At 39.1% G+C, this 144,179-nt stretch overlaps 1 protein-coding gene, 1 long non-coding RNA gene and 1 pseudogene across 10 annotated transcripts; 2 read left to right on the top strand and 1 right to left on the bottom strand.

The window, feature by feature from the left end:
* Window positions 1-38,737: 38,737 nt before the first annotated feature.
* KIF20B (kinesin family member 20B) lies at window positions 38,738-118,099 on the bottom strand. Of its 9 annotated transcripts, none has more exons than XM_037047313.1 (35): window positions 118,037-118,099; window positions 110,572-110,629; window positions 107,836-107,983; window positions 105,190-105,276; window positions 104,965-105,081; window positions 104,331-104,469; window positions 103,627-103,811; window positions 100,896-100,932; window positions 100,185-100,409; window positions 99,139-99,250; window positions 97,939-98,010; window positions 97,707-97,853; window positions 96,867-97,029; window positions 95,913-96,200; window positions 91,426-91,565; window positions 90,527-90,662; window positions 89,346-89,574; window positions 88,553-88,605; window positions 86,800-86,919; window positions 82,721-82,871; window positions 76,763-77,969; window positions 75,632-75,770; window positions 73,506-73,625; window positions 71,824-71,884; window positions 62,289-62,414; window positions 61,166-61,293; window positions 59,323-59,478; window positions 52,137-52,316; window positions 51,098-51,208; window positions 48,566-48,763; window positions 47,735-47,800; window positions 46,188-46,289; window positions 45,445-45,595; window positions 40,134-40,276; window positions 38,738-38,996 (listed from the first exon to the last, which is right to left on the bottom strand). In XM_037047313.1, the coding sequence occupies exons 3-35, from the start codon at window positions 107,980-107,982 to the stop codon at window positions 38,919-38,921; spliced, it is 5,514 nt and encodes a 1,837-aa protein (XP_036903208.1). In that variant the 5' UTR covers window position 107,983; window positions 110,572-110,629; window positions 118,037-118,099; the 3' UTR covers window positions 38,738-38,918. The 9 variants fall into 9 exon arrangements, with proteins under 9 accessions (XP_036903208.1, XP_036903207.1, XP_036903211.1 ...); XM_037047312.1 differs by lacking the exon at window positions 118,037-118,099 and adding an exon at window positions 114,015-114,102; XM_037047316.1 differs by lacking the exon at window positions 118,037-118,099 and adding an exon at window positions 114,015-114,102 and having other exon boundaries at window positions 86,824-86,919.
* On the top strand, window positions 114,250-123,760 carry LOC118987969 (uncharacterized). The gene is made up of 3 exons (XR_005066691.1): window positions 114,250-114,552; window positions 117,734-117,810; window positions 123,636-123,760. It is a non-coding gene; the product is annotated as an uncharacterized LOC118987969 (long non-coding RNA).
* Window positions 123,761-143,268: 19,508 nt separating this feature from the next.
* Window positions 143,269-143,368, top strand: LOC118988038 (uncharacterized; annotated as a pseudogene).
* Window positions 143,369-144,179: the final 811 nt, after the last annotated feature.

Below are 144,179 nucleotides of genomic sequence, written 5' to 3'. Positions count from 1 at the left end.
ATTTGGTCATTTTTGAAAAGATACTACTACTACTTATCCCATTAACTGTGCCAGAAAAGTGGAAATCAGGTTTCTTCCTTCTCCTTCCCCCACATCTATACAGTAAATTAATCACCAAATCCTGCAAATTTTACCTCCAAAACTTATGTCAACGTTGTCCACTTCCGTGGCAGATACTGGTTGCCCCCCAGTGTTCATTGTTCCCTGTGTCCTCAGCCATGAAATCCCAGGTCTCCGGCTGGGTCTGTTGTCCCTAGAATAACCCTTTGATTTTCCACCACTCCTTTCAGCTATATGGGCCCATGTGACAAAGTTCTGACCAATAAGCTGCAATGGCAAGTATCATGTGCAATTTCTAGAAATGTCCTTAAACGGAGGGGACACGCCCTTTCCCTCCTGTCCTCATTCACATTGGCTGTAATGAAAACGACAGAATGGAATCAGAGCAGCCATCTTAGACCAAGAGGCAGAAACCACCTGTTGAAAAGCAAAATGTGAAGGATCTGGTCCTTGGTGGTTGTGAAGCCACCAATCCAAATCTGGGCTAACTATCTGCAGACTTACATTGTGTGAAGGAAAAACAACCATCTCTCTGTCCAGCTACTGTAATACGAGTTTTTCTGGCACAGCTACCCTTGATCTCAAATGATAAAATGTCTCCATTCCAACCTTCAGCCCAAGCCCAATCCATCTCCCTGAACTACTGCATCCCCCGTTCCCACCACATTCATTCAATTCCACACGCACCAACCAGCGCACCCCTGTAAGAGCACACACATCCTCTGTTTACAATCGTTTAACGAATCCCCATTAAGTTGTACATTCACAGACGACCTACTCAATCGTACATTCTCTGGCTCCTAAAACTTCAGCTCACTCCTTGCTCTCTTCCTTTCTCATTCTCAGGCCACAACTACATTAAAGCTTCAAATATCCTGTTCCCTCTAATGTTGCATCAGCTTACATCTTTTCTCCTCAATCTCCACTAACTCCTACTAATCTTTCCCATCACTGATAAATTGTAACTTCCGATTTGCCTTGAATCACCGCGATTCTGTCCAGCTGTAGCAGTTGCGTCGTGGGGGACCGACAGCGGGGCAGGCTGTGAGTAGCCAGCAGCATTTGCCCAGAGTCGTGATGAGTTTGCCCCTCCATCCCAAACCTTTCCTCAATGGATTAACAACAAAACCAGTAGTAGAGAAATGTAAATGGGGAATGGATTACGGAGGCTACCTGGTATCTGTAAATGGCTATATGAATATGCAGTTTGCAAACACAGAAAAATACACAGATGGACCCTGTCTGGATACCTGGGCGAAGTTGTAGTAAAGTGTAATAATGTCCTTCATATCCAGAATGCTGCAGGAGGAGGAGAAGATGAAGAAACAAGAGAATAGCATCTTTTGCGGAGAATATATATATTTCTAGACAGTAAGATTTGTGTTTTTCAACTTGAAAAAATTGTAACTGAGGAATTATAGTGAGGCGCACAGCTCTCTAGTCCTTACCAACACAATTATTTGTGCAATTATTCCTCTAATGTAGAGGTTTCAGATGGTGTCTTTATCCATCTAAAGGTCCTACTTATGCATTCCACAGCCCATATAGTATTTGCTTAGTTAAAGTTGAAGAACTTTAATCAGCACATTCTCTTTTCATTTGCATGGATTCCACCAATCAATGTCATTTCACCAACTTAGATCCTCTTCCTCTATCTTCCAGGCCTTTGCATCTTTGGTCTGTTTCCCCTGCTAGACTAGAAGCTCCGTTAGCGTAAAGTAGATGCCTGCCTTCCACATGATTGATATGCCTCTATCATAATATGCTTGTGACATACTAAGGTGCTGCAGAAATCCTCGCCCAGTGATGAAAGACAATGAATGAACTGCCTTTGTCACCATTACTGACAGACTTCTTCTTCCTTTGTTTTTTTTTTTCTGTTGATTGGTTGGTTGGTTGGTTGGTTGGTTGGTTTTTAATATTAAATACTGTAGGGAGATAAATGTGAAAAAACATCCAATTATTACATACCGAATCTGAACAAATTTAGCACATGATTCTGGACTTTCAAGCAAACCTTCACCTTTTCTACCAACAGACTAAATAGAAAGTGAAATCATACTTTTAAACTTCTGAAAGTTGTGAGAAGGGTACAAAAATGTTTCATCTAGGCCATTATAGGTCTGCTGTCATGGGGTCAGGACCTTGATGTCAGTGACCGCAGTTCCCCATGGGCTTCTTACTAAACTCAAGATGCTCCAAAATGTATGTTACTATAGTCTGCCTTTACTAATGACAACACCCAAAATAATTGCAGACCACATTGCCAAAAATTCTTATCCCATCAAACATGGTACTTAGTACAAAACAGAAATTTTTGCTTTATGTCAGTAAAGATAGAAGATACAGACCAACATGTCCCTGTACTTCATCTTATTTTTATGTTTTATATTTCCTTATCTCTTGAAATGGCAAAAGTTTGAGGATTGGGAGTTATTTTCCTATTTTTGAGATTGTCAAATCCAGAGATTCTTCTAAAGCCCTGGACCGTCTACATTTCGACAAAAAGCACTGGAACCACGTCACTTCCCAAAATTAAATTCCAGGGTCACCGCCTCTACACATTGTTAGATGTTTTTCTTGCTTTGAAAATGAGCAAGAAAATGTTAATTTTCCCTGATGTTAATGAAAGTCCATTATAAATTGGGCAGAGCTGATGCTATGGTGGTTTTTCCCCCATCGGTGTAATATCACCAAGTATGACAAGCAAAACATCAGACCATTAGTTTTGTTCTTTATTTAAATAAAATAGCTAACTGGTTTGGTGCAACATTATATATTTTCCTACTTTTCTTCCTCTCCCTTCTACGCATCATACTTTGGGGAACTGCTTTGAAGACCACGGCAGTCACTTTGCACAACCTCAGCTCTGCCTGTTTGAGTATCTCCACTGGCCTTTTCTCCCACTCATCGGAAAGACGAATCATGCTGTCTAACACTCCTGAATTGTGTGCTGCTGTGGCTGTTTCTTTTTTGCTGAGAGCAATCTGTCCGAGAACCCTATGCCCTTCAAAAAATGAGTTCCCACAAAACTCAAAGTTCTCTGAATTACTCTCGTAACGGTTTTCGGATGATAAGTTGTTCCGTATTTCATTAGATGTCTCAGGAACTCCAAAATCATTTGACTCTGTCTTGGAGGCAATCACTGATAATAATAACAGCCAGTATTTATTGAGCACTTACTTTCCTCCAGGTGCCGTGTTAAGCATTTCATACGTGCGATCTCCTTTTATCTTCCCAATAACTCACTATTAGTCAAGAATTTTTGTGTTGCAAGTGGCAAAAATCCAGCTCAGAAATTTTTAAGTAAAAGAAGAGGAGTAAGCTTGGGTATCTAAAGGCCTTGGAACGTAGTTGGCCTAAGACACGGCTAGACCCACAGCCTTGACCATGTCATCATGACACTGCTTTTCTCTCAGCTCTTCTTCCTTCTAAATTGCTTCCTTCTCGGGCTATCCCTATGTTCTTATGAGATGAATGCCACTAGCTCCATGCTTACATTCTATCAACACAACAACCTGCTGTGGACTGAGTTATGTCTGCCCCCAAGTCCATATATTAAAGTTCTAACCCCCAATGTGGCTGTGTTTGGAGGTAAAGCCCTTAGGAGGTAATTAAGGTTAAGTGAGGGCCTAAGAGTGGGGTCCTGATCTGATGGGATTGGTGTCCGTATAAGAGGAGAGGAAGACACTGGAGAGCTCTCTCTGTTCACCACGTAGGGACACAGTGAGGAGGCAGCCACTCGCAAGTTAGGTTGAGTCCTTAACAGAAACTGACCCCACGGGCACCTTGATCTTGCACTTCTTGGCCTCTAAAACTGTGAGAAATGAATTCCTATTGTTTAAGCTAACAATCTATGCTATTTTGTTACGGTGGCCCAGCTGACTAATATATAACCCAACACCCTCAGCAAAAGTCCCAGAATTAATTCTGATTGGCCTTGATCAGCTCACATGACCACCACTGAACTAATCACTGTGGCAGTTTCTCTGAGTCGTCTGCTAACCTTTTGAGCTGGAATGGGAGACCAGTCTCACTTGAACTATTGGGATCAAAGTTAAGAAAAGGTTACTCCCTAAAGGAAAATTATTACTAAAGAAAAAAAAAGTGATGGGGGAAAAAAACAGGAGTGGGCACTTTCAGAAATATAATGGAAAAGGTATTTCCATTTCATATAAGAGGAGACAAACTGGGTGAGTTTAAGAGAGTTGCTGAAAAATTCCTATCTGGTACACAGCAGAGCTGGGTGGGATTCCAGCTCTCAAGTCTGAACTCCAAGCTACGGACCCTTCAACCTTTTTAATGATGAAGACCTTAGGGAATGGCAGATAACACTACCTGAGCCCTCTCTGTGGCTAACCTGCTCCACTTTCTTTTATCACAGGGAGATTCAGCACTATGCTAAGTACATAATATACCTCTTCCTTTGTAATTTTTATCAAAATGACAAAAGCAGAACCTTCCAGCCAAAACAAAAACAAGAAATGGTAACTTGTCTGGATTGGATCAGTGGTCCGCTCAGCGCAACAGCATCTTCGCCAGTGGATTTGGAATGCAAGTTTTCCCCTGATTACAATCCTATCAGGAACAACATTTTCCAAGCATTTTAGGGTTCTGTAATTGGGGCTCTTTGATCTGTGAATAAATCAAACATTTTAAATATTATACTATTTCTCTTGGCTTCCCATCTCCTGTGTGCAGTAGAATCTCCTTTTATTTACCCTAAGTATACCTCACTTACGCTGCAAATGAGGCTGCTCTCTCGTGTTCAGGATTTGGTGAAACAGTCTCTATTAACATCCAGATCAGACTGTTGACTTTATAGATTAGCTGGGAGTTTATCTCTCTTCTCATCTTTCCAGGCCAGATCTTGGACCGTGAAGTTTATCTTCAGGAGACATTGCTCCCATGACATCTTCGATGAAAAACTGCATTTGGCGTTTGGGGTGTAGCTCACCACCATTTAAGGGAAAAGATGCTCCAAGACAAAGCTTCAACAGAGGTAAGACTAAGCCATCTCAGTATCTCCAGTCCAGATCGATTAGGAACAAAAATCACTGAGGGACAGAGGAGATGATGGAGAAGCAGGAAGGGGGCTTGGTGAGCAGTAGGCAGTGGACAAGATCGTTACCCACGGGTTTTATAACAAAGCTAGATTCTACAGTAGAGATTGGAACCTAGAGTACTGATGAAAACCCTTCAGAACATTTAGTTACAAGCATTGATGAGGTTTATTACAATCTTGCCGCAAGGGCCAAAGCCTCTAAGAAGGTGATGCTAATGATGATAATGCATCTCTATAGGATGATACAAAAAGAAAAAGCTTGTTAAAAGTTACTAGATTGTTGCGCCTCAGTCAGCAGAGTGGGTAGGTAACTGGATTCCCAGAGCAAGAATTTGTTTCATTAATGCTCACCAGAAAATTGCTTATGCGTTTCAGCGGGAGTGTTCATTTCGTCCCAGAAAGAAGGGTGCAAATTACCTCATCTGAAAGGAGCCCTTTGCACACCAGGTTAGGGGCAACTTCTCCTTTATAGTCAGTCATCAGGATGCTTAAAGGTAATGGCCGTGGGGAATTCACATGAAAACCTTAAGAATGTGAAACAGTAGAGCAGAGTGATTCAGAGTTTGAGTTTTGCCACAGACAGACAAGGGTTTTCAACCTTCAGTTTATCAGTAAGTCCATACATAAAATAAGAGTGACAGTAACTACCTTGTTGGAAGGGAATGTTAATAAATACTATTTCACTCTTGTTACTTTCTCTGCATTTTTACAATTGATCGCTTTCATAGTGCTTACTTTTATAGTCATTATTATAATAAACAATATTTTTACTATAACAAAATTTTTATAGCAACCAGGAACCAGGACCTATGTTTCCTAGATCCTTTCAAGGTCCTGATATAACTTAAGAATTAAAAAAATATTTGGGTGCTTTAGAGACTGAAGTCTAAATCCATGCTCAGAAGTTCCCCATTACTGCTTATCTGCCCTTTTGGAGCTCAAGATGGCTACACAAACAAACTTTATCCATCCCCAGGCCCTCTCTCTCTGGTGCACACTTGTGGGTTTTGACGTTGCCATCACCTCGTGCGGTTCTTTCTCTCTCCCGGGCCTGGGGTGCACTGTCAGACCACTGGAGATGGTCATGCAGGGGTAGCTCCACCAGCGGGGCCCCGGCACCCAGGCTGCTGGCACCCCTGGGGCCAAGGAACATTCCCAGTTCACGCCTCCACGTTTGGCTCCCGGCCTCCGTGTGCTGCTCTCAGAGCGACAAAATGGAAGCAGCCCAGGCCCCACGCACGTGCTGCGCTGCACAGGGCCATAGCCTCCCAAGGGCTGGCACCCAGTGACGCACACCCTAGCACAGGGCTCTTCCTCTGTGAGCCGGCTTCCAACCATGCCAGGCCGAAGCCTCAAGTGGGTCCAGCGTCTGCCAGTCCCACAAGCACTCCCATGAGCGTTCCCAAAGGGGGTGCAATGCAAGGATGAGATAGAGGCTTCTGTGCACATTCTGTTTGAAAATCCTCTCCCCCCAAAATCCACGTGCTGTAGGAGTGTCCCACTTTTCAACTACTGTGGGCCAATGTCTGCCACGCTTGTCAGAGTTGTCTTTGCCCCTCCTCCGGTCTCCATTTTGCAGAAGGGGACAGAAGTTTCCCAGCCACACACAGGTGCACAAGTGCTGTGGCTGGAGGCCGATGCCTGGCCCCCGCTGTGGCTCACTGCCTCCACCATACACATGGGTTTTGACCTTTTCAGCCCCACACAGCCTCAGTACAAGCTCCCTCTGGCTGGGTCGCAACCTGCTCAGCTGCCAGGGCCACACATGCTGACTGCTGATAGTTGCCTTGAGCCAGCCTCCTCCCTCAGCCCCTCCCCTGCTGGGTTGTGCGGCTCTGATCGGTTGCTGGGGCAACGCACCCTGGTTTGTTTACAGTTGGCCTGGGGCAGCCTCCTTCTGCTGTGACCCTTTCGATCTTGGCCTTGGCATTTCTCCCCGCCCTTTTGGGGGAGGTGCTGGCAGTGGCCATGCTTCAGGAGTCCCACCTCTGCTCCCCAGTGATTTGGCCATACCCCTGCCTCTGACACTCCTAGAATGAGAGCTGGAGGTTCCTGAGGAAACTGTGTCTGCCTTGCTTAGCGCTGCACCTCTGGAGCCTCGCCCGGGGCCGAAGAGCAAATGTACAGAGCACAGGGGATCAAAAAACATTTGGTTATAATGGGTCACTTAACATTATGAGAGACAAAACACACCACACAATTAAGGTGATGGTTTCATTTAGGTTATTGGAATGAGGATAAAGTTTGTTTTAGCAAACGGACAGAAGTCTGAATAAACAAGGGCCTCATGCTCAAGCTTTACGGGGGTCGTGAGCAAAGACAGGGACAGGTCCTACCTTGACTTCTCAGAGACAGTCTGTCCTTCAAGGCAGCCGTTTCCCAGAACAGAAGAGTGGGGAAATTCCTCAACTGGTGCTGCTCAGGTGAAGTTCAACACTGTCAGAAGAAGGTATGTGAAGCATTCAGCACAGAGACAGAGAGCTCCTAGTGGTCACTTCCCAGGGACAACAGTTGTTTTTCAGAATAAGCGAAGAGTGAAGGCTACTCTTTACAGGACCCCATCACTAGGAGTTTCCTCGTGGACAGCTGTCCCCAACTATGCCTGAGGCCCCTGGCTGCTTCTGATGATAATGCATCTCTATAGGATGATACAAAAAGAAAAAGCTTGTTAAAAGTTACTAGATTGTTGCCTGCCAGGCTCCTGGTGACTTAGAGGCCCTTCACTGGACTCCTCCCATCCCTCCCACTGCCTGCTCGTCAACCCATCTCCCTTGGAGGCCTGTCCCTGTCCCATGTCTGCCCAACATGGCTCACACAGTAGGTGTTTAAACACATAAATTAAATGAACGCAGGGCCAAGAGCCCATGTTAGAAAATCTAATGCCACAATTATGGTAATAATTGTCCCCGTTTTCCCTCCTGATAATGCACATATTTGGTCCCAGAACCATGTGGGTTTGTGTCATTAGGCAAAAATTTACCATAACACAAGAGCCTTTTTCCTGTGTCATATTTTAGAATCACCCTCTTGAAATATTTTGAACTTTTCAGTCCTAAATACACCACATTGCACAAGTCTACACTACACTTCGACTCCTCGACCATGTTCCAATCCATTAGCACAGCCTCCTACGATTTCCATGCAGCTGGTCCTCATAGCTTGGCTTTTCCTTATTCAGAATAGCTCAGTGTTAGCTGTAGATTTGGAGATTTCAATGTGCAAACCTTCTCCCTTTCCCACGGTCATTTATAGAAGTCTTAAATAAGACTAACACAGACCAATCCCTGAAAAGCCCCGCTGTTTACCCTTTCCTTCTAAACAAATCTGCATTTCTACCTACTCATTTTGTTTCCACTGTGTTGCTATTCTGTAACAAAAGCAGTCCCCATTAAATTGTACTTTGGGGTCTCACAAAGCACAAAATGCCACTGGAGAGACAGAGGCAAATTCTAGTGTGCTGATATGGCATTATGCCCCTCGCTGTGCCACTTAAGAACCATTTAACCTAAAGGTTAAATGTCCCCATAGAAAGGCAGGCACGACAGATGGCCAGCAGATTCGCACATATTTGCGCCTATTGCAGCCAAATGTGTGCATTATCTGCTGTGGTGCAAGACAATATTTGCAACCCAAACTTCATCAAGAACATTTATTTAGTAGATGAGGTTTCAGAATTCTGAAGACTTCAGCATGAAGGTGTGCCCATTTAGGAATGTTGCATGAGTCTCCGTGCATCATTTTATAGAAATCTTGGAGAGGGAGGAGGAGAGGGATAGTGGTGGAAAAAAAGGAGAAGGGATCAGTCAAAGACCATGCATGAATGACCCACGGACATGGACAACGGTGTGGGCATTGACTGTCGGGGCGGGGTGGACTGGGAAAGGAGGGCCAAGGCAGAAAAATTAGGACAACTGTAATACAATAACAATGAAAAAGGGAACCTTGGAGAGCTGTATGGGAACTTAAAACTCTTAAGTGTGCATGAACCAAAATTACTCTCTTTGCACCTGGGCTAAATTTGGCATTTGTTAACCCCTCAGGATTCATCGGGGAGCACTCAGGGGATACTCCGGTTCATAACCTCCAGCGGGGCATCACACCGTATTTGTCTCTGTGTCTCAGGAGCCTAGCCCACAGTAAGTACCTACCACACACTTGACAAATGAGTGCCAGAATGGATAAAACAAACCACCCAGCATTCTTCCCCGTCTCCAGCATAAACGCTCCCCTGGAAATGGGAGCAAGGTTGATTAAGGGGACCTGGCAAGCACTCGATGCGTTTTACTTCTGCAGAATGAAGAGAGCACAGACGGAGGCAAAAACCCACATGAGCACATGACTGAGTGAGTTTCCAACTCCATTTTTCTGCCCAGGCCACTCCCCGTTTTCCCTGATGACGCCGCCCGGGATAGGAGCAGGGGTTCTCATGCCCAAACCGCCCATCTGCCAGGGCTGCCGTCACAAGTCACCACGGATTGGGTGGATTAAACAATAGAAATATATTCTCACAGTTTTGGAGGCCAGAAGTTCAAGATGAAGGCATTGGCAGGTTCAGTTTCTCCCGAGGCCTCTCTTCTTGGCTTACAGATGGCCGCCTCCTCTCTGTGTCCTCACATGGCCTCTTCTCTCTGTGCACACATCCCTGGTGTCTCTTCCTCTTCTGAGGACACCAGGCCTATCGGATTAGAGCCCCAGCCTTAGAATCTCAGGTAACCTTAATCACCTCGATAAAGGTTCAAACTCCAAATACAGTCCCATTAGGGTAGGGGGAGTGGGTGGGGGTGGAGCGCAAGTTAGTCCCAGACACCACATCATGCCTTCACTGTAGCTCCAAGGTGCTTGAGGTGCCAGAATGACCTCTTGCCCTTTCCCTCCCAGCCCCTGCCCAACCCAAATCAAAGCTCCCATTTTAAGCAATTTTTGTCCACCTGTATCCAATTAGTAAACAAGTATTTATTGAAGTATGGTTGTCGGCCAGGTCCCTTGAAGTATATCAGTAAATAAAAAAAGGTAAAGATATCTGATCTCAGGAAATTGTCATGGTGGATGGTGATGACAGAAAATAGATAATACACATAGTAATCATATAATATGTTAAAAAGCTGGAAGTGCTCTGGGAAAAAAAATTTTAAAACAGGTAAGGAGATGAAAGGTGAGACAAGGAGGCAGTTTGCTGCCTCAGGTAAATAGCACAGTCCAGGTAAGCCTAGCCGAGACAGTGATAGTCAAAATGAAAACCAAAAAAAAAAAAAAAAAGGTGAAAGGTAAGCTAGGTACACATCTTGGGCGTAAGGAGACATAAGGGAGACACAACCAGACAGAGAGCCACAGCCAGGAGAAGCCTGCCTGGAGATGTAGGAAAGGGCCAGTGTGGCTGGAAGAGATGAGATTAGTAGAAAACACTTCAGGGAGGTAAGGGATGAGGCCAGGGAGCGGATAGTGAGCCCTTACAAACCCTCTGGCTTTTACCGTTTGCATAAGTGGATTTTAAACAGAAGAATGACTTGACCCAACTTGTGTTTAAAGAGATCACTTTTATCCTCAAAACAAAATGTGGAAAGGGGAGTTAAAGGGTAAAGTTGTTGTACATAATCAAAATTAAGTTGTGATCAGCATAAGATGTGTGTATTTATATCCACAACCTAGAATACTGTATCCAGCAAAGGTGACCTTCAGAAATGAAAGGGAGATTAAAAAAATAAAAACTTTCCCAAACAAAAGCTGAGGGAGTTCATCATGACTAGATCTGCCTTACAAGAAAAGCTGAAAAGGGTTTTTGAAGCTGAAATGAAAGGATGCCAATTAAAAACATGAAAGCAAGTGAAAATATACAACACACTGGTAAAGGTGGCATGCAGTCAAGTTCAGCACACCCACACTGTAATATGATGAAATATTAACCATTTAACTCTTGCATAAAGATTAAAGGATAAAAGTCTTTTAAAATGACTATAGCTACAATTTGTTAATAAATACACAATATAAAATAGGTAAATTTGTGACATCAAGCATATAAAAGGGGATGAGTAGAAGGGCAGAATTTTTGCTTGTAATCAAAATTAAGCTGTTATCACCCTGGCTGGTGTAGTTCAGTGGACTGAGTGTAGGCTGGCGAACCAGAGTATCGCGGTTCAATTCCCAGTCAGGGCANCTTGTATAAAGATTAAAGGATAAAAGTCTTTTAAAATGACTATAGCTACAATTTGTTAATAAATACACAATATAAAATAGGTAAATTTGTGACATCAAGCATATAAAAGGGGATGAGTAGAAGGGCAGAATTTTTGCTTGTAATCAAAATTAAGCTGTTATCACCCTGGCTGGTGTAGTTCAGTGGATTGAGTGTGGGCTGGCGAACCAGAGTATCGCAGTTCAATCCCCAGTCAGGGCACATGCCTGGGTTGCAGGCCAGTTCCCAGCAGGGGACGCATGAGAGGCAACCATACATTGATATTTCTCTCCCTCTCTCCCTCCCTTCCTCTCTAAAAATAAATAAATAAAATATTTAAAAAATAAAAGTAAAAAAATTAAGCTGTTATCAGGGTACAATAGACTGTTATATCTGTAAGATGCTTTACATAAATCTCATGGGAACCACAAAGGAAAAACCTAGAGCACAGAAACAAAACATAAAGAACACTGAACCCAAACCACTACAGAAAACCATGAATTCACACAAGTGGGCAGCAAGGAAGGGGCCCGGGAAAGGAACGAGAGAACTGTAAAGCAGTCGGAAAACAATTAAGAGATGGCATTCGTAAGTCCTTACCTGTCAATAACTGCTCTAAATGTAGGTAGAGGAAATTATCCAATCAAAAGGCATAGAGTGCCTTTTGATAGATGAATGTTAAGGCCCAACAAACACTGCCTACAAGAGGGTCATTTAACTTTAAAGACACATGTACTTTCAAAGTGAAGGGATGTGAAAAATATTCCATGCAAATAAAAACCAAAAGAGATCGGTGGCAGTTATATCAGACAAATTGACTTTAAGTTAAAAAATGTCACAAAAGAGAAAAAAGGTCCTTGTATAACCATAAATGGGTCTATTCATCAAAAGGATATAACAATTATCAATATATATGCACCCAAAATTGGAGCGCCTAAACACGGCAAGTAAACGAATAGATCTGCGGGCAGATAGAGACAACAATATAATGATAGTAGGGACTTCAATACCCCACTTCCAACAGCAGATAGATCATCTAGACAGAAAGTCAATAAAGAAGCATTGAACTTGAACTATACTTTAGAGCAAATAAACCTAACAGGAATACACAGAACATTCTGTCTTATAGCAGCCAGATATACGTTCTTACCAAGCACACATGGAAAATTCTCCAGTATAAATCATGTGTCAAATCATCACATTGTACATCTTAAACTTACACAATGTCATACGTATAAATTATATCTCAGTAAAGCTGGTGGAGAAAAGATCACTCTTGCGACTCTATTCAGAAAACTTTCAGGGGGTGTGAGAGGTGGGCTAAGGGAAGAAGCACAGAGGACAGTTAGGAGGCTGCGGGAGAGCTGATGGAGGTACTGAAGGCTTGGCAACAGAGAGGGGATAACAAGTGGTCAGGTTCTGGATACATTCTAGAGGCTAAGCCATCAGGATTCCCTGAGAGTCGGATGTGAGGTGTAAGGAAAAGAGAGGACTGAGGAAGACTCCAGGAATGGAGAAGTCGGTGGAGGAGCCATTTTTCTTTTTCTCGGAGAGAAGAGAGAATGTGAGGAACAGGGGGGATAATCAGGAATTCCGCTTTGGACGTGTTACATCTAAGATGTCAAGTAAACATCTAAGGGGAGACGTGTGCCAGGCGGTTGGATGTATATGTCAAGATGTAGGGGGAAAATTACAGCTGGAAATATGTACTGACAAGTAATAATTTCCCACATATAGTGTTTAAAAGCATGAGGCGGGCTGAGATCCCTAAGCGAGTGAGCAAACCAGAAGAGGACCAGGACAGAGAGTGTGGCACTCCAGGAATATGACAGAGAAGAAATGGAGAAACCAGCATGTCAACCAAAATGTGGCCTTCTAAGGGAGGCCATGAGAAGAGCTTAGTAGCAAGTATGGAGGAAAGAGAACCCTTCCGTAATTCAAATGTAACCCTTAAGTGAGTCAAATAGGATGAGGACTGGGCATGGACAATGGCGTCTGGCAGCAAGGAAGTCATTCCACACTAAATGAAGAGGAATGGGCCCTCTGAGACTCCCTTCCCCACCCCCAGGGTATATGTTTATTAATGTGGCTGAATTACTAGTGACGATTTAGGCATTTACTGTGTGTCTTCTGCGTTGGTAGGCAGCACACTGAAATTCAAAGCATCAAGGGTAATATGACATTGTCTTTGACATCACAGATCGGGTCTGGTGCTGCCTGCCAATACTCAGCCACAGAGTGATGCAGAAGCCACAGTGGGTCTGCAAAGCACAGTAGAAAAAGCACAACCAAGTCATCTGGAGATTAGCCAGGCTAGTTTAGTGTTTTAACCCTCACTCCATTCCTTGCTGGCTGGGCGATCTCCAGCAAATCAACCTTCCTGAAACTGTCTCCTCACCCGAGAAATAACATCTCCTCAGAGCATTTTGGAGATGATTAAATGAGATTGTGCATTTAAAACACCCAGGAAGACACCAAATACAGAGGGTGTGTTTAGTCAGTGTGACCCTCCCTTGTAACAGTGGATCATCAATGCTTTAAGGAGGCCCAGGGGAAGGGCACCAAACCTGCTAACTTTCTCACCCTGCCTGGGGCAGTGGCGAAACTGTCAAAAAGAAGGTGATGTCTGAGCTGGGTCAGGAAGGATAGGAAAGAGCTTGCCAGAGAGAGGAAAACAAGATGCTCTGGAAAGAGATTTCTTTTTGAATCCTGCCTACTCTAGCCTCTAGAATAGCTTTGGACAGTCTCCCTGGGAGAACGACCACCCATCTCAAGGATCGAGAGATCCAGGACAGGACAGGGCTGCCTCCCACACACTCTTGACTACGTAGAAAACACACCTGCTACCGAAGAGAAGGGGGAGGTTGAAGCTGCCTTTGAAAGGAGAAACGTGAAGGGCTGCAGCCTTCACCTGGAACAACTCTAGGGGGCACCATTCACATACTGCTGTAAATGCACAGTATCCCATTCAACACAAAACAAGGAATGGCCCCTGGAATGGGCAGTACAGCTACCTTGCTGAGGATCACTTGCAGCCGCCAAGTCTCAGGAAAACCAGGAGCTCCTTTGACCCAACAAGGGGTGTGACCCAGAATCTGCTGACCAACAGACCCAGGAAACTTCGGAAGAGCTTCGGAGCAGCCACTGGCTGCACGGCCCGGTAGTACAAGGAAGGAACATCCTGGAGAGGGAAGAAATACACTGGACCTACAAGCAGGTGTGCAGAAATAGAATGCTCTACATTTCTTGAGTCAAAGCTAAATGTTGAGATCCCACTTCAAAAATGTTTTCAAAGCATTTCCCCTCACCCCTTTCTTTAGCCATCTCCTCTTCTCAGGGCCCCGAGGCAGCCCCTTTGTGGGCTCCTTCTCCACCTTTCCTTAGGTGCATTCACCGCTTCATTTCAAAAGTGGGCCCACCTGGGGGCATAAAGCTACATCGGAAGAATGGATCACTGCAGAGGAACTTCAGGTATTGGCCGCTTGCCTAGGGAGAGAAATTTTTGAACTGGGGCTCTTCCCGGGAGAACCCAGCTTACCCCAATGGACACATCTGCATCCATCTACCTCCTTCCAGGTGTCAAGAGAAGAAACATCCAAACCTGTAGAGAAATGTTATGAGTTTATTTGATCCAAACTGAGAACAATGGCCAGGAAGCAAATCCTAAATTCATCGAGAAAACGCTCCCGAGACTGGCAGTTCTGCGGTTTGTTTTATACATTGCAATCCAATGAGGAGGCCTCAGGAGGGCTAAGTGAAATTCATTGGCGGTAGATTAGGGAGGCGGGAGAGAGCGAGGCAAGGGAAATCCCTGAGATTGGATAAAAAGTAAAACGATGAGGCACATCCTTCTCTTACATTGGTGGGTACAGGATAGTGAGCAATTAACATTTACAGCACAGAGCGATGGAATTCAGGAAACATAACAATGAGGAATTCTGTGGTTTCATGTTTTGGTGGAAGTCCTGAGGGGTCTGGAAAAGAGGGGATTATGCCGACCTTCCAAAGGTGTGTGATCATAGATGCAAAAAGACAATGGACAGGTTCCATTAAGGTAAAAGTTGACCTTTGTCAAGGAAGATACCGCCTAGCACACGCCTACCCACTATGACTTGCTTTTAGTTAGAAAGTTTCAATTTCAGAGCATCTCTGTGACACTTTAGGTCTCTTCAGTTTGTAAGGCCACCGTGCAGCAGCACCCCATGAGCTTGTCAGGTTTAGTGGGTGGCCCTTTTTTTGTCCACACAAGCCCCTGAGAAAGAGGACATTCACCTGCCCTTCAACTTGACTAACCTGAAGACCCTTTTACTTTCCTCTAGGACCTGGAGGGCAGCCCTTTGAAATGTAACCAGGAAATATAGGGCCCCTCTCTCCCAGGCTCTGTGGGAGGGTAGAGCCTCACTTCAATGGGCGCCAGTTAGCAAAACACAGATGGCCTAATCACAATGACCAAGAGCCTCCAGTACTTTTCCACCAGTTCCCCGCAGTGCGGGCCATCCTCCCGCCTCTTGCTTCCGTGAAGTTGAGTTCACTCTCTCCCGTGTTGCAGTACTTGGACCCCTCCTGCAATATTCTTGAATAAGGTCTTCCTTGCCTGTTTAACTGTCCAATGCAATTTTTCTGTGACAACCCTTTCTCTTTTAAGTAGACTTCTGCTCGAGGCTCTGGACATTGCCCATCCTGTTCTCAGCAGGCCTCGGGAAGTCTCCATCATAGCAAATTCCCAGCTGGCTACTTGCAACTTAACTAATAGCAGCAGCCAAGGTGATTGCTTGAGTTCCTTTCCGTGAGCAAAGAGCAAACAAACCAGAGAACAGATGTCAAATCACATTATGCCACATGAGGATGCACTGTTCTTTTGTCTCCTTTTATCCAAAATTGTCTCATTACCCAAAGCTCGATTCTGTGTATGCTTAAAAGTTAATTTCTATTTCCACGTTTTTTTCGTCCTGGTCAAAACAAACCATTTTCTGCCTTGCCAAAATCTGACAGAAATACAGCAGGGAAGAGCACAGGTCCTGGTTCTGGTTCTGGTTCTGCCACTAACCAGCTGGTGCTATCTTAGGAAAACCTAATGCCTTCCCTGGATAGTTTTGTGTCAGACCAGGAAAGAAGTAGCTGAGACCAAGGGTTCTCTATCTTGCCTTGCTTATGTCTCACTAATTAGTAGGCCAAACAACCCCACTCCCACCAGGAGAGGGCAGAAAGCCAGCTTCTCCAAGGGGGGATTATTGGTATAGTTACAGGCCTCCTGTTGCTCTATTTATCATTCTCTGTGCATTTAAACACTGCAGTGGTAGAGCTGAGAATAAATGTTACGGTTATTGTTTCTAAGCACTAGAAAAACAATAATTCCATTAGCGGTTGAAATTTGTAATAATTTCATCAGCATATATGTTATTGCTATAGTAAATCTAAAATATAAAAATATTTTTAATTGTAGTAGTATTGTATATAGTAATGGGGGGAGTGATTAAAATAAATAAGAGATCCAAAATGAATAATCCACTGCTAGAGATACCCTACTCATGGTGAATTTGGGGTTTGAGGAAGTGACATAAAGGGGGATGGATATCCATACTCCCCTCCTCTCTAACAAATCTGAAACAGGCAGTACCTTCTTCCCGAAGTCCCCACCACTCCTCATTTCTGTGCTTTATTATGCAGATAGGAGATTGCTGAAGAGAGCAGGAAAGCCTAGCTTTTCACAAGAAAGGGAAAGAATAATTGTGAGAGAAAACAGTGCGGGGGAGCGGGTGGAGAGACAGAGAGGTCTGGGTTTGGAAGAATATTTAGAATTGGGAGTTGAGAGAAAATGAGTTTCTTGAAGCTTTCTGTCAACGAGGAATATTGAAGGGTAATGATTAGAACAAATGTTTTAAATGTTGTGATACTGTACATTAGAAATGTTCTTTGCAGGAACTAGTATAAAGGACACATGGACAAAAACTAACAGGAGTGAAAATGGGAGGGAGGTGGGGAGCACTGGGGGGGGGAGTGGGCTGGGATGGGAGTAAAGGACAGAAAACTGTACTTGAACAACAATTAAATTATATATATATATATATATATATATATATAATGTTCTTTGCCACCTCATTAGACTGAGTAAAGGTTTTAAAATTATTTCTTTGTTATTGACTTGGGTTTCCTTAAAATCATTCCTACACACAACCCGTGCACCACACAAGAAAGAAACCCAAGATGGCCTGGCTGTATTCAGGTTAGAGTGATAGATTTTGTTTTTTATCCTGAGTACCACTATTCTACAGGGCTGTGATTTACATTACATACTTGGCATCGATCGCCCGCTGTCCAAGTCACACTCCTGGTGTGGCCCGTTTTCCTAAGGAAACGCCAGTCCACAGGCTGCCATCAGTTGTTTGAAAGTCTGCGACAGAAAGCCCTGCCTCAGAGGTGGCTCCTATGACTGTCACGTCAACTCCAGGTAGTGCCAATGCGCTATGGTTTTTTCACTAGTATCTCTTCAAAATGGCTTGGCTAAATGTGTTATAAAGGTTCTTCCTGCTCTTATACAAATAAGGTGAACACGTCTAGCAAGTGCAATAGTCTGTGTCCTTTGGAATACAACCCAAGCTTGATTCCTGACAGAACAACTACTAATTCAGCTAAATCGACCTGATGGGATTCTCGCTGTCAGCACCCTACTGCTAAAGTTAGCCAAAGCCATCTTCCAGACTAGTACCGCATTTTCTTCTCACAGAGGTACGGGGACGAAAATTCTCTCCCTGACCAAACTCTAATTGGGCTCCTCTGAGTTCTTTTGCCACAAGGCCTCATCCTTAGGCACATCCTCAGGGGCCCAATTTTAGCAAGAATTCTGCTAAGTCAGTTTAGCCAGAATCCCCCTGTCCTTTACGTCTCGCTATCTAATCCGATCTTCATTTCCTCAATTCCCCAGCTGTTGTCTCATCATCATTTTAGTCTGCTTTTAGCCAGAATCCCCCTCTTACCCTTGGTGTTTCCTCTTAATAGTTTTCCATCCACCGACCCCCAAACCCACCCCCACCCCAACACAGACATGTACACTATTTGTTGGCTATGAATTCCACCTTTGCCTTGTGTAGGAGTTGAACCCAATCTCCCCCCTCCCCGAACAGCAAACCCCACTGCACTGCTCCCTATACCAACCTTGAGAGTTCCAAGTAAAGCCTGCCTTACTGTTTTATAGAGCGGTTTTATTTTTCTTATGATTTTATTTATTTTCAGAGAGAGAGGACGGGAAGGAGAGAGAGGGAGAGAAAGACTGATGTGTGAGGGAAACATCAATGGGTCGCCCCCAATCATAGGCCCACCCACGACCCAGGCCTGTGCCCCTGCTGACCAGAATCAAACCAGGGACCCTTCCGTTCAAAGGCTGGCACCCAATCCGTGAGCCACACCGGCCAGGTTGCCCTGGTGTTTCAACAAGTGTCACAGATAGTTTTTTCTTGAACAATGGTAAGAAGCTCACCAAGATCGGGTCTGCCCATTTGGGGGTCTGCTTGCTACTAGATGTGAGTATTTGGGGCAAGGTTTGGTCTAGAAGTGGCTTTCCTCATATTCTACTTGTGAGTAGGAGCATACAACCAACCCCCAGCAGCTTCTAACCACACACACTTGCCCCAAAGAGCCTGATGGTTGTACAGAAGCAGATTCGTTTGGCTCATTTTACCACACCTCCCTCAGCGCTGATGCAGACTGAAGGTCAGAATCTCAAAGGTCTCCCAGCTACAGCATTTCACAATTGCTCTAGAATGTGCACCGCATCTATACCCCCAGGCCTGGAGGCAGTTATAGAGCCGTGAAAGTGCTCCTTGTCGTTCGGTCTTCATTTTGGTGTTGATCTTTCCCATCAACAGTGAATAAAGGCACTGAATAGATTTTTCCAAAGCCAGCAATCCCTATTTTCAAACATGTTATTAGGCAGTGATGGCATAATTGACGTTAGCAATCACTGGAACTCAGCAATGAGGCGCCCAAGAGAGACAAGTGGATTTGTTCTCTGGCCTCCTTGTCTAGGAGGCTTCCCCACTGAATCGTGCCACCTGAGGGGAGGCGTGGTTTGTAGAAAGAGGCTGTCCCGTTCCCTTTGTCCTTCATTGTCTGGATTGAAAGCCTCTTACTGAGGTCTCCTGCTGCCCTTTCAATGGGCAGTCCTTTCTCGGCTGCAGGGGTTCTGCCACTGCCAGAGAAAAGCAGCTGGAGGCCAGGAAATGAGATTTTAAACTCTCGTTGGGTACCTGGCACTGACAGGTGGAGGTGCCTACAGGAGCTACTGGTAACGTTTCCATGGAAACATGAAGCAGGTTGGACGTCCATATTAGAATTAACCAGTACTATTCCACAGACAAGTTACCTCTTTCTTTGAAGGGGTCATCCAAATTCAAATCAGGCCAGTATTTTCTTGAACACCTACTATGAGCCAAGCATTGGGCTCCTGCAAGGATAAAGGTGAGTGAAATAGACATAGTCCTTTGCCCTTATGAAACTCAAGTCCAGGAGACTGAAGGGTGTTCTGAAAAGAAAGATGCAAGGTACATTAAAAACATAAACCAAAGCCCTGGCTGGTGTAGTTCAGTGGATTGAGCACAGGCCTGCAAACCAGAGGATCGCGGTTTGATTCCCAGTTAGGACACATGCCTGGGTTGCAGGCCAGTTCCCAGCAGGGGACACATGATACATTGTGTGTCCTCGGCAGAGGCAACCATACATTGATATTTCTCTCCCTCTCTCCTTCCCTTCCCCTCTAAAGATAAATAAATAAAATATTTTAAAAAAAAACATAAACCAAGCCCACTTAGCCATTTCCCAAGATGTGACTTAAAAGATGGGTTGAAGTGANTTCCTGGCAGGGGCCAGTTCCTAGCAGGGGATGCATGAGAAGCAACCATACATTGATGTTTGTCTTCCTCCCTCCTTCCCNGGCCAGTTCCCAGCAGGGGACACATGATACATTGTGTGTCCTCGGCAGAGGCAACCATACATTGATATTTCTCTCCCTCTCTCCTTCCCTTCCCCTCTAAAGATAAATAAATAAAATATTTAAAAAAAAAACATAAACCAAGCCCACTTAGCCATTTCCCAAGATGTGACTTAAAAGATGGGTTGAAGTGATAGAGAGGGTGGGGGAGAACTTTATAAATAAATACATCTTTGGGGATATATGCTTAAAATGTTTTTTCACTGCTACAGGTGAGTGATGAAAAATGTTTGAACATCACTACCCCAAAGCAAAGGATCCCCAAACATCACTTCACATTAGAACCTCCCAAGGTGCTTATTAAAAGAACAGATTCCCAGCTTTTGCCCCTAATAATGATGTCTGGAAAATTTGGGGTGAGGTCCAGAAAACAGCTGGAGGAACACTCCGTGTGATTTCAGTGACACTTGCACTTCAGACAAGTTCCCTAGAAAGCCACTTGATTCCCTCTGCCCTCAGTTCCCAAAAAGGACTTTGTCTGAGGCCAGCCCACACTTCAGTTTAGGGTGAAGGGTACATTTTTTTTTATTCCTGCGTTTCTGAGGCATTTGAACGCCACTGGACCAGTACTGTGCTGGGGGCTGGCCCTGCCACGGCACAGTCCAGGACCTCCAGGTGCGTGACCAGCGCTGGAAAGAATTCAAGAACGAGATGAAGTGAGACTCCAAGTGAAAAGCAAAAGCAAGTTTTATTCAGGTAGAGACAACGAGGAAAGGATGCCCCACAGTCAAAGAAGCAACAGTACAAGTCCGAGTGGACACAAGTGAGTTTGCGTGCATGACCAGTCAATTCACGCACACAAGTGAGTTGGTGTGCGTTTTCCCAGGCTGGCTTGTTTCTGAACTTTGTGCTGCCAAATCTGACTCTGCCTTTCGGATGGGAGCAGGGTCTTGTGCCTAGTACGGTCCATTCAAAAAGTGCCATGGGGTTCATTCTTCTCAGCTCTCCTTTTACTTGGGGGGTCAGTTTTTGTTACAATGATGGTATAAAGGGCTTTGGTGTCAATTTTCCTTCCATCTTGGATTGATCTGGTTGTAGCTAGTCCTCATTGTAGTTGACTTCCTTCCGTGACCACCGCAGGCGTTTCCCACCATCAACTATTTCCCTTTCATCATGGATGGAGGCAGGGGCTCTGGCCAAAAGGCCCAGCCCACAGGTGGCAACGCAAGGCCCTCCGGCTGAATCCGGCCTCCACCTTCTTTTATCTGGCCTAGCACCTTGTTTCTATCAGGAGGCAGCTCCAAACTCTCATTTAACTATTAAGGAGTAGTTCCATTTATACAGCCCTAAAATTATATTCAGCTCTTTGAAGGCAACCGCAGGGCTGATGTGGCCCCCGGTGAAAATGAGTTGGGCACCCCTGACCTAGAGGCGTATCGGCCAGCGGTGTCCCCTCCTGCCTCCAGATTCCTCTTGTTGGGAGTTCTCCCTGACTTCTTTCTATTCTGCCTCATGAACAGCTTGGGTATTGGTTATCCAAAGTGGCCTCAGCGACCTCTCCAACGTCTGGATTCCCAATAATTGAAGGGCTCTACTTCGTTACAACGAGGACCAGCCCCTCGTAGGGGAATCTGGACTTCCCTTCCCTGACCCCAGCATACGGCTCCAGGTGTCACTGAGGCCGCCTTGTTCTCAGCGATGTGTCTTGTTCCTTCCCAGGAGGGCGAATAACCTGGTTCGTTCAGGACAGAGAGGTTTATGGGAACTCAGGCTTTTAGTGACATGTGGGGCCTAAAAAATATAGTCACACTTTTCCTCCAACCTTTTAAGTTCTTCTTGCCTGGCTACCTACCAAACTAACAGACGGCTTCACAAGAGAAAATAAAGGTTTAATGCACGCACCCGGGGGATTCACACAGGCATGGTCATTCCTAAGACAGTGAGGCAACTTTGGGTATGTAAGACATTTTGGACAAAGGAGAAGGTGGGGCAGGAATGAGGTTTTAGAAGTAAGAAGGGAAAATGGGTGACTTACTGGTAGTTGAGGAAGAGGGGAGCACGCAGGGCAGGGAAATCCTTGCCACGTTCAGTTTAACTAACACAAGAGGACGCTCTTGAGAACCCAGAGTCCGGCAGTGGAAGCTCCCAGGATCTCTCACGTCCTCTCAGCAGCGCCTGGAATGTTAGACAGAGGGGCAGCGTGCGGGGACCGTCTCAACTTTGACGTCCAGGGAGCAGCCCGCCTCGCGCTGTTGGTTCCTGCCTCGGGCGGGCGCTCCGCGCTGTGGTTCTCCTGATGCTACCTGCTCACCCGATGCCAGTCTCATCCCACCCACTCTGCTGTTTCCGCTCTTGGATGTTTCCAGAGGGTTCCAAGGCGGTTTCACTGCACTTGACATTGTTCATTTAGAGCCACCCCACCCATTCTGCCCCTGCTTTTTATAAGACTTAAGGCGGAAATGGTGCTTCTATCTAGATTGACTGATACATTGTACAAAAACCTGGTTGGGCAATCCATACTCATAAGCCATATATTATTGTTCATCAGACCCTAGAGTTTAGTCGGGAAGTAATTATGCAACCCCACAAAACACCACATCCACAGTTTTCCCTGGCTTTGGCATAAGGTAGAGCTTTTGTCCACCTACTTTATAACTTACGGTTGACTAACATTCCCTCCAAGGACTGCGTCTTCTTACAGCGACCAGGGAACCTGGAAAAAGTCCCCATTTCCACTTCTGATGTCCCATATGCCTCTTTCCCCCAAATCTGGGGCATCATGCAAATGGCATTTCCAGGAGGAGCTCTGAGTATCTGGTTAGGGCCCCCGAGTCAATCAGCCCCTAATATGAGGTATGTTTTTTCCAGCCACTTCCATGCAGAGTTGCCGCACAAACCACCTGATACCCATTAAATGTGAATCTCAGATTTAAAACAGCAACAACAACACAATTTAGTATTCGTATGTCTGAAATACAGCTTGTCCGGCTATCCAAACATTAATTAAGGTCCATAAATCTTCCATCTTAGAAGCTGCTGCAGCATGTGGGGGCTAGAAAAGCATCGCTTCCCCCCCCCTCAAAGTTCTTTGAGCTGTGCCAACAATCAGTTAACAGACAGATTAATAATATAAAATAACATGCACCCAGGGAATTCACAGAGGCATATAAATGCCAAAGACAGTGAGGCAATGTTGGGTGTACGTGTCACTTTGAACAAAGGAGAGGAGGGAGGCAACAGAGCCTTACATTTCAGACGTGAAAATGAGACGTTGACCCGTCGTCGGGGAAGAGCAGAGCGCACGGGCAGGCAGATTCTCCAGGCAGATTCTCGCTCGGTGACTCGGAAACAGAGGGACACAGGGGATGTGGCTCACAGACCCCTGCCCGAAGCCTCCTTATTTACCGTACTTGACTCAAGTTAGGCGAAGTCAAGCATCCTAAGCTTTCCTCCTGAACCAGATTTTCTGCCTGAATCTCTTGGGTAGGAAAGGAGGGAGTGTCAAAGGTTTTTTTCTGAGCCTTGTATCTTAATAAACAGTTTAAAATAAATATACCAAAAAGGCAGCTGTGAGGTGGCAAAGAATGGATTCCCTTCCAGTACCTAGGGTTTTAGTGCATTGCTATTATGGGGGAGGAAAAATCAATTGTTCCTCTACCCTTCTGAAGGTCTCTGGCTCGGCTAATAGTCAGACTGACAGGAGTCGGACTGACAGGAGAAATTGAGCCAACTATTACATATGTACACACAGGGGTTCATGAGGATATGAGACCCCAGGGCAGATTGAGCGGTTAAGGCTTATCTTCCATCTGAAGCTAAGGAAAAGTTCAGAGGAAAGGCTGAGGCTTTTTTCTGAGTCCTTCATTCCTTAAAAATAACCAGCTTAAAATAATCAGTAGCCCAAAAGACATATTTTGGGGTAGAAGCTCCGCTTCCTCTTTGTCAAGAAACTATTCTTCAACTCCTAGTTTGAATGATAAACCCGTAAACACTCCTCTCCAATGTGCTATTACAGACGGAGTTGGGGTCAAGCAGCTAGTAGCAAACCACAACACCTCTGACCATCCAGTGGGGTGAAACGAGGGCTCCTCCTTGGAAAGTGGAGGCATACTGGTCAGTATTCCCTTAAAGACAATGTCCTGTACATGTTCACTATTTAGTGGATCGAATGGATGTGTCCATTTGGGGTTGATGAGCATAGATGTATGTGTAGTGGAGTTACATTGTAACATCTGCACTGCTGACTTTAGAGGTCAGTTGGACGACCAAACAATAAATCATAAATCGCGTCTTTGATTTGGCATCAAGTTGCATTTCTTCCCGGGTAAACGAATGTATCTCACTTCTGGTTCCATTGCGTAATGAGATCCATTAAAAATTGCATTTGCCAAGCACACTGCTAGACATAGAAACGGGTGAAGAAAGGCCCCCTCTTTGACGCGCCCACATTCTGGAAAGGGAGGCAAACGTGAAATATGCAAATAGCATGCAGTGTGCTGAGTGCTGCAATGAGGGTGAATGAGCGTGAGCCACTATGAACACGGGAGGGGCACGCGAGACAGAAGCAAATTGGAAGCCGGACGAAGATGGAGGGTCAGGTGGAGCCACGGGGGCAAGACAGCGCGGTCAAAGGCTCAGAGGCTTGAAACACCAGGACGTGCTCAAGGAACTGTGAGTAGTACGGTGTCCCTCAAGTGTGCACTCACGGGAAATTGAAAAGACAACAATGAGAATAAAAATCTGAGGTAGTTTTGTCCTATAAAATGGAAACCAGCAGAAAAGCTCCAAGCAGGAAAGAAACATGGTCACATGCAGGTTTTCGATGAACCTGTCTGGGGGCAGCATGGAGAAGGAGGCAGGGTGGGGTGAAGGGCAGGGGAAAGTGTGAACACCCTGGCCTCACAGAGTGACACAGGGCCCATGTGAAAGAGGATGACAGTCTCAACGAGAGTACTGAGGAACAGAAAGAGGACATGAGCCCGAGAAATAGTTAGGAGGTCTGCTAGGCACGATGTGGTGGTTGGTTGTATATAAACGGTATGGGAGCTAAAAAAAAGTGGGGGGATACTTTTTCTCTCACCATCAAAGAAAGGTCTTCTAGCTGGACTAATAATCAACAGAGATCAATAGAAGAGAGAAACTAATTTTAATGCATGCACATGGGGAGTTCACATGGGCATAAAAACTCCCAAGACAGTGAGGCAACATTGGGTAGATAAGACATTTTGGACAAAGGAGAAAAGTAGAGGGGGCAGGGCACCCGAGAATTCAGAAGTGAGAGCGGGCGATTTACAGGTACCAGTGTTTGAGGAAGAGGGGAACACACAGGGCAGGCAAATCCTTGCTAGGCAAATCCTTGCTAGGCAAATCCTTGCTAGGCAAATCCTTGCTGGGCAACTCAGAAGCGATGGGACACAGGCGCCATCTAGCTAACGTACGTGGCACGAAGCCTTCCTGCTCAGCATATCGAATTCAAATTAGGCCAAGGTGAACACGCCCAGATTCCCTCCCTAGGGTAGGTCTTTTCATCCGAATCTCCTAGGTAGGAAGGGGGAAGATCAAATGTCCTTTCTCAGTCTTGTGTCTTAATAAACAGCTTAAAATCAACATCTCAACGGCAGCTTGAGGGGGCCACAACTTCAGTTACTTTCAATGGTACGGGAGGGACAGGAAAAGGCGGCATTCGTTTTTCCAGACTGGGTGACCGGGTGGGCAGTATTCTGCCTCATTAGACACAGAGTTCCCTGTTGGTTCTCAGATAGCACCCTGTGTCCGTTCTTCATCACCCCAGACTGAAACACGTGGCGATGTGTGCGCCTGCCTGGTGAGTGGGTGCCCTCCCCCGCGGCCAAACACGCAGTGGGGAGAACCACACCTGGGTTTGCACACCCCGTCTCGCCAGCACAGTGAGAGGCACGGAGTCAGCACCAATAAACAGTCGTCAGAGAGAAAAAGAAGTACCAGGCACTGCCCAGATCCGTGGAACCTATAAACAGTTGAACCCCCAGAAAGAAAGAGAAAATAGAAAAGTGGTTGGGGGGTGAGGGGATAGGAAAAACGGGGGGAAGTCGGAGAGTGTACAAACCTGAGGTTACAAGGCAAACAAAGATCTCTAATGACTATAGCTGATAACACTGTATTGAACCTTGCTACGAAAATAGAACGTAAATGTTCTCACACACACAAACAAATTAAACGTGTGAGGTGATAGACGTGTTAATTAACCCGACAGGAGGAATCCTTTCATAATGTCCACGTGTATCAAACCGCCACACTGTACACTTTAAACGTCTTATGATTTTCTTTGTCAATTACACCTTAATAAAGCTGAATAAATAAAATAGACACATAGTTGCCCAAAAGTACGGAATGAGAAAGTGAAGGTGCAGGAAGAAAAGAGACTTTAATGAGTTGCTTTTCGGAAGTGGTAAGTTTGAAATGACTGTGAAAACAGATCACCGGGAGGCAGCTGGAGATGGGTCTGAACCAGAGCCATCAGGCCTGGAGATAGAGAAGGGAGCCGGACCGTCCGTGACCTAGAGCAGGGAGGCGAGAGGAGCAGCCGCAGCAGCCCTGGCGCAGTCCCGCCCTGCAGGGGACGGCGCCTCCTGCCTTCGCCCGCGGAAGGCCAGCACCGCTGTCCTTGGGCGGCTGACGCCCTCCCGGAGTCGCGTTTCCATGCTGCGCGAGGGAGGCCCACCTGGTCTTCTCCACCTTTCCCAGGAGACCTCACGTGCTGACCGGATCTTTCCCCACGTGTTATCAACTCAGTTCACCTGAGTCCTTTGAACGGCCCCAGAAATCTGTGAAATCCTCTGTCATAAAATCCTCTCACTGGACCGCAGAATAGAAATCATTCTGACAGTCCTGGCCATCACTTTGCTGCTCTGCTTAAGCAAAATGTAGGAATTTTACTCTTTCCTAGTCCTTTAAGACAAAACTGGGCCTGTGTTGTTATAAACGCTGTTGTCTCTTGCTATGTGGTTTATCGTTTCTATTCAGTTCTGTGTGTGTCTGGCAGGGTCTGTGTGCTTTAACCTGGTGGGTCCCCAGGAGAAATCACGGGCTGTCAGGTGGGGTGGCAGGGTGTCTGGCTTGTCAGGTACTGCCCTGTTGGAAATAGTCACCTTATAGCCATGTCGTTTGTCAAACTATGCATTTTGACTCGGAAAATGTGGTTAGGGCAAGAATGACTAGTAGATTGGCTGGTGTTCACAATTAGGCACTTAATATAAGCGGTTTAGAAATAGGCAACTTCTGGCCAGATGTAGGTGCAGGTAGACACACTTCACCTCCTTGCACAACCACAAAAAGAATTACAACTGAACTTCAAAACAAGTAATACCCGGAGCTGTCAGAAAATCGGACTGTATGGAAGTCTGACAAGCAAGGATTTAAAAAAGCCAGAGCCTTCCAGACGGGTAGGAGGGGCAGAGACGCAGAAACGGGGCAGAGGGTGACGTGGTGTGGCACAGAGAGGTGGCAGTGGCGGGGGAACGGGCCTGGCCGCTCTCATATTCACGTGCATCAGATAAAACTCAGGAGGGACACCTTGGGAGTGAGCGATCCCAGCCCCAGGCCAGACCACACAGCCCAGGGTTCCAGTGCTGGGAAGATAAATCCCCATAACTTCTGGCTGTAAAAACCAGTGGGATTTGGGGTGGATGAAGAAACTACTGGATTTTCAGGAAACTTCACTTAAAGGGTCCACACAGCCTTAAAACATGCTAGCCCTAACCCACTCTGGGATTCAACACCAGGGCAACAGCTGGAAGGGCATCAGGCACATACAGGGGTGGGTGAAGTGACTGGAAATGGGACAAATATTGGGCAAACCTCAGGGAACCAGGCAGTGGCACAGTCCCCTCCCTAAGCTCTCCCTCAACACAGAGCCACAAAGCAGTGAAGGGGGTTGCCCCAGCCTGGAGGTTACCGAAGCCTCCATCCCGCACAATTTACAGGTGCCTTTTACAGTGACTTAAACCAGCTCTACCTAACACACAGAAACAAAGAGAGGGAGGCTGCCATTGAGGAGATAAAGACATATGGTCCAAATGAGAGAACAAAACAAAACCCCAGAAAAATAGCTAAATGAAATGGAGATAACCAACCTAGCAGATGCAGAGTTCAAAACACTGGTCATCAGGATGCTCAGAGAACTCACTGAATACAGCAAGAGCATAAAGGAAGAAATGAAGGTTACAGTAAGTGACATAAAGATCTACAGGGACCAACAGGGAAGGGAAGGCAGCTGGGACTCAAAGAAATAATTTGGAACATGAGGAAGAAATAAACAGTCAACCAGACCGAAACAAAGAAACAAGAATTCAAAAAAAAAAAAAACCAGAATAGTATACGAAGACTCTCAGATATCTCCAAACATGCCAACGCATTTGAATCATAGGGGTACCAAAAGAAGAATAAGAACAGCAAGAAATTGAAAACTTATTTGAAAAATAATGAAAGAAAACTTCCCTGATTTGATTAAGGAAATAGACATACAAGTCCAGGAAGCACTGAGCCCCAGTGAAACTGGACCTGAAGAAGACCACACCAAGACACGTCATAAAATGCCAAAGGTTAAAGAGAGAATCTTGAAAGCAGCAAAAGAAAAGTAGATAGTTACCTACAAGAGTTCCCGTTGGACTGTCAGCTGATTCTCAAAAGAAACTTTTCAGGCTAGAAGGGACTGTCAAGAAGTATCCAAAGTGGTGAAAAGCAAGGGCCTACAACCAAGATTACTCTATGCAGCCTAGCTATCATTTAGAATGGAAGGGCAAATAAAGTGCTTCCCAGACAAGGTAAAGCTTAAGGAGTTCATCATCACCAAGCCATCATTACATGAAATGTTAAAGGGATTTATTTAAGAAAAAGAAGGTAGAAACTTCTGAACATTAAAAAGACAACAAATCACAACTATCAAAAACTGAATCTTAAAAAAAAACCAACAAAAAACGAGCTACGCAAACAAAAAGAAAAGAAACAAGCCCTGGCTGGTGTAGCTCAGTGGATTGAGCGCAGGCCTGTGAACCAGAGGATCACAGTTCGATTCCCAGTCAGGGCACATGCCTGGGTTGCAGGCCGGTTCCTTGCAGGCCAACTACCAGCAGGGGACGCACGAAAGGCAACCATACATTGATGTTTCTCTCCCTCTCTCCTTCCCCTCTAAATAGAAATAAATAAATTTAAAGAACAGAAACAGAATCATAGGTATGGAGATCATTTAGAGGTTTACCAGCTGGGAGGGTGAAAGGGGAGAATGAGAGAAAAGATACAGTAAAAAGCATAATTGCTAGGTACAAAATGGATAGGGGGAGGTTAAGAATAGTATAGGAAATGGAGAAGCCAAAGAACTAACATGCATGACCCGTGACGAAAACTAAGGTGGAGATTGTCATATGGAAGCAGGCAGAGGGGAGGAAAGGGGGGAAATTGGAACAACTGTAATAACACAATAAAATATACTTCACGAAAAAGAAATAACAACCCCCAAAGAAAGTCAAGCTTCTAAATTCCTAGTTTTGTCTAAAGCCACAGGACTTCTTTATCTAGCAAGGTTAAAAAATAATAATAACTAAAAAAGAGAAGGTCTGAGGTCAATAATGTGTATATTTATGTCTGTATGCCAATATAATAGCTTTTCAGTGATGGACAAATTAGGAATAGATGTATCTGACAATCATAGGAAGCTTTCCCCCCACCCCCATAACTGTGAGGTAGGACATAGGCAGTCCTTGGCCGGCACAGTAGCTGCCTAGGGGGATGCATAGGGCCCCGGGCTCTCCTGCTTGTCCCCTCTGACTTCCTCAGTTATACTGGCTCATCCTCCCGCTTGTCATCTCATGGACAGGGATGGTTGCCCCCCCTCCAAGTTTCATGCCCCCAAGAAGACGGGGAAAGAGGGTTGAGGAAAAGGAGAGAAAGAATTTTTTGTCATTTCATCCTGGAAGGGAAGCCCTCCGCAGCAGTTTTCACCTAATCGCACTGACCATCTGTAGCTACAAGGGGGCAGAGACCCAGCTTTTAGGGCTTCTGTGAGAGAGCTAGGCAAGGGGAGCAAGGGGAGTTGGGAACTGCCAATCAAGTGCTTCAGAGTTAGGAATAAATGTGAGTTACATTATCTGCATATTTCCTAAAATCCTGTCAGCATATCTTAAGATAATTTAGTCATGCCCATGTTGACTTCTATTTGCACAATTCTTGGAGTGATCTTAGGTCAAAATCTCCCACTCTACAGGAACAATAATACCATCCTTTTTTATACGGTCTGTTTTGTCAAAGTGAACTAGGAAAAGGATTGCAAATATTTCTAGATGCTAGTTCAGGTAATTGGGTGAACAGGGCGTATTTTTAGCCGCATGTTATTTTTTAAATTAGTTCCTGAAATTTTCTCCAGTGGTGACAATAATATCTTTGGTTGGCAAGCAACAGTACCAAAGATAATCCTACCTGTCTTCCCACAAGTTTGCCCTGCTTGGCACATTACATAAATTGGAGTTGCTGCAGCCATAAAGTCAGAGATCGGTTCTGTCCGTGGAGCCTTTTCAGAGAGAAGTCCTTTGTCTCCATCTGGTGGACAAACTTATCTTTGCAACGCCAGCAGCGGTTCCGGCACTGGCTGCCGGTTAGAATCCCCAGCGGTGCTTGTACCAGGTATCTGTTTTTTGGTGTTTTTTAAAGATCTGTAGGTAATTTTAATGTGCAGTTAGGGTTAAGAACCACTGAGTTAGAAGAAGCTCTAAGTCCGTGAGGAAGACGGGACGATCCTTCCTCCTCTGCCCCAATGGACAGAGCTGTCCGCCGGGGTCAGTTCTGTCGTCTTCATAGAGGCCCTTTCACAGCTGCCAGAGGGGAAATCATCAAGGACTTGCTAAGAATATAGGTGACTTACTTACGTCTAAATCTGAATTACTTTCTGCGTGGTTCTCCCTACAATGAGCTAGAATGTGCGGAGAAAACACAAGCAGTGGTTCCTCGGGAAAACTGTCGAGTAGTTTCAATCTAATTTTGATACACATTTTCCCATGTAATTCTCTCAAGAACTTAGGATGCTGGGTATTCTTTCTCCGTGAGTGTTAACACCATCCAAGAACAGAGCCCCACAGCATCTAGGTGCCCACGCCGACTCTCGCTTTTCCCTCCATCTTCTCATTAAAACTTACTGTGCTGAATAACATTATATTGTATCACTGAAATTTGCCAGTAGAGCTTAAATTTTCTGAAACACACAAAGGTAAAAAAAAAATGTGTGTGATGATGTTAACTCGATGCAGTCTGGGGAATCCTTTCACAATGCATACGTACATCAAACAATCAGTTTGTACATTAAACATCTTGCTGTTTGTCAATTAAATCTCAACAAAGCCATAAAAAGAATAGGGGAACTGAGGTAAAGATTATATGAGTGTTCCATGTATATCCTTATTCTTGCAAATTTTCTGTAACCTTGAAGTTATTTACAAAAAGGTAGTTTAAAAATAATTTTTAAAACTTTGCTGAGATCTGCTTCTTTCTCAGCTTGCTATCTCTATTTTTCCAACTGATTAGATGGATTTAAAATACTTTGTCAAGCACAGGTGACAATCTTAAGAGGAAAATATATCAAATGCACATATTGAACAATTATAGAAGCTCTTACTATACATGTAGCATGGAAGGTATATATATATATTATTTTTATGTATTCTAGAAGACATTGAAATAGCGATAGATATTTTCAAACTAATTCCTACCGATAACAGCTCAATTTCCATCATGATACGTGCATCACTGGTATAAAATTTTGTATTAAAAAGACCAGTTCTGCTGGCATATCTGTGTTGGATTGTTTATTGCAAGAGCTGACACACTTTCTCCTGTACAGGTCAAACGGTAGATATTTTAGGCTTGCCACCCATGGTCTCTGTCACAACAGTTCAATTCTGTCGTAACTGCAAGAATGCCACCACGGATGATACAAGGGCATGGCTGTGATCTAAACAATAGAGCCCTGGTCTACTGGGTCAATGATATGTATCTTGTCTTAAAACTCACACATAATGAGTTATCTATCTAACACTTTCGGTCTCATTTGTTTTCTATTAAACATTTCAAAAATTAGTTTTAATTTCGACCAATAATCCATATGCATATTTTATCTCAAGGACTTTTTTTAGTTTATTGGGGTGACATCAGTTAATAACGGTTCAGGTGTATAATTCTCTAATACATCATCTGCATATCGTACTGTGTTCACAATCCCAAACAGAATCTCCTCCCACCGCCATTTTTCCCCCCTTCACGCGGCTCTACTTCCCCCACCCCCCCTTTCCCTCTGGTAATCACCATGCTGCGGTCAGTCTGAGATTTTTTATTTTACTCCCTTCACCTTTTCACTCAGCCCCCCGATTCCCCTCTACTCTTGACAGCTGTCAGTCTGTTTGATCTGTGAGTCTGTTTCAATTTTGTTTGTCAGTTTATTTTATTCATTCACATGTAAGTGAAATCATATGGTATTTGTCTTTCTCTTACTGGCTTATTTCACTTAGCATAATACTCTCCACGTCCATCCGTGCTGTCAAAAAAGGTAAGCTCTCCTCTTTTTTATGGTTGAGTAGTATTCTGTCCCGTAACTGTGCCACAGCTTTTTTATCCACTCACCGACTGATGGGCACTCGGGCTGCTGCCAGATCTTGGCTATTGCCAATAACACTGCTATGAACAGAGAGGTGCATATGTTCCGCTGAGTCAGTGTTTTAGGTTTCTTTGAATGTGTTCCCAGAAGTGGAATCACTGGGTCATAAAGTAGTTCCATCTTTAATTCTTTGAGGTAACCCCATACTGTTTCCCACAGTGGCTGCAGCAGTCTGCATTCCCACCAAAATGCTCAAGGGTTCCCTTTTCTCTGCATCCTTGCCAGCACTTGTTTGTTGATATATTGATGATAGCCATTCAGACATGTGTGAGATGGGATCTCATTGAGATGTTAATGTGCATCTCTCTGATGATTAGTGACATTGAACATCTTTTCATGTCTATTATCTGTATGTCCTCTGGAGAAATGTCTATTCAAGGCCCTTTGCCCATTTTTAATTGGTTTTGTTTTTTGTTTTTGGTGTTGTGTAAGTTCTTTATAAATTTAGGATATTAACCTCTTATAAGATATATCTTTAGCAAATGTGTTCTCCCATTCAGTGGGTTGTCTTTTCGTTTTGTTGATTGTTTCCTTTGCTGTGCAAAATTTTGTTTGATGTAGTCCCATTTGCTTATTTTCTCTTTTGTGTCCCCTGCCCGAGATACAACAGAAAAAATATTGCTATGAGAAATGCCTGAGATTTTACTACCTGTTTTCTTCCAGAATTTTTATGGTTTCAAGTCTGACATTCAAGTATTTAAATCATTTTGAGTTTATTCTTGCGCATGGTGTCAGAAAGTGGTCTAGTTTCATTTCTTTGCATGTATCTGTCCGATTTTCCCAACAGCTTTTATTGAATAGACTGTCTTTACCCTATTATATGTTCTTGCCTCTTTTGTTGAATATTGACTGTAAAAGCATGAGTTTATTTCTGGACTCTATTCTGTTCTATAGATCTGTATTTGTTTTTATGCCAGTACCATGCTGTTTTGATTACTATGGTCTTATAGTGTAGTTTGATGTCAGGGAGTGTGATTCCTCCAACTTTGTTCTTCTTCCCCAAGACTGCTGTGGTTATTCATGATCTTTCATGGTTCCACATAAATTTTTGAGATATTTTTTCTAGTTTTGTGACATACGCCATTTGTATCTTGATAGGAATTGTGTTGAATCTATAGATTGCTTTGGGTAGTATAAACCTAGGAATAAATTTAACCAAAGTGTGAAAGACTTGTACTCAGAAAATTATAAGAAACTACCAAAACTGAAGAAAATACAAATAAGTGGAAGTATACACTGTGTTCATGGATAGGAAGAATTAACATCATTTGAATGTCTCAATCAATGACTTTTGCATTTGCAAATGGTTATCTGTGGTTGTTCATGGTCAAATAAGTTTTAAATTGGCCATTTAAAGATTAGGAGAGTCCCAAAATAAATGATACATGGAGTGATAATATGGGGGGTAGGGGAGAGAAACAGAGGAGGAGACTAAGTGTTAGCATATAAATTGCATTCTTGAATCACACACTTGCTAGGCCACTGGCCTATCTGCGCTAGCCTCTCAGGGCTAGCAATCATCACTCACCATACTGCCAAATTGGTGTACAAACTGTTCAGAAATTATGAATCCGAGTTAAATTGTACATAGAACCTCTTAACCATACTGAATCCATACCATGAGGCCTATTTACTATTATACGTGGATTAGTTTTTGATGCACATGGAATAATATTAGAAGTTAGTTTTAGAACCAAAAGATTAAACTGACCCAACTTTAATTATAGCCAAAAAGAAATAATTTCTGTTGTGTGTACTAGTAATTAGATTAAGCTGTTAGCTCAACCCATAGATTCAGAAAGCCAAAATAAAAGTTCCCGTTTATGGAAATTTAGCCTGTATGGCCATTAAACATCTAAGGAAAACCTAAATTTCCTTAACGAGTTCCACGTTTTGGGAAGCTAGAGAACTTCCCAACTTTACTGTCTACGTGAGACAGAACCTCTGAGAAAGAGTTCAGAAAAGGGCTTTGAAGAATCTAATTAGCCAGTTTGGTCACTGTTTAGGATTTTGCCAAAGCAGATACACTGATATGCTTTGCAAAATATGCTTTACAAAATATATGAAAGGGAAGAAAAAATGCCCATTTTGAATAATATATATCTGCAAATATAGCAATTATAGCTGCAATGATGGCTGCAAACAGTTCAAAACAGCTAGAATGGTTTTATCTTGCTCCAAAGTAGTAATGGGAGGAAGATCAAGATTGGAGAAGCCAGGCAACTGGGAAGTGAAGCACAATTTGATAGGTAGATTAGGGAAACCAGAACATTCTTTCACTGCAATTTTGCCTTTACCTGTGGCTTTAATTTGCCTTCCCATGGTGACTGCCTGTCTTCTTTAGTGAAGAGTCTATGCAAGTCTTAACCAGATTTTTATGGAGTTGGTTGTGTTCTCATTAAAATTTTCTCATATATTCTTATGCCTTTTGTCTAACTTATGCATTACAATATTTTCTCCCACTAAACAGCTTGTATGCAATAATATGTTGTTCTCCAGATTTTCAAGATCTTGCTGGTCATTCTGCTTTCCAATTTACTCTTTATTGTTGGTATTCAGTAGTTTGACTATCTTCATAGATGTAGTTTTCTTCAGATTTCTTTTAGGATATACAGAGCTTCAACATTTCTTCATGAAATTTGTAAGACGCTTGGCCATTATTTCTTAAAATACACTTTTTCAGCTCTATTATCACTTTTATTCTTTGGATCTCCAATCACATGTGTGCTAGTCCAAGTAATATTGTTCCATAAGACCCTGAGGCTCTGTTCTTCTTTCTTTAATCTCTCTTCTTCCGATTGGATTTAAGTTGATCCATTTCCAAGGTCACTAACACTTTCTTCTGCCATCTCTTATCTGCTGTTAAATCTACCCAGGGTTTTCATTTATTGTAATCTTCCATTGTAACAATTCCATTTAAGATTTTATTTATTTTTAGAAAGAGGAGCCCTGGCTGGCATAGCTCAGTGGGTTGAGCGCGGGCCTGCGAACCAGACGCTTGCGGTTCAATTCCCAGTCAGGGCACATGCCTGGGTTGCAGGCCAGTTTCCGGCAGGGGACACACCAGAGGCAACCATGCACTGATATTTCTCTCCCTCTCTTCTTCCCTTCCCCTCTTAAGATAAATAAATAAAATCTTAAAAAAAAAAAAAAAAGAAAGAGGAGAAGGAAGGGAACAAGAGAGAAGAAAAACATTGATGTGTGAGAGAAACATCAGTTGGTGAGGAGAAGGAAGGGAACAAGAGAGAAGAAAAACATTGATGTGTGAGAGAAACATCAGTTGGTTGCCTCTTGCACACCTCCAGCCAGGGACCTGGCCTGAAACCCAGACATCGACCATTCTGTTTGCAGGATGACACCCAACCCAGAGCCACAACAGTCAGGGCATCCATTTAATTTTCTTTATACCTTCCATTTCCTTGCTGTGATTCCCTACTCATTGAGATAACATTTCTTTTAAATTCTTGAACATGCACTTAATAGTCACTTAAAAGATTTTTGCAATATACACAATTTGGCCCATGTCAGTTTTTCATGACCACTTTTTTTTTTTTACCATGGGACTTATTTTGCTGTTTCTTTCCATGTGAACTGACTTTTGACTCCATACCTACTGACGTTTGACTTCATATCACACATTATAAAACAGATGTAGAGACTGTGTTGCGTCTTCTTCTGAAGTGTTTTTATTCCAGTGGGTATTTTGATTCCTACTTTCAACTTATGAATGCTTTGTATAAATCTGTGCAAAGCCCAAGGTGTTTCTAAAGCCCTTTCACCTGGCAAACTGTCTCCCTTGCAGATCTCGTTGAGCAGGTGCTTTCAGTCTATTTCAGGTATGCGGACGTGTGTTTGGTCTGAGAGCCGGAACAAAAAGGCAGTGCTCGCACTGTTTGACCGTAGCAGAGAACGTGCGTGGCGGGCAACTCAGACTTTCTGCCACACTGTGCATGTCTTAGAATGACTACAAAAGTGCCCAGAGTACTGATTTGGGGATTACAAATAAACTTTAGTAAGTAATAAAACTTGTAAAGATGGACTCTCTGAATAATGAGGGTCAACTATGTATATATTTTTAGCATAATGAAACCAGCTGGCATAATAAATACAGTTCAGTGATTAAAGAGATTACATAATTAATTATTTGAATGGATATTTTCCCTAAACATGGTATTATCTCCTAAACAAGATAACAGATATAATTTTTCTTACTGAATTAGGATCATCATTCAACGAAGTAAACAATGCTAAAATCCAATGAAGTCTTTAAGGTTTTAGATATATGTGTACTCTTAGGTGAAAAATTTTACCTCCATTTGGCAATAATTCTTGAGGTCTCTATGCTTTTTACCTTTTTTTTAAAACAGAAGCTCAGTTTACTTTAGCTATATAATCTAGAAAAAGTAAACTTTATAGGTCTGTTTTCTCATTTTTGAAATTAACAGAGCACATTCCTAAGGAGTCTGCAAGTCCAAAATTCTGTCATTTCTAGCTATCAATGTTTTTTGACCTCTAGACGTTAATCTCCTTTTTTAACTTTCTACTTCTGATCTTCTAGTTCCTGGAAAAATAAGAAAGCCAACTCTATTACATTATAAAAGATAAGATATTCTAGTTAAAGATTCAAGATTGTTCTTCAAAATTATGCACATACATGAGCTCCCTGGTCTGCAGGCAATCTGTGCTAGGACTCCAGGTGATGCTTGAAACCAGGGATAGCACCAAACCCAACATATACTGTGTTTTCCTCTATGTTCACACCAATGATAGAGTTCGATTTATAAATTATGCACAGTAAGAGAGTAACAATTAAAAATAAACTAGAACAATTATAACAACATGCTGTAATAAAAGTTACGTGAATGTGCTCACCCGTTTCAGAGGATGCCTTGCTGAAGTCTGTATTGGCTTAGTGTTTCCTTGCTGTCAGTAGGAGCACATTTTCTGTTTGTTTCCTTCTACACACAAATGTAATGCCTTTTCCATCTTAACTATGCACTTCCCACACTGTGGGCAACACTTCTGCAGGGTGAGGCGTGACGGCAACACTCACACCTTCTTTTTCCTCCTCCAAAATTTCACTAACAGAAGATTCACTCTTACTGTAGATCTTAGCAACCTCAGCATACAATTTTCTTCTTCCTTTATTAGGTTGAAAGTTTTACCTTTTCACTTAAAGAAAAGCACTTTATAGCTTCTCTTTGGCTCACCCAAACTGCCAGCATCATTACTCTTGCACCTTGGGACCATTACTAAGTAAAAGGACTACTGAACACAAGCAGGGTGATACCACCAGGGTCAATCCAGTAACCAAGACAGCTACCAAGTGACCAATGGGAGGGGAGAGGACACACTGTGACGATGCTGGACAAAGGGACGATTCACATCCAGGTGGGGTGCGCGTGGGGTGTGGGGTAATGGGACAGCGTAAGATTTCATGATGCTACTCAGAATGGTGTGCAATTTTAAAACTTGGATTTTTTGAATTGTTTATTTCTGAAACCTTCCATTGAATTATTTTTGGTCTGCAGGTGACCCTCGTAACTAAAACCAAGGAGACCAAAACTGTGCATAAGGGGTGACTACTAAACATATTTGGGCAGTAGGAGGTCTATACACATTTATTTCCTGGACCTTAGCTATAGTTCAAACAGATACACAAAATCAGTTGTACTTCCTAACAGATTAAAAACAATTCACAACACACTGTTAAATATAAGTAAACCAAATAACCTATGGCATCTATGTCTAGAAAAACAAACAAAAAATAGTATCTTTCCTAGGATGGTATCTCACTGGGATAAGAAGAAAATACATACAATTTTAAAAGAACCTGTTACAAAAAAACCTTAGAAAAGTAGGCAATTTATTGTTGATTTATCTTCTTTATTGAATTAAAAGTACACTATGTATAAAATAGCAATGTATATACAAAGGGATTACATGCCATAATATATACAACTATCTTTAAAATAGGGATGCAAGTTACAATGATTATGAATATAAAATTTACACTCTCCATAGTGAATTATTTGGCTATTTTAGTTCGAAGTCGTCGTTTGAGAATTTGATGATCACTTTCCTTCACCTTATGGTCCATCAAAATCTGAAATCAACAATTACACAATTTTTTTAATAAGTAAAAATAAAAATGTATATTTAGAACTAGTAAGATATGTTCATGTGCTTAGTAACTGAAATAGGTACATTATCTTATTTTATCCTCTTGGACTACAGGAATATTATCTTTTGCCAAAAAAAACTTCCTAAAGTAATAGATTTTACAAAAGATTCTTTCAACACTACATAATTATAGAATTAAAATAATCTACATTCTGTATTAAATTCAGGACATATGCAGCCTGAAATACTTACTGAAATATTTAGAAACTTGTGACTCAAATAATTTTTAAGAAATGATCTTTTACAGCAACTATGTAACTTTCCAAGTTGAAAGAGCATTATATTGCAACTAAAAAAGAAATAATTTCCGCCAAAGGAGAAAATTATGTACTAATCAGACGGATGGCAAAAAGTGATGAAGAGAATAACACTCCTAACAGCATGTCCTAATTGACCCCAATTCTCTGCCACTTGCTTTTTAAGTGTCTATCTCATATTTGATAGCTACTGCGGCAAAAAAACCCTCTCCCCTGATTTTCTTGGCCATTTCCTGCTGAAAGCTTTTCCTTTAATTACTTTTCTATTTTCACTTTCGTCCACTAGGCAAATGTAAGCATGACAAAAAATCAGAACTTTCCCTCTAACAGCACAGCCTGTTCTGAGTGAGGAGAATGAGTCATGGTGACAAACTACAGTCTTTTCTCAACAGAACCTGGAAGCCCTGGAGGAACCGTGGGAGGGAATGACTGAATGTCAATTCTGTGTTTTTACCAGGCACCCTAGGCCCAGATTTGTACAACTCTGATAAAGATAACAAGAAAAGCAGACATTGTGAGCAAATAAATTACTAACAGTGATCATTTTACTGATGGAATTAAAATTCTTCTGGTTAGTTTATAAATGTAAATGTATGAAATTTGTATGCATAATGCCACATTTATATTTAATTACTATAAATTTAACACATTTGCTATCAGAAGTATAACATTTAAAGCATGTTTTAAGAGATTTGATCTAAAGAGTAAAAATTCAGACAATTATAAAATTCAAGTTGTTATGAGTATCAGAACTTAAAAGAACATGACAGTCTATGTTTAAGAAAACTGGAAAGGCAGCTCACCACCTGGCCGGATATATCAATAGGAGATGAAATTTCACTTGTGTATAACTTCCGCTTGGCCCGTTTTGGTTGAGATACATTTTCTTTACTTACTTCTACATTTGAGAGCTTTGAAGAGCTCACTGTTTCAATTATCTTCTTTGCTATAAAAAATGTATTTATTAGTTAAGTTCTGAAGTAATCTTCTACCTGGAAAGGTTTAAAATTCCTAAGAAAGCAAAAAAATATACCAAATCAAAGAAAACCACTCTAATTTGTCAATGAAAGGACATGAATAGATAATTCACAAACAATTAAATTCCTAACAAGCATAAAGTAATGATTAAGAGCAAAAACAAGTAAAATATCACTTGACTATAAATTATAGTACCACCAATACAACTCCTCCATCCCTAATGACTGGGAAGAGGTCTACGCCATGTTCGACGAAGAAGCAGAGCGCACAACAGACCACGCAGCGCTAAGAACAGGTGGCACACCTGGTTCAGCACCCACAAGTAAAGACACCCACGTTTTTAGTAAGTAAAGGTAGTTTGTCACTGTGAGCCCTTTACTTACAGTTAACAGATACACACACACACACACACACAGAGTAAAAGACAGAAAGCGAATTGCTAAGAGTTTATTGCTTCTGGAAAGTAGAATAGGAATTTTTATATTTCTTATTTTATACATTTGTTTTATTTTTTAATAGGCACATATTGGTTTTAATAAAGTATATTTCCATTTGGGAAAACTCCTGGATAAAAAAACCCATATACATATAATAAACTGTGTTTTTAAACAATAGAAAAAAAAGTTGCTGGTTCCCACCAAGAGGGAGGTGTAGGTAGAAACCCTTTGCTTCCTCACACAACCAAAAGGAGGATAACAACCAATCTAAAATCAATAAAGAACCAGAAGTGCCAGAAAATCAAATTGCATGGAACTCCAACAACCAAGGAATTAAAGAAAAAGTCAACCAGACCAACCAGACCAGTAGGAGCCAGACCATTCAGACCAGAGAGAACCTGCAACAAGGCAGCGGACCACGTGGCAGGGCTGGCTGAATGGGAAACTGAGACTCACAGGTGACTGCGGACTACGGCAGGGGTTGTCACAGTGGGAGAAACTTCTAGTCTCACACAAGAGTTCATTAGAAAGTGGGGCTAGAGCACAGCAAGCCAGCGGCATTGTTCCCTCTCTGGCCCCTCCCCCACAGGCAGCGCTGCAGTGCAGCAAGGAGGGTTGCCCTTTCCTAGTGAACACCTAAGACCCCGCCCCCTTACAACTTAATGGGTAGGCTGAGACAAAGTAATATGGCCCAAATGAAAGCACAGAGCAAAACTCCAAAAAGAGAGCTAAGCAGTGAGGAGATAGCCAACCTATCTGATGGAGAACTTAAAGCCCTGGTAATCATAATGCTCACAGAACTGATTGAACTTGGTCTAAAAATGAAAGAACAAATGAAAGCTACCCAAAGTAAAATAAAGCAAAATATTCAGAGAACCAACAGTGATAGGAAGGAAACTGGGACTCAAATCAACAATTTGGAACAAAAGGAAGAAATACACATCCAACTGGAACAGAACGAAGAACCAAGAATTCAAAAAAATGATGAGAGGCTTAGGAACCTCTGGGACAACTTTAAATGTTCCAATATCCAAATTATAGGGGTGCCAGAAGGAGAAAAACAAGAGCAAGAAATGGAAAATTTATTTGAAAAAATAATGAAGGAGAACTTCCCCAATCTGGAGAAGGAAATAGACTTCCAGGAAGTCTAGGAGCCCAGAAAGTCCCAAAGAAGTTGGACCCAAAGAGGAACACACCAAAGCACATCATCATTAAGTTACCCAAGATTAAATATAAGGAGAGAATCTTAAAAGTAGCAAGAGAAAAGGAGACAGTTACTTACAAAGGAATTTCCATAAGACTATCATCAGCTGATTTCTCAAAAGAAACCTTACAGGTAAGAAGGCGCTGGAAAGAAGTATTTGAACTTGTGGAAGGCAAGGACCTACATCCAAGATTACTCTATCCAGCAAAGCTATCATTTAGAATGGATGGGCGGATAAAGTGCTTCCCAGATAAGGTCAAGTTAAAGAGTTCATCATCACCAAGCCCTTATTATATGAAATATTATTAAAGGGACTCACCTAAGAAATCAAAAGAAGAAGATCAAAATCTATGAACAGTAAAATGACAACAAACTCACAACTATCAACAACTGAACCTTAAAAAAAAACAAAAACAAATACTAAGCAAACAACTAGAACAGGAACAGAATCAGAGAAATGGATGTCACATGGACATGGAGGGTTTTCAGCAGGGAAGGGGAGGGGAAGAATGGGGGAGGAAAGTACAGGGAATAAGAAGCGTGATTGGTAGGTATAAAACAGACAGGGAGTGGTTAAGAATGATATAGGAAAGAAAGAAGTCAAAAAATTACATGTACAACCCATGAACATGAACTAAGGGGAGGGAATACTGGAGGGTTGGGGGTGCCAGGCAGAAGATAAAGGGGGAAAATTGGGAAAACTGTAATGGCATAATCAATAAAATATACTTAAAAAATAGAAAAAATATTTAAGGAAATATGCTCAATTGAGGGTCTACTTGTCCAGAGCTCAGCTGAGTTGAGAGCTGACTTGCCAGATGTGAGAGTAGCCAATTAAGACAAGCCAAAATAAAGTAACACTAAAGACTTTAAGCACTTACAGCAACAGAATAAGCAGGAAGCTACACCTGAGAAATCACCAGCTCCCACTCACCCCCTTTGCCCTGTTCCCCATAGCACACTGTGTGGTCTAGGTCAGGAGGATTAGCACAGAAGTGAGGGCCCTCTCACTGCCAGAGGAACAAAAGGCTTATACACTTATTGTTTCATGGGTGTTGGGGCTGGGGGCTGGAGGCCAGAGGGAAGGGCTAGGAGAGGGAAAACAGGGTGAAGAAAAGTGTCTTCAAGTCTGCCTCCCCTTACCTGTCATAAGGTCTTAGGCACACACCTGTGGAAGTTCTCTGCTCAAGGCACCAAATTAAAAGGCTCTAAATGAAGGTGCCTAGGCTAGGAATCCAGGTATGCAGCAGAGCCTGGCTGGACCCTGGCCTGAGTCCGTGACTGTAACTCCCTTCAGAGACGGCAGCGCCACTGGTGCAGGGAGTGCAGCTTCCCCCCAGGAGGCCTAACTGGTAAAACCTTTGCAATTGCTACACAATGATCAGCCACTGCAATGGTCAGTCTTTAAAAACAAAAGCAAAACCACACATAGGATTTTGGCCTGGAGCCACTATACTAAGAGCTGAGAATGTGAACTAGACAGGTATTTTGCACTTGTGGCACTTTTATTCCAGTGAAAAAGAAAGCAAGAAATTATAGCTTAAATAATTCAATGTGCACTTTGAAAAGATCACTGTTTCCCATGTATTGAATGGGTAGGAGATAGACGAGAAAATTGGAAGACCAGTGATACCAAATAATAAATCTCAATTTTCTTTTTTCCTTATATTTTTAACTGATTAACAATAGCTATGCATTATAGGTACAATGCAAGAGAGGGATATCTTATATTCCTAGCAATATATTTTTTAAATCCATGCCAGGTATATGGGTAGATAAGCTATTAAGGAAATGAGTAAACCAGGTAAGGGAGTCAGTTACTGCATGTGTACTCCTTCTCCTTGTAAACATATTTCTTTTTAATATCAAAGTGGCTGTCAATATACTTTAAATAAAATACATGAAAATCTAAAAAACCTAAAACAGTAAGTTCTGCGCCCCCAGATTTAGACATTTAACACTTTGCTATTTGTCCCTCCAGATATTATCTATGCTTATGCAAACTATGCTTTAAAACAATGTATATATTTTTTGAAAAATATATACAAAAGGGCCTGTTAAGTCGGACGTTCCTGCTGTGCACTGAGACAGGCTGCAGCAACCAGAGGAGCACAGGCCCTCTCTCCGTCTCTGTAACTACGCGAAGCAGCCTGCTCTGGGTACTAACAGAGACAGCAGCTCAGGGCAGGTCAGTTTCAAAGTATTGCATCACATTCCTTTTGATGATGACACGTCTTTGCAATCTGGATTGTCATTGGTTGTTTGGCATTAAATACTAAATGGATAAAACTAGTAGATTTTTCTTTGGGTGCAGGAGCACAGTGAAAAAAAATTACTGAGTTATTAAGGAACCACAAAAGTTTGGGAACCTCTGTTTATGTTAAAATACTTTAACATAACCTATCTGAATCAATTCAACTGTCCCCTGCCTTTATATCCCTACTCCTTCTTATTCTCTTACCTCTGCTCTCCAATTTATCCAACTGCTATCACTCAGGAAATCTCATGAAAACCTACTCCTCCACCTGCCTCCTCTCCCCATTCTACATGCCAGACACAGACTGCTACCTGGAATAGCCTGCACATTCCCTGTACTTTCCTAGTATTCTACCTGTGTCAAAACTGTTCCTTCTTGTAGATGTATGAGTGTGTGTGTGTGTGGGTGTGTGTACACAGGAATGTTTCTGTTTATGTATACATGCAGATATAAAGTATACACCTGAGCATATATTAACACAACAGATATTAATAATATAGCTAAGAAAAAAAGTGTTAAGTAAACTTAATAGGTTTCATAGATTTTTTTATTTTTATGAATAGGTAATATTTACCTATACATAGAAAAAAACACTAGAATATATACAATTATACTAACAACAATGATTATCTCCAGCCAACATTGGTAATCCTGCCAACATTTCAATTACTAGGTTAAATCCCATCTGTTCTATTAAACCTTCCCATAGCCCCAAATAGAATACCAAATTTTTCAGACTATAAGACACACCAGACCATAAGACACACCTAGGTTTTAGAGAAGGAAAATAGGAAAAAATTTTTTGAAGCAAAAAATGCGGTAAAATATTTAATAACATAAATAACATCTGCCACCCCCACACTACAGCAAGCCAGGCAAGCTACATCCGGACTATAAGATGCACCCCCATTTTCCTCCCAAATTGGGGGGGGTGCATCTTACAGTCCAAAAAATGCGGTACTTCACTTCCCTCCAGTACCACCACAGCACTTTGCTTGTACCCCTGTAACTACATTAAGCAGCCTGCTCTGGATCCACTCCTTAAATGCAGGGCTTTCTCTACTACACAGTGAACGCCGAGGCAATTCGCCCTTTCATGTTTCTTCCCATACTACCTACCACAGGACAATGTAATGTATACTTGAAATATAATAACCCTTGTTGAATTTATACCAACCAGATATTAGGAAATATCCTATACTGAACACTAAAGGACATTTAATTAATTTTCTACACACCTTTTGATTGAAGAATTGTAGGAGAACGTTGTAAGAAGTCTCCAAATTTCTGCAGTGTTCCTTCTTTTTTCTTAATGGTCAAGTTTACATTGATTGCAGATGCCTGACTCCGTAAAGAATATGTTTTCTGAGATGACGATCGTGTAGAAACCTAATAAATAAACATTTTTGGTTATTGTTGATGAAGAATTTTAGAAAGAAATAGTTAAGCCATAGTTGAATTAAAGAGGCCAGACACAGGTTATGAATTCTTAGGCAGGGAATTCATGATTAAGAACAGGAGGAGGCCCTGGCCGGTGTGCTCCAGTTGGCTGGAGCGTCCTTCCGTGCACTAGAAGACCATGGGTTTGGCTCCCGGTCAGGGCTCATACCCAGGCTGCAGGATGGGTAAGGGGGGCTGGCAGCTCTCTCTGCCCATCCCACTTGCCCTCTCTCTACGATCCTCAGGTAAGGATTTTTAAAAAAGACAATATGAGGAAAAGGATAAAAGAGCCAGAGAATGGCAAAGTGAGCGTGACAGACAAACTGCTAAGTGAGAAGTGAACACATCAGGAAGTACCTGTTACCGACCAAATGCTAAAGCTTACATTCTAATCCGAATTAGATGTACAAAAATGGGAGATAAGTTATACTTGGACATAACTGGGTAATTACTAACCAAAATTGACATCTTTATTTTCACCTTCTACTTTATAAATTTAAGTTATTAAAATGGTCAATTCTGAACAAATTAAAAGACAAACCTTTTGTTCTTTTTTGGTAGGAGAATTTCTATGCTCAGAAACAGGGGACTTCAAATTTGTTCTGGTTGCATTATTCTTCTTATTTTCACATTTCACAAAGTCCTAAAAATAGTATAGTTCAGCACTGGTTAATTCCTTGACAATTTTTTTCTTTCTGTAGATTAAGGAAGGAAGAAAGGAAGGAAGGGAAGAAGGGAGGGAGAGAGGGAGGGAAAATGAGAGACGGAGGGAGAAAGGAGGGAAGAAAGGAGGAAGGAAGAGAGAGAATGGTTCTCAACCAGGGATGGGCGCTGACTCCAGGGGACACTGGCATGTCTGGAGACCTTTTTGGTTGTCATTGCTCCGGGGAGTGGAGTTTAATCGGCAACCAGTGCGTAGAGGCCAGAATGCTGCTAAACACTTCTATGATGCACAAGACAGCCTTCTTAAAGACAGAGGTATCTAATACCAAATGTCAGTAGTGTTGAAGTTGAGAAACCCTGACTAAAAGTACAAATTTTCCCCCAACATTATAAAGATATTATTGACATATAATATACGTAAGTTTAAGATGCACGATGTGATAATCTATAGATGTATGTATTGCAAAAGGATTGAAGGTATGGATTTTTCACATACCATATAAAATGAAATTATGAGCTAAATGAAGATTAGAAGGGTTAACACCTTTTATTTGAACCCCATCTATAAAATATAGCACAGCACCACACCTGTGTCTAAGATCTCTAACTGAACTTTGGCAGCAATGAAAACAAAGTGTAATCAAAACAAGCAAAAATCTTCAGTATAAACATAGGTAAAATGTAAAAATTAAGAAACACACTGTCTTCCCTATTAAACGGGCATGACATCTTAGGAAGAGCCTTTTGTGGTATTATTACCTGAACTGAACTATACAAATCCTAGTTACACCAAAGATTATAAGCATTAAAAAAAAGGCAAGAAGAAAAGCAGAGAAAAGACCATGACTGAACCTCAGAATTCAAGTCAACAAGTAGAAGCCATGAAGGGTCACAAGAAACAGACTTCCTTACAGGGGAAGACAGATGGCACTGTGGGAAGTAGATACAGAAGAAAAGCTCTAACTCCATCACACTTGTAGTGATGGATGAAGAGCTCTTGGCTGTCTTCCCTGGGACCAAACACAGCACTGTGCAGAGGACTTTCACTGCAGAGGACCCCAGTTTATCACAGAAGTTTATTACAGCTAGCGAAATCAATGAAAACTTCTAAGGTTTACATGATTTGCCTTCAACAACCTGTACAACTACTCTCAAATACACATGGAGAGTACAGGAGAGTATAAACCAACAGTGAAATGAATAATTGTATTTTAACACTCTGTGTACACAACAAATTTCCCTTTTCCCTAAAAAAACAAATCAAGGAAAAGTCAACATAGATGATAAAATTAAAGTATTTAGTATCTAAAATGTATTAGATATAAATTAAATATAGAATAAAAGTTAACTAAGGCTCTACAAAACAACCTCTAAAGGTGTTCTAGGTGTAGCAGGAAATGAATATTCATTTAGCAAATTTATTACCTGACAGAGAGACTCAGGAGTATGGTTAATACTATTTCTCTTCCATAGACTTGAAAATATAGTACTCTTTATAGAAGTAAAAAAAAAAAGTTGAAGATAAAGTTATTATGCTGGAGTTTATAATTAGTTTTAAACTTAAAACAATTTGCTTTTAAAATAAACATCACCACTTATTACCTATCTACAACATGTAGAGCAAAAACTAAGCATTTTAAACATATCTACACTTTTATTTCCAAAAGGAGGAACCTGAGAGTGGAAAGTTTATGTGACAGGGTAGAGGGCTGGATAACCCTAGTTAAAAAGCTACAACAAGAAGAGGCAAAGAGATTTTAGCCCTCCACTAAATAGAGGTCCAAGTTTTCATGCACCGGCTGTTAGAAAAAAAATGTCACTGCTAAGAGGGCAGAGTTATGACAAAAGAGACCCAAAATTTCAGATAAAGAGCGAAGATTATATTGAAGCAAGATAGCCATTTCAGTTTCTCTAATTTTTTTTATCAACCATTTTCTCTTCCCCTGGAGGGAAACGACTGAGTTTGAACAGGACTGATAAATCGCACCAGTTGTCCAACAGAACCCACCACTGTTTGACCTACCACAACTGCACTGAAACAGGGGATAAGCTATGTATTTTACTATTCATAAGCTTTTTGTTTGAAGACTATTAAACTACAGTGATACTCTTTAAGAGGACAGAATAAGCCATAAGTTACGATTTTGGTCTCTAACAGCAGTGCTTCTGAATAGGACAGTGTAGAGAGTTTAACTATATAATTGAACTTAATAATAATGTCTGCTTGTTAAATCGACCCATCAGTTAAGTATTTACCTCCTCCATTTCATTACTCTTCCTCTTCCGAGCCTTGGAAACCTTAACTGTGACTGGTAAGGTACAACCGGGGTGTTTCACTGACATTTTGTTTGGCCGTAAAGGTGTAAATTGAATGTCTAACTCGGGTTTTGGAAACCGAGTACTTTGATTATTTTCCATTGACACTTCACAAGAGTCGAGGACTACACATTCATCCTACAACAGAATTAAAAAGACAAACATTGTTTGCAGAATATGAATTTATAAATCACAACAAATTAACTTTCAAATACCTACCGAAGACGATGAATCAGAAAAGATAAGTGTGCTGAGGCCGAATTCCCCAGAGCAAGGACAGAGGCTGAATGACCAGCTACCCTCTCCAAGACTATACATGGTACGTTAAAACTGAGGGAAACTCGGAGATAGATATTTCTCAAACCTGTATGAACCTAATAGTTATCTAGAGAGCTCATTTAAAAGATTCTTGGATGCCACCACAAATCTACTAAATCTGAACTCTACAAGGAAAGTGTCTGGAATTTTTAATAAGCACCCAGTTTATAGGAGTCTAAAGTTTGCTGCTAATTCTTTGCCACTCTTTCCTCTGAGAGACGGAGTCTCATTCTCCTTCCCTGAATCTGGGCTGGCCTTAATGACTTCCACATCCAACAGGATGCGGTGGGAGTAACACCCTGATTCTTCTTGAGGCTCAATCCTAAGAAGCCTTGTAACTTCTACTCTGCACTCTTGGAACACTAACTCACAGAACATTCCCCTCCTCAAAAAGCCCCGCCTCAGAATCTAGCCACTGTGCTGTGAGAAGCCCGAGCTCCAGGGAAAGGCCACATATAGATCCAGCTGACCTCCCAAAATCAGCTATGTGGATGAATCATTTTGGAATCTCAGCCCAGTTGAGCGTACTGATTTCATGAAGGCAAGAAAAATATGCAAAATAGCCTAACAATATCATTCTCCAATACCATCAAGTATATAACTGCTGGAGTTTTTAATAGGAAATTGGAATCAGTTTTTTTTAGGACAGAATATATAAATTTATAGAGAAAGAAATGTCCACCCATGATTGCCCATGCAATCGAAAATTAATCTTGTTTATAGATAAACTTCAATCTTTTCTACAAACAATATAGTTTGCAGTAGTCTCTAAGGTCAATGCTCATTATCTGAGACTCTACCAAAAGCTATCAGGGAAAGGCCAAGAGAAAAAAAATGGCTCACGTTATTTCCCTAGATTAAATGCCCTTCTCTTCCTATTCTCTGCTCAGCAAAATTCCATTCACCCTCAGGACCCTGGATGGTGTTACCTTCGCTACCACCTTCACAATCCCTCAGACAAAATTCATCATATCCTCCTCAGTCCGTGTTTCTTCTTAGCATTCTGTTCACAACACTTAGCCCAAACGGTAAAATCCAACAAGGCAGTCATTTATGTATCTGTCTTACTAGATTCTCTCCTCCTTGAGGATGGCAATCATATCTTATTTATGTTTGTATTCTCAGTATCTAGCAAGGTTCCCAACATTAAATGCTTCCAATAAATGTGTTAAAAATATTTAAGTAATTTTATTTTCAAAACCTTAAATGACATAGAATTTTTATCTATTTCATATGCAATCTGAGAATCTATTATCCAAAGTGATTCATGTAATTCTAAACTCACTATAAACTATGGAAATTCATTATGAGTTATTAAGATTTGGTGACAAAGTTATTAAATGGGAATGACTTAAAAAAAACACCCTATTTAATAGACTGCTAATTAAAGAGATCTCTTATGAGGCCAAATAATCATGCATACTTTATCTTTTCCTATTTCTGACCAAGAAGTTTGTTTATATTAACAGATCTGCTCTTTGAGATCAGAATCATTTTGAGCTCTGGCTGGTATGGCTCAGCGGATTTAGTGCCAGCCTGTATACCAAATGGTTGCCAGTTTGATTACCAGTCAGGGCACATGCCTGGGTTGTGGGCCAGGTCTCTAGGTGGGGGTGTGAGAGAAGACACCGAGGATGTTTCTCTCACACATTGGTTTCTCCTTCCCTTCACCTCTCTCTAAAAATAGAATAAATAAAATCTAAAAAAAAAAGTTATTACCCTGGCTGGTGTAGATCAGTGGATTAAGCGTGGGCCTGCGAACCAAAGGATCTCGGTTCGATTCCCAGTCATGCATGGCACATGCCTGGGTTGCAGGCCAGTTCCCAGGAAGGGAAGCACGAGAGGCAACCTACATTGATATCTCTCTCTTTCTCTCCTTCCCTTCCGCTCTAAAGATAAATAAATAAAATCTTTTTAAAAAGTTATTTTAAAAGAGATCAGTATCATTTTGAGAGGAGATTAGAATTTGGAGAACTGATCTCCCAGAACTTCACTTCTCCTCAAAAGCCTTTAGCTTTCTTTCTCACAGCTAAGAGCATATATAACTAATTATACAGCGAAGTCCCTCCAACAACTGATTATATTATATTTGCATGTGTTGTTTGGTCACTGGTAACGGGGGTAAAAAGGTAGACTGTGTTCCCAAATACCCACCTCTACTTCACGGCTGGAAATTTCAAAACTTGTTGATTGAGGTTCAGTTTTAACTCCATCAGGATCTACTGAACTCATAGGTCTGGACTTGATATCCCCGGTTTCTTTTTCCTAAAGTAAATATTAGAGCAACAAGCCATTGTAATAAAAAATAAACTAAAGCACTTCACCTAAGAAAACAAAATGAAGATGTAGGTGGATTAAATAGGGGAAGTTTCTTCAACGCCCAAGTAACGCTGCTTCCCCCTCCCTTTCACTCTCAGAGACTCAGGAAGAGCTGGGCAATTTCCCAGCCTCTTCTGTGTCTGACATAGAGAACAGGAAAGGTTACTTTCAACTTCCAAGGTGTTTTACATAGATTCTATTATTTTACTTTCATTGTAACTGAGTTAAATTTGTTGAGAATCATTATTCCAGATGAGGAAATAGAAAATCACAGTCAAGGTCTGTACTAAGTTGGGATGTGAACTTTGATGACACAATTTTGAAAATCTAGAGCCTTGGAAATACAACTATAGCCCCACAGTAGAAAAGGCTATATTGACCGTGAAACCTTTTCTTGTGGTACACTGTTCATCCCACCTTCTCAGTCATAGGTTATATTTTATTCCCAAACCCTACTTAAGAATCTTTAAAGAAGTATTAGATTACATTTTTAAACTTGATAAATTCCAACATGGACCTTCTCATCACTGCCATCAAAATCAAAAGCCAAATACATCTCTGTGTCACCTACCCATAACTACCAAATAAAAAAGATTCTATTAAATTATAATGGGGAGATTATAGCATGTACTGACTTGCATTGAGGTAAAAATTATGCTAGTTGATTTCACCAATGCTGTCAATTAATTCTCACAACTCTACTAGGAAGACATAATGATAAACTCTAATAACTCAAAATTCACAAAATAATTTTTCCCAACTGATTCCCCTCTGACCTACTGAAACCTATTTCTTTAACCTTTAAAAAGTTTACCAAACAATTTTGAAAATTTTGTTTTAAAAAAAGGTATAAAAATAACATGATTCTACTGACTGTTTTAGAAGCCTCTGGTGTCACCCTTTTTTTCAATTGTTCAATTTCATTATCTTTCTGTAAGTTACTGGACATCAGTGCTTTCAATTGTATTTCTAAAGCTGCAACCAGTTGATCCCGTTCTTCTCGCCACTTTTGAAGGTCACTGTCTTTCTCTGCCAGCTGTGCTGTAAGTATTTCCTAACCAGGAAAGAGAGAAAATGGTAGAACATATCTTGAAACAGCATACATATAACATTTATTTATTTATTTATTTATCTTTAGAGGGGAAGGGAAGGAGAGAGGGAGAGAAATATGGATGTATGGTTGCCTCTCGCGCATCCCCTGCTGGGAACTGGCCTGCAACCCAGGCATGTGTCCTGACTGGGAATTGAATCGCGATCCTTTGGTTCGCAGGCCTGCGCTTAATCCACCAAGCCACACCAGCCAGGGCTGAAATTTTATTATAAGTAGCACAATAAATATAACTGTGAACAAGATGCATAACGAATAGCCTAGATAAATATTTATTGTACAAAAAACACAAAAAATAAAAAAAATATTTATTGTATTCTCAAAACAAATGCACAATTGTCTTTTTTTTCTCCCCACCCCCCGCACAATGTCTTTATATATATATATATATTTAACGTCCACATGCTGTCATTTATGCCTACTGGGGGTGTCCAACCTGAGGCCCACAGGCCACAGGCAGCCCAGGATGGCTGTGAATGCAGCCCAACACAAAATCATAAACTAACTTAAAATATTGAGATTTTTTTTGTGATTTCGTGTCTCAATATATTTAATATGTGGCCTAAGACAATTCTTCTGGCGTGGTGCAGCGAAACCAAAAGGTTGGACACCCCTGGCACCCTAGCCCATCTCATTTCAAAAAACATACTGGTCACCTCTTTCAATAAACAATTATAGCTCTTAAAATAATATCTGTATTGAGAAATAAGAAGGTAAAATTACAGTAAAACAAATGACAGAACTAATAGCAACAAACAATAGAGAAATGAAAATAAAACAAGCATGTACAGACCTAAACATGAACTGTAAAACATTGCTGACAGAAATCACAGAACACTTAAATAAGTGGAGAGATAGTCTGTTAAAAGATCAAAAGGCTCAATATTGTCAAGATTTCAATTCTCTCCAAATAGGTCTATCAGAGTTGTTAAACAAAAATGTTTAATTTCTACAGCTTTAAGTCTAATTTAAAAAGGGTTTATTAGGCCATTGCTAGTGTAACAGCATAAAAACTTCATTTCTTTAACATGAGATTTTCTCCTTCCTTTCCTTTTGATTCAAACTGGCCTCATACAGCAGCCCGACTCACCTGTCTCCTCCCCTGCATGTCCACTCCCTGAATCATTACGCGCTTAGGACAATGACTTCTAATTACCACCAAATAATCTTAGGAACAAAGTCTAATGACCACAAAGACAGAGTTTAATAAAACTAAAGATACCATCTAGGCCTCAGTTGTGTGTTTCAGCTCTAGGACCAGAAAGGCAGGGAAAACGGACTAAGCACATGCTGACATCAGACTCAGGCGCATCGAACAGTTTCTCCCACCCCAGCACCGACCAGTCAGTAGAGACCCACTACGCTCACTCCCACAGTCACCATGATTAGTGATTTCCCCTCTATAAAACCCACACCCTAACGGCCATCGGGGAGCCAGGTCTTTGGGCACAACTCACCTGTAACTCCACAGGTAAGCCACTTCCTAAAAGTAAATGCTTTCTTTGCTACAAGCTCCCGTCTTATGTTTGGCTTTGACACATGAAGGCAAATGTGAACCTGGTCATGGGACATGAAGTCTGAATCACCAGCAGCAAAACCAGGTGAGAAGACATGTCCACAGTCCTGGAGCTGCTGAGCTCTTTACACATGGGGTATGTGTGTGTGAGTGGGGGGGAGGGGGAGAGGGGGAGAGAGGGGGAGAGAGAGGGAGAGAGCGCAAGCATGGGCGGGGGTGGCAGTGGGAGAAGCTAAACAGGGCCAGCTCTGGGATAAGCACAGAATCAAGCAAGGAAGAAATGTGTGTACTGGTGTAGGCAGTAGATTGAAAAGTTCATGTATAAACAAGAAGCAGAGACCCCCGGGGGTTCAATGGTGCCTGGCTATGATCTCTTGGATAATCTTGTAAATAGCCACCTGAACATGAATCCTAAATTCCTACAGATATACAGGAATGTGAGCAGTCTTTTGTCAGAGCTGGCCCATAGTTATTAACATGCTACCTTCTTTTTCTCTCACTCTCTGGAATCTGTAATTATCATTTAGAATATGTCAGAATTTTTTTTCTTGTCAGAGTCAAGGAAATTTCCATCAAAATCAGGGCAGGTGTGTGTGTGTCTATCTGTATGTATGTGAAGACATGAAAACGCTGATTCTGTAAGTTATATGGAAATGCAAAAGATCTAGAACAGTCCAATTTATCTCAAAAATCAACAAATAAAAGCAGTCACACGATATCATTTAAAGCTCATAATAATAATTAAATCCATGTAATACTGGCGTAAGGATGGAGATCAGTGGAACAGAGGAGAGGGTCCACCAATTATAATCAGGGGGCATTCTACAATAGCACCAAACAAATTCAATGGAGGAAAGTGAAAGGACAGAGCCAGCGCCACTTGCCATCGTGGCGCCATTTGCCTGGCAGGCCTATGACCTTGTTAGCCGTGATGGCCACTTTACTCTTCTGAGCCTGCGCCCCCATGACCGGAAATTACCGGAAAGCAAGAACAGAACCAACAGCTCCCTGCAGCCACAGGCAGAAGACAACACTGGAACAGACTGCAGGCTCCAGCTGCAACGCCCCCTACAGCCCAGGGGCCATACAACAGCACCCCTCCACCCTTTCTAATCCAATTGTAACTCAATAAAAGCTCAAACCCACGCCCCTCATTGCCCGTGTTATCTCTCCACACCATGCCCCTCTCCTTCCTTGGAGAGTGAATAGAACCTTTCCTCTCCACACTTTCTTCTCTCTGTGAATTCTTTCCCAGCTGGTGTCACAGACTACTCTAACAGAAAGGGCAGTCTTTTCCACAAAGGGTTCTGGAACAACTAAACAGCCAAATAAAAAAGAAAACCATAAAACCCAACCCCCCAAGTTAACTCTTGGACAACTGATTTATTCGACAAGAGTTGCAGAATAGTGGAAAAGCAATTTTTTTCTGTAAACACTACCAGGATAGTTTGTTAACCCAAAGTTAAACAAAAATAGCCTTGACCCCATTCAGGGAGGAAAAATTATCCTCTACCATTTAAGTTCTTCCAGTTTAACTAATAAGCAAATGAACCCAAGACAGAAAAGCAAATTGAAATTTAATAACCTGAATGCCTCCTGCACACATGGGTAAGGCCCATGAGCATTAACGTTGGAGCAGTGGAAGCCATCCACTTCAACACCTCCTTTAGCTGAAGACATGGAGAATCAGTTAAGGGGGTTACCATAAAAGCACAGGGAACAGGGGTAAGATTGTTACGCAGATTTAAGTCCTGCCTTTTCTACTCACAGAGACGGAAATTTCCCTTATAAATATGTGTCCTTTTATAAAGGGTGACTTCTACCTGGTTTTCAGAGCTGACGTTTCTTAAAATTAACCAGCAGCCTAAAACAACCAATACCCCAAAGAGGCATACTCTGCTCCCTTTCACTCCTATTTCACTCCCACACAAAAACCAATCCTAGGATGTAAANCAGGGAACAGGGGTAAGATTGTTACGCAGATTTAAGTCCTGCCTTTTCTACTCACAGAGACGGAAATTTCCCTTATAAATATGTGTCCTTTTATAAAGGGTGACTTCTACCTGGTTTTCAGAGCTGACGTTTCTTAAAATTAACCAGCAGCCTAAAACAACCAATACCCCAAAGAGGCATTCTCTGCTCCCTTTCACTCCTATTTCACTCCCACACAAAAACCAATTCTAGGATGTAAATATGAAAAGTAAAACCCTAAACAGAGCATAAGAGAACATCTATATGTTCTAGAGAGGACAGGTCCAACCCACAGCCCATGGGCCATATGTAGCCTTGGATGGCTATGAATGTGGCCCAACACAAAATTGTAAATTTACTTACAACATTATAAGATTTTTTTTGTTTTCATTAGTTTGTGTATTTAATGTGTGGCCCAAAACACCTCTTCTTCTTTCAGTGTGGCCCAGAGATGCCCAAAGACTGGACACCCATGTTCTAGAGGTTTCCTCAAGAACAGATTGGGAAAATGAACTTATTCTTCCTTCATAGAAAAGTAGTAAGAGTAGAAAACTAGAGATTGAAAGAAGGTACTCACAAAACTTCACAGACAAAGGTCTCCTATCCAGTATGCATAAACAACTCCTACATATCAGCAAGAAAAAGCTAACCAGTCCAGGACAAAACGGACAAGGGGGCACATTTAAACAGACCCAATCAACAAATGAAACCATCTTCAACCTCACTAGTAATCAGGATAAAGCACAGTAAAGCCATAAAAAATGACTGACAACACCATATGTTGGCAGAAATATATAGCAACTACAATACTAGCTGGAGTACAAATGGGTACAACTACTTTTGAGCCAGGTTAATAAGTAGCCAGGAAAATTCCTTGGCAATTGGAACGGGGAAACTGAAACATAGCTAAATAAGGCTGAGCAATTTACAGCCAAGTAATAAATCCTAAAATCTTATCTTTTATAACCAAGGACATAAGAGCAAATGGTTGCTCTCTGATCATGCGGAGGTGGCACACGAAATGAAATATACTGCCATCTCGGAGCTGTAGTGACGACAAGATCAGTTTCACGTGATCTGGCAGACAACCAAAGAGACGCTAAGGAAATGTGACAACTAAGTGTGCAGCATCCTGGATCAGATCCCAGGCCCAGAAGAAAAAACATTAGTGAGAAAACAGATGAAATTCCAACAAGGTCCGTTACTTGAGCTAACCCTACGACAATATCATTCTTTTGTTGGTTTTGATCACTGTACTGTGTCATGTAAGATACAACATCAGAAGGAGTGAGATGGGTCTACAGGAATTCTCTGTACTAGTTTTGCAACTTTTCAGTAAATGATTTCAAAATAAAAAGTTAAAATGCTTTTAAAAATAAGTTGGAAATCATTCTTAACTTACTGAAAATTACCATTCCTATCTTCATTGAAAAGTTTAGCTGCTATCAGTAAAATTGTCATAAACAAAGGCAATACCAACAGATGACAATGTGATACCACCAAGTCACTATTACTGTAAAATAGAAAAACCATTTTTCATTTAAAGATAATGTTACTATGTTGCTCAATACCTCCCATAAGAACAATGGTGCCTTTTTAACTTGTTTTGTCTGATTGGCAACATTGGGTTTCAAACAGACTAAGTCTCAGTTAAAACAGGAAGAAACAACAAGCTAAGATAGGTTTGGTAGGACATAAAGCTAGGCAAAACTGAAGGTTATTTCTGCCTATACTCTTCTAGAAACTATTTAGTTGACTTTTTAAAAACTCATGATAAAAATTGGTATATGAGATAAAACATACAAACCATGTTATTAGAACGTACAGTTCAAAATATAAGAAAAGTTTCACAATACAGTAGGGATAACCCTGTTGCAGTCAAAAAGAGGAAATCTAAGTTCTGTATCTAGATGGAAATGTGATTAGGTTATTTCCCCAATTTGCTAAATTAACTGAAAAATTAAAATAAGAATATAAATGAACTTCAAAGTAAATTGGGACAGAAGAGTCATCTTACTGTCAGTGAAAGAATATCCAAAACCTATTAAAAAGTTCTGTAAGAGTTTATTTGAGTCGAATTGTTCAGGGCATGCCCAGAAGCAAGGCCCCAATGGACTGAGAAAACGCTCAGAAGAATGGCAGCTTTGCAGTTCCTTTTATGCATTAGACTCAAAGGAGAAAAGAAAAGAAGATAAATTAGGTCCACTATGGTAGATTAAGGGGGCAGAAGAAAGCAAAGCAGGGAAATCTCTAGCATTAAATAAAAAGAAAGGGAATGGGAGGTAGAAGATTGTATATAGGGGATAAATGGTAATGGAAGAAGACTTAAGGTGGTGAACACTCAATACAATGTAAAAATGGTGTATTACAGAATTGTACACCCAAAACCTACCTAATGTTATTAACCAATGTCACCCCAATAAATTCAATTTAAAAAATAAAATAAATAAAAATAAAGAGCAAAATGGAGAAATTCTTCCGTTTACATTGGTGGATAGAGCAGTGTTAACAATGAACAGATACAGCACACAGAAATAGTATGCAGGGAGTAAGATAATGATGAGGGGTTCTGTAGTCTCCTGCTCTGATGATCTTCAGTGCAGGCTCCAGTGCCTGCAGTTGTTCCCTCAAGGGATCTAAAGGGAAAAGAAAATTACACTGGCACTGGCAAGGTAGCTCATTTTGTTAGAGCTTCATCCAGATGCGCCAAGGTTTTTTAGATTTAATCCCTGGTCAGGGCACATACAAGAATCACCCAATGAACGGATAAATGAGTGCAAAAACAAACGATGTCTTTCTCTCTTCTCTCTCTGAAAATCAATCAATAAGTAAAATTTTAAAAAATTACTCTGATACTTCAAAGGTATGTTATCCTAGATGCATATGAATAATGGACAGAACTCAAAGACTGACCTCTGCTAAGGGGGCCTGGAACGTAATTACCCACCATGGCCTGTTAGAAATTTGTGATCAGAGCATCCTGTGTACTTAGTCATAAGCTTGTCGGGCCTGCCATGTGCCCCCAATGCCCCAGGTTGTCAGGTTTATTATATAGCCCTTTTTCATTCACAATAAAAACAGAAAAGCTGGCCCTGGCTGGTATAGCTCAGTGGATTGAGCGCGGGCCTGTGAACCAGACGATCGCGGTTCGATTCCCAGTCAGGGCACATGCTTAGGTTGCAGGCCACTTTCCGGCAGGAGCCAGTTCCCTGCAGGGGGTGCACGAGAAGCAACCATACATTGATGTTTCTTTCCTCTCTCCTTCCCTTCACCTCTAAAAAGATAGATAGATAAATAAAATTAAATCTCTTAAAAAAAAAAACAAAACAGAAAAGCTGATTTTTTAAAAAAGAAAGAAAAACAGTTAACCATGTAGAGACTGATAAGAATCCCAGAGATAAATTTAACAAACCAATGAAAGTAGGTGAAATAATACATCAAAGAGAAAATATAACTGCTACCAACCACTTCATTTTGTTGCTTTAAGCCATGCTCTCTATCTTCAGCATATTTTTTCATCTCTTTGTTTCGTAGATTCTCTGCTTCTTTTGCTTGAGTGATTAGCATCATTTTTTCATCCAACCATTTCTTTCTATCGGATTTGTATTTCTGTTCAGATTCCTATATACATAAACATTACAAATAACTATCACATGCTTAAGCAGTCAAAAAATCTATTTTTATATTCTTTTCATAAAACCTATCACTTTTTTACCTTTGTAAAAACTTAAAAGTGGTTCTCTTTCAACAATGACAACACCAGAGTTTATTTCAGATTATAAAATGAACATTGGTGGTTTGCTTTCCTAAACAGCATTTCCTTTATAAACTTTGTTTCACTATGAAGTCCACTATTTAGGGACTTGATTTAATCAGTGAGCAAAAGAAGAAACAAGCAATCTGAATTCCTGAAAGTGTTACAACGACCCAAGTCCTCCTAAATGTCAGGAAAACAAAAAAAAGACTTAGTTTATGTGGTCATATCTAATTATATGGTTCCAAAAATAAAATATTCCTGGGTATATAGGATGCCAAATAAAAACAACTTATGCAATAGGACAACTATTCACTAGTTTGAGGACCACTGAAAATGGCCGGACAGAGATTACAGCTGACCAGTAACTTCCACAGTGGTTTCCACAGACCCTCTGGGTTCCAAAGCATCTAATTTATACATTCAAACTCCAACTGAACAAAAACAATATCCCACTTTAAAATACATGTCCCACTGTTTTAAAAACTTTCAAAAGCACTGTACTACGTGAACTATGGCAGTCCAGTCCATGATTACAAACATTATAACCTAAGATACGTTATTACATCATTTGAGAACAACAAAAACACACCACTGCTCCTTAATGTAAATATTCTCAATATAGTTAATAATTGTTTTTCATAACTAATGGAGTTTTTACTTGGGGTTTTCACAATGGAAAGGATAAAGTCTAGACTTCGTGATTAACAATTACAAAATAAAGTAACAAAAGGACTCATGGGCATGGACAACAGTGTGGTGACTACTGGAGTAAGGAGGATCTAAGGGAACAAAATAGTAATAAAAAAAATACCATAAAGTTTAAGTCAAAAAAATTAATACATAAAAAAAACTAACAAAGTTTTTGTGTTTGTTCAGTACCCAACTACATACAACCTGAATTTAAGAAAATTTAGATGTAACTAACTTTTCAAAATCATTATTACACTTTCTTGCATCTCAAATCCAGTTATGAATGCAACTCTTAACATGCAAAATTTTAAGTGGTATTTGGGTAAATCCCATTAAAAACATATTTCCCTCACATGTTGTCTTCTATACATAGCACGTTAGAGTGGAACATAAAACAAGTAGACAAACACCAAGTCAAGTATCTTCTATCTAGTATGGTTTTGAATATATCCCAGTTTCCAAATATACAACTCTGTTCTTTTCCATCTTAATAATTACATATTGAAAAAATTTACAATAATCAAAATAATTTTCCTAACAGTCATTTTCTCCACAGCAGGTTTTGATGAATAAAAAGTTTAAGGGCTAGAAAAATAGGTAAGACATGGTAATTTAAGTATTAAATTATAGAATATAACACTGAAGACTCAAACCACTATATTTTCATTGGCATTTAGTTTGTATCTTGGGAATTTCTTCCCTGTCATTTCAATGTATACTAAAAAAATATCAATATATTAACACTTCCTAGGAATTATTTTACCCATATCTAAATTAATTATCAAATACTTACTGAATGCTTCTCTCATAAGAAATATGATGAATATATAGATATATACATATACATAAATAAAATCATACCTGTAACTCATCTTGAAGTTTCCTGAGCTTTTTACTGAGCACATCTGTGTAATCCTCAAGTTCCTTATTTGCCCTCTGATTACTTTTTGTTTCCAGATCTTTGAACTTTTCCTTCAATTTTTCCAAATCTGTTTGAAAAAATTAGGTTTAAAAGCACACACAAAAGTTATACCATTTACAGATATACATGGCATGGGATACAGACAAGACTCAAAAGAACCCAGAAAAAGAAAGATCAAGAAAGAACTAGAGCCCAGGCTGGTGCAGCTCAAGTGGATTGAGCACAGACCTGTGAACCAAACAACCACGGTTTGAATCCCAGTGAGGGCACATGCCTGGGTTTGCAGGCCAGGTCCCCATTAGGGGGCATGCAAGAAGAAACCATGCATTGATGTTTCTATTTCTCCTTCTCTTCTCTCTCTGAAAACAAATAAGTAAAATCTTAAAAAATAAAAAAAATAAAAAAAGAACTAGAGCCCTGACCAGCGTGGTTGAGTTGGTTGGGCATCATCCGGCAAAGCTAAAAAGGTCAACGGTTCGATTCCTAGTCAGAGCACAGGCCTGGGTTGCAGGCTCAGACCCTGGTCAGGGTGTGTACAAGAGACAACTGATCTCTCTTTCTCTCTCACATCGATATTTCTCTCCCTTTTTCCCTCCCTTCCCCTCTCTCTAAAAATAAATGATTTTTTTAAAAGACACAACTAGAACTATACTAAGAACTGCACTTTTAAGAGTTCTTACCAAATTTTAGAGAAGAGGAACTACAATGCTCAAAGTATACAATGCTGTTCTGAAGGATGGAATCAGAGTATTTATACAAGATGATACTAAGAGCTAGATAGAGGTAGAATTTGGCTGAAAGTTTATTCTTATCATCTGAGGAACAATGCAAGTTACTACCCAGTTATTATGAACATGCCCTTACTCCTTCTTTACATAATTTTACTTAGATAAAACAATTTTCATCACACTGGAAAAAGAAATAACGGCACTCCAATATCACAATGAATATTTTCATTATGAATTATTACAAATACTATAATACTTTAAAAAGAAAGGACATCTAGGCAAATAAAAAAAATGCAAGGGTATATTTTGAGATATTTAAGCAGCCTTATTTTACCTGTGGCCAGTCTTTCACTTTCCTCTAATTTGGCTTCAAGAACTTGCTCTTGCTCCACCTGAGTTTGTTCTTGTTCTTCCAGTGTCATTCGCATGTCTTCGATTATTTTTTCTTTAACACTTAGATCTAAAAATTTGGGGTGAACATTTTAGAAATTACTAACATCCATTTTCTTCTATCCAATTTTCCTTGAATTCTTCTAAAATCTGAAACATACTTGTATTAACTACAGTGGAATACGAGTTCCGGGCAGACAGAACTCGGTCTTTTCTCTGCCGCACCGCCAATGCCTCGGAGAGAACACTGGCACAGACGAGGCACCAAATAAATGTCTGATGTTCAGATGGACGCATGGATGATTGCAAGAATGCACAATGGAAAGGAATCTTTTCAGATAAAATGAGCAAATTTTTACAATACTAAACTATTAATACCAACAAGCACAAATCTTGGGATTTAGAAGACGCGTTATTTGGCAAAATAATTTTAGTCTTAATATTCTCAAACCAAAATTAAAACTTTTACCTCTTAAAAACAAAAAAGGCTCCATTGCAATCTGATTTATTTTCTTAAAATTCAAGTAATTGTTTTTAGAGAAAAATTTTCAAAGCTAAATATTTACTTCTAGTGTTTTTAAAACCAGCCCTTGAAAAATAGCAATGTCTTGTAAATCTATTTTAATCCTGTCTGCTAGAAAGACATGAAGAGGAAAGATTATTTTGTTGCCTCTAGTATTGGCCACACAGTAGCCAAGCTCATTGGCTAAGCTCATCTGAGATACCTCTTACCGAAACTATTGCTGGTGTCAGAGGTGACAAACCCATAAAACACATATAGGTCAACCTCCGGTAACTAAAAGTAATATTAAATGACAAAAAGTCTCAAGAGATGGCTCCCTCAAAATGCACATAAAGCAAGCTTAACACAAATGAAAAAATTATATGAGTAATTTTCAGCATATCTGTCCATTGATGTAAGCTGCTAGGAGTGCAAACAAAAAAGAATTCCTCCCAAGATTAAATGAGTCGGTACTGTCATCTAAGTCTCTTTCTCTCAAAATGCGTGACTTGCAAAATATTCATGTTATACAATTAATTATAAATTTATTTGAAGAATCCCTTTCCTTTCCCATTCAATATTCTGCACAAAACTAGAGAGCTAGAACGAGAGTTTAAGTATCTAACTATCAACCAGGAGAGTTCCAGGGTACTGATGATAACTTCACCAATGGCTATCCACCTATTATTTGAAAGGCAGAAACAGTAAAATTAACAGGAAAAAGAATTATTTCATCAGTCACTGCCTCCGATAAGTTACATTTTATGTCAGGATAGAATCCAGAAATATACAAAAACAAAACAGAAAACTAAACACTTAAACACAACTATTAAACAGCTATCTCATCATAGCTTAAAAAAATTACTATAAATGAATAGGCCAGTGATTTTCACCTGATGTGCTGCAAAGAGGCACACCAGTGTGATACAAGAATGTTTAAAATATGCAAACCTGATTATTTAGTCAGGTGTATGGACCTCTTTTCCCTTAGACTGTCAAATTAAAAAATGACAACAGCCAATACAACAATAGCCATATGGTGTGAATGAATCAAAACTATACCTATTTTCTTTCTGTAAGATTGGTAAAAGATGTACTTTTTGGTGTGATGTAGAATTTTAGTAATTAGTTTATGTGTGCCATGAGATGAAAAAGGTTGAAAATCACTGGAATACGTATCAAGAGCTTAACATTCAGGGGAGAGGATCGCTGAGAGCTATAATGTACCGGAAAAGACTCAAAAATGAAAGGTTTAAGCATAACATTGGAGAACAGGTAGGAGAAGGGACATTACAAAAGCTAGGGACAAAAATGACACATAATGTCATATAAAATCCCAGATTAGAAAAACTCACTTAGTGACAGTTCAAATTTCAGACTACCAGTTACCAGACAGGAATACCAGTCTACAAAACAAGCAGAAAAGCCTGAAATCACGTGATACTATGTTTCACTTACCACATTGGCCGTAGGACTGAAGTTTGAGAACACCCAATACTGGCAGCAATGTGGGGAAACAGGCCCTCTACATACTATTTATTACTGTAAGTATAAAGCACCATAAGCACTTTGGGGAACAGAAAGGCAGTATATAAAAATTTCAAACACATATCATTTGGGCCAATAATTCCTTTGCTAGGAATTTCCCCAACAAATATATTTACTGGTATATGTATGCACAAAGACTTTTATACAGAAATACTCGTGGTACTGTCTATAATAACAAAATTATGACTGAAATAACCAAAAAAATTTAATCATAGGGATCATATTAACAAAAAGTAGATTATAAATGTGTTGACTATTTTCTGATATGATATTATGCTTATGAAAGACAATGGTTTTACCTTAAAAATTTCATGATAAAGTATTTACATGCAAGGAACCATTGATGCTTGTAAATACCTTTCAAGTCACTCTGTTTAATATATACATATACATAACAGAAAAAGAGATGCAAATAAGGCAAACAATTAAAAATGGTAAATCTAATTAAGGGTATTCAGGTGTTCTTTACATTGACCTTTTGACTCCTTTGCAACTATTTTCTTTTTAATTAAAATTTGGAAAAAATTTGAAAGTTGGAATCCTTACCTGAACTTTATAAGCAATGAAACTGTACCATAAATTAGCATTAACATTCCTTCTACTGAACTTTGAAATTATGTTTCATTTATGATCAACATCATGCCTTGGGTGAAAAGAAGGACTCTATTCCTTGCAATGTGTTCTCGTCTATGCCTATTATAATCAGTTGTACCTCCCCATCCTAAGTGATGTTGGCATATACTTAAAATTTTCTTTCAAGATAATAATTTTTTTCTTCCATTAAAAAAATCACATTAAAAAATTGATTATAGCAATGTTAATAAAATAGAGCCATAAATAGCCTTTAAAAATAAAGAGGTTAACAGAGAGGGAAACGATAAGGTACATGTGACACAGGAGTACTTCTGGCCAGGACGGAGGCATAGGTAGATACGCTTTGCTTCCTCACACAACCAAAAGAAGAATGACAACCAATTTAAAAACAAAAACCAACCAGATCTGCCAGAATATCAAACTGTGTATAAGTCTGACAACCAAGGAGTTAAATAAGAAACATTCATCCAGACTAGTAGGAGGGGCGGAGACCGGCAGCCGGGATGGGGAGGATTCCTGGCAAGGCAGCAGCTGGCAGACAGGGAGGGCTAGGAGGTGGCCGGCGACTGGGATATCCCACATTCAGATAAGCCAGGAGGACCATCTATGGAGACAGACCATGCAACCCAGGGTTCCAGCACAGGAAAATAAAGCCTCAAAACCTCCGGCTATAAAAACCTGTGGGGGTTACAGCAGTGGTAGATACTCCCAGTTTCACAGGAATGTTCACTGGAGGGACCCACAGGGCCCTAGAACATACACAAACCACCCACCTGGGAATCAGCACCAGAAGGAGCCCTTCATTTTTGGGTAGTGGTGGAAATGACAGAAAGTAGGGCAAGCTAAGCAAGCAACGTTGTTTTCTCTCTGACCCCTCCCCCATATACAGTGCCACAACATAGTAAAGTGGGTCGCCCCACCCTGAAGAATACCTAAGTCTCTGCCCCTTACAATGTACTAGGTATACCAAGGCAAAGAAAGAGGCCCAAATGAAAGAACAAATCAAAATTCCAGAAAAAGAACTAAGCAAGGAGGAGATGTCCAACCTATCAGTTGCAGAGTTTAAAACACTGGGAATCAGATATGATTGAGTGTGGTCACAAAATAGAGAAAGAAGTGCAGGCTATGAGAAGTGAAATAAAGAAAAATATACAGGGAAGCAATAGTGAAGGGAAGGAAATCAGGACTCAAATCAACAATTTGAAACAAAAAGAAGAAATAAACATTCAACCAGAACAGAATGAAGAAACAAGAATTCAAAAAAATGAGGAAAGCTTAGGAACCTCCGGGACAACTTTAAACATTCCAACATCTACATCACAGGGGTGGCAGAAAGAGAAGAGGAAGAGCAAGAAATTGAAAACTTATTTAAAAAATAATGAAGGAGAACTTCCCCAATCTAGCAAGGAAATAGCCATGCAAGTCCAGAAAGCTCAGAGTCCCACAGAGGTTAAACCCAAGGAAGCACACACCAAGGCACATCATAATTACATTCCCCAAGATTAAAGATAAGGAGAGAATCTCAAAAGCAGCAAGAGAAAAGGAGACAGTTACCTACAAAGGAGTTCCCATAAGATTATCAGCTGATTTCTCAAAAGAAATTTTATAGGCAAGGAGGTGCTGGAAAGAAGTATTTATTTGAAGTCATGAAAGGCAAGGACCTACAGCCAAGATTACTCTATCCAGCAAAGCTATCATTTAGATTGGGAGGGCAGACAAAGTGCTTCCCAGAATAGGTCAAATTAGAGTTCATCATCATCAAGCCCTTATTATATGAAATGTTAAAGGGACTTATTTAAGAAAAAGAAGATCACAACTACAAACAGTAAAATGACAACAAACTCACAACTATCAAGGACTAAACCAAAAACAAAAACAAAAACAAAGCAAACCACTAAAACTATAGAAATCGAGATCACATGGAGGGTTATCAGTGGGGAGGGGAAGTGGGAAGAATGGGGGAAAATGTACAGGAAGTTAGAAGCATAATTGGTTGATACAAAAAGACAAGGGGAGTTAAGTATAGTACAGGAAATGGAGAAGCCAAAAAACTTATGTGTACGACCCATGGACAGGAACTAAGGTGGGGGGAATGCTGGAGGGAGGGGAGCGTGTAGGGAAGAGGGGGATAAAAGGGAGGAAAAAAATGAGACAACTGTAATAGCATAATCAATAAAAAGATAAGGTAGACTTGTATATGTGCCAAATCTAAAGAAATTAGCAATTTCCTCTGGGGTCTTTTTCTTGAAATCACATACTTCCACAGAAAATGTGGTCTTTTGTCTGCCTTCTCTATGATGGGAATAGAGGCAAAATGGAGTAAGGCAGGATTAGGAAACACAACAAATTAGTCTGGATAAAATCTGAAAAGTTATGCAGTATTAGGCTATAAAAAAGGAGGCCACAGTGTCAAGCTAGAGTGTGAGAGTTTATTGTGTAGGCAGTTTGAAATGATCAAATACTTTTAATAGGAATATGAGACAATAAAATAAGAGTTTTAGAACATTGTAATCTAGCTGTATGGATATACAAGAGACTGAGTGTGACATAAGGCCTGGCCAAGGGATAGGAAAAATATGAAGAGTCACTAGGGAAAGATGTAACGGAAGTTAGGTATTGACTTTGAGGATAAGGGGAAACAACGTTATTTAAAGTCTAAACCAGGGTGAGCAAACATCTTCTGTGAAAGGTCAGACAGTAACTATTTTACGGTCTGTCACAACTACTTACCTCGGCTACTGTAATTTGAAAGCAGCCACAGACAATACATTAGAAAATGTATTGTTATGTTCTAATAAAACTTTATTTACAAAATTAAGCAGTGAGCTGACTTTGGTCAGAGGGCTGCCATGTGTTAACCCCTAGTCCAAACACTGAAAACAGTGGACATAAGTAGTAGAAACAGAGAGAAGAAAGATAAGATAGCTTGGGGAGAAAAAGACATTCAAGTTCAGAATTTAATAAAACTATAAAACCATTCAGTGTAAGAAAAGAAAATGGCAGACCAATATCCCTCATGAGTATAGATGCGAAACCTCAACAGAATACTAGCAAACTGAAACTAGCAACATATAAAAGCATTATACACCATGATCAAGTGCAACTCATCCAAGGAATGTAAGTTTGGTTCAACATATGAAAAATCAATCAATGCAATGCAATGTATTAATAAAGAATAAAAATCACACAATCATCTCAATAAATACAGAAGAAAGCATTTGACAAAATCCAACACCCTTTCATGATAAAAATACTTAACAAACTAGTAACAAAAGGGAACTTTCTCAACCTGATAAAAGGCATCAACAAAAACCCTATACCCAACATTATACATAATAGTGAAAGAATTAAAAAATGCCCTTAACATCAAAAACAGGACATTCTCACCATTTCTAATCAACACTGTTCTGGTGGGTTTGCCACGGCAATTTGGCAAGGATGAGAAATAAAAAGCAAACAGAGTGAGTGGAAAGGGGGAAGTAAAACTATCTCTACTTGCAGAAGACATGATCTTGTATACAGAAAATCCTAAGGAATCCCCCCTAGAAAAGGAAGAAAAACAAAAGAAAGCCTTATTAGAGCTAATACACTAGTTTAGCAAGGTTACAGGATATAGGATCAGTCAAGTCAAATCAATTCTCCTTCCATATATTAGCAGTAAGCAATCCAAAAGTGGAATGAAGAATATAAATCCATTTTCGAAAGCATGACAAAGAATAATATACTTAGGAATAAAGTAACAAAAGATATGCAAAACTTATACACTGAAAACAAAAAACACTGAAAAGAATTCTAGAATGTCTAAATGAAATGATATCCCACATTTATGGTTTATATTGTTAGGTTGGCCAATTCCCCAAATAGACTGTCAGATTTAACACAATCCCTATCAAAATTCCAGCAGGATCTTTTGCAGAAAATGACAAGCTAGCCATAAAATTCATGCTGAAATCCAATGAACCCAAATAGCTAAAGCATTCTTGCAAAAGAACAAAAGTGGGAGGATTCATACTTCATATTTCAAAACTTACATAAAGCTACAAGTAACAACACAGTATGGTACAGCTTAAGGATAGAATATAGATCCGTGAAAAACAGATTCCAGAAACAAATCCTTATATTCATGGTCAACTGATTTTCAACATAGGTACAAAGGCAATGCAGTGGAGCAAAGAATAGTCTTTTCAACAAATGGTGCTGAGACAACTGGATCTCCATATGCAAAAGAATTAAGTTAAACACCTACTCCAAACAATATACAAAATTATATTCAGTTGATGAATACAAAATGGACGAAAGATCTAAAAATGTAAGAGGCAAAACTAAAAACGCTAAGGTGACCTAGGTGCCTTTGAAATCAGCAATAATTTCTTAGACACAACACCTAAAAACACAGTAATCGAAACAAAATAGGTACACTAAACTTCATCAAAATTGAAAACTTTTATACATCAAAGAACTTTATCATAAATAATTTCAAAACAACCCAAAGAATGGAAGAAAACATTTGCAAATTATTTATCTGATAAGGGCCTAATATCCAGAACATATAAAAAACTCTTACAACTCCAAAATAAAAAGACAACCCAATTTTAAAATGGGCAAAGGAGTTAACAGACATTTCTCCAGAAAAAATATACAAATGGCCAACAACTGAAAACTAGATTCTCAATATCATTAGTTGTTAGGGAAATGCAAATCACTAACACAATGACATACTACTCTATATTCACCAAATTGTTAGGTTAAGTACTGTTCCCAAAAATTTGATGTCCGCCCACTATAAATATGACCTTCTTTGGAAATAGGGTCTTTGCAGATATAATCAAGTTTAGAATAGTCATATTGGATTAGGATGGGCTCAAATCTAATGACAAGTGTCCTTACACGAAGAGGGAAATTCAGACAGACACACAAAGGAAGAAGACACTGATACAGACACACAGAGGGAAGACGGCCATGTTAAAAACAAAGGCAGACTGGATACCCACTGACACGAACCAAGAAAACAAAGGATTGCCATTCACCACCAGAAGCTGGGAAACACAAGGAAAGATTCTTCCCTTGAACCTTCAGAAGAAGCACGCGAATATCTTTATTTTGGATTTCTAGTTCTCACAATTGTGAGAGAACAAACTTTTGTTGTTTTAAGCTACCCAGTTTGTGGTACTTTGTTACAGCAGTCCTAGGAAACTAACCAAGAGAGATGCAACTTTAAAAATGAAAAGTGTTGGCAACATCATGAAGAAACTGGATAACATAGCCACTGTGGAAAAATATGAGAGTTCCTCAAAGAGTTACACATATAGTTACATATAATCCAGTAGCTCCACTAGCAGATATATATCCCAAGAGAATTGAAAACATATGTTCACCCAAAAACTTGTACACAAATATTCATAAAAGCCAAAAAGTGGAAACAATCCAAATGCCCATCAACTGATACATAAATAAAAAGTGGCCATGGATTGTGTGGCTCAGTGGTTGGAGCACTGTCCCATACAGCCAAAGGTCACAGAGTCGATTTCTAGTCCAGGCACATACCCAGGTTGTGGGTTTGATCTCCAGTTGGAAAACGTACAAAGAGGTAACCATCAATGTTTCTCTCTCTCCCCCACCACACCTTTCTCTCTCTAAAAAAATAACGTACTCATAAAATGGACTATTAGTTGGCCATGAAAAAGAATGGAGTAGTGACATGCTACAGTATGGATGAAACTTGAAAACACACTAAGTAAAAGAAGTCAGACACAAAAGGCCATGTGCTATATGAATCCACTAACATGAAATGTCTACCACAGGCAAATCCACAGAGAGAGAAAGTAGATTAGTGGCTGACAGGAGCTGGCTAATGGGTACAGTGTTTTTTGCAGTAATGAAAATGTTCTGGAATTAGACAGTGGTAGTGATTGTACAACCTTGTGAATGTAGCAAACCCACTACAATGTACAATTTTGAAGGGTAAATTTTATAGCATATGTATTATATCTCAATTATTTTGAAAACAAATTTACTAAGACAGCTAAGTGAACGGCATTCAGTATTTAAATAGAAATGTATAAGCCAGGGAAAGCCTCGAAAACTGAAAATACAACTTTTTGTTCAGGAGTCAGTGAGTGATGGGAAGGAAAGGAATCTGCATAATTTATGAACAGAAATAAAGGGGTGGGCAAAAGTAGGTAAGAACTCTGTGCCAAAGTGTGCTTGAGTATAGCAAGTAGACTACCAACATATGTAAATAGTGAAGGCTGGTGATTTGAGCACTTACAAGGTTGTACCTAAGTGCACTGGGCCATTATGATATTCTTTTGAGTTAATAAAGGTACTATAATAATCATACCTGCATGTCTTTTTCCATGCAAAGAACTATAAACCTATTTTTATAATATTTGAAGTTAAAAAAAAAATACAAGTTAAAAAGCATAACTCAGCACAATTGAAACCTAAAATTTTAAATGTTTTCTAAAGACTTCATACATTTTCTTTAAACTTTAAACTTATTTTACTTGAAGTATACTCTACACAATTTTGTCTAAAATGCTTTTCCATTTATTGTGACCTATGTAACTTTGTCTTTATTTTTCACAAAATACTAGCCATTACTTAGAGATGAATGTAGCTCTGACCGAGGGTTTCTTAATGTTTTATATTTCCAAGAATAAACCTTACACTGATAACTTACTCATTAGAATCACTGTTTTTCTGTTTTGATGATGTCACAGCTTATGCTGCCCTTATTTTACTTTTGAATTTTCAAAGGAAAATGCTAAACGAATTGTTATTGCAACTATTTTGCCAGTCATTTTAATAATGTAAGTATAAGTTTGTTCCTGACCTTTGCACACTCTCTCATACTGCTGGATAGCTTCTTCCACTTTCTGATTACTTAACTGCTCCTGCAAAATGAAAGAATATGATTTAAATGCAAATGTAACCAAAACACAACAACAATGAATAGTGGGGCCTGAAAACAGAGTTCAATTCTGGTTTGGTATCTTTCTCCTATGAAGCTACTCTTCTCAAGATTCCAGTGTCTTTCACCTTAGGGAAAAGAGCAGAGTGAGAGTGTAGTGAGAAAAAAACACCAATAATAATTTTATAATCAACCTCATTTTACTCAAGATTTTAAGTCACTATGTTCTCTCATACTCCATAAAAAACAAAAACAGGGAAATGGAGGTTTACTATGTAAACAAAGCAGGAACAAAAAAAAAACAGTATGAAAGTTCCGTGTCAGTGAATTCAAAATGCAGAAAAACAGAGCCCTCCACCCCTTCTATGTAGATAGAAAGTAGATGGAAGGTTTGAAAAATAACCAAAGCCTTAAAAGCCAAGATTAAATTACAGGTACTGAAAATCCTCCAATTCCAATTTGAATCTGTCAGGTAATCCAATCTCATTCATTATCTCATCTGACTTGAGCCCTATGTTCTAACTTCGTAAGTCTTAAAATGAATCATTACAGAACCTGAAAATCTCTGAACTGTATTATAAAAGTACAGATTGCTTTATTAGGATTATATTCAGTTAAAATTTTAAATCACATGTTTACACATGAATATTCACTAGTTTGCTTCATTTAAAAACAAACATGAAAATATGACAATCTTTCTTTACTGTTGCCTTATCCAATATATTGATGCAAGTAAAATACATCCATTTATAAAGAGACTTTGCTTTTGCTTAAGTGTCCTCTTCAAGAAACTTTTTAATAAGATCTGCACTTTTTCTTTTGAAATACTTTTAGATTAATAAAAGAATAACAAAGATAACAGATTTCCTATAAAACCTCCACTTAGCTTCCCTAATTTCAACATCTTTTTTTGCCGTGGTATATTTACTTAAAAATCAAGAAAGGAACATTAGACACAAAAAAGTAAGCAGTTGCCCCTCAAAGCTATTATTTAGAAAATGGAAATAATCATTTTTATAACAAAAAAAGAAATTAGCATTGATATAATACTATCAACACTTCAGACCTAATTTGGATTTCATCAGTTTCTCTACTGATGTTCTAGGACCCCACACACCATACAAAACTGCATTTAGTCATGTTTTCTTAGTATATCATTTGTAACAGTTTCTTGGTAATGTTTTTCTTTAGTGACCTTCACACTTTTTACAGGTCACACAGTTAGAACATCCTTAGTGAGTTTGTCTGATGTTTTCTCACAGACTGAGTTCATGGATTTGGACGAAGAATACCACAGGGAAGATGTGCCCTTCTGGTCACATCAAATCAAAAAATAAATGTTCACCAACATGCCTCACCACGCGTGATGCTCCTCTCGAATACTTGGGTAAGGCGGTGTCTGCCAGATCTCCCCAGGGCAAAGTTACTATTTTTTCCTTTCCCTACTCTAATCATTAGAAGCAAAATCCCTATTAATTTAATTTTAACTAATTTGTTTTTCAATTGCAGAAAAAGTCCAAAGAGAATTTGGTATAAAGAACTGATTTTTTTAGACACTAAAATATACAGATTCTACTTAAACAATTATTTTAAAAAACTGTTACCTTGAGTTGTTGAATGGTTCGCTGTTTCATATCTATTTCCTGAGAACACTGGTTTTTCTTTTTCTCCAGTTCATTAATTTTAATCCTTAGTAATTTTTCTTCATCTCGCATTAGAGATACCTACAAAGTAATGATTATAAAACAAATTAAGCATTTCTCTAAATATTAATTGCTTTTTGTTTAAAATTCATGGCCACTGGTTCAAAGATTCATGTCCTTAAAAACCTATTTGCAAGTACAGATTCTAACATAGTATAAGATACAACTTCAGATTATTACAATATTTCTTAATACTCTAAAGGAGAATGCATATGAAGAAATCACTTTCCTCTTACATTTTAAGAATCTCAAACTCTGTATGCTCTCAGAAAAGAATCAACACAGCATCTTGGATGCAACAGCAAAATCATCATCATGGGAAAACTAAAGAAACATTCTAGGGGGAAAATAATGGCTCACATTTCCAAGGTTTATTCAGTAATGTAATCCAGCAATACAAGAAATTCTTTAAAAGTTAATAATGGCACTTAGAGGGTAAAAATGGAACAATAACACGACCAGAGGGCACCCAGGCGAGGGAAAGTTCATTGATTTTTTGGTATTAGTGGCACCTAATTCTGCAAACTTGTTACAGAAATCAAAAGCACTATGAACTAGTATAAAAATGTTCCAAGACAGAGAGAGAGAAACAAAGGTCATCAACACACACCTTTAGACAATTCCCATCATGCCAATCCTTCGGATCTCAATTACTAAAGAAAATTAATTTTTAAAGCTCCCCCTCATAACAAGAATGAAGATGCCACAATAATAACAGCTCTAATTGTTTGGTTTCAGGAGATTTTATGTTCCTTTATAGGCTTTCGGTATGTTCCAAATACATAATAAAACTTCATTATTTCTTTTGTAGGCATACATTAAAATTTCTTTTTATTGGCTTATTTTGTTTAAAAATACGGGACTTCCAGTAATAAACAACATCCACATGGATTTTACAGATATAAATTGTCAGCCAATAATAAATATGGAGTATGTGCTGCACCACGATGTACACAGGACTGCCTCAGTTTCCATCTTGGCTCTGCCATACACTAGCTAAGTGATCTGGACAAGTTTTCTCTCTCAAAGTTGTTTCTTTATGCATATAATAGAAGCTAAAAAAAGTTCCTACCCCTAATGTTTGTCTGAGAACTAAGTGAGATGATATGTATAAACGAAAAATAAGCTGCTATTGTTATTATTAGCACTGACATTATGCATCGTTTAATAGAAAACACTCTTAATACCCATCATTAGAGTAATGATGAATGGTCGATTATACACTTGGTTGGGTATCATCCCATAAAGCAAAAGTTCACCAGTTCAATTCCAAGTCAGGGCACATGCCTGGGTTACGGGCCTGATACCCGCATATTTAACTAACAATGAGAATCACGAATAAAGAAATCCTACAAATTTCTTTTCAGAGCATGTGTGAGAGGCAACCAGTCGATGTTTCTCTTCTTCTCTTTCTACCTTCCTCTCTCTCTAAATAAATAAAAACTTAAAAAAATTTTTTTTAGAAAACCAAGATATACAACAGCATTTATAGGATGTTTTTCTTCTTTACAGGAAGAGAAAGGACAGAAGGCAAAAGAAGTAAAAAGGAAGTAATTGAGAACATTCAATGTCTTGCAGAGAAACTTAATGCTGCAAAGGGTGGAAGGCTTTTTTTCTCACTGTATATTACTTTTGTATACTTTGAATTTGGAATCATGTGATTGTATTTCTTATTTTAAATTTAAACTATAATAAAAGCTTGCTACAACTGCACTGCATACTCTCCTAAATTCTATCTGCAAAATAAGTTTTTTACTTTTGGGGGAGAACTTGAACTTAGCATTCCTTAAGAGAAACAAAAAATCTGAATCCTACTATACAGGGCACATATTTTTCTTAATGTTTGACATTCTTCAGCTTAAGCTGACTAAATTTTCTTTTGTGAAGTACTGTTCTCATTATTCTAAGAAAAAGTATAGAGTTGACAAATGTTCTGTTTTATCCTAAAATTAGTGTCTAAACTTGACATTTAAGGAAAGTCATCTTTATCATTTAGATTGGATATATTGCTTTTCCAATAGCCTTACCTCTTTCTGTACTTGATCAATCTGCTTTTTAGCATCAGCCAGTTTATCTTTCAGCTCAGCATTATCTTCCTCCTTCCTCTGAAGGTCTGATTCCAGACTCTGGATAAGACCAGAGCGTGCAGTGAGCTCCTCTTTCAATCTGTAAAACACAAACCAGTTTTGTATAGTGACACACCGTTAATCACTTAGGATCACACCTGTGCGATAATAACAATCTGCAAAATTACATCTTTCCACAAATGTAGAACATTCAAACCATGAATGAGTCTGTCAGAGAGGATTTTAGATTTTATAAAAAGATCTTTTCACACTATCTTTGGTTCCACAAGTTTATATAAACAAAGTTCAATTTCTTCACTCATCATACATGCTATAATTCACCAGATTAAGTTACGCCGACCTAAGTCAAGTTCAAGGAGTTCATCATCACCAAGCCCTTATTATATGAAATGCTAAAGGGACTTATCTAAGAAAAAGAAGATGAAAAATATTAACAGTGAAAGGACAGCAAACACACAGTTATTAACAACCACACCTAAAACAAAAGCAAACCAAGAGGACAGCTAGATCAGGAGTGGAACCATAGAAATGAAGAACACATGGAGGGTTAGAAACAGGGGGGTNCCAAAAGTAACCTTTCTGCTCATAAATCCACCTGCACTCCCTGCTGGAGTCTGGCCTCTCCTGGTTGCAGGAAACCTTGAAGTCAGCACCTCTAATTGGGAGAGGGAGAAAGGCTCTGGGTGCACTCACCTGCCCCTCTAACCTGCTGCCTAATTTCTTCCTAGCAGTTAGGCCCTCCCAGCAGGTGGCCTTGTTCGCTGGGTGGCAGCATTGGCCCCCAAAGAGTGTGTTCCTTGGGTCTGGGGCCCTGCACCCTTTGTCTGGCTGCAGCAGGGACTCAGGGCTCTTATTAACCACCCCCAACGCCTTTTCTCGGGTGTTGATCCCGATCTCCGGGATCAACACCCGCAGGTGAGAGACAACCACACAAAGATGTTTCTCTCCCTCTTTTTCTCCTCCCCTTCCCTCTCTCTAAAAATAAATAAAATCTTAAAAAAAACTTAGATAAGAAAATCAACAAAATGAATGCTTTGCATATTTTAAATATTTGAATAATATTTAGCTTACTTTTCTTTCTCTTGCCTGTTGGTTTCTTCTTCTTCCTGCTTTGATTGAAGTGAATGCTTTGCATCTTGCAAATTATTTGTTAATTGTATGATTTCTTCTTTCAACTTGATTTCCCTTTCATTTAAATCTTTGGTGTTTTTGATACAATTCTGATGATTTAATTCAAATTCCTTCAGATTTTTTTCTAGCTCCAAGATGATAGACTCTTTTTCCAAAATTTCTTGTTCTAACTTTGCTAAACCACTACCTTTAACCTTCTGAGTTTCTAAGATTGCTTCAAGCTCCTTGATTTTCATTTTACAGGAAGCAGCATCTTGTGTAATTTCTAAAAGTGCTCTACTTCCTTCTACTACTTGCTGCACTTGAACATCAAGACTAACATTTTTTTCTTGCAACTCTTCTTTCAGCTGCTGTATAAGATTTTCCTTTTCTTTTAGTAGGTCATCTTGGTTTTTATTCTCTGTTTTTAGTCTCTCGTTTTCATCCCCATAGTCTTTTACTTCTGCTTGTAATTTTTCAACTCGTTGTTCCAGTTCCTGGATCTGATGACTTTTTTCAGAGGAGGCCTTTACAATCTCCTTACATTCTTTCCAAATGGCATCGATACTCGAGTAGAAAGAACTTTCCCTATTGAATTTAACCTGCTTACTTGCCAAGTAATCATTATCCAAGTGGTGTAACTGTGTACTTAGCAAACTACCCTCTTGAGAACCACTATCCCGGAGATTGAGTAAATCTATGTTTGAGATCTGAGAAACTGAATCAAGGTTTCGTAGTTCATCTATTTTTGCTTGCATTAATTTTATTTGTGAAACGTTATCTTTGATGTTTATTCTAGCAATTTCTATCTCCTCTGACAATTTCATAATCTTTTCCTCCTGTTCTTGATTTATCCCTCTCTGCACTTGTAACTCAGAAACTGCATGGTCATAAGTTGACTGAATTTGTTGCACATCTACACTTAAAGAAAAGTTCTTCTTTTCAGAAAAACAAAGTTCCTCCTGCAAACCAATAATCTGTTTACTTAATTCTGCTTTTTCTTCCTTTTCATTTCTAAGTTCATTCTCAACAATGAGTAATCGTGTTTTCAGCTCTTCATCATCATTTTCTTGTAAAACTCTGTTTTGCTCATCTTCTGAAATGCTCTGTTGCATTTCTTCATTTCTCTTTTGGTGTTCAGTGGTAGTTAAACTAACATGTACAGGTCCTTTAAAAATTCAAAAAATGGTTATTAATCTGGCAACCTTAATAAAACCAAAAAGTAATCAGATAAGCCAAAATTCAAACATATAAAATATGTATGCAAACTCTTAATGAAAAATACAAATAAGCTACTGAGTGAAAAGCAAAAGCAGGTGGTAAAAGATACTCCTACCACAAATCTTTATCATCATTATAATATAGGACAGAGGGAAAGAGATTACCTAATGAGACAAAACAGGACAGACATCCGATATCCTAAAGTACAATGTTAATAGCAGAATGGTGGTAATCCTGTATGTATATCAAATATCACATTTTGTATTTTAAATATATTGTAATTTGTCAATTACTTTTAATAAACCTAGAGAAAAATCAACATTTTATACTTTAAATACAGGGTTTATAGTTGTTTGTATGGAAAGTAAATAATTACACAAGAATAAACTTTTGCCTACTCACAACTGTAAGCCTACTTTTGCCTACTCCTGTATGATGTCAATTATACCAAAATAAACCTGAAAATAATCCCAGCTCTCTATTTGCCCCACTGAGAATAGCCACAGCCCAGAAATCACTGCACAATAAAGAGATCTACCCCTTCTTACTTCATCCAAATGTTTATCCAGTTTTACCTTCCTCCATGTATATGCAAAAACAAGCCATATTCTAAGTTTTTACTTTTCAAATACTATCCATATTCTTTTCCTTCACCCAACTGTCTAAATGCTTTTGACCAGCTATAATTGGGATCCCAAGATTTCTTTTCTTAAATTCAGACTAATTTTAAAAGCTCATTGGACAAAGCTTTACTATCTGTAATTTGCAAGGTTGTCTCTTGCCTCGAAGAGAATGGAAGACACATTACCCACACTGCAGAGCCTCACTTTCTTAGATTCTCAGTTTGCTCTAAGGACTCCAGATACTCTGGAAACTTAAAGAGCTGCCTGTCTTTACTTTTACAACAAACCTGCCCACTAACTCATAGATTTTTTTTTTAATAATCTTGAACCAATTTATTATTTTTTACTGGACTGTCTCCCAGCATCTTACAAAAATGTGGCAAATCATCCAAATGTGAAATAACCTGGTCTTCTCCACTGGTTCAGACTCCTGTTCTCCTTTCCACTTAATGCAGTTCGCTGATTATGATATTTTCACACCTATGAATTCATCAGTGGAAATGACTGAGAAAACTTAATGATGATGCAAAGAGTCTTGGACTTTTATAATTGACATGTTAATAAAAATCCTCTTACTCTATAAAGATACAAGTTATTAAAATGTCTGAATCCTTTATTAGGAAAGAGATATGGGGTATAAGCAACCTAAAAGTGATAATTACAAAAAATTCAGAGCTCACAGATAGATCCTGACTATCATGAGTGAAGAGATTTGAATCATGCATACTATGTAAAACATAGTACCTAAATTCTGAAGTGAATACAAAAAGCTTCTGTGATCAAGTAATGTTGTTGTTTTAATTTCACTATATTTCAAGAACCAGGCCCCAGCTGGTGTGGCTCAGTGGACTGAGTGTCGACTTTCGAACCAAAGGGTTGCCGGTTCGATTCCCAGTCAGGGCACACACACAGGTTGTTGGCCAAGTCCCCAGTTGGGAGTGCACGAGAGGCAACCACACACTGATGTTTCTCTCCCACTCTTTCTCCTTCCTTTCCCTGCTCTAAAAATAAATAAAATATTTTTTTAAAAAATAAAGAACCAGGATACACAGAGTGATCACTTTGTAAGTTATATAAGTGACTAACAACTATCTTGTACGCCTGAAACTAATAATTGTATGTCAACTGTAACTGAAAAAATCTTTTTAAGTAAAAGAAGAACCAGGGTATAATTACATAAGAGAAGGTAAATCAAACTAATTTGTTTATACTTGATTTTTTTCAGATTTTTGTACTATTTTTTCACAAATTTTTAAATGTTTTATATCAAAAGATTTACAGAACCTATTCAGGATAGCCTTGTTAGGGGGAGTTAAAATATGAGTGTAGCAATAAACATAGGAAAAACTTTAACACACCTACAGTTTACTTATCAAATGTAAACAATTGAGTGCCCAGTTGGTTGGAGTGTCATCCTGTGCACTAAAAAAGACTGCAGTTTGACTCCCAGTCAGGGCACATCCCTAGCTTGCAGGTTCCATCCCTGGCTGTGGTGTATATGGGAGGCCCCCGATCAATGTCTCTTCCTCACAAAGACGTTTCTCTCTCCCTCTCTCCCCACCCCCACTTTTTCTCCCCTGCCCCCTCTTTCTACATATTTATATCTCTCCTTCTGTCTCTAGCTAAAATCAATACACATATCCTCTGCTGAGGATTTAAAAAATATATTAGAAAAATAAAAAGTAAGCAATAAAAAACAAATACAGTTAACACTTTAATTCAATATTTACACTACATACAACCTATACTTTATACAGCTTACTCCTTTTTGTTGTTAAAAGTTAGTTTTGATTAAAAAATCACAAGTAGACTGTACCATACCTCTGGTTTGTCTTCTTCATCTCTATCTGAAGCCTTATTTCTTTGACTGTCTACATGACTGCCAGTTTCCACGAAGTATAGATACAGTGATCTCAAATGAGTGAGTAAATTTACTTTTACAAAGAAAAGGCTTTGCATTCCCCTCTAAGAACAGAAAACATGCTTCCCATGAAACTGTCTACTCCCTACTGTTCTAGTGGTTATAGGAATCACATATGTTGTTCTGGAGATTTTCTAGGAGCAGGTAGAGGGCAGAAAAGGTGGTTAAATCTACAATTTTCATATGATCCTTTGAGTAATCCCTATAATTTCTAATAACATACAAAATGTAGAAATAGCCAAAGTGGTTGTGATTTGAAGAAATAAAAATTTGCTATATTGGCCCTGGCTGGTGTAGCTCAGTGGATTGAGCAATGGCCTGCGAACCACACAATCGCTGTTCGATTCCCCGTCAGGGCACATGCCTGGGTTGCAAGCCAGTTCCCGGCAGGGGACTCACGAGAGGCAACAATACATTGATATTTCTCTCCTTCCCTTCCCCTCTAAGGATAAATAAATAAAATCTTTTTAAAAAATTTGCTATATTGCCCAAACTTACTCAAATCTCCTCACATCCAAATTATTTAGCTTAGGTTTTATTTGTTTCATGTTTTTTAATTTTTAAAGCTGGGAACAGTGAAACAAGGAAGGGTAGGTTTGGCTCGCTAGAAACATTACAGGACAGAAGTGAGCCAGGGCAGGGCTGCTGTCAGCTCACTGGAAAGTCAGAGAAAAGAAAGCTTTGGAAACAGGTTCTATTACCGCCCTCTGCTCCACTGGCTACAAGTTTCGTGGGACCCTCAGAGTTTAAGAGAAAGAAAATTCACTGGAAAAGGAGATTTGAGTGGGCATGACACAAGGAGGACATACCACTATATTCTTCTTAAAATATTCTTTATGAATGGGTTACCTTTAGGGTTGGTCATAGTGTGTATATAACACTTACTCCTGGTCACTTCCTAGTTATCTAGTCTCAACTAGTCCGGACACTGACCAAGATGAATGAACGAGAATAATAGTGCTATAGAAACAATAACAAGGTCATCCTCCCTGTAGCAAAGCATCCCTCCTTCAATGGACAACAGAAGGCATAGGTACTAGTCTCGATCTCCTATATTAGCTCACACAAGGACTGTATATCCTATAAACAATTTATCTAATACTATATTATCCTTTAAGGCACCTACCTTTAAAAACAGTCACTTTACTGAGATGTTTATTATATTAGAGTATTGCCTAATTGTTGTCATTCTTGACAACTCAAGACATAGGTATTATTTATTTTATTTACTAATAACAAAAGTAAGACTTAACTTACCCATTTCTGTTAAGGTGAAGCAGCTAACCAAGTTTCTAAAGCTATGTATTTTCTCTTAGAAAGCCCCATCTCCCTGCATCATACCACAAAACTTTTCCAAAGAAATGATGAATAGCTTAGAAAGAATGTAAATGCTGGTATACTCTTCTACATAAAAAGGGAGATAAACAGCAGGCACCCACTAATTTTTTTGGTCGATACAAGAACTCTAGCACAGTTGTCTTTACTAATATTTTTAGCTCAAAGTTTTCCTGCCAAATGTCCTTTTCTCCAAATGAATAGGAAATGCAAAGATAGAAAAAGTGTGAGAGATTTGGGCATTAAAATGTACTAACCTTATGAAAATAAAAGTAATTTTTTTATTTCAAAGAAAAATGCCTGTTTTTTTTGTTTTGCTTTTATACTTTTTAAACTATTTTAAGCAAAGAAGTAAAAGGATTAAGGCACGCAAAAGCAACAAAAGCAGAGCCCTGGTGCGGCTCAGTGGATTGAGCACTGGCCTGTGAACCAACGAGTCGCTGGTTTGATTCCCAGTCAGAGAACATACCTGAGTGGCAGGCCAAGTCCACAGGTGGGAGCGTGTGACAGGCAACCACACACTGATGTATTTCTCACCCTCTCGCCCTCCCTCCCTTCCCATCTGTCTAAAAATAAATAAATAAAAAGGTGATAAAAGCATAATACCTAAAAATATATTTATTATAATAACAGCTTTAAATTCATCCATCCTCTAAAGAGTTCATAACATGTTAACATAAATATTAGTGACATTTAGATTTCCTCAGGTTTTCTTTGTTTTTTTCAGACAAGTAAAATTTCTTCCATTTGCAATTTTTATATTTACTGGTTTAGAATTAAGTTTTCTTAAAGACCTCTTGTTAACAAATGAAGTAGTACCTTTCTTTGCTGGTGGGTCACCTTGTTCAAGTTCATTTTCATTTAATCTTTTTCTTCCTAAACAAGTTTTAGTTTTATTGTCCTTAGGCATTTCAACTGTTTCATTACAAGCCAACTTATTGTTTATTATTAAAGATGTACCAGCCTCGTCCTAAAATAAAATAAATTCTGATTAGTTCACATACCAAAAGATACAATAAAAGTAAAAACTATGTAAATTATGTTTCAATAGTGTATCATAAAAATTTTATTTTAAATTTGTTGGAACAGTTTTCTATGTTATTTCTTAAGACTCAGCCTCAAATAAATGATGGCTCTGCAAAGGAGTAATACTAACTAATGTGTGCATGCACTAAGGACAGAAAAAACTTGCTTTCAAATCAGGTAAGCATGTAGTTTCATCTAAAATGTCAAAAACGAATTCATCCTTAGATTTCCTAAGGTGATCGGGTGGATTAGACACTTGTTTGGGGACTTCTATAAAACCCTAAAATATGCCCAAGTCACACTTGTAATGTGCTTTGAAAAGAAGACTACAAAAACAGTAAGACAAAATTGTTTCTTATGCTTTTACTTAAAAACTTGAGGTCCAACTCTACAAATTTAACAGTTGTTATATTTATAACCAATGCCTCTCAAAGATAAGTAGTGTTATCTCACACTTCAAGAACTCCCATAAAAAGTTCTGACCTTAGCCTCCAGTCTTTGTATATTCAAAGATATACAGTCTACATACAAGTTTAAATGTGAGTTTTTAGTTTATCTGAATGATAAAAATCTTGTAAGGTAGATACTATGCCACCTAAAAGGCTAGCAGTAAGGAGGTGCAATACAGTACTGTCCAGAAAAGAGTAAGGGTAAAAGTCAGCAGTTAAATGCAAGTCTATAAAATAATCCAAGTTATGGTAAAGGCAGGGACATATACCTGCATTTTTCAGACCATAAGACGCACCTAGGTTTTAGAAAAGAAAAAAATATTGAAGCAAAAAATGTGGTAAAATATTAAATAAGATAAATAACATAATATTTCACCAATGTAAATGTAAACAGAACTCAACGGGGATTGGGGCGGGGGCGTCTTATAGTCCAAAAAATGCAGTATATAAATTCCTGGTAGCAACTCATGTTGGAAAAAAGTTTATGAAAAAAATAAAATGCCATTTTACATTATAAAATCAGTAAGCATTTTATTCTTAAAAGATAAAGAAAAAATGATTTTTTAAAGTAATAAAGTCGTGGATTATTAATAAAAGCAATGTTTTTTGAAATATCCTTAAACAAAAGATGTCACAAAAAACCTCCATGCTTTCTCACAATCAGTACCTTCACATCACCAACAAATGACAAAACCCTAGGATATATGGATCACGCCTTTGACAGAGGTAGAGAGGTTTCAGCTCCATGGCAGATTCAAGCTGTCTCCCTCCCTCAGTCTTAGACCTATCATAATGACCTGATTATATTTTTCGCCTTCAAATTATACAATCTTCAGCCAAAAATCTTTCCTCCACAGCCCACAGATGCTGAAAGGACTGCTCTCTGCCCCCAGGGTATGCTTGTTTGGAAGAACAATAAAGAACCATCATTCAAAATAAACTTTTTCATTACTAGCATCCATTTCAAGACCAGTTTTGAACAGTGATCCTAGATCAACAGTTAATTAGCACAGTCAAGTTTCAAATTATTTCATATTTGTTTATTATGTATTTATGTGAACAATTTAGCACTGTTATCAGCCTATCTTAAAAGTTTATTTATAGGCAAGAACTACTAAATTAAGAATACTGCTTATTTTATATACATGTTACCTTTTTACTACTACTTAAACTTACTAACGCAATGTGGTATGCAAACATACTACAGAAGTAAACATAATTTCCAACAATTTTCTTCAAAGTTATAGTCACCAGAATGATGTCTCTGGCTTTTCTTTTTCTTGTTTTTATTTTCCTTCACCAAACCAAAGGTCAGACTGAAATTCCAAATTAAGTGATCAGATCAAACTAATTAAAAATACTGAGAGCCTTAAAGCCCAACAATTCAGTTACTGGAAAAAGCCCTGGCCCTGGCTGGTGTGGCTCAGGGGACTGAGTGCTGGCCCGCAAACCAAAGGGTCACTAGTTCGATTCCCAGTCAGGGTACATGCCTGGGTTGTTGGCCAGGACCCCAGTAAGGGGGATGCGAGAGGAAACCACATGTTTCTCTCCCTCTTTCTCCTTCCTTTCCCCTCTCTAAAAATAAATAAATCAAAAAAATCTTCTAAAAGAACAAAGTCAAGCCCAAAATGTTTACCCACCTCATTTCACAAATCAATTTCTTCTCAATCTCAACCACCACTACCCAACTACCCTAAATCAAAGTCCTCATAAATCCCCATGAACTCTTTCAAGAGGCCTTTATCTGGTTTCCCTACCTCCAGTCTAATTCCATCTCAATGCCACCCCCCAAGTTTCCAAAAACATCTACTCAAAAAAAAAAAAACCAACAACTTTGCTACTCACCTTAGAATCAGTGACTCCTCATTGCCTACAGGATAAAACCCAAAATCTTTAGTGCACTATTTGTAGTCCTTCCGCCATCTTACCCAATCTCCTGCTACTCTATCACCTCACCTTACTTCAAACTTTCTTCTTGAACAACAAGTTACATGTACTTTCCCAACTCATAGGCTTCCCATTTCCACGACTTTGTGCATTCTGATCCTTATACCTGAAGGTCAATTTATCTTCTTGTCTCTTCTGGCTACAAACTACACCCTCCACCTACTTTAAACCAGCTAAATTTTAACCACCCTTTTAAAAAGCGCAACTTAATCATTTTCATCTCCAGAAAATATTCCATAAATGCCCATTTAATTCTCACGTTCTAGCATATACTAACTGCCCCTGCACATTTCTGTGTTTATGTGATTATTACTGTGTTAATGTGATTTTGCTCTTATTGGGAAGTTGTTAGGAGGACTAGGTTTTAATCATTTATATAATTCCCAGAATCTAGTATAGTACCTGGCACACAGTAGCCACTCAAGTGTTTCTGTACTGAAATAATCATTTTACGTTTATCATCCCTACTCTCCACCTTATTACAGTGTTCCTCCCAGCTTGGGTATAAATAAACAGAGAAACATATGCCCGCTAAAAGAGACTAGACAGAGTGTGCTACTCTTCCACAATGCTTATGTACCCTTGTAGTGTCCCAAGTCCACCCACTGTTGAGATGATTCAGAGAATGTTGATGGGTATGGAGAGTCTGACTCTCAAGATACAAAGGAGGATCAACGGTCACATTTTATAACATACCACTCCTACTTCTTCTGGTAAGAGAAAATAGACGCAATAGCACCTCTACCCAAGAAGAGATGTCTAGCTATTACGTTACTCAGTCTATTACATTATTACCATGCATTTTACCATTTCTACTTAAAAAATAACTTGAAGCTTACGGTAAAATTTATAAACACAACCAAACCAACCATTTAAAAGGAATTTCTAAAGGAATTAGAAATTTAGAAAAAGGAATTTTCTAAATTTGTATTTATGAAACTTTTAAAGGCTTTATATGCCACTGTAGATAATGTAATTTTTCAAAGAAAATATCCTAGCTATACAGCATATAAACATAATCTAAAGTGCATATAATAAAAACTAGTCTCTAAGGAAAAAAGACCTTATTTTACAAATTTTTATTTACGACTCTAAATATAGATACAGGTATATAGATAAAGAGATAGGGATCTTCATGATCTGCAGATATCTGAGAGTATCAGAGTTCCTTTTATCCCAGAGCTCCCCTTGCAACCAGCTGAGACTTAAACTTGCAAGGGGTACAAATTCTTGCAAGGGGTACAAATTCTTCTCTTCTCACATTCTTCTATACATGTTCAAAGAAGCCAATTCCTCTTTTAAGTCCTCAAAAATTCAGATTCATAGAACAGTAAGCTGAATTCAACACCAGAATAAACAAGTCAACAGTCTTAGAAAATCAGTCTGTTATTTAAGCTATTTTAAATTATTTTACTTTGAACCAAAACATACTTTTAATGTAATTTATAATGCAGACAAATAAAGTTAAATTCTTACAATGCTTTTAAATGTGTCTTCTACCTGAAACTTTAGGTTCTGAAAGTTGTTAATAGTATCTTCTTTTTCACCAATTATTTCTTTCAACTCTTGAATTCTTTGATTCTGCATAATTATTTTCTTTAAAAAGAAGAAAAGACCAATATTTAGTAAATAATTACTCAGTAATTTCAGTAATGTTTTAAGAAAACTAAAATGCAAATATGCAGTTTTAGAATTCCCTTAAATTTAATGACTAAGCAAAAATACCAGGAACCACACACTACGTATAGCACGACCTTATTTTTGCTTAAAAAATAACATGTTTACAAAAAAAAAAAAGGAAAGAGAAGCAATATAGAATATTGGATAAGAGGAAACTGTAATCAGATTCTGTGTTTAAATGCTAGTTTCTCTACGTTCTAGTTGTGGGACCCTGGGCAAGTTATTTAATGTCTCTGAACAAATAAAAAAATAACAGTATCTACATCATAAAGTGGTTCTGAGATTTAATTAATATATGTAAAATACTTAAAAGAGTACATAGTAAGACCTATGTAGTAAGACAATTTTTATACATAAAAATATATATAAAGTGAAAGTCTAAAAGAGCTATCAACCAACTTACTGATTTTATCTCTTTTTTCATAATTTAGGAGAAAGACTACAGGGAACTTTTCATTTTCTATCTTGCATAGTTTAATATAACCGAATTTTTTTTACAACTGGCATCTACTATTTGTATAACTAGAAAAAAATAAAAGATTAGAAAATTATCTAAACAGAACCTGTAATGTCTTCTGCTAAATGCATTATTGTGGTTACCTCTTTAAATATTGAGTATTTGATACGAAGATATTGAATTTTTTATCTGATCGTATCTTAAAATACTTAGTTCTTTACTGGGATAAATGTAAGTTAAAGTAAGACCCATGCCAGGAAAGGGCAAGAAATATACTAAGTTTAGAGCTATAAATTTATTTGTATATTTGAATTTTATATACTAAATTTACTCCATGTATACTTGAAATTTCATTATTTAGACCTATCAATGTCAAATCTATCTACAACTATTTGGAATGGTTATCTAATCTAAAAGAACAAGGTGCCAGAGATCTTAAGAATTCCAGTGCTCCTCAGGTAACATCCCGTAACTTAAAAACTCAGTAATTTCAACCCTAGTTGCTGTGGCTCAGTGGATTGAGCGCCGGCCTTTTAACTGAAGGTTTATAGTTCGATTCCCAGTCAGGGCACATGCCTGGGTTGCAGGCCAGTCCCCCCAGCTGGGGTCATGCGAGAGCCAACTGATTGATGCTTCTCTCCCTTCCCCTCTCTCTAAAAATAAAGTCTTTGAAAAAAAAAAACACCTCAGTAATTTCAGATAAACAGTTTAAATCATCTAATCATCACCACACAACTAGTTTTAAAAACTAACATAGATCGGTATGTGCTGACGTAGAATCACTTCTAACACATTTTCTAAAGGAAGAAAGCAACACACAAAACCACAATCCCATTGGTGTAAACTTTTAAAAATGTGTATGAATGTGTGTATATGTTCTATATATACAAGTAAATATTTTCGGGAAGCACTGAAAAAACTTTCCAGTGGCCATCACTGAAAAGAGGTATGAGGGTAAAGACACATTATTTTTCAATTTTTTATCATATTTATTTATTATGTTTAAAATATTACCCTCTCATAATTCATACCCCTTCAATTACTTAATTACCAAGTTCCTTATCAAGACAAAAATAAAGCTTAAAGTATTACCTCATTAGATTTCTCAAGCTCTTGAACCAATGAATTTAAGTTAACTTCTGATTCTGCAAAAAAAATAAATATATTGAAAAAACATGTAACACCTAAAAAAATTATCATTGAATAATCACAAAACATAAGCTACTACAGTAGACACTTCACTAGTGTTTTATTCAGGAAAATGGATTCTGACAGCACTAGTACATAGCACTCAGCTACTAATTCTAACCAGAGGGTAATGCTTCTGAAAAAGCCACTTTCAACACTCAGAATAAAAATGAATGACATATGCTAAAGAGTAAAAAACTTCTGGCATAACTTTGGAGAGGAGAGGAGCCTTTCTAGACTACTTTATAACGTACAGGCACCACTTACCTGCTATTTTCTACCCACCTCATTTCAGAGAAAAAGACAGAGTATTTCATCTAGGTACCTCTCTTAAAACCCAGATACGACAATCAAAGCTAGAATGAAGCACCAACCTAACAGACTTAAGACCACTCACAGGAGTCACTCTATCTCAAATTTGCACAAGCATAAAATCTACTACCATATAAGTTTGCAAAGAATATAAAAGAGTTCATGAAAAAAAGAAAACTAGTGTTTACAGCTTTATAATTTCCTATGACATTTCTTAATATTTTAATATTAAGTTACTATAAAGCCATAAAGTATTAATTATGTTTCTCAACTCAAATAATTTCCTAGTTGCTTTGGTACATAAGTTGCATAAATCTCTTATACTAACCAGCTGTCTTTTTATGCATTTATATCATCTAAATATGAGTAAAATACATCTACTTACCATTTTCTTTCTTTTTTAACTCTTCCTGAGTTTTGATTAATTCTTCTTTGGTTTTAGCTAATTCAGCTTTAACTTGATTAAATTTTATTTCTAAACAAGCAATAGCTTCCTGGGGGTCAGCAAGAGATGCAATATATGAGTGAGCAATTTCGGCCTGTTTCTTAATATCAGTGACATCATCTTGCAGAGAATCAATAATTTCTTCAACTCCTACATAATGATGTGCTTCCTAAAAATAGCAAAAACCACACAGCTAATGTTAACAGTGGCTTTCACTCTTACAGTGTGATACCATCTGATGTAGACAGTTTTAAAAACATGTAGCAAAAAAGTTAACATGAAATGTTTTTAAAAACAAATTGTATCAAGTATCTCTAATTAGGAAAAGTTGTGTTCCATTATTCATTTTCTGCTTTATGGAACATGAGAAATAGATCCCCACTCAAAGAATGCTGTAAACTGTGATAAGTCATTATGGGACAATTATGATTAGCTAGTTCAGGTGTACTTTCAATTAGGTAATATCTTTTAAAAGGTTCTGTTGGAACAGCCAAGAAAACCTCCATTTCCCAGCTTAGACCAAGACCCAAACCATGTCAGGGACATAGCATGGAGCTTTGACAGCAAGGGCCCGGACATCACCAACCCAGGCCCCCAGAGTGAGTGATTAAAAAATAAAACCACAAACAACCCCAAGGGATGTGATCAATTTCAGCTTCAGTGGAAGCAGCAGAAAATAATGTTTCTTCAATGGTAGGAAATGATTAACTGGCTAGACTAACAATCCTTTTTATATATAAGATGTTTTTGTTTTCATCAGAGCAGTAATTAAATGACCTATTAAATTCCTTATAACCTTAAAATTCTTTAAGTTGGAGATAAATCTGAGAAGGAAGTACAGCATAATCAGACAAAAATGAACCTACTTATCTACAATCAACACAATGACTTGAGCAACATGAAAATGAGATATAAATGTAACAGAGATACAAATTTTCTCAAGTCCATTAGCTATATTTAAATTATGTGTCCTTACATTCCAAATAAAGCATACTTAATTATAAAAAGGTAGAGAGTAAATTTTTAAATTCTAAAGTATATTAATGTTTGACATTATTGATGTGGTACACTAAATTCTGGTACCAAAATCCCCAATGAACTTAATATTTCAGTTTACATACTTTGGTTTCAACTTTCATGGCACAATCTTGATTTATTGCTTCTTCAGTGTCACTTTTACCAACCAAATCCTTAAAGATAGCCAGACGACATTCAGCATTTTCTTCCAGTGTCTCTCGTTCTTGAAGGAGTGTTTCCCTGCATAACACAAGTAAATCCCATTGAGAAACAAAAAAGAAAAAGAAAAAAATCACAACTTTTTCCTTTTGTTTTCATTTCTAAGATTAAGGACATTGTATGTTAAAAGCAAATTTAGTTAATTACTCATGTATAATACAGAATCACCATGGAGATTAATAACAGCTATTTTTCAAGTCTATAAAAAGAGGTAATGCCCCTGGCTGGTGTGGCTCAGAGGACTGAATGCTGGCCTGTGAACCAAAGGGTTACCAGTTTAATTCCCGGTCCCAGCATATGCATGGCTTGCAGACCACGTCCCAGGATGGGGGGTGTGACAGGCAGCTGATGTATCTCTCATAAATTGAGGTTTCTCTCCCTGTCTTTCTCCCACGCTTCCCCTCTCTAAAAATAAGTAAAAATCTTAAAAATAAAATAAGTTAATAAATAAAACAAAACAAAACAGGTATGACTTCTGCCTGGTGTGGCTCAGTGGACTAAGTGCCAGCTTGCAGACCCAAGGGTCACTGGTTCTACTCCCAGTCAGGGCACATGCCTGGGTTTGGGGGGTGGGTCCCCAGTGGGGAGGGAAAGCACAAAAAGCAACCACACACTGATGTTTCTCTCCCTCTCTTTCTCCTTCCCTTTTCCCTAAAATAAAAAAATTTAAATAAGCGGTATGAATTCAGAAGCCACCTAAAATAATTTTTTAAAAAAGGAAAAAAAACTCAAACAAATGAATAATATTCTCAATTTTAGACAGGACATGGAAGAAACAACTTACTTAAAGTCAGCCTCTCGTTGAGCCAAATATTGAGTAAATTCCTGTGTAACTTCTTCACGAATTCTAAATTCCAATGTTAACTTTTCTTTTCGTTCATTTATCAGTTTTTTTTTCAAGTCTTCTATTAAATCCAATAGTTTCTAAAACATAATATTAAAATTCTAATAAATATATCCCAAGAGAAATACTGTCCAAATGTTCAAAATAAAACTCTTTTCATTTACTCATTTTTATAATGCATCCTTTAACAGTGATAATAATCTCACTGAAAATTATTTATCTGCAGAGATTCATTCATCTGAAAAATCAGTGGGCCTCTCCAAATTTTAGAAACAGATTTATAGTAACTGCCAAACTATAAGAAAGGAAATGATAGTATGAACATCAATTATCCACCAAGCAACTACCTTGGAGAGTTCACATTTGATTTTGTTCAATCCATACAAACTTTTATGAGCATTTACATTTCCTGGCAGGGTAAAGAAAAAACCAGGTCTGTGGTAAATACTTAAGGTTGGGTTTTTAATTAGTCTGTCAAAATCTAAAGCCTAAATAAATGTTAGAGTAGTTACTAAGTACCCCTAAACAATTTCCAAAATGACAAGGAGTTGTGACATAAACTTAACTTATGGGGTTTTGATAACTATCCAAGTGTGAACAATAACTTCATAGCCTTTGAACACAAATATACAAGATCTGTCTGGAAAAAGTCCAACCATTGTTAATATAACGAAAACAGTTTGCACAGAATCAAGGTAACCAGACAGCCAAGAACAGACTAGAATGTGCATGTGTGAACAATGATGACTTCACTGACTAGTCAGTGGGGGCAGTAGATGTAGTTGAATGAGCATGTGTACTGTGTGGCCATCACATTCAAAATGACTAAGCAAGTGGAGCAACGAATCAGCATTAAATTTTATATTAAGCTTGAACATTCCTCCAAAGAAACTATCTGGATGATTCAGAAGTCCGCAGTTATGGGCAACTGGTGACTGGCAGCTTCATCAAGACAACGCACCCACTCATGCATCATGTCTCGTGCAGAGATTTTTGGAGCAACATCAAATCACCCAGGGGACTCAGCCCCCCTACAGCCCACATGTGACACCCAAGATTTCTGGCTTTCCTCAAAGCTAAAATAACCTTTGAAAAACAAAGAGATTTCAGACTATCAATGAGACTCAGGAAAATACGATGGGGCAGCTGATGGCAATTGGGAGAACTGTGTGAGGTCCCAAGGTGGCTACTTTGAAAGGGATGACATATCCTTGCCCTATATACAATGTTTCTTGTATCTTCTTCAGTAAATGTCTCTATTTTTCAAATTACATGGGTAGATACCTTCTGGACAGACCTCATATAAGTATGTAATACAATTAATAAATCAATTAACACTTGACATAGCCAAAATACATTTGTAATACAATAAATTATGAAATTATGATATCAGCCTGCCCTGATCAACTTGGCACATGGGTTGGGAATTGTCCTGCAAAGCTAAAGGTCACCAGTTTGATTACTGGCCCGAGCACATGCCTGGGCTGTGGGGTTAGGTCCCCAGTTGGGGGCACACACGATGCAACTTACTGATGTTTCTCTCCCTTTCTTTCTCCCTCCTTTCCTCTCTCTTTGAAAAATAAATTTAATCTTTAAAAATATGAAGGTTTTTGATTAAAATGTCTCAAAGCCAGAGACCTTTCAATGCCTCAATTTTCTATTTGAAAATATTTTTATAGCTATCCTGACCTTTGAAACACTTCTAAAAAGTTAATACTGAGAAAATAATTATATAACAGGACCCAGTGTTTCAGTTGTAAGAATGGTTATTACAGTGTTGATATTTTGTGGTGGTGGTTATATTTAAAATTTTAAAAAGTGAAACCTAACTTGATAATTATACATAAAAGATCAGTTCAATTACGGTACTGTCAACTACCATAATAAAAAGTTATAGCTTATATTTTAACAATCCATGCTTTTCACATTTTTAAATGAAAAAAATAAGGTTATAAAACATATATGGTAAAAATCCATTAAGTGGCAGAGAGATCTTTATATTTAACTTTTCCCATCTTTATCTTTTTTGAGGTTCCACCATGATTATATAATACTTTTTAAAAATTTATTTATTTATCTTTAGAGGGGAGGGGAAGGGAAGGAGAGAGGGAGAGAAACATCAATGTGTGGTTGCCTCTCATGTGTCCCCTGCTGGGAACTGGCCTGCAACCAAGGTATGTGCCCTGACTGGGAATCGAACTGCGATCCTTTGGTTTGCAGGCCCATGCTCAATCCACTAAGCTAGCCAGCCAGGCCTATGATTATAGTACTTTTATAATTTTAAGCAACTACACACTTTCCCACCGTTTAATAAATAGTGACTACTTAAGAAATGTAGGAGACTTAGACAAATCTGTCTGAATACGGGAATACCTTGGGAGATTGGTTTAATCTTAATTCTCAACATTTAGCTTTTTATCATTGTTAGTATCTGATAAAGATTTTGTTGAAAATTCTTGCTGGTTATCCTAGTTAAATAACTTGTAAGTATAAACATGCTAATCAGTATATTTCATAAGAACTTTTAATACAATCCTCCAATTAAAATGCTAATATAAAGCTTTTTGCATGGCCTAATCAATTTTATTTTTTAAATTAGAAAAAATTTTGATAAAATATTTATTTTAAAGCACCTGTCAATGTTATAAGATATGCATTTACACTATCCCTTATAAATTAATTCATTATAAATTGTAGCATCATTTTTCCCTAGTAAATTTAGAAATGTTCCTAACATTTCAAGTTTAATTGACATTATACATAATCATCGGCTTTAAGATTATTACAAACTAAAACAGAACTCCTAGTGGCTCCTTTTCTCACTGAGGTAAATGTTTTCATTCTAATTTTTTTTGAAGTTTTTTTTAAATTTTATTATTATTATTTTTTAGATTTTATTTATTTATCTTTAGAGGAGAAGGGAAGGAGAGAAGTATCAATGTATGGTTGCCTTTCATGCGTCCCCGGCTGGGAACTGGCCTACAACCCAGGCATGTGCCCTGACTGGGAATGGAACCGCGATTGTGTGGTTCGCAGGCCCGCGCTCAATCCACTGAGCTATGCCAGCCAGGGCTCTAATTTTTAAAACAGGTGCAAAAATGGCTTTCAGGGACACTTAACTAAATTATTAAAATAAGTATTTAATTCACCTTGGCTGGTGGGGGTTAGTGAATTGAGTGCCAGCCTACAAACCAAAGGGTCGCCTGTTTGATTCCATCACAGCACATGCCTGAGTTGAAGGCCAGGTACCCAGTAGGGAGCACGTGCACAAGGCAACCAACCACACATTGATGTTTCTCTCCCTCTTTCTCCCACCCTTCCCCTCTGTCTAAAAATAAATAAAATATCTTTAAAAAAATGAGTATTTAACCCAATACACTGTCCATCTACTTGGACATAAGTCCAAATGACTGTCATGACGGGCAATGTGTTAGTAACATTAAAGCACATTGATGAGCACAAGGTTACTGGATTTGAACAGAGGCTGTTAAATCTTATTTACATAAAAGAATCAAACAATTCATGTTTTTGAAAAAATAACTGCCACTGGGTACACATTTTGAGTATCTGAATTAAGACTACAAACTATGCTAAAATCATTGGGTAAAAAGATACTGGGGAACAAGATATGCACGTGGTCTCAAAGTATCATCCCCCAGATGGTATGCTTTTACAATGGAGAGAGATCTGCAACACACTACATCAACCAAGTGAGCAAAACTTAGCATCACCAAGAACAGGGAAACCAGACATCGTGTGTCCCCTGATGCGATGCAATGGGAAATTCACAAAGTCAGCTATAGGCTTGGCTAAAGTCTAAAATCTAAATCATGAGGAAATAATCAAGTACGGATTGGGGGCATTTTATAAGACAATTGGCCTCAAGTTTGCGAAAATATCTATGCCATGTCAGAGACAATTAAAGAAAGTAATAATCAAAAGCCATCTGTTAATTTTAGCTATAGATCAAAAAACAAACTGGATATAAAGGACATATTGGAACCACTGGAGAAATCTCAAAGTGGATCGTATAATGGGATAATTATTATATCAATATTAAATCACTGAAGTATAAAAATGGTCTGTGATAATAAAGAAAATATCCATGTTCTTAGGAAACATATGCTGAAGTAGACATGTCATTATGTCTGAATTTTGCTTTCAAATGGTTCACAAAGAAATGTGTCTTCAAATATTCTTAGAAAGAGAATAAAGTAAATAAGGCAGTGTTAACAAATGGCAACCAGTGTAAATGGGTGTTCATTACACTAGTCTTCTTGTAGATTTGAAATGCTTCAAAATATAAAGTTGAGATATAAAAAATTTAGTGTATTATGGAAAAAAACTAGAGAGGGAGCCTTAAGTATTGTTAACCCTATCTTCAGAATGATAATAAGTGAAACTTAAAGGTATGAGTTAATACATACTCTCTTCTCAGAGCTAATGAAAGTCTTGTCTTCTGCTGATGTTTCATCTATATCTTCATCAGTAAGTTCAGTTCCCACATTTGGGTTTTCTTCAGCTACTTCTAGATCCTCAACAAAATCTTCATCTTCCACCAGATCTTCCAGTCTACTTTCCCATGAAATTGTAGATCTTTTTAAATTTAATATTTTATTATCTGAATTATTCATGCCTGATGGTACATCTTGAGAAGACTTGACAGGTCCAAATGATTTCTCTTGAGAGGAATGTAAAGTGTCTGGAACACAAACCTGTTAAAATATCCAATGTGACTTTTTTTCCCCCCCAAGGTTCTTTTTCCTCTTTATTTATTTATTTATTTATTTAATTCTTATTCAAGTACAGTTTCCTGTTTTATATTCCCTGCCCTGCCCCCTCGCAGTGCTCCCCACCTCCCTCCCATTTCCGCCTTCAATGTGACTTTTAAAACAGAAAAGGCAAAAGCTGTCCACTCAGAAGTAATTTATATATTATTAAGTCAAATAACAACTAGAGTGTTTAAAATAAAACCCATGCAAACAAATATTCAAGAATAAATTAGCATCCTTAACTGAACATTCCAGAAACAGAAAAGTTAATTACATATGCACACTACAGGTAAATTTACTGGGTTGGGCTAGGTTGTTACTACTGTTCCTAGCAGAGGGCTACCCAATTGGCCACTAAAGGAAACAGAATGGAAAAGCTGGCAATTTATTATAAAAATAGTACTAAAGTTTGCAACAGATGTCTATTATCATTTTAATCCTAGCAGGGTAATATTTCAATCTTTACCCACATCCTCCTACTTCATCAAACATTTACATTTTTAATTTTTAATTATTTCTCAAGTTTATAGTTATAACGGCAAAATGTATTTTCTAGCTCAAGAAAAAAATCATTAATATTCTAATAATAAGAGCCTTGAATATATTTACTTTTTGTGCAACGGCTGAGAACTTCAACACATTGAGTGTTTCATCATAGGTAAAACAACACTGGCTGATGTTGACAATCATACATATTTTCCCTTTACCATGAAAAAAACTTTGAAAATAGTGAGTCAGTTTACTTTCTCGGAAAGGCACATGCTGTTGAAACCTATGAAAAAAATATCCAAATAACTGTAAGTTAAAACAGATCCCTTGAAGTCAGTATACTGATAAATTTTTGCAAAGAATTAATTAACCTAGCTATCAAGGACTTAAATTCTAGGTTAGTGACTGGTTCTGCCTGTAATAATCATTCTGTTTATGTTGTTTTCTTTAAATACTACTACTACTATTACTAATACTTGTAATAATAACCCATTAGGTTAAAACGTTAAGAAAATCACACAGAATGGACTGTGTTCTTTACTGTAGAGCAATTATATGACATATGCCATGAAACACCTTAACTACATAGAAATGATGAAGGCTGGTTTAGAGTTTATTTAGCCTAAAAGGTTAATTAATGCAGAAATCTATCACATCTAAAACACAATGCACTAGTAAGAATAAAATGATTTTAGAGAAGCTTATTGTTTGAAGTATCTATTGATCTATATTTGCTACGAAAAATATTGTGGTTTCTTGATGAGTCATTGGCATGAACTGACACTTTTTTATTTCTACCATTTGTTTAACCCAAGATCTCTGCGTATTTTAACTGTAACCTATACACAGTCATTACATAAGAAACAGGTTAAAAACAACAAAAAATTTCTAAACTAGCAGAGCTGAAAGTTTAAATATTATAATATTTAATGCACTAATAACATTTTCAACAATACTTACTTTGACTTTTCACTGTTCTTCAAAACATTAATACACTTTCCCAGAGTCAGCAAAGACGTGTTGATGTTCCCGGTTTCTCTCAATCTTTCACCTTCGTTCTGTGTCTTCATGCTTCGTTCTGAACCAGCAAGATCACATAAAGACAATCTGAATAAATAAACAAGAACACTTTAAAAGTTCTTCAAAATAAAACAATTCAAAATAATTAAAATCTGAAGAAAGCTCAACTTACTCACTGACTCGGACTACACGAGGCATTTCAGAATCCTCAATCTGTAATATTCTAATAGTGAATATACTGTGACTGAAAGAAATACACAAAGATCAAATGTTAAGTTTCATTTATAATTTCTGCATTCTAAATAGGAGACACAGCATCTAAATCGACATCTATTTATATCCTGACACTAGCCAAAACTCCAGCACTTTTTCCAACTAGCTGTCAGATATGTCAATCCACTATTCCACTGCCACCTAAATACCTACCTAAAACCAAGTGTCGTATGTTCCACTTAGCCCCAAATCCCTTGAACCTACTCCTTCTCTTAATATTCTTTACTTTTTTAAGATTTTATTTATTTTTAGGGAGAGGGGAAGGGAGGGAGAAAGAATAGAAAAGAAATATCAATGTGGGCCTCTTGCACACCCCCAAACAGGGACCTGGCCTACAACCCAGCCATGCACCCTAACCTGGACTCGAACTGGTGACCTTTTGGCTTTGCGGGTCAACATCCAACCCACTAAATCACACCAGTCAGGGCTCCTTCTCCTAACATTCCAACTTCTACTAATGTAATCGTTTATAATAAAAACCACATTATTAGTTAAAATAGTATTATGTACAACTAATCTTCTTTAAATATATACCTAGAGGAAAGCATATATTTGGCCTACATATAGGCTAATCCCTGTCATACCGAGTATGGGAGGGACAGGGCTCTCCCACTTGAGAAGGCCTGTTTAGATACCTGACTGCTTAAACTTATTTCCTTCTGCCTCTCACCTTCTAATCCCACCCGACAAAATATCCTATTCGACAAAATATCCTATTTCTAATCCCTTGAGATTCTGTCTCAAGAGCATGCACCTAGTATGTTTACGGGGTAAGTGGAAAACACACTGAGCAAAGCCCACCATTATAAGCAACTCTTAAGATATTAAGCTTAATATTCACAAAAAGAAAGAGTAAAATGCCCCAGACGTCATGCAGATTAGTAAATATTTTGTCCGGACAAGAAATAGTCCTAACAGTCTTATGTGTTTGGAACTCAGTCTTTTGTCGGTCTTGAGTTCACAAAATGATTTTATGTCTGTAGATTCATTTAACATATCAGAAAAGCTACTGCCCACTTTAAACTTAAATAAGTTGTGTTTACATTAGCACAGAGTAGCCTGGATACTTTAGGATTACACCACAGGATACACTCCTCACCTTCTACTAGAAGCATTGTTCAGTTTTGTGAAGGCAACACTCTGATGTTTTATTCCTAGTTTTAGAAGTCTATATGCTTCTTTGGAATCAGATACTTGAATCCATTGTAGATCTTTAAAGAATAAAGAGGATACATTTCAATAAAAACTCAGTATTTATTGTACAATGTAATCTCTTGGAAGATTTGCACTCTCTTTTCTCAAAGAAATATATGGAATCTTTCTTTTAATAACATGCCCTAGATGGAGTCAACTTGGCTATTCCATATTCCACTACAAAATAGGTACACAAAAAATATTTTAATAATTTTCCAGTATTTACACACACGCAAAGTAAATTCTTTTACAGAGTTGACCAAAGGGAACATTTTAAAATGGATAAAATTACTTAGAATTAAATATCTAGAAAAAACATGGTAGAGATTAAATCTACAAAAGTATGTACCTGTGAGACATTCCAGAATACAACTCATTAATGAATCATAAAATCAATTTTATTTAGTCATTACCAGCATTTTGTAAAAATGAAGTAGAAATAGAAAACATCAAAGTGCATTCCTTATAGTAATGGTAGGTATAATATATGAAGCTTTTTGAGTTGTAAATATATAAACACATTTACAGAGCTACTGGGTCACCATCTTATTAATATGTATGTATCTCCTACTGTGAATAGTGGTTTCAAAAGGCTGGAAAGATACCACTATGGAAAGATACCACTATGGAATAACAGAAATATTTCTGAATCCCCAAAGTTTGGACACTATTACCAAGCAACATAATAACGTAACTATCAACATACACAGCTTTTCCTGTCCTTAAAATTCAACCAATGATACTCAAACACAACACTTACTAAAATAAACCCCTTTAAATTCAGATTTAATTAACATACCAAAACATACTCGCAAAACACCAACTTCACCTATTATCTTGATATTAATAATTGATAGTAAAATTTTCAATTTTCATTTTGCTTTCTATAGTTATAACAAAGCCTAGAGAGGAACTTAGGAGCAATAAAATAAAAAGTACTTCTTAGTATACCTTTTATAAAAGAATAGCCCTTTACATCTTGGGATAAGCGTAGCATCTTTCTCTTCTGGAACTTGGATGATACAGGAACGAACAAATCATAAATACATTCATTATAAATCTCAAAGAAAGAAACCCACAGAGAAAATTTTATATTATCCATATTCAAGCTAGCTTGTTCACAATCTTTCATAGATTCTTCAAAATCTGAGATATTCAAAGAGTTCGTTAAATTTCCTGCAAAAAAATAAAAATGATAATCACAAAATTAAGCAATTGACTAAAAAAATGAGACAACACAACAGATCAAACCTCCTACACTTGAAAAATTAAGTATCCCTAAATCTTTGACACATAATGTTAAATGTTTTGGACAAAAGCAAATGTAAATAATATTTGTATTAACCAAAATTTGGTTTCATCTTATCTTTTCTTTTGGAAAATATACTAATGAATTAAACTGAAATTAAATGTACAATGAAAGACAAAAAAATAGCACCTCCTTTGAATTTAACATGGAAGTTACAACCAGTGAAACAGTTATCTGTGATAATAAATTCAAATAAAACCTTCTAGTAAATGGCATTTTATACAGTTATATACCATTTTGCAAGAATTGTTATGTCATTGAAGGAATTAAATTGCAATTTTTTCAAAAACCTAAAAGCTTTTCAAATGCATTTTACATAATAAGCATTTTAAAGGTGATAAAGGAAATCTTACCAGAAATAGCATCATAACTATCATTTTGCATTGCAACCTAAAAAAGAAAAGATTCATCTTAGAAGTTAAAAACCATTTTTAGTTAAGAATAATAAACCAGTATGTTAATTATCTATTCAAATAAATCAACAACCAAATCACACCTTTTCATCTACTCAATTCAATTACCTCTGTCTATTAATTATTTTTCTTGTTTGTAATAATATATTCTCACAAAGGAAATCTGGCAAGCTACAAAAGAGTATTAAAAAGAACATCATCATATATAATCCCAGACACTCAGAAGCAATTACTATTTCAATATATTCTAATCAATTTCTTTTTTCCACAGCTATTACACAATAAGCTTTTTCTCTAATTAAAATTAAAATTTAAAATTTCTCTTTTTAAAATTAAAATTGTGCCCTGGCTGGTGTAGCTCAGTGGATTGAGCACAGGCCTGTGAACCACACGATCGAAGTTCGATTCCCAGTCAGGGCACATGCCTGGGTTGCAGGCCAGTTCCCAGCAGGGGACACATGAGAAGCAACCATATATTGATGTTTCTCTTTTTCTCTCCTTCTCTTCCCCTCTAAAGATAAATAAATAAAATCTTTAAAAAAATTAATTTGTATACACTTGGTGGCCACATATCTGAATAAATGTGAATGAAATGATACCACCCCTTCTCTAAAAGCAATGAAAAAAATGTCCTCAAGGGAGAATAAAAAAATAATAATATAAATATCTTAATGCATTATTATCTTAATGTTTTATTTTTATTCTGCATGCTAATCATTTCCATAGAACACAGATGTGAATCTCACTCTTAATAGTATGGACAAACTGCTTTCTAAAAAAATACTTTATGATCAACACATGAAAGTGAGTATCTCTTCTTTTTTTACATTTTAAATTTCACAGGCAAAATCATGTTTTGTTCTAAATAAATAACTGGGGGAAATTTTTTTCATTATTAGTGACTAATTTTCACTATGAATTATCTATGGAATTATCTACCAATCTCCCTTATTTCTATTAAAATACTACTTTACTTTCCCAGACCAAAATCATGAACTCTGAACTCTACTAATCAACAATTTTTACTATCTTGATACCTTGATATCTAAATCTCTCTCTTTTTTTAAGATTTTATTTAGTTATTTTGAGAGATGGGGAGGGAGGGAAAAAGAGAGGGAGGGAAACATCGTCTCATGCACTGCCCCACCAAGGACCCGGCCCCCAACCCAGGCTTGTGCCCGGACTGGGAAATTGAACCAGTGACCTTTTGGTTCATAGGCCAACAACGCTCAATCCACTGAGTCACACCAGCCAGGGCTATAGTTTTAAATAATCTTCAATAAGATAAATTTCTCAAACCATTACAAAATCCAGAAGAAGAAACATAGACCAAAAAAAAGAAGAAGGGAGGTAAAAACATAACCTAGTAGATAAGAGACACATGAATGAAGGTAGTAAGACTTAAAATGCATTAAATGAAGGAGCAATTTATAGAACTTACAGAACATATATATAGTAAAATTTCAATTTTTATTTAAAAAAGACTATATCCTACATATAAAGATATATACATACATATAGAGAAATCCCTGTTATAGATTTTATAATGAACATACAGAACACTTTCTAATCTGTTAATGATAGGTTTTTCTTCAGAAATGGAATTATAAGAAATTTTCAAATTTTATTTTTCATATTCCCTTGTTTAGTTTTTGTGTCTACATATCACTTTTACAATTAAAAAAGAATTTTTAAAAACAATTACGTAATAAGACACACCATAATTAAATCACCCAAAATTAAAGATAAGGAGAAAATCTTAAAAGAAGCCAGAGAAAAAGAGTTACCTACAATGGAGTTCCCCTAAGACTATCAGCTGATTTCTCAAAAGAAACCTTGCAGCAAGAAGGGGCTGGAAAGAAGTCTTCAAGGTCATGAAAGGGAAGGACCTACATCCAAGATTACTCTATCCAGCAAAGTTATCATTTAGAATAGAAGGGCAAATAAAATGCTTCCCAGGTAAGATCAAGTTAAAGGAATTCATCACCACCATGCCCTTATCATATGAAATGTTACAAAGGGACGTATCTAAGAAAAAAGATGACCAAAACGATGTAAATAAAATAACAACAAACATAACTATCAACAACTGAACCTAAAAAACAAAAACAAACTAAGCAAACAAGTAGAACAGGAACAGAATCACAAAAATGGAGATCACATGGAGGGTTATCAATGGGAAGGGGGAGGGAAAAGGTAGAGGGAATAAGAAGCATAATTGGTAGGTATAAAACAGAGAGGGCGAGGTTAATAGTATAGGAAATTGAGAAGACAAAGAACTTATATGTACAACTCATGGACATGGACATGGACATGAATGTGTTGGTGGCGGGGGGACTGCAAAGCAGAGGGGGACGAGGGGAGGAAAAAATGGGACAACTCTAACAGCATAATCAATAAAATATACTTTAAAAAATCATTACATAAGTGCAATGCAGCTTCTACAACCAAAAAAGTTTTCAAAATCATTTACACTTGTTTTGTTTTGTTTAAACATTTCTACTGTTCGTACAATATAAAATAAGAGATGTCATCAAACAAGCTTTTAATACTTTCTCAAAAAGACAACCACCACCACCATAAGCATTCCAATATAGGCTAAAACAAACTAAGGAGTTTATGTAAAAGGTCATGATTCATATGTATTTTACATACTAAAATACTCCCTTACCTCTTTAACTTGCCGAAGCAATGCACTTTTGCTGGCAATTTCTTCCTTCTCTTGGTCTGGTGATAACCGTATATATTCCCTGGATCTATGTGGTTTAAGGTTCATTTTTGTATATAGTCTTCCCTGAAGACTACCAAATAATACATTCAAAGTTCGAGGCAGAATGCCAATATTTTCTTCTGTGCCTGTAAAAAGAATGTTTGTTTTACATTCCCTCAGAGTTGAAAAATGAAAACATCCCTGAACTCCCAAGGCTCCTTTTACACCACCATATGCAGGAGTAAACAGTTGGGACAAAAGTGAGTTAAACTTTAGAACTACTCAGAGATAACTTTGGTCTTCACTGTATAATAGATATTTTATCAACTATTATTCTGATGCAAAACCTGAAATTTTACATTCATATCCAGCCACAGATTTGCAATCACCCATAACTGCAAAATGTAAAAGTAAAATTAAATATTTTCCTAGTTATCCATGCTTAATACACAGTGTTACAATAATTGTTTTTCTGAATTTTTCAGATGCACAAATGAATTCAATTCATCGAAATTAAAAGCCATCAGCAGTATACATTGAATTATGCTATTACTATTAAAAATAGAGCAAATGGACTACATAATGAAGTACAACTACATGCCAGTATTATATGAGCAAATATTAGTGCTTCACTTATTCTTTCTAGCAAAAATAAAACAATTCACCTTGAAATGTATATGTTTTTCCTGAATTGGTTAGCCCGTAAGTAAAAATCAGCCGACTCTGTCCTCTCAAAAAGTCTTTTACTGGCTGCATAATGCAATCCTGGAAGAATTCCTTCTGCGTAGTTTCTGGACCAAACACCTAAATAAGAATTTTTTTAAACAAATCTTTTTAGGAAATTCAAGTTAATATTCACCATGAGTTCTACCCTATCTCTCATGCTTAAAAAAAATTTTAATGATTTTATAAGATTCATTGTTAAAATAGGCGTTACATGCCCAACTCCCACAAACACACTTGATAGTTTACCTACTCATGTTTATAAAGTATATAAACTGTTATATACTTAAAGAAAGAAATCTGACCCAGCTAAACAAGTTTTCATCTGACTTCTGAAAAAAAAATTCTTTTAAAACAAGATTATAAGAACTAAACTGTGATATAGTCACTTCAAATATATATTTACAGACCTGAAATTTGAGTCCTACCCTATAGGAAAAAGTATGATGACCTAATATCTAAGTCCCATTAGCACAACATGTATTTAGTTAATTATATAAAATTATGAGGTGGTTTAGCCTAAGACAAGTCTCTTTTCCTTAAAAGAAAAATCTTCAGTTTCACATGAGTACTTACCTTAGAAAAACTAAATTTCTGTACGATCAGCCCAGAGCTTTTCTCACTTAACCGGGCAAGTGTACTTTGAGGATCTTTCAGCACAACAGTCTGTGAGTCCAGCATATACACACAGCCCTAAAACAAATAAATAGAAATAATCCCAAAATAAATAAATACAGACAATTACATTTTGTCCATTTAATGAAGGTATTATGTTAAAAACCAATTAAAGTCAACACAAACCTCAGGCTCATGTTCTTTTTCTGAGTGTGTGAACGGTCTTATTCGAAGACAAACCTGGAGATAATCTTTGGATTCCAAACTGTTAGCCTAAAAAGGAAGAACAAAGTAACTGTATTTATAAAATATAAATGTGGCATTTCAGAGATCATCCTTCATTAACGTGGCTGATAGCTATATAACAATATAAGATTAGCCCTGGCTGGTGTAGCTCAGTGAATTGAGCACGGGCTTGTGAAGCAAAGGGTTGCTGGTTCGATTCCCAGTCAGGGCACATGCCTGGGTTGCAGGCCAGTTCCCAGCAGGGGACTCATGAGGCAACCATACATTCATATTTCTCTCCTTCTCTCCTTCCCTTACCCTCTAAAGATAAACAAAATCTTAAAAAAATGACAAAATCTTCTCAACCTTCTATATTTTATACTTGAAGTTTACAATAAGCCTTTTTTCCCCATAAAATCCTAACTTTTTAAACTACTAAGAATAGGGCTCTAAGTCACCAAAACATAGAACTCTAGAATAAATCACAAGGAATCAGAAGAGTCTATGAACCCACATGCTCCGTTCCATCATGCATTCAGGTGTAATGTGAGGGAGGGATTATGAGAAGGTACAAGCAAATTTTCTTTCCTTCCTCCCTCCCTCCCTCCTCTCTTCTCTTTTCTTCTTTCATCTATGTTTCCTATACTCCCATTGTTCCCTTCCATGTTATTTATGAATTGGGTTAGTCCATCTCTCTAAAGGATTGTAATTAAAATCTAAAAGGTAATAAACACTGGGTGGGTGAGCTGGGATGGGAGTAAAAGACAGAAAACTGTACTTCAACAATTAAAATAAAATTTTTAAAGGTAATAAACAGTATATGGACTGAATCAAAAACTTTACAAAGACACAAAGCAAACATTATAGTGGTAGTTGGTAGAGTGGTGAAAGGACTTTTACTTCTTAAACACTACTGAATTATTTTAACATTTCAAACTGTGGATTATTTTTTTAAAACTAAGGCCTACAATTCCTAGGGGCATAGTGGAGTACTTTACATTTTTTTAAGATTTTATTTATTTATTTATCTTTAGAGGGGAAGGAGAGAGGGAGAGAGACATCAATGTATGGTTGCCTTTCGAGTGTCCCCTGCTGGGAGTTGGCCTGTAGGGAACTGGCCTGCAACCCAGGCATGTGCCCTGACTGGGAATCGAACTGCGATCCTCTGGTTCGCAGGCCTGTGTTCAATCCACTGAGCTATGCCAGCCAGGGCTACATTTTTGAGACAGTAACAATAGTACCTCCACGAACTATTAGTTCAAAGAATTTCAGTTTCAATATTAGATCACAATATTTATCTTGATGTCATATCTCTGTGAAGCTAGATTTTTCAATGGTTGCTGTGATAAAAACACACACACACACACAATCCCAAAACAATGAGGCACAGGAATATCTACTCCAATTCCAAAGCCTGAGAAATTGTGCAGTGCCGAAAAGGTATACATACCCCAGTAGTAAATAATGTTGTAATTGAAGAATAAAGTTAAATACTGTTTTTTCACTTGGCAATTTTTTTTAAATGGCTACTCTATTAGGTCATAAATAGTTAAGACATTTGAACCTATTACTTGGAAAGGAACTGTTATATACTTAAGGCACCATGCAAAAATTACTAAGATAAAAAGTGGGAAAGCTTAAGAAAATTATTTTCTTCCCACCTTCTAAGTTCTTCTAGTTGGGCTAAAATTCAAATTAACAGTCACATTGACAGGAGAGAGTATCCAAAGTTTTTTATATGAATGTACATTTGAAGTCCATAAGAACATGAAAACCCCAGAGGCACTGGGTAGTTCAAGCCTATGTGTCGCTATGGAAAAAAAGGAAAGGGGGCCAAGGTTTTGAAGTGGAAAGAGGCAAAAGAGTGTAGCATATGCAAACAATTCCTGCCGAAACCCAGAAACAATGGGGGAGTTGCCAATCTAGCTAACAGGCCCCTTCCTACTTGGATCCTTCCTATCTACCATATTTAATTCAAATTAGTCTAAGGTACAAACTCTCACAAGGAATAGGCTAAGATTTACTTCCTGAAGCAGGTTTTTTCAAAGTACCCAGGCAGAAAAGGGGAGAGGTGGTCAAAGATTATTTCTGAATCATTTGTTTAACAACCAACTTAAGGTCCTGGTAGGGGAGCTCGGTTGATGGGATAATCCTAAGACAAGGTTGTAGGTTCAGTCTCTGGTCAGGGCACATACAAGAACCACCAGTGAGTACACAAATGGAGTAGAACAACAAACTGATGTCTGTCTGTCTGTCTGCCTCTCAAATCAATAAATTAAAGGAACCTTAAAATCAATACCCCAAATGGCTCATCTTGAGATGGCAAAACTTTGGCCCCCTTCAAAAGGCTGCCTTAAACCCACAGTTTGAGGGAGGTGGGGAGCATGGGGTCGGGGGGGGGGGGGCNGGGGGGGGGGTGGGGGGGGGGGGGGGGGGGGGCGCAGGGCAGGGAATATAAAACAGAAAACTGTACTTGAATAAGAATTAAACTTTTTTAAAAAATCCACAGTTTGGAAAGCTCTAGTCCTACCTGTCTGCAAGTATGTGTGCACCACACATATTTCTACTCAATCATGATAATTAACATAATATTTTTCTTACACTTACCTCAGTGCTTGAAGCAGCTAAGGAAAATTCATGAGAGAGATCAAGCTTAATGCTGTCAAAATTGATTTCTGAAGGCCTTGCAACTGGATCAGCACTAAAAACATATGAAGGTCTAGGCATCCCATCTTGATTTAAATTAGATTCCATTCTGCAAGAATAACAGCAACTTCTTTAGATATCCTTCATAAATTAGTAGTTAAGACTATGGAGGTTAGCCCTGGTTGGTGTGGCTCAGTGGATTAAGCACAGGCTTGTAAACTGAAAGGTCACCAGTTTGATCCCTGGTCAGAGCACATGCCTTGGTTGCAAAGCAAGTCTCCAGTGCAGGGCATGAGAGAGGCAACCAATCAATGTTTCTCTCACATATGAATGTTTCTCACCTTTCTTTCTCCTTCTCTAAAAATAAGTAAATCAAATTTTAAGACTCTGGAGTCTTAAAGACTACAGAGTTTAAAAAGTCTGAGTTTAGCCCAATACTTCCCCCATATAACTAGATTTCCAGAGAAGAAAACATGAGACTGCTTCATCTATAACAGGTGTCCCCAACACCTGGGCCACTGGGCCGCACAGCAGGAGGTGAGCAGCAGGTGAGGGAGCGAAGCTTCATCTGTATTATAGCTGCTCCCCATCGGCTGATCTCCACCCTCCTGTCAGATCAGCAGTGGCATTAGATTCTCACAGGAGTGCGAACCCTACCGTCCTACTGTGAACCGTGCATGCGAGGCATCTAGGGTGCACACTCCTTATAAGAATCTAATGTCTGATGATCTAAGCTGGAGCTGAAGCGGCGATGCTAGCACTGCAACAGGTGATTCACATTCTCCAAACCCGTTGGTATAACATGTGGTGAACGGCTATCCAAACCTTCCAACACTGCTTCACCACATGAAGACCAAGTACCCTGCATTAAAAGACCAGTCTTTGTGGAGTTTTTCAAAAGAAAAAAATGTGAACACGAAGAACAGAAGCAATTACTGAGGGTCACCACTTGATCAAACGAGTCTGCACTGAGAGCATCATTCCTAGTGGCTGAGCACACTGCTAAAGCCAAGAAGCCCTTTACTATTGGTGAAGAGTCAATCCTACCTGCTGCTAAGGACATTTCTCGTGAACTTTTAGGAGGCTGCAGTTCAAAAGGTGGCATGTGTTCCTCTTTCGGCCAGCACTGTAACTAGTCAGACTGATGAAATAGCAGAGGATACTGAGGCACAATTGTTGGAGGGGATTAATGAGTCACCGTGGAACACAACCCGGGTTGACGAGTCTACCGATACTGACAAGGCAACAAGGTGTGTTTTTGTGCCATATACTTACAGGAGGATGTGCATGAGGATATGCTATGCGTACTTTTGTTGCCAACCAACACCACAGCTGCAGAACTAGTCAAGTCTTTGAATGATTACATATCAGGAAAACTGAACTGGTCATTTTTGTGTTGCTACACGTATGGACGGAGCGGCTGCCATGACTGGATGGCTTTCTGGTTTCACTGCTCGGTCAAAGAGGTCCCTTCTGAATGTGAGCTATACACTGTGTCATCCATAGAGAAATGCTGGCTAGCTAAAAAATGTCACCTGAATTTAACAATGTTTTGCAGGATGTGACTAAAATCATCAGCCACATTAAAGTACATGCCCTTAACTCACATCTATTCACGCAGCTCTGTGAGGAGATGGACCCAGAGCACACACGACTTCTCTTACGCACAGAAGGGAGGTGGCTTTCTAAAGGGGGCTCACTGGCCAGAGTTTGTGAGTTACGAGAGCCACTCCAGAGATTTCTTTTAGAAAAAGTCACCACTGGCAGCACATTTCAGTGACACAGAATGCATCACAAAACCTGCTTACTTGTGCGACATATTCAATAAACACAATCTGTCACTTCAGGGGAGAGTGATGACTGTGTTCAAGTCAGAAGATAAAGTGGCTGCATTCAAAGCCAAACTGGAATTATGGGGACAAGTGAACATTGGGATTTTTGACATTTTCAAACATTAGCAGAGATTTTGAAAGAGACTGACCAGGGCCTTCTTTCTTCCAGCTGGTGCATGATCACCTATCTCAGCTTTCAAAAGAGTTTGAGCATGACTCTCAACCACAAAAGACCCCCGAACTGAGAAGCAATGGATCTGTGGCCCATTTGTGAGTAAGCCAGGTGAATCAACTTTGTGCTAGAAGAGGACCAACTGCTTGAGATCACAGACGACAGTGGCCTTAACAGTATGTGTGAGACAACTCCAAATCTCTTAATGTTCTGGATTAAAGTCAAGGCAACATATCCTGAGACTGCCTCAAAAGCACCGAAATGCCTGCTTCCATCCCCAACATCCTTTCTTTGTGAAGCAGGGGTTTCTGCAGTGACAGCAACCAAACCAAGATCACGGAGTAGACTGGACACAAGAAACACACTTCGGGTGTCACTTCTCCCATCACCCCCAGATGGGACCATCTATCTTGTTGCAGGAAAATCAGCTCAGGTCTCCCAATGATTCTCCACCATGGTAAGTTATATAATTACTTCATTATATATTACAATGTAATAATAATAGAAATAAGCTGCACAATAAATGTAATGCACCAGAATCATCCCCAAACCAATCCCCAGCCCCACCCCCCCCCAACCCACTGGTCCATGGAAAAACTGTATTCCCCAAAACCAGTCCCTGGTACCCAAAAGGTTGGGGACTGATGATCTATAACTTGATGACTCATTTAAAAAAAAGATCAAATTACTTACAGATTCTGAATCAAATACAACTGGATTCAGCCAACCAATATTATTCGTATGATCCAACCTATAGACAAATTCATCAGAAGAAATTTCATAAGTAAAAGTAATCCACAAAGTAAGACAATATAAGGCATTTATATTTCTGCCTAAAATCCTCTCAGAAATCATCAGTAAATTAATGGATTAAAAAACTATGGTACACTTATACATGGAATTCTATGCAGCAGAAATAACGGAGCTCCTACCCTTTGCGACAGCATGGATGGGACTGGAGAACATTATACTAAGTGAAATAAGCCAGATGGTGAAAGACAAATACATATGATGTCACCTTTAACAAGAACCTAATCAACAAAATGAACAAGCAAGAAAAATATAACCAAAGACATTGAAATTGAGAACAGGCTGACAGTGACCAGAGGGGTGAGGGGAGGGGGTTATAGGGGAACAGGGTGAAGGGTTTGCAGGAACAACTATAAAAGACACACGGACAATAACAAGGGGGGGTGGAAATCGGGGGGAGGTGGGGAGGGCTGAGGGGGTGGGGGAAAAGGCAGAAAACTGTACTTGAACAACAATTAAAAATGTTTTTTTTTAAAAGAAATCAATCAGTAAGGGTGGAGTAAATTACAACCTTGTGTTATTGTAGTTATTTAGTGTCTTCTGAAGTGTCTTACTTACAGACTCTGTAACATAACTCAGTTACCTAGACAATTATTTTCAATTGAATTCTTCCAAATAATGCAAGTGAAAAGGGAAATAAAGTATGAGGACATATTCAAAACAGTACCTGACAGATCATAAGTCTTAAAAGATCAATATGGAATGCAGCAGTAAACTATTAGAACTAAATGAAACATCAAGTCACTAAACTGAAACTTAGGAGTAAGCTTAACTGAAAAAATATTAACATTCAAACATTTACTGAAACTCTACCAGGTACCTAATACTAGGGAGAAAGACAGCTCCTGTTTATTGATAATATTATGAAATATGCAGAAGGGACTCTCACACATGCTCAGGAAAGCAGTATGGGCATCCACAGGTGTTATATAAATGAACCAAATATGGTCCCTGTTGTTTTCTTCTCCACAGCACACCAGGAGCATTAATTCAAAAACCTACTGAGGTGGGAAACTCAAATTTTTACACATCCACTTGCTTTTAACATAGCTCAAATAATCTTATTTTTAGCCATTTAGAGACCAACTCTTTGCACATCCCATGAAACTACATGCAACATCTGCTAGCCATAGAACTGAAGACCCAAGTCACTGTTGCCCTTTGGAGTTCTGACCCAGGGACTCCATGCTATGCTGAGGAGCAACATCACTGAGACACCTAAGTTCCCCCTCTGATTCTCCTCTCCCTGCCCGGAGGCCCTTGCCCTCCTCCACTTCTAGGTGGCAGCCCTTGTCTCTAGTCTTTGGAAGGCTTCACGCTGTGAGAGACTTCTCCTGCATGCTAAGTGCTACCCCAGTAAAGCTCCTTGCATGCTCCTGCCACTTTGTAGTCATACCTCTTTCCTTGATAAGCCCTGAAACCCCAAAAGTCAATACAAGGTTTTCATTTTTTGATTTTTCTAAATTGCAGAAAGACTAAGGAAATTATACATTTACTTTCAACAATGCCCAGTAAACTACAGGCTCAACCATACAATTAAACAAGTTTAATGTCTTTATTTTTTTCTCTTTTTATTGTATAATCAATGATGTAATTGAAATCGTGAAGTCACTTAAGTGTAGTTTGATAGAATATTTCAAATATGCAATTTACAGGTGAAAATTAAGAAAACGGTATGTGATAGAGTAAAAAAAAATAACCTCTGATTCAGAACATAGGGGAAATGCTTGCAAAAACATTAAAGTACTGGCTTGTCATTTCATCACTCAGATTTCATGAAATACTCAGGAAACTGGAAAGTAAGCTTCATTCTTTGCCTTTAATTAATTATATTCTCCCCCCAAAATGTATTCATAAATCTTTTGTAAAAATCCTGAATTTAAAAAAAAATGTCGATCTCGTTTAAAAAGTAAGGTTATAGTATATTGTACTTCTTCATATGCTCAGTTTTCAGTGAATAAATTGTCTCTTAACAATGATAAAATTGTTGAAATATATTGTCATTTCCTGTACTTTTAATTAACTTTCACTTACAAGTATGTGGCCACCCCACATACTAGAGTACAAATTTCTTGACGTCAAGAACCTTGTTTTATACTACTCTGTATCCCTTACAACAAATTCAGATATAGAAGTAATGAAAACTCCTTGTCGAGTGACTTAAATAATAATAAAATCCTCTATACCAAAAAGAAAAAAAATGATCCTACTCTTTTAGTGATATCTTTAGCAACAGCAGAGTTCAAGACCTCATTTCTCATTTCAGAAGGCTGTTGCCATGACTGAAAAACTGTATTTTTATCTTTGCTCCAGGAGATTGATTTAAAAACTTAAAACTCTGCTACTGAATGATGTTTCTGAATGTCACTAACAAAATATAGCCTCAAAAACAAGTCTTCATATATTGTATTATTTTTCAACTTGTATTACTTTGTATTATTTTGCAACTTGAAGTTTTGGATCTTGGACATGTAATAAAATACATACACTGCTACACTGCTTCTGGGTAAACATGCCGCCTTGTTTTAAAAACAAAAACAAACTTGAATTTGACCACCTTAAGCAAGGATTAATTAAAGCCATGAACTGTGTCAACCAGTCCTTCAGCACAGAATATTAGAGTTGTGCCAGGCAGGATCACTGAAGTAGAAGGTGGAATGAAATAGGGAAAACATTCTAACCAGGCAGATAACAGACAACAGTCATTGCACTAAACACCCACACCCACTTCCGTATGACACTGCAAAACCCAAGGTGGACAAGCCCCAGGCACCTGCAGTGGCTCCAAATAAATGCATAGAGGCCTACAACAGGGCTCCCCGCAAAACAGGCTATGTCACCTGCCAAGCAACGTGTTCATCTCAGGAATTCGGGAAGATAGCTTTGGCAATAGAGGCCTATGACTGAACAACAATAACAGCAACAATAAAAATATTAATATTGCAAGCATTTAAAGCCGCACTGTTTCTAACAACTTTGCATAGTATCACTATCTTCACAAGAAACCTAAGAGTAGTACTATTATCATCCCCACTTAACCAGTAAGGAAACTGAGGCCTGCAAAAATTAAACACGTCCCTCAGCTAAACAGCAGTAGATACGAAATTTAAACCCTACCCCAAGGAGCGCAGCTCAACCTTCCATCCCGCACCAGGTACCCTAGAGGCCTACGTCGCTCTGCAAACCCGCTCCAGTGAGTAACCTCGGGGACGTTACAGCCCCTTGGGAAGGTGCTCACAAGGACAGAGCCGTTTCCCCGCCTCAGGCCTGGTAAGTGCGCAGCCACCACCTCGTTCCTCCCACCTCCACCTGGGCTACCTCCTCACCTGCAAATATAGCCTAGTCTGCCCAACCTGCAAACACCACACCGAAGTCTTCAATTTCAAATTCAAACAATGGCGGCCAATCACCGCAGAGAACGCTGGGAGTGGGCGGAGCTTCCGGAACAAAGTCGGAAAGCGCCGCATGCCTGCGCTGTGGGTTTTCCACCCGCTCCCGGAAGACAGTTTCAAACGCGGAGCGACCAATGGGCGGAGGGGTAGGTGGGACCAGTGCAGGGGATCGGAGGGTCCCGCGAGTCTGGGCTCGCCGCGCGGCGTATCTCGTTGCCTAGTGACTGCTTTGCGTACCACCCTCCGGTCGGAGACGGTAGGTATAGTGTGGCGAAGGTCCGTGGTGAGGTCCTGCCACCAGACTTAGTGCGACTCCCTTAAGGACCGGTGGAGGAATGGCGGGCTAGTTAGTGCCCGGCCCTCTCTCTGGGCACCAGAAGGGGCTCCGCGTCCGGAGAATTGTTTAGAATGAGCGCTGTCCGCACCCCGAGAGTCGATTTCTCGGTGCCCAACCGTCTACAGCGGCCCTACTGTACGAAATAAATTTTTCCCAGAATAGTTATTATAAGCATTTCTCTTTATTTTTCCTTTCTGAAAATATAAAGTAGCCACCGCTGCGGGGTGCTGAACTGTGATAATCCAAATTCCATACATAGTCAAAGTCTTTGCGGTGCCCAAAATTTAAGTGCCAGTACACCCTTCTTTGCTTCTCTTAAAGTGGTCCACTTCTTTTGAGTGTAGTGCTATTACATTCATATTACCAGCATATACTACTTAGGCCGTCTCTCCCGGCTGTACTTCATTTTAAAGAAAAATAACTGCTAACTTTAACTGAACATTTATTTTACCTTGTGCCAGTAATGGTGCTAAACTTATAAAATGGATTGTCTTACTGATCCATTTTCAGGGATCAGGGCTGATCCTGAGAACAGCCCTTTGACGCAGGTACTATTATTATCCCCATTTTAATAGATTCAGGGGGAACTGGGTTCATATGGTTAAGTAACTTGCTCAAAGAAATATGCCTTTAAGCAAATTACTGGTGGAACTGAGATTTAAACTCAGCTGAATGAGTTCAAGACCCTTTTACATGTGGTCTTATTTCCAACTATTTTTCTTGGTTAGTAGCATTTTTAGAACAAGTAGTTTGATGAGTTTACTGTCTCCCTTTCCTTATCATTCTGTATTTATATCTCCCATAATCTCCTCTTCCCCTCACTAACTCCCTGCTGTCTCCTCATTCAGCTTGCCTTTCTTTCCCCACAAAATAATTATATTTGAGGTGAGCCAGTTTGGATTACAGAAGAGGATGCAGGGCCAGGGTTAAAAATGAGCAAAAGAAAGTAGTTGTAGAAAGGGAAGAAAGCCGGAAAGTTTTAAGACTTTTCCTACTCAGGCTGGAACTAAAGTCTTTAGGGGACTCTGTGTCAGTCTCCTCTGCTGCTTCAGACAAGTCTGCCCTTAAATTCACAATTCCTGTCAAACCTTATATACTGCCTTTATTGCTTTTATTACCTGTTAACTGATTTCCAGATCTCGAACCCTCAAGGTACTACATTTATTTATTGTTTGACACACATTTATTGAAAATTTTCTGTATGCTGAACACTAGGCTAGAAGTTAGGGAAACAGTGGAGGTGAATGAGAAAAACAGACACTTAACCTTTAAGGAGTTTTCATTCTAATGGGAGTGACAATCAAGTTAAAAGATACAAATAATTGAAAGTACAACTGTACTAAGTGGTTTGAAGGAAATGTTCTTAGAGCTGTAAGACTGTTATGTCACAGGGAATCTGAGTAAATGTTTGATCTGGATCTCCAAGAGACATTAGGACTTAACTAAGTTTTGTTTGTTTTGTTTTGTTCTGTTCTGTTTTTAAAGAGAAGAGTAAGCATTCCAGGCCTAGGAGACATAATACCTGGGGGGAGGAGAATAAATACAAAATTCAGTGGATTCTCTAACTTATTCTAGCTCCCAGGAGCATTCCAGAGCCACAGAGTTCAATGTTTCAGCCTTGAAACTCTTAATTTGTCATCTAGGTTAGCAAATTCATTCTCTCCTTGTTTACTCCTAACCTCATTGGCCACCCTTCTTAGTCTCCTTTTCTTTCTTTCTTTTTTTAAAATTTTATTTATTTATTTTCAGAGGGAAAGGGAGGGAGACAGAGAGGGAGAGAAACATCATTGTGTGGTTGTAGTTGCCTCTTGCACACACTCCACTGGAGACCTGGCCCATAAACCAAGGCATGTGCCAGCACTGGGAACCGAATCAGCAACCCCTTACTTCGCAGGCAGGCTGGTACTCAATCCCCTGAGCCACTCCAGCCAAGTCTCTTAGTCTCCTTTTAGATCTCTTCTGCCCAAACTCTATATTATGGTAGTCCTCAGAGCTCAGTTCTGAGCCCCCCTTTTTCTCTTCTCTACAGTCTCCCATTGGCAGCATCATCAACTCCCATGTACAAAAACATCTTTGTACTGGCGACACCCCAAATTCCTTATTCTCCCCAGATGCCTCCTCTGAGCTCCAACCAGATGCAAATATCTGAGTACCCGCCTAACATCTCCACTTGGGTGTATAACAGGCATCTCTAACTTAATATACTCAATGTGGGACCTGAGTTTTCATCCCAAAACTCAAATCCTCTTTTCCCTAATCTCCGTCTCAGTAAATGACACCAGGAATATACCCAGTTACTTGAGACAAAATAATCATCTTTTCTTTTAATTTATTTTTAGAGACAGGGACAGGGAGGGAGTAGGAGAGGGAGAGAAACATCACTGTGTAAGAGAAACATCAGTCAGTTGCCTTTCACATGACCCCAGCCAGGGACCAGACTGCAACCCAGGCATGCACCCAGACAGGGCATCAAACCAGCAACCTTTTGCTTTGCAAGAGGATGCCCAACAAACTAAGCCATACTAGTCAGGCCAAGAATCATCTCTGAGTTCTCCTTTTCCTTCCCCACCCTAATCTAGTTCATAAACAAATATATGTGTTGTACTTTGTCTTTATAAGTGAAATAAATACTCTTCTCTTTTCATTGCCCAGACCATAGCATACCCTCCCAGTTCATTTCCTGAACCAGACCCTGCTCCCCTCCAGACCATCCTTCATTAGAGCAGCCAAACCAACCTTCTCAAAATTGAAATGATCATGTCACTCCCTGGCTTACAACCCTTTAATGACTTTTTAGAATAAAATTGTATATATTACCTTCTTAGAGAAAATGTCCTGACTACTTTATTTCAAGTGGGTCCCTTTTTATTTACCGGCTCCATTCCTATTTCATACATATTACCACCAGCAATTGCATTTGTCTGGTGGTGTTATCATTGCTGTTCCCCTACCTGCTAAAATGTAAGTTCTGTGAGTAGAAGAACTATGTTTCTCTTGGTCATTGAGAATGACCTCAATGACTCCTCATCCTCAATGACTCCACATCCCCAATGACTCCTCAAGTACATGGAGATCAAAAACTATTTGTTGAACAATGAATGAAGGCTGATGTGTCTGCGAGGTTGTGGGAAAGGGGTTTCCAGGGGGAGACCATTCAGACGGATGACCAGGAGTGAGTTGGGAGCGATGGGCCAAAGCAAGATCCCACAAGGTTTAGCTAAGTTACTAACTTGAGTCCTTATTCTAGTAGAAATGAGAAACCACGCAACTGTTTTAAGCATGAGCACAGAGCAATCCAATTCTGTGTTTTCAAAAGGTTAATCTGGAGCAGAGAATAGAGGCAATCAAGGAGGATGCGCTTGAACCAGTTATGAAGCTGTTGTCGCCATCCTAGTAAGACAAGATGATAATGTGGACTTGGGAGATGGCGGAGCAGATGCAGAAAATTGGATTTTAGAGGTGTCTTTTCTACATTTTTTTTATTTCAACACAAGCCAACTGAATTTCCCTTTAGAAATATAGGGTCAACTTGATTGGAAGATGCTCAGGATTTACTTCCCATTCAAAATAACTTCATCTCTGCCCTTGAAGTGAACATAAAATGAAAAGATTAACTTACCTCAAGCTGATCTCCCAACCTGGTCAATCTCTACCTGCAATAGCTAACTTTGTGTGTTCCAGATACTATTCTGAGCACTTTATACTTGTTGAGGGCAAGGGGAACTAGCCAGAACATAGCTGTAAGGAAGCAAAAGGTGTTTTACTAACTAACGCAAAGAGGCTCCGGGACACGCCCGAAGAGCAGGGTGTGTTCCAGGATGTGGTTTAAGAGCAAAGGTGAGTCAGGCAGATAGCCATCTGGACAGTCACTAGGAAGGGAAATTTTGCACCCCCCCCCCCCCCCCGCAGGAGCTCAACTGACCAATCAGGTAAAGGAGCACGAGCCAGTGCAGCCCCTGTGCACGAGCTCATCTGACCAATCAAGTAAAGGAGCACGAGCCAGTGCACGAGTTAACTCACCAATAATCAGTAACCCTATTGTGCTGCTGAGCCAACCGCTAACCGCCACATCTGCTTCTGTATCCAGCTTGCTTGCGCGCCTCCATAAAACCCTAAGCCTGTAAGCGTTTGGCGCGACTCTCATTTGCAGCCCTTGCGGGCACCATGTCTCCGGACACTTTGGAGAGTTCGCCCTTGCGCAGGTTAAACTTGGCCAATAAAGTAACATCTTTGGAACCCCGAAAGTCTCCGACATTTGTTCTCGCGGTTGGTGAATGCAACAATACTCATTTAATTCTAATAGTAAGCCTATGAGGTATTTTGTTATTATCCCCATTTAACAGAGGAGGAAACTGAGGCATGGAGCAATTCAGGAATAGTACAGATATCTACTACATAGAGATGTTAAGCAGTTTGAATCAGGTAATATTTGTAAAATACTTATAAAAGTACCTAGCCCATGTTAAATAATAACTTCTTAAATTTGTATAAAAAATAAAGAGGGGAATTGACATTGATATCTGGTCCCAGAGTCTGTGCGATTAACCACTGCATTCTACTGCCTCTCAACATGTGGACGTGGCACCAGTCATACCACCTTGGCTATGCCTGTCTCATCAAAGTGTGGACCCAACAACCCCTGGAATTCTGTTAAAAGAAGACTGAGCCCTGACTGCTGTGGCTGAGTTGGTGGGGGGTTTTCCCACAAAGGGAAGGGTCACCCACCTGATTCCTAGTCAGGGCACATGCCCAGGTTGTGGGTTCCATCCCCTTTTAGGGTTCTTGCAAGAGGCAACCAAAGGACGTTTCTCTCTCACGTTGATTTGTCTCACTCTCTCTTCCGCCCACCTTTTTCCTTTCTCTAGAGATAAACAAATAAAATCTAAAATAAAGGGGAAAAAGGAAGAAGACTGAGCATGTACCTCCTGCTGCAAAGCCACCTCCAAAAGCAGGAATAAAATAGCTACTCAATCCAAAAACTGAGTGTATAGATTACAGAGGTTTGTATAACAGGTTTAACAAATATTTATCAAGCACCTACTATGGGACAGATGCTTCCACCCTTAAGAAGCTTTCCGTCTAGCCCTGGCCCATGTGACTCAGTGGACTGAGTGCCAGCCTATGAACCAAGAAGTCACCAGTTCAGTTCCTAGTCAGGGCACAGGTCTCGGTTGCAGGCCAGGTCCCCAGTAGGGGGTGTGCAAGAGGCAACCACACATTGATTTCTCTCCCTCACTTTCTCCCTCCCTTCCCCTCTCTTTAAAAATAAACACAATATTTTTAAAAAATTAAAAGGAAAAAAAATCTGAAGTAGCCTTTCTTAATCCAGGATTCCCAGAGAGAATTAACCCCTTACAGCACCCATAGCATGTAATATATTGATTGCTCTTCTGTGCATCTACAAAGGTACTAGTTCTTACTATCCTGAGAAAATAGTCACACAAGTAATTTTTATGTCTTTTTAAAATTCCCCACACAGTCACACACTTTCAGTTCTCATTCACTTCGTAGCTTCAGTGTAAGTGGAGTGACTCTCCTGTGCAGCTGCCTTCAGAACAATGACTTGGTTCCTTTCATGTGGTGATCTGCAGTACTGACCTTGTAGAAGGGAAAGAGAGCTTGATAACCGTGCAGCGGGGTTTATTACTAGGTGGGCCTGGGAGTGGTGTACGTTACTGCTGCTCCTATTCCTTAGGAACCCAGGCATGTGGCCCCAATCTAACTGCAAGGGAGAATGGGAAATGTGTTTGTTCTGCACATTGAGGAAGAGCATATAGCCAGTTTCTGTCACATAGCTAATAATTAATTAGTACGCAACTAGCAAAATCAAGGCCTGTTATTGGGAGATACTAAAAATTAAATAATTCAGAAGATAAAATGGAAATTGACTGTAATTGGAATAAATATTGCATGATCTGATATAATAAAAATAGGATTTAACTACCTTATTGGATTATGTACAAATAATCTGAGAGAAATCTTATAAAAAGTTTACCTGTGGGTATTAACCAACATCTTTTTTCAAAGTTAGTTTTCTTAAAAATCATTCTAGTTACACTGAAAAATACTCAGCATTTCTACCATTACTATTTGGGCTATTTGCAGGGGCTTCTCTTTTCACCTAATGACAAGTGCTAGAATGAGGAAATTTTGTTTAAGATTTTATTTATTTATTTTTAGAGAAAGGGGAAAGGTTGGAAAAAGAGAAAGGGAGATAAATCAATGTGTGAGAGAAACATCAATTGGTTGCCTCTCAAACACTCCCAGCCAGGGCCTAGGCCTGCAACCAAGGTATGTGCCCTGACCTGGAATCCAACCAGTGATCTTTCAGTTTGTGGGATCATGTCCAACCCACTGAGCCACACCAGTCAGGGCTGGAATGAGTATCTTTAAAATAGCTGAAAAGAATTGCCTTCTTAAAAAGTTTTGTTTTGTGCTGTCTTTGCTTTGCTACCATTGAACTCTCTCAAGAGCATTGCATTTTTTTATAGTAGTCCAAAAGAGAGAGAGGCATGGTCACCCCCACTGCCCCTCTAACTGAATGCAGAATATCCCAACACTGGGCAAAATACCCTGATTCTAAAGCAGCACTTTGCCTTTAGTGGAAATATGTATAAGGGAGACAAGCATTAGGTAGATTTTTATGTGCTTTGACTAATTTTTCAAAGAGACTTCCCCCAAAACCAAGTGTCTGAATTGTTGTTCCTTTTATGGCCAGTAAGAAGATTTTACTCCTTGGAACACTACACGATAGAAGATTCCAGATAAGTGAGGATGTACCTTCCTTTTAGTAACAAACTATAGAACTGACCCCTGAAAGTATAGCCTATGTACCTTTCTTTTATAAAGTAAGATAATGGACTATAATGAAGGAAAAGGTGGGAATACAAAATGTTTGCTCTCGGCAGAAGAAAGAATCTGTTGAAGTCAAGGGTGGGGGCAAAGAGGGCAGGCAGTAAGCAGGCTACATAGTCAAGTACACGGGTGGATTCCTGGCGCTGTCACTTTAAAGCTTGTGACATTGGGCAAGGTCAACTGACCTTTCTGAGCAGGATGTTTCTTAAGTGCCAGTTTCTCTTAGGTACAGGAGACACCCCATAAATGGTAGTTACTATTACAGTGTAACAGGAGAGCCCAATATAGAAAAATAATAGAGCGATCTAGCCCCAACCTAGCAAATAAAATCTCTTCCTTTCCTAAGGGAAATAATCCTCACTGTATTTTATGCATATTTTGTATGTATTTGCTAGGTTTTATATTTGTTTGGAATTACAGGAACTGTGCTTCACTCATTTTTGTAAGTTCCTCAGCCCAAAACAGGAAAGGAGAAAAAGACTTGGGACTGAATCAACAGCCTTCAGCCTTTCACAACAGTTCATATTAGGTGTTTGTTGAAGAGCTAAGCAAATGCAGGGATGATGCAAAAGAAAAGCTTGCTCTCCAAAAAGAATTAATAAAATAACATAAAATAGGGCCCAAGCCACAGAAGCTTAAAAGTCAATCAAAGTTCTAATGAATTCTCAGTTGAAGGAAATATTCTAGTAGGATTCCCAAAATATATTTTAATTATGAGTCACAGTTATGATGTACAATTTGTGGAACAGTTAAAAAACAAGTAGAAAACCTTTCAAGTGAATGGATATGCAGGGGAAATTTGTGAGAGTGCTTGGGACATATTTGAAATGAGCTGTTTTCTTTCATGTTTTTTTTTTCTTTTTGATTGCTCATTGTGGGGCAATATGTGACTAGGTAGATAAGTACCAAACAGACAATACAAAAAGGAACATCTATATTCAATGACTATAAATTTAGTATCTCTACCCTCTTCTTGCCCAGACTTCTTCATGTTGTCCAGCATGGGGCTCAGCTACTGACTCTGTCAGTCCAACAGCCAAGGGTGTGAGATTCTTTCGCTAGAAATATCCCAGCTCAAATCTGGTCAGACAATAGCCTTCCCAAAATTTCTTTGTCCAATACAGTAAATTTCAGGAGACTTCTGTCTTGTTGACAAACTCTGAAAAGGACTGAGCAGGGGAGGGCAGGTGAAGAGACCCCTTCTCTCTGCTCAGGTGTGCAGTTTCTGGCCCACGGACCCGCTGTTATTTCCACTTAGAGTCTAGGTCTTGGGGACACCTTCTAATGCTATGGGTTTATTTATTTTGTTGTTCCTCGACATTACACATGTGCTATGAAAAAATATTACTCTGAAATGAAAAAAGACTAATGATTCACTTCTTTAAACACTACGCTTCTCTCTGCTTAGTAATAGGCAGATCCCAGTAACAAAGGAATAAATAATTACTGACTCCCACCAGAAATCTGTGGATGTTTGTCAAGGATGTTTGGACACTAAACTCTGACCCTTGCAAGTGAATCTGCCAAAGTTTCTACATTGTGTGTGAGACTCTGGGACGGGAATACTTTACATAAGACCTAGAATAAACAGCAGAGTGATTTATATGTTATTTGGTCTACAGAAAGAGAGTAAAAGATACCACTCATGGTTCACAGAAGAGGCAGAGAGCTCAGGAGTTAGATGTATACTACAGTCGTCTAAGAACAATAAAATCTTGCAGTTGTCTTCCAGTCCAGCTTACTTGCAATGAGCTCATGCTGCTGGCACAAAGTGTTTATAGAAACAATGAGAAAAGACTTCTCTTGTAACTGATGCTTTTTTAAAAAGATTTTGTTTATTTGCTTCTATAGGGAGGGAAAGAGAGGGAAGGTGAGAGGGAAAGAAACATCCATCAGTTGCCTCTCATAGGTGCCCTGACTGGGAACCAGGGACCAAACCCTGCAACCCAGGCCCATGCCCTGATGTGGAATAGAACCGACAACTATTGCTCTGGGGGTTGAACCAACCACCCGAGCCACACCATTCAGAGCCTGCTGTTTTCTTGTCTGCATGATAATGCACAGGTAAATTGCAAACATCTCTTTGACATCTTACATATGGGCTTTTCCCAATCACTGCAAATGTTATCTTGTGTGTGCCTATGGCATTCACACTACCAGGAACAGTCAGTCTTGCTCGTCATCTGTGAAATCTGTCGGTGCCATTTGTCAGCCATCGTTAAGGTTTTTCTAGGAACGTAGCAGCAGTACAGAGATGCTTCATCAGCCTTGTAAATTTGCTTAGCAAAAGAAGAGGCTGGAGATATCTTGACAAATTTATCAATATAATTTCAGCAGTTTCAAAATAAGCTTTTTTACCACAGATTTGAAGATACTTGATCCCTCCCTGGCTGGGTGTGGCTACATGAGTTGGTCTTCATCCTGCAAACTGAAAGGTCACCTGCTTTATTCCTGGTCAGGGAGAGACAACTGATGTTTCTCTCCCTCTCTTTCTCCCTCCCTCCCCTTCTCTCCAGAAATAAATAAATAACATCTTTAAAAAAACAAAAAAGATACTCGATCCCATGAGTCTTTTTAAATTTCTGGAGCCAGCCTTCTGAATATTCACACTCACCTACCTTCAATGTTCCATTGTGAGGTGGTTCTTCATTATAGTTGTAATTTGCATCTGTCTGATGATTAGAAACGTTTAAGTGTGGGGGTGGGGTGGAGGGGGCAACACGGAAGGTAGGGGGTTGGGGGGACATCTGTAATAGTGTCAGCAATATAAAAAAAAGAATTGTGTACCTGAAACTTACATGTTGTTAACCTGTTACGCAAATAATTTTTAAAAAATCAAATACAAATACATAAAAAAGTAACTATCCTTTGAAACAAAAAAGGAAGTGGTAAGCAGAGGATGTGGAGAATATGAAAAATAGATTTCCAATAAATACACCTGCCACAGAAATTAAGAGATTGATCCAAGAGATCACTCCCACAGGGGTAAGAGGCAGAGCTGTGCACACCACCTAAATGGAGTACACATGTGAAGGTCAACCTCCACTGTTGCAGGGCGGGTGATCCTGGACAGGGGAGAGTGGCAGGTGTGGGTCCCAGCTGAGAGTGGCCTTGTGATTCCTGTGCTGGAGATCACAAGTGGATGAGATCCAGGGACTCGAGTTTGCAACCCAGACCTATGACTGTCTCACCTACAGGGGAACATTCCATAGTCTTACGATAGATAAACACAGTGTGTTCCAGAACAGAATCTAAATTATTCTAATCTTGGAATTTCCACATGGTTTATGCTTATGCAAACTTGTGCTTACTGGAAACAGAATGACAACACTATTAAAGAGCCTTTAGCCCTGACCAGCGTGGCTCGGTTGGGCACCAACCCACAATGCAAAAGGTACCTTGTTTGATTCCCAGTCAGGGCACATGCCTGGGTGCAGGTTTGGTCCCTGGTCCGGGTGCGTATGAGAGGCAAACAATTGATGTTTCTCTCCCTCCCTTCCCCTTTCTCTCTCTAAAAATAAAAAAAAATATTTTTTTAAAAGATCATTTAAATGGAATAAACCCAGGCATTTCCTCAAATTGTAATACATGCATTATGTAAGGGAGAGGTAAAATAAAAATGACACATAGATGTGCTTTCAGGGGATTTTTGTATTATATCCTTTTAAACAATAACTTCATATTTCCAGATGGAAGACTTTTAACCCTGTTTCAGAAATCAAGAATTTCATTTTGTTTTAAATTAATTTACTTGCAGTGCTAGTGGACATTTTTTGTTATTAATCAGAAGTAAATTTTTAAATAGGTAAGGAGTTAAGTTGCTGAGAAAACTGGCCCATCTCTTAAATTTGGTTCTATCATTATTTATATGTTTACAGTAGTATTTTTATATTGACCTCAACTGTCAAAGCACATTTAAAATAAAAAAGCAGGAATGGGGAAGGGGACACAAGTCCTCTGAACAGCTTAAATGGGGATGAGTATGTTCCCGTTTTCTTAAGTGAGAACTTTGGACCTACTTGTGCTTACCCTCTCTTTTCAGAAAAGTTCACTTTCCCCTCTCTAAACATTTTAGATAATATTGTATAAATTATGAAAAAATCCAAGAAAACTGAGAGTACAAAGAAAAACTCTCCTGATGACCTACCACCCAAAGAAGACCACTGTTAACCTTTTCATCTCTTTTATTTGGGGGGTTTCATTTCACACACATGTTTCAAATTTCCACTGTGGTTACTACTGCCTGTTTCTTTTATAGTCAGAGTCAACGTTGCATTCCCTCCTTTTTTACTCATTATTATAAAATAAGCCTTCCCACCTTTATAAAAGGGGCTCTTCAGGAGCCTGTTTAATGGCTGTCTAAGAGTCTGTCATGTGGCCACATTATAATCCTTTTTTTTTTCAGAAAAATGAAATTTTCCTTATTATATTTTTTCAGACCATAAGACACACCTAGGTTTTAGAGGAGGAAAATAGGAAAACAATGTTTGAAGCCAAAAATGTGGTAAAATATTTAATAACATGAATAACATAATATTTCACCAATGTAAATATAAACAGAACTCAACAGCAACATTAACAACCATTATTCCTCCCAAATTTGGGAGGGAGGGTGCATCTTATAGCCGGAAACATACGGTGGTTCCCTATTATTGGACAGAGGGATCATCTTTCGGGAAATCTTTTCTTCTGGATCCCATGCTCTGCCTCTCAAGCTGACACTGGTGTATGTGGCCAAGTGCCGGGGATTTCTCTCTCCGCAGGATAAATATCTTCTTAGAGTAGCCAATTTTTCACAAAACTAAAAGGGGAGATTCATTCTAAAATAAATCCAACCCACACATACTATGAAATAGAGCTATCAATACGCATGAATTTTTAAGATAAAGCAGAAAAAAGATTTTAAAAATTAAATGAAATGTGATTGGAGAGAAAATGTTTTTGTTGACATATTTGTGAATTATAGATGCAGGCTGCATTGACAGGACTGTGTGATGGTCATTTGTAATCCTTAATTTGATATCTTTTAGAAATATATCTATGAAAGCAGTGCCATGTGAATACACATAAGAAAACAAACCAAACCAAAACTTTCTTTGCTTTCATTGAAGAATTTCCAGAACTCGGTACCTGCTCCGATGTTCCTCTTTAGACTTTATGTCTATCCTTGGCTTGCCCTTTATATGGTAAAACAAGAGATCAGCTCTTTACTATTGACCAGGTTGGCATTATTTTTCCTAGGGTTGGTTTTTTTTTTGCATTATTTGATGTGAGTTTTATTTCTTTTCTGTATCTATTTCTTTTTTGTGGGAGATATTTACGTTTAAAATGGATTTATGAAGGGACTTTCATGACCCATTTTTCCCCCAAATTAAAAACATGTACTTTTTATTACAAAAAACAACATAACATAAAACTACCCACGTTAATATTTTTTTAAGTGTGCAGTTCAGTAGTGTTAAGTATATTTTCACCGTTCTGAAAGACATCTTCAGCACTTTTTCCTATTACAAATCTGAAACTCTATACCCAATAGAGAACAACTTTTCTTTTCCCTTCCTCCTAACCCCTGGTAACCTCCATTCTATTTCCTTTTTCTATGAATTTGTCTACTTGAGATACCTCATATAAATGGAATCACATAATATTTGTCTATTTCTGATTGTCTTGGTTTACTTAGCGTAATGTCCTCCAGGTTAATTCATACTGAAGCTTGTGACAGGATTTCCTTCATTTTTACTAAATTTTGTTGAGTCATTCATCTGTTGCTGGGCATTTGCGTTGCTTCTGCTTCTTGGTGATTGTGATCATGCAGCTATGACCAAGGGCAGGCAGATATGTCTTCGAGATCCTGTTTTCAACTTCTTTGGATATATACCCAGCAGTGGGGTTGCTGGATCATATGATGGTTCTATTTTTAATCTTTTGAGGAACTTCCATACTATTTTCCATAGCAGTATAACCCACTTTTTAAAAAGAAGAAATGGCAAACAAATATCCTGCTTATAGAGGATCATATTGGATCAACACCTTAGATTCGCAAGACTCAGGAATTCACGTCTTCAGCTTCCACTGTCCCCACTCCTTTCCCTGACCAAGCCCTGATTTTTGTTCAGGTGTGCACTTTTCCTGCAGAAGGCTCATGACGCAAAGGAATTTAACCTCATCCCCAGCTTTGGGAGTGTGTCTTGCTTACTTTAAACCGCTCATGGTAATCCCACCAGCTTGCCACTGAATGGTGTAGGAACTCAGACTTCAGTCAGTTAGGGTACAGGTTTCCCTTGAGAGGTTACCTCTTACTGGCAGAGGAGTGGCCGTATGACCTAAGTTAGCCCTATCAGACTCAAGGAAAATGTTTCTGTAGCACGGTTGGGTGAAAGGTTTTCTTTTTCTCTTGTAGAACATGAATAAAAACAGTATTCCCCATTTCTCCTCTGAGCCATTTATTAACAATGAGGACCCTAATCAGGAGACAAAACGGATACACAAATGATGACTAAAGCAAGAGAATATCAAAGAAATAGAGTGAAGCCCTTATGCTATTGGACCTGGAGCCCTTCTGAATTCTAGTCTGCATGTTAATAAACTTACTCATTGTTTAAACTAGTTTGAGCTGTGTTTTCAGTTACGTGCAGCCAAAAGCATCCTATCTGTTGTAACTCTCCTCTGCTGTTCAGACCTTTGGGGAAAAGTTTGAGAATTACCTATCTATCTTACAACCTGAGGTCTAACAACTACTCCTGTTGTATTTCCTTTTTACACATTAGCTGGTCAATATAGTCTTCCAATGACCAGCCAAGGGACATAATGTCTCAGGACATCTTAAAATCTGAGAGAGGGTTTTCATTCTATCACTGAAGGTTGGATGAAGAAAGTGGTTATTCCTCCTATACGGAGATGGCCTGCGACTAGACCTACCCTACAGGAGGAGAGGTTATACCTAGGTGGTGGCTTTGGAGAAGATGGAATACAAGGCTACTGCTAGCCAATCCTGTATTTTTATGTGAATTAGAAAAAAAATGTTTGTCCCAAGACACTTTACTTCCATATGATAGTAAACTGCTATAATACATACACTGCTTTTGTTAGCACAAAACATTCTTTCATTTGCCAGAAAATTGCCATAATGAATATACAAGTCTATGCTATCTGGGGTATAAATAGCTCTCTCTTAGGTCTGGCACCGCTGAGCACGGTGCCATCTGGACAAAGGAATGTGGCAGCTTATTAGAGAGAGACAGAATGCAGAATGCAGAGCAGATGAGAAAGCTGCCGTGGAGACGTACTTGCAGGACTTTCAGATCAGCCATAATTTTGATAGGTAAACAACTTTAACAGGTAGACTGGGGAGATCAGGGTTTCATTTTTAACTTTTCATTTTAAAATAATTTCAGACTGACAAAAAAGATAAAACAAAACAAAATTCATCACCCAAACCCAAAATCTGTTTTCATATATCCTTTACCCAGCTTCCCAAATGTTCACAACTTAGATAATGATACTACATTATGAAAATCAGGACATTAACTTTGATACTATACTATTAACTAATATACAGATCTTACACAAATTTCTGTCTCACTCTTTTTTTTATGGTCTGGGATCCAATCCAGGATCATACATACATTTAACTTAACTCTCAAGTTTTTTTAGTCTCCTTCAATCTAAGATCTTCAATGTTTCTTTGTCCTTTATGACATTGACACTTTTGGAGAGTACTGACCAGTTACTTTGCAGAAAGTTTTTCAAACTGGGTATTTTTCTTTATTTGTTATGTTTTTATTTTTTAATATACCTTATTGATTATGATATTACAGTTGTCCCATTTTTCCTCCCTTTATTCCCCTCTGCCCTCCCCCTCTCCCACCTGCATCCCCTCCCCCCCCCCCCCCCAGTTCATGTCCATGGGTCATACCTATAAGTTCTTTGGCTTCTACATTTCCCATACTATTCTTAACCTCCCCCTGTTTATTTGGTACCGACTATTTATGCTTATTCTCTGTACTTCCTCCTACCCCATTCTTCCCATCCCCTTCCCCACTGATAACCCTCCAAATGATCTCCATTTTTGTGATTCTGTTCCTGTTCTAGTTGTTTGCTTAGTTTGTTTTTGTGTTCTTAGGTTCAGTTGTTGATAGTTGTGAGTTTGTTGTCATTTTACTGTTCATAGTTTTTGATCTTCTTTTCCTTGGATAAGCCCCTTTAACATTTCATATAATAAGGTGGGGAGGGCATGATGAACTCCTTTAACTTGACCTGATCTGGGAGGTGCTTTATCTGCCCTTCCATTCTAAATGATAGCTTTACTGGATAGAGTAATCCTGGATGTAGGTCCTTGCCTTTCATGACTTCAAATACTTCTTGCCAGCCCCTTCTTGCCTATAAGTTTTCTTTTGAGAAATCAGCTGATAGTCTTATGGGAACTCCTTTGTAGGTAACTGTCTCCCTTTCTCTTGCTGCTTTAAAGATTCTCTCCTTATCTTTAATCTTGGGTAATGTAATTATGATGTGCCTTGGTGTGTTCCTCCTTGGGTCCAACCTCTTTGGGACTCTCTGAGATTCTTAGACTTCCTGAAAGTCTGTTTTCTTTGCTAGATTGGGGAACTTCTCCTTCATTATTTGATCAAAAAAGTTTTTAATTTCTTGCTCTTCCTCTTCTCCTTCTGGCACCCCTGTGATTCAGATGTTGGAACATTTAAATTGTCCTGGAGGTTCCTAAGCCTCTTCTCATATTTTCGAATTCTTGTTTTTTCATTCTGGTCTGGTTGAATGTTTATTTCTTCCTTCTGGTCCAAACCATTGATTTGAGTCCCAGTTTCCTTCCCTTCACTATTGTGAAGGGTCTGTATATATTTTTCATTTAGCTTTTCATAGCTTTCACTTCTTCCTCTATTTTGTGACCACACTCAACCATTTCTGTAAGCATCCTGATTACCAGTGTTTTGAACCCTGCAATTGATAGGTTGGCCATATCCTCCTTGCTTAGTTCTTTTTCTGGAGTTTTAATCTGTTCTTCCATCTGGGGCAACCCATATCACTTCATCCTGGTCCTATACATCAGGGAGGAATTCCAAAGGGAACAATGCTGCTTTGCTGGACTCTCCGCTGACTTCCAGTCCCCTCTCCCCCCACACCCCCACAAGCAAATTGGGTGCTTCTGGCACTGATTCCTGGGTGGGTGGGTTCGTGTCCATTCTAGGACCCTGTGGTCTCTTCAACAAACTCTCTTGTGAGGCTGGGAGTTTTTCCTGTTGTCTCAACCCCCACAGATTTTTTTCAGTCAGAGGTTTTGGGGCTTTATTTCCCATGCTGGACCCCTGGGTTGCTCGGTCTGTGTCACTCCCCAGTTGTTCCTCCTGGTTTATCCACACGCAAAGGTCAGATCGCCTGCTCCACGAGCCACCACCTTGCCTCTAGTCTTCTCCAACTTGCTGCCTGTCTCTGCCCCTCCTACCCGTCCAGATAAATGTTTCTTCTTTAACTCCTTGGTTGTCAGACTTCCATACAGTTTGATTTTCTGTCAGTTCTGATTGTTTTTTGTTTTTGAATTTGTCGTCATCCTTCTTTTGGTTGTGGGAGGAGTCACAGTGTATTCACCTACACCTCCATCTTGGCCAGAAGTTGACATCAAATTGGGTGTTTTTGATGTCCTCATGATTAGATTATGCATTTTTTGGTGAGAATAGAGAGAAGTTATACTCTGCCCTTTTCAGTGCATTTCAGGAGTCGTGTGATTTTTTAAAAAATTTATTGAATTTATTCAGGTGACATTGGTTAATAAAATAATGTGTTCACCATCCAAAGTCAAGTCTCCTTCTGTCACCATTTATCCCCCTGCTACCTACCTATCCCAACCTCCTTTCCCTCTTGTAATCACCATACTATTGTCTGTGTCTATGAGGATTTTTTGTGGGTTTTTTTTTTGTTTTTTTGCTTAATCCTTTTACCGTTTTCTCTGAGCTCTCCTATCCCCCTACCCTCTGAGATCTGTCAGGCTGTTTCCTGTATCTATGAATCTGTTTCTGTTTTGTTTGTTAGTTTATCTCATTCATTTGATTCCACATATGACCCAAATCATATGGTATTCATCTTTCTCTGACTTGCTTATTTCACTTAGCCTTCAGTTCCATGCATGCTATTGCAAAAAGGTAAGATTTCCTTCTTTTTTACAGCTGAGTAGTATTGCTTTGTGTATATGTAACACATTTTTTTATCTACTCATCTACCAATGGGCACTTGGCCTGCTTCCAAATCTTGGTTATTGTAAATAACACTGCAATGAACAAGAGGTGTATATATTCTTCCAAATTGATTTTTTTGTTGTTGTTTCTTTGGGTATATATTCCCAGAAGTGGAATCACTGAGTCATAAGAACTTTTCTGAGGAAACTTCATACTGTTTTCCACAGTGGCTGCACCAAACTGCATTCCCACATCCCTTTCTCAACATCCTTGCTAACACCTGTTTGTTGACTTACTGATGATAGCCATTCCCATAGGTATGAGGTGATATCTCATTGTGGTTTTAATTTGCATTTCTCTGATGATTAATGACATTGAACATCTTCTCATATGTCTGTTGGTCATCTGTGTGTCTTCCTTGGAGAATTGTCTACTCAGATCTTTTGCCCACTTCTTAATTGGATTGTTTATTTATTTGGTATTAAGTTCTTTATAAAATTTTAAGCCTTTTTTTATTGATTGATTTTAGAGAGAGAGGGAAAAAAACATTGATTTGTTGTTCTACTTATCTATGTATTCATTGGTTGCTTCTTGTATGTGCCCTGACCATAGATCGAACCTGCAACCTTGGTGTATCAGGAGGATGCTCTAACTACTTGAGCTATATGGCCAGGACCAAACTTCTTTACCAAATTTGGATAGTAACTCCTTATCAGATATATCATTGGTGAATATGTTCTCCCATTCAGTGGGTTATGTTTTCATTTTGTTGATGGTTTCCTCTGCTGTGCAAAAACTTTTTAATTTGATGTAGTTACATTTGTTTATTTTTTCTTTTGTGTTCCCTGCCCAAGGAGATATATGAGAAGAAATATCAGTACAAGAAATGTTCAAGCCTTGGCTGGTGTGGCTTAGTGGATTGAGTACCAGCCTGAAAACCAAAGTGTCACTGGTTCAATTACCAGCCAGGACACATGCCTGGATTGCAGGCTGTGTCCCCAGTAGGGGGCTTGTGAGAGGCAACCACACATTGATGTTTCTCTCCCTCACTTTCTCCCTCCCCTCCCTTCTCTCTAAGAATTAAAAAAAAATCTTTTTTTAAAAAATATTTTATTTATTTATCTTTAGAGGGGAAGGGAAGGAGAGAAGGAGAGAAATATCAATGTATGTTTGCCTCTGGTGTGTCCCCTGCTGGGAGTTGGCCTGCAGGGAACCAGCCTGCAACCCAGGAATGTGACCTGACTGGGAATCGAACTGCAATTGGGCAGTTTGCAGGCCCGCGCTCAATCCACTGAGCTACACCAGCCAGGGCAAAAAAATCTTTAAAAAAACACAAATGTTCAAGATTTTACTGCCTATGTTTTCTTCTAGGATTTTTATAGTTTAAGTCTAACATTTAAGTCTTTAATCCACTTTGAATTTATTCTTGAGTATGGAGTAAGAAGGCGGTCTAGTTTAATTTTTTTTGTATATATCTGTCCAATTTTCCCAACACCATTTATTAAATAAACTATCTTTAACTTATTTGCCTCCTCTGTCAAATATTAATTGACCATAAAGGTGTGGATTTATTTCAAGGCTCTCTCTCTCTCTTGTTCCATTGATTTATATGTTAGTTTTCATGCCTGTACCATGCTGTTTTATTTACTATGACATTGTAATATAGTTTGATATCAGGTAGCATGATTCCTCTAACTTTGTTCTTCTTTCTCAAGGTTGTTGTTGCTATTTGGGGTCTTTTGTTGTTCCATATACATTTTTGGAATATTTTTTCTAGCTCTGTGAAATATGCCATTGGTATCTTATTAGGAATTGCATTGAATCTACAGATTGCTTTGGGTAGTGTGGATATTTTAATGCTGTTACTTCTTTCTATCCATGAACGCGCTATATGCTTCCACGTATCTGTATCTTCTTCAGTTTCTTTCTTCAGTGTCTTACAATTTTTTAAGTACAGATCTTTTACATCCTCGGTTAAAGAGTCATGTGATGTTGATATGTCTGATTACTAGTGAAGTTAACTATGGTTACTTGATTATGGTCATATGTGCCTGATTTCTCCACTGTAAGTTACTTCTATTTTCTACATAACTAATAAATATCTTTTGTGAAGATGCTCTGAAAATATGCATAAATCCTCTTAGCCATCAAACTTTGTTCCACTAATTTTACATCCATTGATGATTCTTACCTCCAAAAATTATTGTTGTAGTCTTGGCCAAATGGTGAGACCAAGATCTGAACTTCAGAATAAGTTCGGAAAGGCTCCCCAGAAGTAGGTGGGACACATCTTGCAATCTGAGTATAGTCTGGTGACTAAGAGCGGAAGTTTCATAATCAGAAAGATCCAAATCCAAATATTGTCTCCATTGTGTATTTGCTGTACGACTTCAAGCAAATTAACTTCTCTGGGCATCAATTGCCACTTCGGCAAAGTAGGGATTATGGAGTCTGCCTTATAGAGATTTTATGATGAATAAAATAAACATAAAGCACTTTGTACAGTGTCTGACACACAGAAGTTCATGCTTAGTAAATTGTAGCTATTATTGTGATAAAAATGGTTCTTGTTATTGTTAAAAATGGTTCTTGTTATTAATATTCAGCAGAAAGAAGACTCAAAATTACTTTCTTGACATAGTTACTTATATAAAAAAGTGCTTTCTTCCTTTAAAAAATTTTTTTTAGCCTTTTATAAAATCTACCTGGGAAGAATATACTTCTGATGTACCAATTAAATGGGGAAGAAACCAGAATGACTGTACACCCCCGTCCCATATGCCTAGAGTTTTGGATATGAAGACAAAAGAGAGAACCTAGCTGAGATAAAAGTTAATGTAAGCATAATATCTAGGATTATTCATCTCTTCCACAGATACTGCCGGGATTTTTTTAACCCAGTACCTGATTTTCTTTATAGCTGAATTTTTTATTCAAAGCAGTAGAACTTTGCTGCATATGTAAATGTAAATGTGCCCAGCTTAAAAAAAGAAATTTTTATTTCCTGAGTTTCCTGCAACCAAGAGTGGATAATATGGCCAATAAGCAAAAGTCTGCTAGATGTGACATCTATGAAAACTGCTGCATTTTATAAAAGAGACATACTTACCTAGTATGTGCCTTTTAACCTTCACTCTCCTCCATTCTTCCTGCTTTGAACTCAAAAGCAGTGCTTGTGGAGGCAGAAGCCACCTTGTAACCTAAGGGCTAAATGCCATACATTAAAGATGGTAGAGCCAAAAGATAAAAGGATCCTGGTTTCTTGTGCAGCTGTTAATCTCTTTATAAATGAGGAAGCTGAGACTCAGAGACTTGAAGCAGATTATCCAGGGTCACTTAGCTCTCAAGCAATGAAGCTGGGATTCAAATCTAGATATGACTCCAAAGTCATCTATTTTCTAGAGTACAAAGCTTTTTGAAAGGATGTGCATATTGAAACCCTTTTCACATTTACACATTGTGATGGACAAAGGTTGGTGTGAGAGGTGAAACAGAGTGACGAGAGAGTCACAAGTCTCACTCACGTATTAACAACTCCAGCTTGACCAACACAAATAAACAGGCAGTTATCTGGCAATTCGTCCTTTGCTCACCCCAGTAAAAGGGTTTCAGCAGTGATAAGCAACTTGAGCTGAGTGTCACCAGGTATTTGCTACCCAAACAGCCCATCCAAACCATCGTGGCCTAAGGAGAGGTCACAAAGATTGTCAGATATGTTTTGACTGGCATGTTTCAGAAATTGCTTGAACTGATAAATATCATATAACAATTAAGATTTCTTGCGACTCTTAGAAAATTCTGGATTTGGCAACAGTTACAGGGAACTACCCCTCCAGAGAACCGTCCCATTCCATACTGCTTCTCTGATGCCAAGCCAGAGCATCTATTTCTGTCTATCATCAGGTTTGTTCTATTGCTCTTAAAAAAAAATTTATCTCTATCAAATAGTTGATCTCCTTCTCAAACAAAAATGGATGGATAGCTGGCTGTTTCTTATACCTGGCCCGCTTAAGGCAAAATTTCTGCTACCGGCTAGTAGCCTCAGAATTTGGAAGAACAGTCACACATGTGCTTTGTAAATCTGTTTGCAGATCCACAGCCTGCCTAGATCATTGATACTACCTTCCTGTCATGGATGTTACCTTTGCAAGCCTTCACAACGACCACAGCAGTATCACCATTGGCATGGGCACAGGAGAGGTTAGATGATTTTTCTGAGGTCTTCTTCATAATTGCTATGTTAGAATTTTGACTGCTGTTCTGGTTTACAAAGCTGTTGTCTCAGAGAACTGTTTATTTAGAACACGAGAATAGGTAGAACAGGTAGGCCAATGGTCCTCTGTCTCACCTAATTGTGACCTTGCATTATCAATGGTTTGTGGCTGCCTTTTTCCTTATCATGATAAAATGAGCCAATATTGTTGAGCACAGTGTGCCAGAAACTATCCTAAGGGCTTGACTAACTAATCAGCCCATGCTGCGGCAGAACTGTACCATCACACCTTTAGTAGTTTTATCTGGGGTGGGGGGATGCTTGGGCCCAGCTATGGCCATAAAGGCCTCAGAGCAGGAGCATGCAGGCAAGCTGGATTTTCAGTGGACCTTACTAATCAACATAATGGAGATCAGGACAATATGGTCAATGGTATGAGACAGCATGGTATTCAATTCGACTTTTCGCTTTCCAGGGAAAGTTCCCTAAAGGTACAATGGAATCTGTGGTTTCAGGACACAGCACTTTACACCCATGTGCACACCTGTACTGATTAATTAGTCATCATAACAATACTCTGAAGTCTATTGGGGGATAAATTTTTAAAATCTGAATTATGATTCACATACAAATATAAAATGAACATGTGTGTGATTGTATTTAACATATCAACTAATGATGAGTTAAATAAGATGTTACAACCTGCTCAAATGAGAAGCCAAAGAGCAGACAAGTACATTTACCCATCAGAATGCTAAAATGAACTTACTTTATAGGTGCAAAACTGATGTACAGTCAGAGGACAATAATCAATTACACACCACTAGACACAATTACATGATATTTATATTAGTTCAAGCAATTTATCAAACATCCATGTCCTAGAATCACTGCATTACCCTGTTTTCTACAACCTATAGACCATGGACAACTCAAAGACAGTAAAATGCAGAGATAGTCTGAATGGGTTAACTAGAGAGAACACCCACCAGTGCTTTTTTATCCCCATTTCAGAGCATTTCACAATTTTTCGTCAGAAGTACTTCTATCAAGGCCCTGGCTGGTGTAGCTCAGTGGATTGAGCGCAGGCCTGCGAACCAGAGGATCGCAGTTCGATTCCCAGTCAGGGCACATGCCCGGGTTGCAGGCCAGTTCCCTGCAGGCCAACTCCCAGCAGGGGACTGGGACACAGGAAAGGTAACCATACATTGATGTTTCTCTCCCTCTCCTTCCCCTCTAAAGATAAATAAATAAAATTAAAAAAAAAAAGAGAAGTACTTCTATCATTATTCCCCTTTTACAAATGAGGAAGTTGTACCCAAAAGAGGTTAAGTAAATTTTTCAGTCTCATAACCACTAAGTGGTGTAATCACATTTGAACACAAATGTAACTGAATCTGGAAATAAAATGACTCTTTATTAAATCAGTCTCCTTCTTGGATTCATTGTGGTTGAAAAATTCAATTCAAAGCAAGCAAGAATCAGAAAACATGAGCCTACTCTTTCTTCCTTTCCTCTTTATAGATATTATAAGCAGGTAGCCTGAATTCAGCCCAAGAAAAATTTTTTTCACTTGCACAGTGTTTAAATTTTTAACTTTAAAAATTAGTTATCTATTGCTGTGCAACTAAATATCTTTAAACTCAGTGGCTTAAAGCAATAAACACCTATTCTACTCAGTGTCTTAGTGTCTTGAGTTTTCAGACATGACATTGGCTAGGGCTCTACCATTTGAAGTCTTGACTAGAGATTGGCTCACTCACATAGTCGGCAAGGAGGTAACAGCTGCTGGTGGGAGATCTCAGTTACTCCCCATGTGGGCCTCTTTAAAAAATTTTAAATATGTTTATTAATTTTAGAGGAAGGCAGAGAGAGCAAGAGAGAAACATCAATGTGAAAGAGAAACATCAATTGGTTGCTTCCCACATACACCCCACCCGGGGAATTGAACTCCCAACCTTTTGGTGTGTAGGGTGATGCTCCAACTGAGCCACACTGGCCAGAGCCCAATGTGGGCCCCCTCAAAGCCTGCTGCAGTGTCCTCATTTCCGAGTGACTGGCTTCCCTCCCCCAGAGTGCCTAATCCCAGAGAAAGTGAGGCAGCCTTCCATATCCTTTATGACCTAACCTCAGAAGTAGGTCACATACCATCCATTTTGCCATATTTTATTGGTCACTCAGACCAGCCCTGATACAACGATGCACTTTGTTAAATGGCCACACCAGGGCACAGATACCAAGGGCCATTCGAGACAGTCTCTGAGACTATCACGTGAACATTAAACATAATGAGATTTTATTTAAGAATCTAGATTTCTGACTTCTCTTGAAAAGTCCGACCTGGCAACCCTGGGCCTACATTCCCACTTGACAACAGTTAGCTGGTGTTCAATAGCTCCTGCTCTCTTTGGAAAGAGTGTGCTGCTCTTCGGCATTCGTACTGGTTCCCTCTCAACTTATTCATGTAACCTACTTGGATCTTTCAACTTCTGCTTTGTGGTAAAAGTAATGTCCAAGATTTTCCTGTCCTTTAGCAGGTCTGGGAGGCAATTTAATAAATAACAAAAGGGGAAAATGTCAAACAGTAAAACGTTTTTCTGGGAGCCCTGTGTTTCCCTCAGTTGGGTTGTATTATCATTCTTTCCTCTTTTCCACCTGCCACTTGCATTTCCACTCTCTTTTGCTTTATGTGAGAGTTACTGTGTCCATGAGACCGTGTTTGGGAGTTGCTAAGCATAACCCCTAGAGAAGCTTGGAGGTAGGAAAGGGAAGACTATTCCATGTGGTGACTTGTCATGGAGAGAAGATACATAGTCTTTTCAAGGCAGGGAGTCAATATAAATGTCCTGGGATGCTGTATGTACCCTGGTAGTTTCGTGATGCAGGAGGCCAGGTAGGTGAAGGGAAATATTTTCACAAGAAAGTGGGGAATGATGCCTTGGCCCTGCTTTAGCTGGTTATTGTCCATCATTCTCTCCTATTTGTTCCTATGCTCCTTCTATGAATAGTGAGCAGACTCAAGTCAGTCAAGTTTTCAAGCTTGCATAGTAAACACCTATTGGGTTGACTTTCCAATGCCTCCTTTCCCTTCTTCTGGTGGTTTATTTGAAGGAACCACATCTTGTATCTCTCAGTGCAACTGCAGATGGCCTTAACCCTGGCCTCTAGTTCTCGGGTTTAGCATGTAAGGCAGTCCGTAAGGGAAGCCTGGACTCCCTAGTTACGTGGACCAGTTAAAGGACAGTGATGACTCCACAGGACCATCAGAGCCAATCCCAAGGCTTTTGCCAAAATGTGTCACTCACAGAGCTGGCTTCTAACACATCCTGTGTGATCATCCATGCTTTCTATGCTCTCCCAGCTGCTAGCTGCCTGTCTGTGCTCAGGGAAAATGGGAGTCATGCATGAGAGATGAGGGAGCTCCTGTTAGCTTAGGCTCTGCTTGTTTGCATGAAGCAGTTTTTTTCTCGACCCCCTTCTCCTACCTACACTGGATTACAGAGTGAGAAATTAACTTCATCATGTCTTTGTCTTAAGACACCAAGGTTTGGAAGTTCATTTTACGGGTCTAGCATTACTACTATAATGAAAACGCCCCAGATGGGACCTTCAAGTAGGGCACTAGGAAAACGCAAATCCAAAATAAGTGATCCTGGCTCAGCATGCCAGTGGTGGGAATGAAGGAAACTGACTGCAGAGGCAGAAAAGATGGCAATCCAGACTGTGCAATGGCAAAACATTTGACAAAAATCCTTGCTCGTAATAACTTACGAGTCAGCCACATTCTTACTGGTCTGTCAGCTCCAAGAGAAGCAGTCGGAAGGAACCAAACTGTCTGTGTATACTGGCCATTGTTGGTTGGCAATTTTAGGCAGTGTACAGGAGAAATAAAACAGGAAAATTACATAAATTTGAGGTCTTGAAGTCTCCTAGACCCCAAATAATAGGAAATAACATTGTGAAAACTGTGAGCAGCAAAGACCTGCTAAAGGACTGACCACCTTATGGCAAAGATGCCATTCAAGTTGTGGCCTTCCCACTCAATCTGGACAGCATCCAGGTGACTGCCATTAAGTTGAGAGAAACATAAGGAAAAGGGAAAAATAGACAAAGAAGACTGAGAAGTATGTCTAGGACAGTAGTTTGTGCCATAAGAACTGTGTAGAAGGAAATCAATGAGAAGCCTGTCAAGTTTATGAGGAAAGATTATTTCCAAAGAAAACGAAAGCCTGGGACAAAGACTAGCCAAGGCCTAAAACAAGGAACAGCCTTGGACCATAGCTTTCCATTTGAGGAAGCTGACTCCAAAATCTGCATAGCCCCAGAGATAACTTACTTCTCTTCAGTCACTTCAGGTATTGCCATGGAGAATAATCAAAAGAGAAGTCCCAAAGAGTGGAACCAGCAGACAGAGAAAAATATGGACAAAATAATTCCTATCATAGAGGGGAAACAGAGTCCAGTAAAAGACATTTCCCAATGCCTCTTCTTTTCAGTTTATAACTTAATCAACCAAAAAATTACCACACGTAGACCAGATGAAGATGACTGAGCATCATCTTGGCTCTGGATAATGTTCTGGGGGTTAGGGGTGGTGGTGGTGGAAGAGTTTAGTTTATCTATGGAAGGAAGAGTGAAACAAATGTATTGACCAGAAGGGCAGCTGAGACTGACCATGCATTTTCCAAGGTCATTTCTTTTTTCTCATATACATTAAATCAAACTACATTTCTCAGCCTCTCTGGCAGTTAGGTAGGGGCCACATGATTGAGTTCTGGCCGGTGAGATGTGGACCAGATCGATACATGTTGCTCCTAGACCTGTTACCGAAAACGTGCCCACAACCCTCAGTGTTCTCTCTGCTCCTCATCTGCTAGCTGGATGTCAACATCCAGGGCAACGCTAGGTTTCCAAGTGACTGCCCAGAGCAGACTGCCCCAGCTGTCCACATTCAACTCTCTGTGAGCTACAAATAAGCACTTATTATGTTATGCCACTCATATTTTGCAGTTATTTATTACAGAAATTAGTGTTAATTATGCCCACTAATAAAATCTCCACTATACTAATTTAATATGCTAAATGTTGTGTGACAAATGGGCAGTTAAATGTTTATTCAGAGATTCCAGACCTATTAAACATATTATTTCAGCTGTTAGATGATCACAGACCAACTGATTTGATAAATAAATTGTAGTTTTCTAAGGGTTGTATTTCTGACACAAATAGAATGGAATTCCTGGCCAAACCGAGAATGGAATAATGGATGTCATGTCTAGATGTGCCTGAGAGGTGGGCTATAAAGGGATGTAAAGTGAAGTGGTTAAAGCCTTAACAGCGTTTCCAGCAATGGTCCTAGGTCTAATACTGAGTCAATATCACAGATGATCTATCGCTCAAGGTCCAATCAGGAGAAGAGAAGCCAACCTGGATGTCCAAAGGGAGGGACTGTCGGTCTTCCTCCCTTCCCCGCTCTCTAAAAATAAAGAAAGAAATATTCTTTCAAAAAAGAAAAGAAAAAGTGGCGTAATTGGGGCCCAGGAGTGAAGATCACCCAGTGAAAGACAGAATCAAGGAGACCCCAGAAGAGGGGCAGCGGCTTTGAAGATGCCGCCAGGGGTAAAGAAGGGAGGAGAGGAGAATCCTGCCATTCTCTCACCAGCGCCTCCCATGGACTTCAGCCAGCAGGAAGACAGCAGGGACCTGAGAAAGACGGGCTGCAGGAGCCAGGCCTCTGGCCTGACTGAGCACAGCAAGAGGACAGCAGGCGAAGGCTCTGAGCACACATGAAAGGCGGGATCACAGACCTTGGTAAACACAGGAGATGTAGAACACTGCATTCCCAACAGAGTCCAAGCTCAAGTGTTAGCACAACTTGAAAGAGCATGGCAGTCAAAGATGGGATATTTTAAAACTTCCGTTGCTTCTCAGAGGTTCTGTTCTAGTTACTGTGATTTAAGTTATCACTTTTTTCATTTTTATTCCAGGTCATGGAAGACCAGCATGTGGGAGAACTTTTGTATTCTATGAAAGTGATGCTTCTCTCTCCTTCGGTTTTCGCAAGCAACTCTTAAGTATTTGAAAACTGCAGAGGCGAAATGTGGAAGAAATTCTGCCTCATCTACTCAGCGGCTGTATGATATTGGGCAAACCACTTACCAAACCTCTGCGGGTCCATTTTCCTCATATAGAAAATGGACACAATATCTTATGTATCTCACTGGCTTCTTGAAATGATCATGGTTTTTGTTTTAATAGGAATATGTAAAAATATCGGTATACAAAAAATCATTATATAATGTTAAAACGTTATACATATTAATGTACCTCCACATCCAGCTCTCTCCAATTCTATCCTTTATTTTCTGGGTTAGCTTTCCTAAGTTATAACCTAAATACAATCAGTTTCATCAATGTAAGTGCACAATTCAATGACTTTTGGCCAATATATAGTGCTACGTAAGAGTAGTGAGTCTCCTGGCTTCTCGTTTTGCTCTTGAACCAGAACTAGCAGCCCTCTTCTTTAGTAAGCTAATTTTGGTAAAATGTGGGGAGGCACTGCAGGGAGCCCAGGCTAGAGGTTGTTCCTTCAGTCTTTCCACCCAGTTCCCTCAATGCTGAAATGACTTAAAGTCACTTTTATTATTTGCAGCTACAGAACCTTCACTATTCAGAGGGAATTCTACCTGGAAAACAGGGAAGCTACATGACAAATCTGAATACCCTGAATGCTGGGGCCCTAACAGAAGACTCGCCCTACCACTGCCATCACACTCAGAGGTTGTCACCAGCATCCCCCAAACACTGGGACTTTAGTTCTGGAGACATGAATACACACACACATGAATACACACACACATGAATACACACACGTATATACATACACATACACACAGATTATACATACTATTTTCCCTCTCTCACATGCTGGGATGCTCTTCCAAATCACTTTACATGACAGATCTCATCTCAATCTCTCAACCCTCAGGTACCAGCACCAATGAGGCTTCCTGAACTACCCTCATTTAAATTGCCCCTGCTTTGTCATTCTCTTTCCCTTCACCTTATTTATTTTTTATGTCACTTAGTAAAGTCTATACTTATTTACTTGTACCTGCTTATTCCCCGTCATCTCCTGTCCATGCCCCCGAGAACGTATGCACTGTGACGGGTGGGACTCTTCTGCCCAGCTCATCCCTGTAGCCTTAGGACTTGAAACAGTAGCTTGCACATGGTGACATCATTTAAAAATAATTAGGCTGCAAACAATTTTAGTAAGAAATAAAGGGACCCAATAATTGTTATGAAAGGCAATGCTCTGCAGACAGGGGAATAGTGTATCAGGTGTTTGCAACCACCGTGCAAAGTCTGCAGGTAACGGGATGAACACCACCTTTTGGGAGGCACCATAGTGAGGAATCATGCAGTTTCAAGAACCACCCAGAGCTGAGTTCAAATGTCAGTTATACGTTTTCTGTTGTGTGAACTTCAGCAAGTGAATGAACCTCTCTAACCTTTGTTCCCTCGTCTGGAATATGAGAATAATAACTCACAGTACCCCACTCACATGGCTACTGTAGCGATGAAAAAGGTGGCACGTAGGTGCTTGCATTGGCAGCACATATACTGACACTGGAACGCTACAGAGAATAGCATGGCCCCTGCGCAAGGATGACATGCAAAACAGGTTCCATAGTTTTTTGACTGTGGGAGCAGGAGGTGGGATGGGTAGAGGAGGGCAAGGGGGGGGTGGAACTGAGGCAACTGTATTAGAATAACAATAAAAAAGAAGATGGCACTTAGTGTGCTTAGTACGGTGTATGGCATAGAAGGACTCAATAAATATCAGATAGTGACTTATAATTTTGCTAAACCCAGGTCCATTCCTGAAATTATGCCTGGGGTTATTCTGATCATAGCTTAGCAAACTTCTAGGTGGCCATACTCCCCTACCTTCACCAAATCATAATTAGTAGGTGCTCAATGACTATTAGTGACTGACAGGAAGTTTGTTCCTGTGGCTGTGCTTCATCCTGTACACGAAGTTATTACTGGTAGCGGCAGCTGTCGATGCTATTTTTCCATCTCTGTTGACTGGAAAAAAAATAAAATTTAAATAGGCAACAAGAGTACTGAGTAGAAAATACTTCATCACCAGAGAGAAAAGCAACCGAGATAGGGCAGTAAAGAGATTGGCCTAACCTTTCTCCAATGGCTTATGCCAGTGAATAATTTCCTTACATTTGATTTGCCCTACTGAGAAATTCAGAGTCAACTTATTCTTTCGTTCAGCAAGTATTTAGGAAGCGCTACCATATTTAAAATATAGGACAGACTAAGAAAACCCCCTCTACACTCACACCCACACCCACCTTAGCTAACTTCTACTCAATATTCAGGATTCAGCTTAAATATCATTTAATCTGCTAAAGTTTAAGACTTGGCCAGGTCACCCTGCTATGTGTCCTCATGACAGTGGGAGCTTTACCTCTCCTGCACATCACAGGTTGCGT

This window comes from Sturnira hondurensis, unplaced genomic scaffold, assembly GCF_014824575.4.
Source record: "Sturnira hondurensis isolate 20B ecotype Veracruz unplaced genomic scaffold, ASM1482457v3 Scaffold0005563, whole genome shotgun sequence".
NCBI lineage: Eukaryota > Metazoa > Chordata > Mammalia > Chiroptera > Phyllostomidae > Sturnira > Sturnira hondurensis.
Note: the sequence above shows the minus strand (reverse complement) of the source record. Positions and strands in the feature narration are given on the sequence as shown.

Excerpts from the sequence above, each read along its gene's own strand:
- KIF20B (XM_037047313.1), bottom strand. The coding sequence starts at position 107,982 with ATGGAATCTAATTTAAATCAAGATGGGATGCCTAGACCTTCATATGTT. Across the intron at positions 104,470-104,964 it reads AGAAATTTAGTTTTTCTAAG|GTGTTTGGTCCAGAAACTAC; the intron begins GTAAGTACTCAT and ends ATTCTTATTTAG. Across the intron at positions 46,290-47,734 it reads CTCCTGAGTCTCTCTGTCAG|GACTTTGTGAAATGTGAAAA; the intron begins GTAATAAATTTG and ends TACTATTTTTAG.